The 141,649-nt window shown below is 48.4% G+C and overlaps 5 protein-coding genes across 8 annotated transcripts; 1 reads left to right on the top strand and 4 right to left on the bottom strand.

Annotated features, from left to right (window-relative positions):
* Positions 1–39,784: 39,784 nt before the first annotated feature.
* On the bottom strand, positions 39,785–55,514 carry GLUL (glutamate-ammonia ligase). 3 transcript variants are annotated; one of them, XR_013957460.1, is made up of 7 exons: positions 52,615–52,805; positions 51,204–51,365; positions 50,796–50,942; positions 50,197–50,324; positions 49,824–50,023; positions 47,227–48,766; positions 39,785–40,240 (listed from the first exon to the last, which is right to left on the bottom strand). XR_013957460.1 is itself a non-coding variant. In XM_080624101.1 (7 exons), exons 2-7 carry the CDS (start codon positions 52,778–52,780, stop codon positions 48,448–48,450), a joined length of 1,122 nt encoding a protein of 373 aa, XP_080480227.1. In that variant the 5' UTR covers positions 52,781–52,805; positions 55,377–55,514; the 3' UTR covers positions 46,554–48,447. The 3 variants fall into 3 exon arrangements, 2 of the variants coding, with proteins under 2 accessions (XP_080480227.1, XP_080480226.1); XM_080624101.1 differs by lacking the exon at positions 39,785–40,240 and adding an exon at positions 55,377–55,514 and having other exon boundaries at positions 46,554–48,766; XM_080624100.1 differs by lacking the exon at positions 39,785–40,240 and adding an exon at positions 53,943–54,031 and having other exon boundaries at positions 46,554–48,766.
* A 7,808-nt stretch (positions 55,515–63,322) lies between these two features.
* RGSL1 (regulator of G protein signaling like 1) lies at positions 63,323–76,365 on the top strand (the record flags this gene model as incomplete). The annotated part of the gene is made up of 11 exons (XM_080623987.1): positions 63,323–63,400; positions 63,664–63,738; positions 64,486–64,615; positions 65,855–65,959; positions 66,292–66,453; positions 66,613–67,577; positions 68,134–68,196; positions 69,953–70,184; positions 74,907–74,977; positions 75,446–75,589; positions 76,237–76,365. The coding sequence occupies exons 1-11, from the start codon at positions 63,338–63,340 to the stop codon at positions 76,363–76,365; spliced, it is 2,139 nt and encodes a 712-aa protein (XP_080480113.1). The 5' UTR covers positions 63,323–63,337.
* A 7,686-nt stretch (positions 76,366–84,051) lies between these two features.
* RNASEL (ribonuclease L) lies at positions 84,052–89,531 on the bottom strand (the record flags this gene model as incomplete). Its single annotated transcript, XM_080624278.1, has 7 exons — positions 89,433–89,531; positions 87,503–89,128; positions 86,994–87,082; positions 86,396–86,586; positions 86,175–86,292; positions 85,287–85,408; positions 84,052–84,187 (listed from the first exon to the last, which is right to left on the bottom strand). The coding sequence occupies exons 2-7, from the start codon at positions 88,950–88,952 to the stop codon at positions 84,052–84,054; spliced, it is 2,106 nt and encodes a 701-aa protein (XP_080480404.1). The 5' UTR covers positions 88,953–89,128; positions 89,433–89,531.
* Positions 89,532–98,140: 8,609 nt separating this feature from the next.
* Positions 98,141–108,005, bottom strand: RGS16 (regulator of G protein signaling 16). The gene is made up of 6 exons (XM_080623868.1): positions 107,736–108,005; positions 102,954–103,797; positions 101,557–101,658; positions 100,802–100,863; positions 99,291–99,457; positions 98,141–98,968 (listed from the first exon to the last, which is right to left on the bottom strand). The coding sequence occupies exons 2-6, from the start codon at positions 103,031–103,033 to the stop codon at positions 98,768–98,770; spliced, it is 612 nt and encodes a 203-aa protein (XP_080479994.1). The 5' UTR covers positions 103,034–103,797; positions 107,736–108,005; the 3' UTR covers positions 98,141–98,767.
* Positions 108,006–108,195: 190 nt separating this feature from the next.
* On the bottom strand, positions 108,196–138,113 carry RGS8 (regulator of G protein signaling 8). 2 transcript variants are annotated; one of them, XM_080622287.1, is made up of 6 exons: positions 138,054–138,113; positions 131,252–131,310; positions 127,147–127,248; positions 126,143–126,207; positions 117,147–117,313; positions 108,196–115,423 (listed from the first exon to the last, which is right to left on the bottom strand). In XM_080622287.1, exons 3-6 carry the CDS (start codon positions 127,236–127,238, stop codon positions 115,241–115,243), a joined length of 507 nt encoding a protein of 168 aa, XP_080478413.1. In that variant the 5' UTR covers positions 127,239–127,248; positions 131,252–131,310; positions 138,054–138,113; the 3' UTR covers positions 108,196–115,240. The 2 variants fall into 2 exon arrangements, with proteins under 2 accessions (XP_080478413.1, XP_080478412.1); XM_080622286.1 differs by lacking the exons at positions 131,252–131,310; positions 138,054–138,113 and adding an exon at positions 129,174–129,278.
* Between the last annotated feature and the right edge of the window lie 3,536 nt (positions 138,114–141,649).

Genomic DNA, 141,649 nt, shown 5'->3' with positions numbered 1-141,649 from the left:
AGGGCTGGGGTCATTGAAGGCTGCGGAGGTACGTGGGGCTGCCTCCCCCTGCAGCCACACCAGCTTTGGTCATTGGAGGCTTGAGGAGCAGCATGCCTGGGTGCTGATCCAGTTGCCTGCTTGTGGATGCTGAGCACCCCTGCAAGTCCAGTGGCCAGCAGAACCAAAGCTGTGCTCCTCCAAAACCATCATGATCTTGGTGGTGGTGGTGGGATACACAACCCCTGGGATCACTTGTCCAAGCCTCTTGGCTTGGGGTTCTGTGAGAGCCGGGCTTCTCATAGGATTCCCACTCTGGGCTCAATGGGTTGGAAATACTGTAAGAGCAGCGCTTTTTCTGTTTTGCTTTATTTTTTTCCCCTGATGTTTGTGTTTTTCCACTTCCGTCTCTGGCCACAGCAAGCGGTGCCAAGGCACAAGGGCCAGGCACACCCAGAGGGAGAGGGAAGCAAAGCACCCACAACATGCAGGAAAACGGGAACAGAAAGCAGACACGGCAGCTGGGAGTGAGGAGGAGGATTTGCTTGCTGGATCTGGCCAAGGGATGGCTTTCCTCAGGAGCTCCATGGACTCAGAGTGGGTATCATTGCTCCAATCCAGCACCCTGTCATCTGCTCTTGCACTGATGCTGGTTTGTCACGAGAATCTGCACATGGGGTGCACACAGGGCTTAATACCCTCCTGCTTTCCAGCCATGTAGTCAGGTCTCCTTGGCCCCACTTTGAGCAGCAATATGGGCTCAAGCTGCACAAGTTGAAAAGGCTCAATCTCTCAAAAAGCAATGTGGGATCAAAGCTTTCTAAACACTCAGGGCATTTGGCCCAGGAGGTTTTGTTCCGACTATTTATAGCAGTTGGGGCCAAGTGAGTTCAGAGTTGGAGGCAAACTTTTCCAAAGCTGGGGGCCATTTGGATTAGGGAGGGGGAAAGGGAGTTCAGCCAGGCCTGTTTCCAGCAAACGTTGACTCCTTCCCTTAGGTATGTGTTGCTATCCATGACACACGAACAGCTCTGCACAGAAGTTCCTGGCTGGGGCTGTGTAAAGACTGAAACAAAAATGTGAATTGGCTGGAAAGGAGAACATGAAATAAAGAAAGTCGCCAAACAGCAAAGCTGTAGCATTGGAAAGTGAAAACTCTCCTTACCAGCTTGTTTTCATCTTCCAGTCAATGTCCTTCAATTGGAAACACATTCATATTGTTTTCAAGAGGAGAGCTGGCGATGACTTTACAGCAGAAAGACCAAGATATGGCTTCCTGAAGCATATGCCATGCTTAGAAATGGAGAGGAGGGGTCTTTTTATCTTCAAGGTGAGGATTTTTTATGCTGTCACTAAAGAACATGCCCTTTTTCTGCACTACCCTCTGTAGGCAAAGCCAGGCTTAAAATCTGAGCAAAAAAACCAACCACGACACCCTTGAAATCATGTCACATTTGAAGCCACAGCCATTGCAGAGCATGACGGCAGAAGCTGGGGGTTTCCTATCTGCCAAGAGAATTGTGCTAATGGTGACGTTTAATCGTGAGGAGCATGAGCAGCATGATTTAGTTACACACATCTTTTTGCATGCCTAGGTCTACTCTCTTGATTTCAGGCACCCAGTGTAGGTTATAAAAGTCTCCCTCTGATTACCAGTAGCTTCCCTGGCTCTATAGGAACAGCATCTCTGAGCTTACTTCTCCCCAGAAGAAGTGGGTTTGGCAGCTCGGTGGTGTCCAGCCCAGGTAGGCTGTTACAGGGAGTAATGTTATGCTCCTTCCTAGCAAGGGCGGTATGGATTTTCTGCATGCTGCTCCATGCTATTGGAGCTGGCTGCTGCATCAACAAACACAGCCCAAGTCTACCACATGTGTGCCTTGGGTTCTTTTCAGAGAGAGAGAGATGCCATAGCTGGAATATTTCCTTTCATCTCCAACATTCCCACCAAAGCCTATCCTCTGATGCAGAGGCTGCCCATCCTTGCTGTGAACAGTTGGACTGCACTAGAGAAGCCAAACTGTTCTACTTCAGGAAAAACTACAAGATCTCAAATGGATTTTGAAGCACAAAATTGTCTGTATGTGGTTGGACAGTGGGATGCAGTCAGTCTGGGCTGACTACACATCAGGTGGCCATGGCTGGTGTTGAAAGGGGATATGTTAGGCAGAAGGGTAGAAGCTTCCTCTGAAGCTACCCAGATATCAGCCTCAGGGCTTGTCTTGTTTCATATGTCTGTGAATGACCCAAAAAAGTAGAAGAGCAACATTCAGATGTGTGAATGATGCAGAGCTGAGGCATATCAACAGTATAAGAAGTCATCCAGTAGGGAGTTGTGGCTGCCCCATCCCTAGAAGTGTTCAAGGGCAGGCTGCATGGGGCTTTGTGCAGCCTGGTCTAGTGGAAAGTGTCCCTGCTTGCGGCAGGGGGGTTGGAACTAGATAATCTCTAAAGTCCCTTCCAACACAAACAGTTCTATGATTCTATGGTTATAGGTGTCATAAAAATACAATTGGATGACCTAGAAGACAAACAAAAACAGCAATATGAAACTCAGCAGTACAAAACACAAAGTCTTTGGGCTGGAGGAGCAAGAACATACGATAGGACTTCACATTTTCTAGAGGTAACAGAGAAGGGCTTCCAACTATCCACTGGTATCATAGTGCCTGTGAACCACCGTGTTAATGCTCATGCAAACAGCAGATGCACCCTCAGTGGACTCTCATGACAAGGCCCCTCTATTGACCTTAAAATGCTCACAGCAAGAGCCACCAAGACATTCACTGGAACTGCAGGTACAAATCTGATCATCCTTTCCCTAGGAAAAGGTAAAACAGAGCAAGTGCAAAGAAAATCAGTTGTCTGGGTTGCTGCAAGGGTAAAATAGGTGTGAGGGTCAGATGTAGTTGTTCTTCTCCCATCTTGTTTTTTCAACATGGGAGAGACAGGCTCTGAGCCCAGTTTCCACCCCTAGCCAGCAGAAGAAAATGTTTCTTCTCATTTTTGCCTCCTAATGATAATGATGCCCATTCACCTCCTGTTTTGTACGTGTCCTTAATATGAAAATCCGTTCTTGTGCTTGGTGCTAATGTTCCCAATTCTTGGTTTGGAAAGGGTACACTGGCCCACTGGACAGTCATGCGGTTCTCTGAGAGGCTGTCTGTTTTGCAATTAACAGACAAAATGCCTACCACTGTGGTTGGAAAGAAGCTTTAATTAAAATCCTTTGGTATCGGCCTTGGCCAGACTGTGGAGTGAATGGGAAGAGGCCAGAAGGCCTGGGTCAGTGTCTTGGGTCACCCTAGGAGAGTGCCCACTTAGCTGAGACTGAACACAAGGAAGAACTTGGTTTGTAATTGCATGGGCTTTTTTTTATTTTTCTCCTCAAGTGACCTGCCCAATGGATGATTACAAGCTGACAGGAGCGCAGATACTGCCAGCCAAAAGTTGGGATAGGTTCACAGGTCATTTGAATCCTAATGAGAAACCATTAATAAAAGCTCACATCACACAAATAAAAAACACCTCACTGTCTTCTCTAATGAGTGTGGCTCTTCAAATGCTTTGTCTTGGGCTTTGCTTGACTTTAAGAGCTGCCCAGGGCTGCATCTTCCAGGCTGGATTCCAAGCTGCTGTCATCTACCCCATCTTCTCTCAGATGGCCACCTGGATACCTCACTCTGCTGGGTGGCCAAGGCAGACCTGCAGCAGCTCTGCATGTTTATGATGGTGGCACGGGTAAGCAAAGTCCTTGGAGGGTGGGATACCCCCTTGGGGGGATGTGTTGGGCCCTGGTCAGCCTCACCGGGGTGGAAGTTGCCCTCCATGTGCTTGTCTGTGATGTGCTGGGCTCTGGAGAAACGGGCATGTTGTTTAGTGTGTAGTGTTCCCCGCCAATGCTGTAACTGCAGGTGCTATTCTAATGAGCAAATGCCTGCTCCTCCCTATGTCAAAGTGCATTAATTAATGCAGAAGTCACTTACTAAGCACCAGAAAGCTGGAACCAGGGTAGGTTACATTGTCATTCACATGGAGCGAGTCCTGCTAGCTTTCATGGTAGCCAGCACTGTGGGCCTATTTATATTCCCTCTGCTCAGGAAGAAGTGATGGACTTCCTTGTGTGCAAGCTAATGAGCAAGCAAAATTAAGAAATATTAAAAGCTTATTGGTCACTAGCCCCAGAATTTGTGACTTGAAGTTCAACATGAGGGTGCTACCAGCTCATGTTTACCCTTAACAAGGTACCAGGGCCCTGAAGCCATGGAGATGTTTTTCAAAGCATTTTCAAAAATCTCTTTTATTTTTTCTGAGATTATTAAGGTAACTTTTGGGGGCCCTTGGTTCTATGCACCAAGCCTTGACTTCTGCACCTTTCCCTCAGCTCAGCACAGACTCTGTCCAGAGGTACCCCAGACCCTCGTGCAGAAGGACGGAGTGGGCATCTGGCACAGGGAGCTGAGAAAAGGGTTTAGTTTTTCTGTCTCTGCCCTAGAGAAGTAAATTGGCTTTCACACGTTTTAAGGTAAAAAAAAAAAAATAAATCCTTTCCTGCTGCCATTTAAGGTGTAGTCTCCTGCCTTCAGGTTTAATTTTGTGCTGTCAAGCTGTGTGGGAGCACTGAGCAGCTTTGGAGTTTCTCAGCCCATGCTGGTGATAGAGGACACATCATCCAGGTGATGCCAGGGTCTTCAGCTCAGATACACTTGCATATAGCTAGGTAAGTGTAGGTGCCTAGCGTGCCCCTATCTGGCACCCATCCTGAAGACAAGAAGAGGAAGGGGGAACCTTGGGTGGCTGGCACTGGGAAATGGGTGCCACAGTGATGAAGCACAAGGGCTGGTTCCAGGGACTGGTCATCAGTGGGCTTCTGGGCTGGGTGAAACATCCTGCAGGAATCAGTTTAGCCCTGTGCTGGGCCAGCCACCTGTGCAAACCCAGCTTTTGGGACAAAATTAGCATTCTGAGGCAGTGGCAGGGGATTTTTTTTTACTGTTCCCCAAGAAAAATGCCATTTTTAATGCCCAAGTATAGCAGACAAAAGGGTTGGTGGTGTTTTTCCCTTTCCTTTCAATCCCCTTTCTGCATGGCGACATTTTCTACTTCCAAAACCTGTTTTTTTTATTTTTCCCCTCTTGTTTTTCTCCCTCCTATTTCCCATCCCATCCCCCCAGTAACCCTCTGGGGGGCACAGCCCCATCCCCTTTCCCGGGGTCCCCAATTCTGGCACGGTGCCGAGGAGGTGCCAAAGCACAGAAAGGCAATGCAAGCACTTCCTGCTCCCTCGCTGGCAGCACAATGGGGACATTCAGGCGGACACCATGTAGCCCAGCACCAATCCAGAGCTAGAGACCTCCCCCCCCCCCGCCATCCCCACCCCCGTTATTGCTGTCTCCCAAATAGCACTGTGAGACAGAAAGCAGCTGACTCCGTGTCCCAGCGCGCCGGCGGAGGCGAATTGGAATCCAGCATCACAAAACAAGCCCTGTGCATGGTTCCCTTCCTGACGCAGGCGCGTGTGTGTCCTCCTCCCTCTATCCGCCGTAATTCTCCAAGTCTGCCCGGTAACACCAAACTGGGCTCCCTTTCCCACCCCTCCACCCAATCCGCGGACTGCCAACAGCCCAGGGCCTCCGCTGCTGAGCTGCGAGGCGCTGGTGGAGCTGCAGGGAACGGCATGTTTTCCTTCTCCCCTTCCTCCAGAGTCGCTTGTTTTTTAATTCAGGGCTGGCAGGGAGGCGTGGGTCAGGGCTTGGAGGCAGACCCCCTCCTTTCCCAGTAACACAGCCTATCCGAAAAGAATACGATGAGATTTCACTGTTGCTCAAGGGAGCCTTGTTTTCAGTCACAAGCAGATCAGCGTGTTTTTTAGGGGTGGGATGAAGGAGGGGGGCACAGCAAGGAAAGCAGGGCTTCCTTGCCCCTGGGTCCACCCAGCTCTTTTCAGACTTTCCTGCCTGCTCCAGGGTGGGCTTTTTCCCCTCTCAACGGTGCTTCGCTGTTTTTTTCACGTCTCTGTGCTTGCAGCAGCTGTTGTGTTTGCAGAATGTGAGGCTGGGCTGGTGTAAATCCAGAGGTCCTGGAGTGCTGGCTGCAGGTTGAGCTTTGGGCTGCTGCCCTCTGAAACTCCCTGGGAAGCAGTTAGGGTAGATACAGGGATGAAAATGATGAAATATGCTGGGTTTCAGGGGGTTGAATTGATGGATGTCAGCTGCCTTGTGCAGGCGCTGCCAGTCCCTGTGCCTCCTCCCTGCATAAGGAGCTTTTGAAATTCCCTTGGGCTGAGCAGCCACAGGGCAAGAGCTGATGATTACTAGGTTCAAAATAATAAACCCATTTGGTCTTTTCTGGCATGTTCATAATACCTCAGGATGAGTTTGCCAAGGTGTGAGCCATGCTTAGAGCACAGAGGTATCGGGGATATCCAGTGCCCATTCCTGATGTAAGGGATGGGTGTTTGGACCCAGGCCTGGCAGAGCAGGGAGGATAACATGTCCTGTGTTGCAGGCTCAGATGCACAGTTGTGCTGAGATGCAGCAGGGCCTGATGAAAGGTGGAAGCCAGCTCATGGCTGCCCTTCCACAGAGTTGGAGGAGCTCTGCTGTATCCATGGCAGTCATGCTCTGCTGATTTGCATCCTGCTGAAGCCTTGGCCTATGAAAGTGCGTAGTGGCTTAATGCAATCTAATTCTTGTGAGATCTCAGTAAGTTGAGAACTTGAAGGTAGTGGCAAATGGTGGAAAGCAGGAGTCCAGGTAACATGCAGCTTTTATCTTGCAGGGAAATGGCTGCCAGCAGTACTATCAATTGTCTTGACATCCAAACATTTTGCAGGCACCTCTAGAGGAGTGTCATGCTCTCCTGGTCATTTTGGGTGCTCGGCCACAGCACTGGCTGAAGGGAGGATGGAATAAATATCTTCCTGGCTTCAGGGGCCCCAGATGGCAAGGGGGAAAACAGAGTGCCACAGGCTGGTGCCTTGGGCTGCAAATGAAGAGCAGGCATGCCACATCCTGCAGGCACTGTGTGCAGGCATTGAGTAAACCGCAGGAACAGAGATTGGGCAGACTGTAGACAGCCACGGGTATGGCAGGATAAATTGGGCCAGTCTTTTGGAGTGGCCTGGGGGGGCACCATGTCCCTGTGCGTGCCGGTGGGGCTCCACCGCAGGGAGAGGCTGAGCCCAGGGCTTCTTGCACAAGCTGTTTGTGTAGGGTGAGGAAAGCCGGTGCCTGGGGGCATGGAGCAGCTCAGGACGTCCTGTGGCACCGGTCCTGCAACAGCTGCTCGAGCTGGGCAGGGACCATGCTGCAGCTGCCTGAAGGAAACATGGATTATAGCTCCCAGGGGGATGAGGGCATTGCTGGGCAAGCAGGGTCAGCTCAGCTCTGTAGGATCTTCCCTCCAAAGGGATGGGCAGGCAGCACAGGCATGGGCTGTGTCAATAAATAAGTGTTTTTTCTTCAGAAGACTTCAGGATCTTTTTCTCCTGTGGCCTGCTTCCCTCTGTTTCTCAGCATCTGCCCTTCTCATTGACTCCACTAAATTATGTCAGGTCACAGAATATCTGGCCTGAAAAGCACACATCTTGCAAGAATAACCAGTACCACCATCGCTTCCTGGCTTTGCATGCCTCCAGCACACAGCCAGGTGTGAAGAGAAGGAGCCCTGGAAGATCCAAAGCCCCAAGCTTTAACCTTTATATCCCTTCTGAATTATACCCTTGGAGACGATCCCCACAAGGTAACAGAAGAGCAGCCAGGGCCTTGCCAGTGAGGACACATTGGAAAGTGAAGTCAGGTAAAGACAGGTGGAGTCTTCAGGTAGACTTGATTGTAGGCAGGATAGAGGTTCATTCAGCAAACTCATTGCTCTGTTCACCAATGGGTGCAGAGCCAGGAAGAGGGCAGGTGCTGGTTTCCCCTGGGCTGGTTATGGTATTCACTGGACAAACTAGTCCTGCTGGTCACCTGCTCATTGAGATTCTTACTGAGTGAGAAATAGGATGCAGGTACAATATATAGGATAGCCTGTATGGTATCATGGCATAAGATACAGACACAGCCTACAGCTTGCCGTGGAAAACAAAGTAACAGCTCGAGATCTGGATTTCATATTGGATGTTGGAAGAGCTGCAGTGTTAGGAAATGGGCTGGGTTTGTCCAAGTCCAAAGAAAAGAGAGGGGAGGGGTTTCATTCCCTCCCAGACCATAAGCCCAGTCGTATCCATCCCTATTTTAGGTTCAGGTTAGGAATGTAGTAGGGCTTAGCAGTAGGATGAGGGTCTCTACTGGGCAGCCCCATGTCCATGAGGCAGTTGGGGTAGGGCTTGAGCTCAGCCTTTTGTTACAGGAGGACTGTCAGGGAGTGGGCAAGGGGGACACACCCAGCTTTTCATCAAGGTTATGGGATGGAAAACATGCTCAGGAGGGTGTTAGCTATGTCATGGCCCTGGAGTTATGATAATCCTCCTCACTGCCAGTGATTTGAGCTGCACCTACTGCAGGGCAGTGGCCTTGTGGCAGGGCCTGCCACACTGGGTCAAAGCATCAAGCTTCCCATGGGTTTTCAAATCTCAGAGATTTCCCTGGCAGAGCAGTTCAGTTTTCTTTGGAGCAAAGATAATTTTCCCCTCCTCCACCACTGCTGAATACTCTGGCATTGCACCAAATAGCAAAGTCAACATAAAATATACCCTTGTTTCCTGGGCCTTCTCTTCCCAGTCATCCTCCAGCAAAGAGGAGTGATACAGCATCTGCTCCTCTAGCCACAGCCTTCTTCCAGGACTGAGTCTTTGCATCTCTTCAGAGGTGGTGCCAAGAGCTTTGAAATCCATTCAAGGCATAAAGCAAGGGCGCAGCAAAGAGCAAGCAGCAAAAGCAGAACTGCCTGTATTGAGCCCTGCCCGCTGCCAGTAGTGCCTTGAAGGGTCTCTGGGTTGCTCAGCCTTTTAAAGGGTGTCACTGAGGCCATCACCATCCTGCAGTGTTGCACAACCTGTTCAGTGCACATGGGGAAAGAGCCGCTCACATCTCTTCCCTTCCAAAAAAAGGTTGGAATAAGGCTGTCAGTTCTGCCCTATTGGCCAGGAAACCACTGTTCACAGCTATGACATTGAGTCTTATTTATGGGCCAAGAATGATCAGAAGTTGATCCACAGAGCAGGATCCTGTCAGTGTCTGCTAGGGTATTTGCTTCCAGGAACTGGAAGCAAGGTGGGTTCAAAGATACATTATGGTATCCTTTATGCCTTCATTGCACCAGGTTCTCATCTCCATCCCAGTTCTCTTGCAGTGCAACTCAGAAGCCTGACAAATGGCTCTTCCCACCTCCATCCCCTTGCCTTGCTTCAGTGACGTTCGTGGGACATTGCTCCCATGTTCCTTCTTTGCTAATGGTGTGACAGACCCACCAGGACGACCATGGGACCAGCTCCCATCCATTTGCGGTGGATTGTGGAGGACACATTGTAGGGACTCACCTTCCACACAGGAGTGTCTGGTCTGGGGGGATGGGGAAAGCAGGGGACTTATTAAATCCTTTGGAAGAATTTAGAATTTGGAAGGATTTGGAAGATGTAGAGACTGAAGGACATTCCTAGTCAAAGGGAAATTATTTAGTAGGTTGATATTCTTTCCCAGCTTCAATATCTCATGCTGCGCATTTCTTTGCACTTATTAAGCTGCCTTTACAGTCAATATCTTCAGCTCAGAACCAGTGCAATGTGAGCTATAAACTACTGCTATCAGTCCTGTGATTCCCATGCCCTCCTGATTGCTCTTGCCCTGGACACTCAGACAGGAACCAGCCTGGGCAGGGCAGGAGGATCAGAGAAGGAGATAAAATTAACTGGAGGGTGAACTTTGGGAATGACATGTTGCACAGGAATCAGGTGGAGCCTCTGATAATGGGGCAGAATATATCCCATAGGTCAGACACCATGTCCGGGTGTCAGAGTGGGAAGAGGTGAGAAAGTTAGCTTGTGCGTGTGCATGCAAACGTATTTATTGACTCTTCAGGGTTGCCTTACATTCAAAATTCATGGTACAGCCTCTCTTCCCACAGCGTTTCTGGAATTGTGTATTTGTTTCCAGGGTGCAAATGGCGTGTGGGGAGTACCTCCCCAGCCCTTGCACTGTTCTGCCTGAGGTGAGGTTTTCTTCTAGTCTGCCTATTCCTCCCTGCTGTTCCCATCCTTCCTGCTTGTTTTCCACGTTTGGCAGCCAGACAACGTGCTCTGATACTTTCTTCCAAATGAAATTTCCTACAGTAGTAAAAAAGGGAAAATGTGGTTTGTGCTGCAACTTAGAAATGCCCTATGACTCTACCTCACACACTCCTCCCTGAAAGCATGTGGTTACCTCTGCAGGTAGGTCTGGCAAAGGCCAGGTGTCAATGTTACAGGGCTGTGGAGTCTTAGGGTCTCTAATTCCTTCTCAGATGAAGAGTGACATCTTTTCACAGGCTGTCAAAGCCTTGGCACCAACTAATCCGGCAGAAAGGGGCAAGCGGGGGTATTAAGAGGGAAATTAGTGACAGAGGGATAATTCTGGCTGGGAAGGAGGCACTGATGGAGTTTTCTCTGCTGCTGCACTCTGTCTGTAGCTGCAAGCCTACTGTTTCTTGCAGAAAAAGGAGGCTTTGAAACATCTGTTTGCAACCCCTTTGTCCTCCTCCTAGTATCATCTGATCCCTGGTATAGGAATCTGTGCTTAGGTGGGTTATTTAAAGGGAAGAAGCAGCTTCCCAGTATAAAACCCACCGGATGGATGGATTGTGCCAGGGAGGCACCAGCTGAGCAATTTGCGCAGCTCCTAGGCAGCTAACAAGCCTTTAACTGGTAACGTGGCAGGGCACGGTGGCTTCAGGGGGAGCTCAGACTGCCGGACACAGATCATGCTCCTAACAGAGAGCAACCTCTGTGCCACAGCATGGGAGCTGACTCCATTCCCAAAGGATGCATAGCAAATTCCTCATGAACCTCCCTAGGATCTGGACTGTTGTTTGGCCATATGCAATCTTCACCACTGCAAAACTGTTAATTCTTGGTGTGTTGTCACACCAGCAAAGACCTGGCTGGCGTTCCTCCTTGCCCACTGTGCACTCGGCACTGGGGAGAGACTCCTACTGCGGTCCTTATGACTCCCCATGTGTTCTTGGCTAATCTGATGGATTATAGTCATTATATTTAACTGGATTAGATGACTATTACTGCAGTTACTGTTTTGCACTGGTCATATTTATAGGGCTGCAGAATCAAGATATAACTTTTAAGGTCTGCAGCCCTGGACCTTGTAGGTCAAAGTAACCCTGGATAAAGCAGAGCATCACTCATCGGTACCAGTGCTTCCAGGGGACCATCCTGGCGTCTCCTTGCAGGGCAGCATTTGGCACAGCAAATAGAAACCCCACCTCCCCGCACCTCAAATTTTGTTTGACAGCAGTGTAGTATACCAAAAATAATCTGATTTAGGGGAGTAGGGCCGGGAAGATCCTAAACTCTTCTGCCTGAAGAGGGGGCAGTTCACACAGCTGTCGGTTCCTGCAAGCCTGGGATCGGAAAAAAGAAATGTTTAAACCCTGCGTTTTCAGTGACTGGAGGATGCCATTTGTCACAGCCTGGGTTGCTGACCCTGCTAAATACCTGCATCACTGGGCTTTCCACTCATCCAGCAAGGTGGGCACTCTGGACTTCTGGAGATGCTGGGGCACACACTGATGCTATCCCAGTGCACGTAAGCCATGTTCAAGAACTGAGACAAACTTTGCCACACATCCCAGCTTTGAAAAGGCAAGTGCAAAACCCTGTCCATGCACACCCTAGCCCCACTGCAAGCACAGCTCCATGCCCCAGTGCCCTGAGGGCACCCTGCCAACGTCCCCAAAACTGCCTCTCTACTTTCCCCATGGCAGGCTCTGCCTATGGGGGTCCCTGTTTCCTCAGCAGCCTGACAGGCAGGAGGGGTGCTGGCTCTGAGGAAAGCTGCCAGCAGTTTAGCTGCTGTTATTATGGCATCAGTAAGCACCTTCCCATAGCTGGCCAAATTCCAGTGCTGGCATCAGCTCCAGGGCTGTGACACAGCCTGTGCCCCAGGGCTATCCTGTTCATGCCAGGTGCCAGCCTCACTGCCCACAGAGGCAACCCCTCTGCTCATCCTGATCCAGCTTTGGGGTATTTGTGTGGACCCAGAGAATAGTCCCCCTGTGACGCTGCTTCAGCTACAGTGAGCAGCACAAGGCATAGGCCAACACCCTCCACTTTGCACAGGTTTTGCTTGTCAAGACACTGCCTTCTCTGTGCCCGTCTTCTTTGAGTCCAGAGGATGCCTCTGAGGATGCACACACAAAGCGCCTTGTTAGCCGGACTTAAGGAGGATGAATATTGAAAAATGTTAAGAAATTGAGCCCTTCCATTAGAATCTCTTTAACTGCAGCTGATCTCAGCTGTGCAATCATGCTGCACGTTCAGATGTGCTAAAATTAACTGTGTTCCTATGCAAAGGCTGTGGTGGAGCTGTGCTTGGAGCAATGCAGCATTAACTGCTGCTGGTTGTTAAGTGTTAGTGCATGGCCAAAGCTAACACCTAACAGCCCTTGTCCCAAAGATGAACCTTTTCAAAAGAAACTTTTCTGGAGAGAAGAACAGGCAAAATGAATCTTCTGAAGACTCAGGCTGTGGAATGGCTGAGGTAAAGACTATGCTTGCACAGGCATATGGAGCTTCTCCCTTTTTCTGCAGCCCCAGGATGTGTGGGAAGGCTCTCAAAGCCCCCACTGACTCAGCCCCCACCATGCTGCCCCGAAAACACAATGCCAGCAAAGGAAAAATACAAGTCTTTGCTTGGTGTCTGGCTGCTTACGGATGTCAGTTGGATGAACAAGGGTACTTATATTGCTTGGAGACCCTGGGCATCTGCCAGCCCCTCTGCAGGGTGCACAGCAGGGACCAGCTTGCCCTGCAAAGCCATGACTGACCCTCCAGCATGGGTACAGGGAGTTCCAAGTAAGCTCTTTAGAAGTAATGAGGAACTCCAGCACATGCACTAAAAATAAGGAAACAGCAGGTGAAAAATAAATCACTTGCAGGGGCTCCTAGTTGGGAGGCTGAGCCAGGAGGCTCCTGCATGCCCTGGTTTACTGAGCCTTGATTTGCGGTCTGTCCTCAGCCACACTCATTGAACTCCTAGGGCCCCAGCTTGCCTGGCTGGAAAACTGAGTAGAATGAAAAGCGGGATGTCAAGGCTGAGTTTAGCTTTTCCTTCTGCAGATAAATCACTGGGAATTGAGGAAATTGGCTGTGTGTGTTTGTGAACAGCTCGCTTTCAGCATGCCAAACCTACCCGAACAGGGCAACTCTGCCAGGCATGTTGCATGGATGTAGTGGGAGCATGAGCAAATACCCTACACTGTCCTTGGCCTGGGAGGAAGATGATGTTAGCCCAGAGAGCCAGTCCACAGCAGCGAGGTGGCAGCAGGGAGAGGGAGCAGAGCATAAGCCAGTGATGTGCAAAGGTAAGAGTGGAGGGACCCTCCAGCTTCTGCTTCTGCAATATTTTCCATGTCCTTGGCACCTGGGTTGCACCAATGCTATCAGGTACCAGGGGAACTATGTAAATCAACTAAAAAGAAAAAATATAAGTTTTTTTCTTCAAGCATTTTCCAGTCACTGGTGCAAGAAGTGTTGGGTTTGGAGTTTTTCTTTTTTTCTCTCCTTTCCATGTAAGAAATCTTTTACTTTGTGCTCCTGCATGCTGTGCCATCCCAGTCTGGTTTGGGTGAATGGGGTTGGTGTCCGACAGCCTCACCAATGCTCCCAGGATGTTTGGGAGTATAGTGCTTTGTGTAAAGGCAAATGCAGCTTATTTTCCATTCTCCAGATGCTGGGAAGTTGAGAGGGGTGATCTATTTTAGCTGGTAAAGTAAATGAGCCAGAGAAGCAAGCTGAGCTTGTGGATATTCAGATCATAGCAAATGTCTGTAAGTGTTTTCCATGGTAAAGAGTTTATCTAGAAGCACCTTTGCTATTTGGCACTCATTAGGCTTGACTTGGGGTATCTCAGTTACGAAGTGCTTAACAGAGAAAGCTCAAGGGGACGGAGTAGTAACTGCACCCTCCTCGTCTCTATTTTTCTTGCAGATCCCAGCAGCAGGAGCAAAGTTTACGGTAGCTTCTGTTCCCATCTATTCTGGAACTGAAGCCGTAAAAACAAATGGAGGATGATTACACCAAGCACTTGCAAGCACTGAGGAATGGTGTGGATGCAAGAAGCAGAAGTAAAATTGCTCATTTAGTGTTTTTCTGACTGCCTGCCAGAGCTGCATCTGCTCTTCAGCCAACGCAGTGTAAGACCGCTAGCTGGCTATTATATGAGAAGAATTCGAGTAATTTTTGTCACGTGGAGGAAGAGGGAGCAGAGACCAACCCCAACAGCTTTTCTGAGCTGAAAACTCATTTTCATGGCCATTGGCTGCTATGTAAAAGATACTAATGCATGGATTTTAAAAAATACATGTATTTTTTTAGAGAACTGCTTTCTAAAGCTCTCATAATTTGAGAAGTTAACCAGCATGGCCAAACCAAGCACGCAGCAAGGCAGGCAGCTGTTGTCATCAGGTGAGCTCTTGTCCTCGATCTTACGCTTCTTCAGTGAACCTCTGCAAACATGACCAGTTTGCTTTCATGTGGACAAAACTTCCATGGACCAAACAGTCTATTGCCAAGTGTTCAGACAGGCAGAGGTACATAAAGCTGTGTAAGAAAGACCCACTATTTAACCCCTACTCTAGGAACGTATGTGTATGGGTTTTCACTGTGGTTTCCCAAGGGGTTCTTCACTGCTGAAAGCAAAGCTCAAAAGGACTCTGGAGCTGTGCACAAGACAACATCAAAAGCCTTTTAGAAGCCTGCAATCCTGGATTGAACAGATCCTAAAATCCTATTCCTGGTGCCCCACAGCACCATTGCCCACAGCATGAATGTAAATCAAACCCCACCCCCCCACTTCACTCTCACTTGTGTACTCCAAATCCCCTTATCCCCTGTGTTTATAAAATAGTTAGGGTTGGAAAGGACCTTAAGATCATCTAGTTCCAACCCCCCTGCCATGGGCAGGGACACCTCACACTAAACCATGTCACCCAAGGCTCTGTCCAGCCTGGCCTTGAACACTGCCAGGGATGGAGCATTCACAGCTTCCTTGGGCAACCAATTCCAGTGCCTCATCACCCTCTCAGTAAACAATTTCTTCCTTATATCCAATCTAAACTTCCCCTGTTTAAGTTTGAACCCGTTACCCCTTGTCCTATCACTACAGTCGCTGATGAAGAGTCCCTCCCCAGCATCCTTGTAGGCCCCCTTCAGATACTGGAAGGCTGCTATGAGGTCTCCACGCAGCCTTCTCTTCTCCAGGCTGAACAGCCCCAACTTTCTCAGCCTGTCTTCATGCGGGAGGTGCTCCAGTCCCCTGATCATCCTCGTGGCCCTTCTCTGGACTTGTTCCAACAGTTCCATGTCCTTTTTATGTTGAGGACACCAGAACTGCACACAATACTGCAAGTGAGGTCTCAGGAGAGCAGAGTAGAGGGGCAGGATCACCTCCTTCGACCTGCTGGTCACTCTCCTCTTGATGCAGCCCAGGATACGGTTGGCTTTCTGGGCTGCGAGCGCACGCTGGAGCCGGCTCATGTTAAGTTTCTCATCGACCAAATATATACTACCCAAATTATACCACCAAAATTGTACTACCCAAATGAACTATTCTGAATACTGGGCCACATAAAAGGCAAAAATATCCGGTAAAACCAGACCTGTTAAAATGAAATAAAGCAAGAAAGTGACAAGCAGAACAGCCACAGCACAGCTGCCATTGCTGATGCCAGAAAGATGTTTGCAGAAGAGCAGGAAGAGCTGATGAGAGATTTTGTCCAGTCCCACCTCTGTGACTTCAGCAGACTTTCTTGCTGCTGGCACATCATGGAGATAGGAAGGACATAAAATCATGAGTGGACATGGTCCTTGCAGCATCTTGGAGACACCTGGGTTCATGGTGAAACTGCTCAGGAGGCCCTCAGGACCTTCCAAACACGGGGCTGGGAGAGCGTTCTACTGCGCTTTCCCCTCCTTTCCATCTCTCAGCATCACCTCGTCAGAGAGCTAAGACCAGTTTAAACCCGTTTATTTGAAGCCAGGGAGGGAGGAAGGAGGAGAAACACAATTACTGGGTCAGAGATTGATCTCCTGCAAGGTGCCTGGTGTGCAGAGTGTCTGCTGAAACAAAAATCACCATTCATCGAGCCCAGATAATTTCATAAATGGCTCTGGATGCAAGGATGAAATATGGCCATTCCCAAGGAGGTGCCTGCATTTTGATGGATGCCACAGACAGCTACTCTGTCTGGTATGAGCAGGGCTCTGCTCTGCCCAGTGCTGTAGGACAGACCCCAATAGCTCCAGACACAGCCCAAAATGGGCACTTCCAATATACCCATCCCGGGTGGTGGCATGGCGGGTGGATCCATCATGAGCCTGGTGGCAGTTGTCCCCTTGGGCTTGTCACTTGGTGTCTAATCCCAAGGGACACACTGGGGGGTTTTTGGAGGCTGGGAGAAAGACAGATGTGGGTCTGAGCTGAGCTATGTCTCTATGTCATGTGTTTTAAATTGCAATGTGAAAAAACACTAATACCATTTAATTAGGAGGATCCCAAGGCCTGCTGTGCTCTGGTTTGGCCTGAAGCAGGGAACTGAGCTAGAGGGACATACAAGCAGTAAAACATAATTTTGGGATTACAGGCATCAATCAGCGCTGTAGGTATGTTACCATGTGCACCCTGCCTGTGGGCTTTGGGGTGCAATACAGGGACCAGACTGTGTCTCCTACCCAAACTCACCCCATGCTGCAGTCCTGGGGTTTGGGCTAAGGCAGGATTAGTCCCATGTCTTTGCATCATGCTGTGGTGCCTGCAACATGTTGGCATATCAGTTTCTTAGGGAAATTAGCACCGGCAGTGCATGGAGGACTCCTAGGAGTGCTGACCTGAACCTGTGAGCAGGGGAGAGCTGTTGGAGGCAGCAGGAGGTGTGGAAGACATGCTCCAGGGCAGCAGGATGGAAACAGGAGCTGAAGCCAAGGCTGCACTGAGCAAGGATGAGCTCCCCAAGTACCAACGTGTGCCAGGTGGCCTGTGCCCACCTGCACAGCTCAGCCTACACTGGGAGGGAGCAGGCAGCACCAGGCACGTCCTGGGCTTCTTTCCAGACCTGTGAATTACAGTTGTGTAATCCTCCACAGAGCAAGTCACATCCACCCTGGCTTGCCAGGTAATCCCCCGCAGCATGAATGAGGAGCTAGGGGCTGCAGCACTGGGTTTGCGGGCAAGCAAGGCTTATGCCGTAGCCTTGCTCTGCTTTGCACTGTCTATCCCCTCTGAGATGGAATATGCAGCTTGGAAGATACAACATGGCAGACTGTGGCCATTTCTTCCTGGTCTGGAAAATGGTCCCCAAGAAAAACAAGGGAAATTCAGGGAGCCACCAGTGCTTACTTGCCAAGGAGGCATCAGGACATACCAAATGATGCATCCCAGCCATGCTGCTTCTTATGAACCTAGCCCAAATTTTCGCAGCCATCTCAGTAAACAGAGCACACGGATTTAAAGGTGATCCAGGCACACTGTTTGCTTTATTTATAGATAATGCCAGCAGCCATCAAAATCCAAATGAAATGCCGGGCAAAACCAGCCTTAGTTCCAAAGCGTGGTAGGACAGCAGTCACCTCCCCATGGCTCCCTGCAGCGCTGTGCCAGCACCACTCACTCCTCTCTGGGCAGCAGAGAGGTAACCAGAGGGGTTACACCAATTCAGCTGGTCCCATCCTGCCCCCACGGCCGTGTCCCACTGCCGCAAGACCTCATCCCCACTGTGGTCCCCACTGGGCATCTTGCAGGGCTCCTCCACATGCCCTGGGGCTTCCCCGTGCCTCAGTCTTGGTTGGCAGATGGCATTTCCACATTTCCTCCTTGCTTATCCAACGAGCATGTCTCATGTCTTACACTCTGCACTTCTCAGGGGAATTGCAAAATTCTGGACATTTCCCGAAAGGGGGGCGGCTGCCAGTGAGCCAGTGTCCAGGAGAGGGCAGGGTTAGCCGCCCCGCACTGCAGCACAGCGCGGCATTTCGGGTCTCAGCAAGCCAGTCACTGCCATTATTTCCAGTCCAGAGAGAGCTTTGCCTTTTCCACAGCTCTTCTTTTTCTGTGAGCTTGAGCCCCACTTACAGCTGTGTGATTTGTGCCTTTTTTGGCCTTTCCAGCCCCAGGCTGTCCCTGCAGAGCCAGGGGCCGGCAGGCACCTTGTTTACCCTGTGTTCCTGGTGCTGAGCCATCACGTCACTGAGGCTGCTCTTTTGAGAGGCAACGTATGCCCCGGTGGGGCAGAGAAAATGCCTTACGTTAATCGAGGTTGCAAATAGTGTTGCCCTTCCAGGAAATATGGTCAGCCATGGTTGCCTTCCAGCCAGTGAGCCCTGGGGGTTGTGGACAACAGGTTTTGCAATGGGCATTGCAAGGATGCCAGAATGGTACCAGCGGGGCCAGCAGTGGAGCTGGCATCACTCCAAGAGGCTTAGCATACACCCCAGCAGCATCTCGTTGGCCAGGTCAGCCTTAGGTGTTACGTGAAATATGCCTCCTATGGAGTGATTGCTGGGCAGCTCAGCAAGGCCCTGCTTAACCAGACTGAGAGATGGCAAGAGAAGATTCGGAGACAGGATGATTGAGGAAGGCTTTCAGTGAACATGGATGGTGGAGCAGCCAGATGGGAGAGGGTCCCATCTTCCGCAACACAGCGGAAGGCTCTTTCTTAGCATTGCTTTCTCCAGAAATAATATCCCTCCCCAAGTCACTCCTGATACTCATCTGGCCTTGCACTACCCCCAGCCTGTTAATGTTTAACTCATTGGACAGGGACAGCACGTGGGAGCCAGCACATGGGAGGCGGTGTCAGCATGTGGAAACAGCATTGGGTAGCTGAGCACAGGTGAGATCACCTCCCTGCGCTGGTGGGACCTGCGTCGCCCGGTGTCGTCAGCGCACCCAGTTCCCATGCTGTTTCTATAAGCACTGGGACATAGTTGGGGTGAAGTGGTTTTGCCGAGGTAATGCCAGTTCACTTGGTAAAAGGCCTGCTGGGGCTGTGTAACCCAGGATACCTCAACACTGGCTTCAGAAGACCAGCCAAAAGATAAAAAAGGGGGTATGCTGGCTTCACACTCCTCCATAAAGCATAAAGCCTGGCAGGCAGAGACATGGGGTGAGGTACAGCATGAGCCTGGTGTGTTTGCACACATAAAGCCCCTTTTCCTCCAGAGACATTGTCTCCAGGAGCTCAAGCAAGCCCGAGTCTTACAGGAGTGATTGGTGCCATGTTTTAGGGTGAGCTCTGGTTGTCTAAGGGAAAAAAAATACAGTTTCTTTGTAAGCAAACAAAGTTTGACTTTATTGCCTTTAAAGTGCAACTAGCACAAACAGTGGCAAAAGTGCAAACACTGATAATGCTCAGAACATTTTGAGCTGTGCAAACAAGCCAGAGGTGGAGGGGTGTGTTGAAATGAAGGGTGAGGGGACCAGGGGGAGGAGATCTCCCTGCCTCAGCACCCATGCAAGCACTGCCAGGGCTGCCTGGGGCAGTGATGCTGAGTCTGGGTTGTGGGGTAGGGGCAGCCTCTGGATGAGCAGGGCTGAATGGGAGCCCTGCAGAGCACAAAATCCCCACAGAGGTGGAATCCAGATGTTATTACAGTATTTTCAGCTTCAGCCTGAGGCTATGCCCAACCCCAGCAGTAGGAAGAGCTCCAGAGCCACACAGCAGAGTCACCAGGACAAAGTTGTGCATCCCTTGCCCTGTCACGGCCCACATGGAGCATTCCACCAATGTCTCAGATGCTGTGTGGCAGACAGCACGCTACCCCTGCCTTGCTTTTTCCCCTTCTTCCCCCACCCCACCTCCTTTTTCCTAGGCAGACAGCTGCATTGCACATGCCTCATGCTCCTTTTGTGCATTGTTCAGCATTTTCTGTTGCATCCAGCTCTCTGAAGTCTTCTCCATCTGACAATCCATAGGTGGCTGCTTGTATGTCCCAGCCCTGCCCTGCTGACTTCTTGCCTGGAGACCTCAAAACCTTGTTCCCCACCACCCCGCGCCCATTTTGCTCTGGGTAGGGGAAGGTAATGTGCAGGAGACTCAGTCTTTGAGACAGCTTATAGGGAGCCAGAGCACCAGTAGGGATTAAGGTCTAACTCCTCAAGAGAGGTTCAGGCATCTACCTCGTGTTAGGATTACCAACCAGGTTGGGAAAAGCAGGCCACTGCACACTGGGCCAGAAGAAGAAAGCGAGAGACTTTGGTTGGATCACTGGAGAATCAGGCAGGACCTCAGCCTTTAGCCTGGCTCCATCCCTCTGAATCCTGATGCACCAGACAGTCTCTCCAGGCTGTTTCTGCTGCCAGGCTGCGAGGGGAAGAGATATGTACAATCAGGGCAGCCCCTTCCTGCACACATCCCCTGGGCTTTCAGTACAGCCTGCCTCACCCTGACATGAAGGGATTACCAGGTTTTGTGTCTTGTCTGATGAACCCTTCCCTAATGCAGCCCCGGGTGGGGACAAGGGGGAGCTTTTCTCATTAAATCCATTGCCTGCCCCCATCCTGCATGGGGTATCCTGTATTGCTCCCCTTCCCATCCAGGCTGCTGCCTGCCAATTTGGTCACTTCCCCAGCTGCCAGAAGCTCCAGCTGATGGGGTCACTGCCAGCCATGATTTTTCGGGAAACTGGGGACCCAACAAGCCTTTCCCTCTCTGCAAGAGATCAGCTAGGCTTCTGGTACAGGCACCTATTTTCATACAGCCAGAAATACCTGAATACTGGGGAGGAATTAATGCCTTTGCCAGACTTATGCAAAATCAGCCAGTTCAGCATGTTACTGAGGGAAGGGACAGGCAAACAGAATGACGATCCGCTTACTTTTGTAAAGCTTGAGAAAACAGGCTGGAGTACAGTACATAACATAACAGAAAATAGACGTATTGGGGTAGGTTCAGTCACTTTGGGACAAAGTGATTTTTTTTTTCCTTTTAAAGCCAAAGCTTCCTTTACTTTTGCTTCTGATCCTGCCAAGTCTCTCCTGAGTGAAGTTTTAGGGATTTTCCCAGCTGGACTCCATTTTCTGGTAGGAGAGGCAAGGGCAGGAGCGCCTGCAGAGCCCAGACTTGGAACAGAGAGGCAATGCACATTGGACATGACATCTGGGGTAGTTTTGGCCCAGTGTAGCTTGTTGCCATTACGGAGGCTGGGGGCCAAAGGCAATAAAGGATTAAAACAGGTCAGGCAAGCGACCAAGGGGGTTTTCTCAGCAGTGTCAGATGTGGGTGATGCTCCCACAAGAGCTGCATCACTGGAGTGCACCAGGGTGTGCAGATGTACAGCAACAGAGCCCAGGACCTACACTCATCACAGGCATGCTGCCCCATGGTGGTACCTTTGACATTCAAGGAAGAAGCCAGACAAAATGAGTGCTTGGTGCTGTCTGGATTTTGGAGCAAGCAGTAGTTTTTAAATGGGGTCTTTCCTTGCTGCTCACCCCAAACGCTTTTTTCCATAAAATCACGTCACGTGAGCTAGTGAGCCCCATAAGCCCCATTTCCCCCCAGCCCTGCCCCACGAGGGGCTTCTCTGCAGTGAGCAGCTGTACCTCACCTGCAGGGTGCTGGAAGCTGTCAAGCTTGAAAATTCACAGCTCCCTGGGGACCAGGAAAGCTATTTCAGTCTTCAGAATTGCAGCAGCCTAAATTATTTCCTGAAGCCTGCATTAAGTTATTTGGGAATCTGGCTGCACAGGTATAAAGAAGTTTGCTCATAATAATGGTACTCCCTGATAATTTTCTTGAGTTTTCCCACAGTCATGTTTTTTCCCTGTACTACCGGGATGTGGGGAAATAACCTTGTTCGGGATGGAACAGGAGGATATTTTTGTGTGCATACACACTCACAGCTATATGCATGCCCATCCTTGGCTTGATCCTGACACCACCTTGTCCACGGTGGCAGCTGCATTCACCTGACCTTGGGCAGAAAGGCAACCTGAGTCCTGTAAGGGGTAAAATTTACCCAGGCATGGCTAGCAGGGCAGATGGGAGTGGGGAGAGCCCTGGAAAGCAAAACCACCATGTCTCTGGAGCACTCAGCATATCACAAGTGTGCTTGGGTTTCCTTTGCAGGGCCCCAGGGACAAGAAGCAGGTCAGTGCCCTCCCCACCGGGCAGCCCGTGTCCCAGCCTTACACCAGGGTCAGGCGCCCGCATCACGCGCCAAAGCATCGCCACCAACTGGCACTTCACAGCTGCTTTGAGGTGCTGCCAGGGACTGTAGGTCACCACTGCCAACAAATCAGAGCCATTGTGTTCCATCACTCCCCCCTCTTTCTCCCCATTAATAGCCCCTTTCTGTACCCAGGGAACATGATTCTGCATCATCCCATCCCTTTGCAAACCCCAGCTCTGCTCCAGCCTGCCTGTGCCCACCATAGACGATGTCCCAGCTGGGGTTCTCCGTGCTGGCTCTACAGGAAGTGTGCACACATCCAGCCCTGCAAGCTGCCCTCACACCCCCCCTCCTCCCCCAAGTATTTTTATTTTGTGTCAGTGTGTTTGTATTGGAATGGTGCACTCAGAAAAACCACTGTCACTGTAGTATCCATAAGACCTTCCACCAAAAATGGGTCTTATTCTCCTATTGTTGCAGAAATGTCTTCCCCATGCACCCCACAGCTGGTACCTGGAGCAGCAATGCACAGCAGTGGGCACCCCAACACAAGGGCTCAAGCAGGCGGGTTGTTTGGATGGTCTCCAGGAACACGAGTCACCTAGCCAAGCTGTTGTTCTCATTTGTTATTCAGTGTTAATGAAATCTGTACCATTCCCCCATCAGCCTCCCCACCCCGGGGGATAATTGATGCTAACGTCATTTAATTTTGGTCCAGCTGCTGGGCTCAGGAACAGATGTTTTATTGTTCAAAATGAACACACAAAACCAGAAAGAAAAAAAAAAAAAAAAAAAAAAAACCAGAAAACAAAACAACCAAAATCCCAACCCAAAAAGCAACAAAACCCCCAAGTAATTTGTGTTTGTGATGAGGTTAGCTCAGCTGCCTTTCCCCAGAGGTACAAGGAGACAGAGCAGCAGCCCCAGGGAAGACTGAAGCCTCAAGGAAGCCAAGATGTATACATCCAGCTTAGTGTCAACCTCCAATATATGATGCAACATGGCCTCCAAAAGCCTGTCATGTCCAACAAGCAGGCATTTCCAGCACAGAGCCATTTCCTTGACACTGTCAGCCATTTCAGGAGGGATGTGCTACAACATCTTTCACATCCTCCCAGGAGCAGAGATCTACACTGGTATTTGCAAGGAGGAGTGCAGCACTTGCTTAAGAGCAAGGATACATATCTCCTCCAAAAAGCAAACAAAAATAGGTGCAAAAGTGTGCCAGCAACATGTGCACCTTCAGCGCACAGGCAATGAGCTCACCCTCTTTTACAACTCATGAAAGCAGCCTGTGCATTTGATGCTTCAGCACGAGAATGCTGCAGTACCACACATATACACACACATTTCTTCAAGGGCATGGGATAGAGGGAGAAGGCCCATCACTTGCTCTACAGCAGGAACAGGACAATACCTGGAAATCACAGGCTGGTCCAGTCCTGGTCCAGCCAAGCACTCCACTGTACCCTTAAGTGTTTCAGTAAAGCTACCACCAGGCAAGCTACGAAGCAAGTGGAAAACACTTCCCTGGCTACCAGAGAGAGATTTAAAATAAAAATAAAACCAAAAGAACACCACACAAAAAAACCCAAAAACAAATCACCTTGCTAAAAAAGCAAAAAAAGAACCCCTAAAACCACAAAGGTTAATAGATGTCAAATTCTCATTTTCAATCTAGTCATAATAACCCTATAGGTAAGAACAGCACTTCTCTCATGAAGAACTGAGAAACACTAGTATATCTTATACAAACTGGGGAGAAGCTACCAGAAGGACAAGCATAGCTGTGCTCCTTCACTCACTTGCAGAGGCACTGGTGCTGTAGGTGAGACCTGGCCCCAGAATTAACAGGCTCTGAAACACCCGCAGCAAATTGCTTGGGTAATTTTCCCTACATGGCCAATGCAGAAGGGACAGGGCTGCTTGTGAGGCCAACGTGAGCATTTTTTGACACCTCCTGGTGCGTGCTGTGTATGCTTGACATTATTTCTGGCAGCATATTGTGTTTTCTCCCTGTTCCACAAGAGGGGGGTGATAGGGATCCAGTCCTATATACAGCAGCATGAAATACCCCAGTCCCACTTGGGAGACCATTCTGGGCCTGGGAAGCAGTGCATGGTTTCAAAAGCCCCAGCGGGAAAATGACCAAAGCATCTCCTCTTAGCAAATCAATGGTGGGGCTTTCTGTGTTTGCAAATAAAATAGACCTCAACCATGAAGAGTCCTGGCTTCTGCAGTACCCATCTGCATTGTAAATCCAGCTGCCAAGACCTGCTCAGGATCAGTGCCAGATGTTACCGACCCCATGAGAAGAATGCTGTCAGGGGAAAGAATCTGTAAGGGAAAAACAAAATACAATCAGTGAGAACCTGGAGGTGGAAAATACCCACTGGATCATCCACCCCTTCTCATTCAGCTGGGCAAGCAGCAAAGATACAAAGTCAATATGCATCCCCCCTTTCCTTGGCAACAAGTTGCTCCTAGTTCATCACAACCTCCATGCATCCCACCTCTGGCCCATGGATGCTTCGTTACTGCTCTAAGGCTGCTGCCTTCAGCATCCCAGCTGGCTTGGCAGCAGCCCATAGCCACAGACGTTTCATAGCTGCAAGCGGGTGAAGGGAGGTGTTGGAGAAACCATCACAGCAAGCCAGCAGGATTTGGTGTCTACAGGGAGCAGTACTGGCCCACAAGCCACCTCGTTTGCAAGCAGAGTCCCTGGAGGGGGATCCAAAGAGGTCACTGAATCCTTCAGGCAGTGACGTTGTATAAGGACGTGCAGGGAGGCAAGGAGAGGGCAGAATCCAGCCCCATTCCCCACACAAGAGGAGCCAGGGCAGGCTGGCTGCAAACCCGGAGCTGCGTCAGCTATAGGTAGACAGCCTGAAAGGAGATGTCGGAAGGAGATATCATGGAAAATATTTACTCTGTGAGGTCAGTGTACCCTTGGCTTCTCTTTGGAGGGGACTTTGAACACAGGAGGGCAGACGTTTCCCTCATGCTTTTGCAGATGAGAGACTGTGGAAAGCAAACGCTTCCCTTGGCTGGAAAGAGGAAAACCACAAGTGGAAAGTTCCGTGCATTAGGCAAAGCAACTGAGCCTTCAGCTGCTGGTTGATGGGTGCTTGCTATTAGTGGAACAGCCTGCTTTGAGAAAAAAGAGAATGAATCTTTGACAACAAGGCCTAGAAAAACAGAGAGGATGCCTCGGAGCAGAGCCATGGACCAGCAGCAGTTTGACACCCTGGAGGTGCAGGCAGGCACCGGGTTCTGTACTAGAGGGAAAAAAAAAATCACCCCCAAACTGTAGAGTGTTGGAGGTGAGGTGTGAGCACAGGGTGAGGGGAGCCCTTGCTGTCAGCACAGACAGGCAGAAAGGACTCAGCATGCCAGTGGGGCATCCCCTGCCTATTCTGCTGCCCTATGGAGGCAGCCATCCTCTCCCCATCACATCATCCTGTGCCACCACACCAGGGAAGGGTGGCTCAGAAAAGAGATCCCAGTCCCCAAGTCTGAGATGAAACAACAGGCCATGCATAACAGGGTACATATTCCCTGATGCAAGCCCACACAGCAGCCCTGGCAGCCACAGCTCATGCCCTGTTTCTAGCAATACCAACAGGGCTTTGCATCCTCTTTTCCTGGGGTTTGGCTCCCTGGCACAGAGATCCTCATCCCTACCTTTGAGGCTCAAGCTGTGGTTTGAATATTGATCCTATTGACTCTCATCAGTCTATGTATCTCTGCATGAAAACAACTGGGCCCGTACAGATGTGATCACCACTGGGTGCTCAAGCCACCTGAACCAGATGATGCCAAGCATTTGAGTAGCTCAAGCAAGGAAAACCATCTCTTAAAGATCATAAGGAAAAGCAGAGGAAAACGTTTCACGCCTCCCGAGTAGCAGCTTCAAACAACAGCTCTCAGCACATTGTGCTTGTCCTAATTGCTGGGCAAATTGCTTGCCTTAAACCAAGCAAAGCAATGATCTGACACTCTCCGCTCTTGCTATACTTTCCAGTTGAGTAAGCATCCAAGGGGACAGTTTCTCTCTTTATTTCAGGTTGAACTTATAAAGTGGCAATTTTGCCCTGGGGAGCTGTGGCTCCATCACCCCTTGCAAGTGAAAGCAGCCAGTGGAGGCTCCCAGAGCTGAGGCCGGGTCCAGCAGCACTGCCAGTGGTGATTCAAAAAGTGCGACTCCCACTCACCTGACTCACTTGCTGTCATGCCCAAGCCCCTAGTGACATACTTCCTTTGCATCACTTGTTGCTGGAGATGATGAAGAGATCTGAGGTATGTTCTCAAGAAGATGTGCTGTACCATTTTAAGCCCCCACACTTTCCTGTTTGCTAGATTTCTTCCCCCTCCTCAGCTTTGACTCACTACGTTGCTCATCACTCCATTCAGCAAGTATGGTACGCCTCAGCCTCCTCTTAGATGTATTTGAGCTCCTCACCACTCCCCAGCTTGTCCCAGTCTCATCTCAGCATCCCCACAACGCAGCTCCCTTGGGGCAGAGGGGGGTGGAGTGGAAAAGGGAGGGGACATTTTCCTACCAAAAAAAATTCCCCTCTGAGATCATTTGCACCAAGAGCCCTCTGGCACCCTGTGCCAGCCTGGGACAGGGTCTTCAACACCTGACTTCCAGGGTGCTCTTCTAGGAGCAGTAACAGCAGGAGGGCTGTCCTCTGCTCACCACCTTGCTGGTCCCCAGCTCTTCCACCCAGAGCCTTGGCACCCACCCACCCAGCTGCTGCTCAACTTAGCTGGGCACCACCATGGCTGGGACACTTGAGCTCTGGCTCAGCTGTTGACTCCAGCTTACCCCTGAGGAGAAGGATGGGGACCAGAAGCTACTCCGGGCTCCAGGGTGGAATTTCACTCACTTCAGTGACCTCGTGCCTGCAGCACACTCTAAAAATACAGATAAACTAATGGGCAGCACGAAACCCCCCCTGATTCTCACAGAGGGTGGCTCAGCCAGGCCCTCCCTGCCCTGGCTGCTTCCTCCTTTGTGAAATAAATCGAGCTGAGGGGAAAAAAAAAAAAAAAAAGAAAGGCCAGATCCTGTTCTTCCCTGCTCTAAGCTGAGGAATATATTTAGAAATTGATTTGGGCCAATTTGCTGAATACCTGGACATGGGGTCAGGAGAAGGCAGGTGCCATGGCCTTGCTGTGCTAAGCCAGATCAGTCAAACTCTTCCTATCTCACTTGGGCCCTCCTGTCCCTCTGACTACCCTGGTGTTCCTCTCATCCAAAGCTCTCTGCTGCAGATAGGCCAGGCTGGGTGCAGCAGCCCCTATGCCATGGGAAAACCATCCCTACCTACCAAGAGCATCTCACCCTCATCGTGTCCTTGTCTTCAGACATCTCCTGCCACTTTAGCAAGACCTTTTGTTCCCCATCCTCACCTAAGCAGCTTCATGCTCTGTGTTAACTAATTTCATCCCCACTCCTACCTTCCCAGGTCTCCCCAGCTGCCACACTTGGGCTCATCAATACTCAGTCCCCACTTGGAGGTTAGCAGAAACCATCCATAAGCCCCACACTGCTCTAATTAATATAACTTGTTGTGACTGAGAAATCTTCTTCCCACCCGCCTCCTCTTGCATCCAGGAACACAGCAAAATCAGGACTGAGGTGCCCTGCCCTGCCTTTGCCCCTGCACAGCAGCATGTCTCCTCGCATGTCCCCAGCCAGCATGCCACCACTCCCAGGGATGAGCAACTGAAGGGGACAGCAGGCAGTGGAGGTCATGGTTTTCCTGCGCCCAGCAGTAAATAAGCTCTCCAGAGTAGCAGGGGAGGGAGGAGGGCAAAAAGCCCAAGCAAGATGTATTTTTGCAAGCAGGCATATTAGGAGCTGGCAGCAGGCACAGCAGAGCTGGTGTTATCTGTGAACGGGTGCAGGCTGTTACCCTCAGCTCCAGCTGCTGCCGAAACAGGGAGGTGGGGAACGGGAGGTTGGGCAGAAATGTTTGCTCCTCAGCCAATGGCTATTTCTGACTTTGAGAGCCTGCAGCTGAGACCAGAGAGGGGTTACAATCAGCACCTGGATGCTTACAACTCAAGGAATACCCACCCATCCTGGGCTGGGGAAGCTGCCCTGTCTTCAGACCCTCGGAGCAAGCTCTCCCCCCACCCTTCCCATCACTCCGGAACCCCTGCTGGCAATGCCCCATGCCCAGGGACATGCTGTTCCATGCACTGACACCCCAAGAAGCCACCAGGCTAGTGAGGTCCCCGGGCAGGGAGCAGCTAATGCAGGGAGCTGATTGAGTTACAGGCCAGCAGTTGTATCAAGTTTAACAGTTCCTTGCTGCGTATCCTGTACTGGGAGGATTCCTGGAAGCAAGAGCTGATTTCACACACCCTCCCCATGCTGCACAAACACACAGGCTATGCCAAAGGCTGATCTCTGCACGTGACCACTGCTGCTATTACCCAAGTGGCTGACGTGGAGCAGCCACCCCTTTCTTGCTCTCCTCATCCTCCCCTGGCTGTATGCTTCCCATCTGCAGCACAGGGCTGGCCACATGCCTTTTTTTATTCTTCTTCCCCTCCTCTTAACTCTGTTTAACTTTTCCCATCTCTCAACTTGAAGCAGAGGTGGTGGCCCTGCCAAAGATGCTGGAGGTCTCCAAACCTTTGATGGGATGGTTAAATCCTGTGTTTTCTCCACCCTGTGCCATCAGACTACTCAGGTGACAGCAGAGCACCAGCCAGCCACTCTGGGGATGAATAAAGTCCTGGAGTTCAGACTCTCTAAGTCATGTATAAACACTTCACCTGTGCAGGGAAACAGGGTGTGAGTGTTGAGAAATGAGTGGTTTAGAGTCACTCAAAGAATCGCCATCATAGGCATTAGCAAAAGTAGTTTTAAATTAATTAAAAGTATGATTTAAGTTTGATGGCAAGGTTCACTCCATTACTTATTACGTGGGTGAAACATACACAAAGGAAAATTGACAGGCTGAGAGAGTTGGGCTTCTTCAGCCTGGAGAAGAGAAGGCTCTGGGGAGACCTAAAGGGGGCCTAAGAGGAAAGCTGGAGATGAATTTTTTACAAGAGCATGTAGTGACAGGACAAGGGGGCATGGCCTTTAACTGAAAGAGGAGGGATTTAGATTAAACACTAGGAAAAAGTTCTTCACCTAAGGGTGCTGAGACACAGGAACAGGTTGCCCAGAGCAGGTGTGGCTGCCCCATCCCTGGAAGCGTTCAAGTTCAGGCTGAATCGGGCTTCAAGCAAACTGGTCTAGAGGAAGACGTCTCTACCTGTGGCGGGGATTGGAACTAGATGATCTTTAAGGTCCCTTCGAACCCAAACCATTCTATGATTCTATGAAAACTGAGTTAAAATTGAGATAAAATGATTGATACTGAGACCAAAGACACAAAAGGGTAAGGGAGACCCTCCCATTGAGTCATTAGGTTCGGAATAGACCTCGCTGCTTTCTAAACTCCTGGTGAAGTTTAGGTGTGGCTAGGTATAATCTTAGTCTCAGACTTGGTCAACAGTTTATATCTAAAGGGCTATATATGTTATCAATTAGAATCATTGTATCAATCCAACCTAGACACACACACACAAACCGCTACCTGTTAAAAATTCCTCTTGAGTTCACTGAAATATTCACGGCGAATGCTTTCGCATTACTCAACAGGTGAGGGCTGAGCCTTTAGAAGTGGAGAGTCTTCAGCCCAGGTCCCATCAACAGCTTTTGGGAACAGTCCTCTCATTATTGCAAACTGGAGAGTCTGCAGGCTCCGAGAGGTTTCCCACTCAGAGGGAGGTGCTGGCTGCAGCCCACTGCGGTCCAGGAGAGCTCAAAGGGTCACACTTATGACCACTATTTATATGGTTGCAAGATGATTTGTTTTAGTCATTAGTAAATGTCCATCCTGGCCACAACCTGAGTTGGTAATTACTGAAACTGTTTCAAAACTCCAGTGAGAATGGTACCAGTCCCCTTGGGCTACAATCAAGGGAAGGAATGTTCCAAGGCTGTCAGGGGATGGCTGATTATCCCACTCTCGTTTACCACCTTAACCAGGCAACAGGAGTCCTGGTGTGGTTTGTGCCACCTCCCACCTTGGCCATGCAAGAGCTCCCAGTAGGCCACCCAACTCATTACACAAGGCAAAGGACTGACAGGAATTCCTGAGATCATAAAGCAGCCCAGAAGAGTCAGGGGGAAATGCACCACCACAGTGAGTCAGTTGCAAGAATATTGCTTGCAAACCCAGGCCCTAGGACAGCAGTTTCCAGCCCCAGGGCACTGGGGTCTAAGGTTGCTGCAACACCTTCCCTTCATCTGGCAGGTAGGGATGGAGACAGAGCAGGAAGATTTTCCTGGCTCCCCTGGGCTATGCATTGACACACTACACATCTCTGATACTGTAATCTGCTACTCAGAGACTCAGCCTGGAAATCTTCCATGCACAACCCCCAAAGGCATCCTTTCCTACGGAGTTCAGGCTCTTTCTGCAGCCCTATCAACATGTCTTCTCCCTGCCAGCAGATTTTGGGGTAGCAGTTGCTGAGTCAGTAGGTGCTACCTCTGTCTTTCATATCTGGGCCAGCTGACGCAGTGAGATGGCAGGGTGCCCAAGGACTACCACCCATCCTTGGTGATAACACTGCACAGGGGATCTTCTTCTGCCTAGTGTGACACTGGGCAGAAGGGCTGGGAATGGGCAGACACATCGCTGCTGGGGAGCCTGGGAAAAGGCTTGGATTTCTGCTAGCCAGCCTCTCCTGCATCCCCAGCAACATCCCAGCAACACCCCTAAGAAATGGGAAAGGTTGGCCCAGCCAGGAACTGTGCCCCTGCTCTGAGATCCAGCTCCTTTAGCCTCAGTACTCACAGGCATGCAGAAGGCACAGCTTGCCACAAGCTTACTTGCACTCCCCCTTCCCTGAGCCCCTCCATGCCTCTGATCCCAGCAGTGCAGGGCAGAGGGAGATGAGTGCTTGCAGATGCCTTGTACCCTCTTTGCACATGTGAGCTGTTCTGGATGGGGATCACATAGCTAGCATCAAGCAATATGCAAGTCCATGGCCAGGCACAGCACAGCCCTGGCTTTACAACCCAGTATAAAATGTTTATTCTTCTTCCCTTTTTGGAGCAGCATCATCTGCAGCTGGTCTTTACTGGGTATCCCACCTGAATTACCCTCATTTGTGTAATATCTTCCGGCATGAGATTTCAGGTGTCCAGCATCCTCTTAGGGCTCCTGCTATTAGAATCATAGAATAGTCTGGGTTGGAAAGGACCTACAAAGGTCACCTAGACCAACTCCACCTCCCACCCAAATTACTTGCTCTCTGATTTGCTCTAAATACATCCCTTCTTAAGACATATTGTTTATGTCTTTCAGAGGGGTTTGTGTGTCTAAATCTTTCTATTTTTATTCAAGATTTCTTTTTGAGATAGGAAAACTAGGAATCTATCCTGAGTTGCCACCAGGGCAAAGGTTTCCCTTGGATATATTTACACATTCAGGAAGACAATAAGGAAGATTTAATCTTGCAAAGACTCATGCATGTATTTGACTTGAGACACCTGCACCATTCCTTCATGGCAAGTGAAAAAGCTTCAAGCTGAGAGTTTACCTACACCTAAGGCTTTTTGGGGTTTTTTTTGTTGGTTTGTTTTGTTTGGGTTGGATGTTTTTTTTGTGTGTGTGTGTGTGTGTGTGTGTGTGTGTGCATTTTTCCCTTGTAAACAAAGAACTTTGGAAATAAATGGTTGGATTTGCAAAGGGTCAGCACAGCATTTAGCCCAACTGAGTGGGCTGTAGGAACACAGCTAGTGAGTACTGCTGCATAAAAACAAGGGAAAAAGAGAAAGGGAAGGATGTCAAAAAGAAGAGTAGGAAGCCTATGCAGCACTGCAGAGAAATGCCATGAGCACCACACTTTGAAGGTGAGGTCTCCCAATGCTCAGCTCTGTTGCCACATGGGGATGGATCAGTTCTAATACCATGTGGGTTCTGGATCCCTATCCCACATATATGAACACCCTGTCCCCGGCACACCAATGAGTTGGGAGGGAACCCACACTGAATGTCACGGATGAGTAACCTCAATGCTGACTTTTAGTGTAAGCATCCTTTCCTGTGACCTCTTCAGAGAGCCCCAGCTCCTCTGCAGGCTCTGTCTCTCCCATCACATCTGTGTGCTTTTGCCCCCTTCCTCCATCACACCCCCCATCCCACCTTCCTTTAAGTACAAACATCACGTAAGCCCAGGCAAAAACCCAGTTAGCAGCCAGGTTCCCGTCAGCACCCATTATCTCTGTGTGTTAGCTGTGTCCTTACTGAACTGCTTAAAAATAAAGGCAGAAGGCCATTGCCCATGGACAGGAATTTTCCACCACGTAGGTACAGCCAAGCTGGGTCACTCGATGTAGTGCCCTGGCTTGTGTTGTGTGCAACCACCACGAGAGGCAGCTGTGCCCATGGGCAGCCCCTTCCTGCACTGCCTAAATCCCACTACCCAAAAAAGGCACTTTTCATAGGCCAGTTGAACCTGGAACACCCATGACCTCGTCCGAGGGGGACAGGCTCCAATCTCCAAATTCATCCTGCAGGGCCACTAGCTCACTTGAGACTCAGCATGACTTTGGCACAAGGCCTCATGCATGAAATGGTTTAATGCTGACTTTTGTCCTCGCAACATGAGGACTAAGCAGAGGGATGGCTTTCTCAGTGATGGGTGTCTCTGTTCCGTCAAGTTGCCTACAAGAGTTTTACTAGAGTCCAGCCCCAGTACTGCTGCTCAGAAGGCGAAGATGGGGACTGTGGGCTCTTTGAGGCTAAAGACATATCTGGGAGGGAAAGCATCCTCAACTTTGCTGGAGGGACACTCCCTCTGCAGCACAGAAGCAGCCTGCTCAAGCTGTTGGAAACCAGCTGAATAGCTACCAGGGCAGCCTAAACTGCTTCGCCTGACCATGAGCAGTGAGATCAGAGAGTTTCCAGAGGAAAACTCCACTGCCTGCTCCCCAGCTCACTTTCCAACCAGCAGGACTGCCTCTGGCTCCCTGCCACTCCACATCTGGAAAGGAAGCATCAGAAACAGACATGCTGGGTACTTCCGTCCTGCAAATCTGGGAACTGAGAACGCTGTTTCATTGCGCTGGGGCAGGGAGGGTTTCGCTGGTATTATTATTCCAAGCTGGCTTCAAGTCCTAGGAAAACAAAAGCTTCTTCCTTGCCAAAGGGAGGGCTGGCTAGAGGCAGCCACTGGAGAGGAGGGCTGGGCTTCTAAATGCTACATTTTGGTGTTTAAATTTAGCCCTAGATTGAAATTCTGCAGACAAGGGTTTTTTTGGCTCTCTGGTCTGCACTGAGACAAAGGCAGATGACCAGCTTGACCAAAGAGGACTTTCCAGAAGCAATAGAGATGTCAGATATTGATAGCTCTGGCTGTGCCCTGTGCCACTTGCTTTTTTCCTGGGTCACAGAAAGTCATTAGGCTTTTGGCCTCTTGTACTCCAGCCTTTAAGCTTTAGAATGCCAGTTCTTAAGATTTAGGATGCTAGTCCTTGCCTGGGAAGGGAACCAAGCCCACACTTCTATTTTATCACTATTATTGCTGTCCATTTCCACCACCTTACTCCAGCGCACGGTCAATGGCTTCAAGTTAAAAAAGCCTTCTTCACAGCAAGTTTCCCGTCTATGTTTAGTCCCCCTAAAGAGGTGTTAGACGCTCTTTTTTTTCTCCCAAATACATAATTTAAAGGCTCCAACCAGAAGGTTTTTCATAGTACTTGATCATACCACCTAGGAAGCCGGGCATTGTCCAATACTTGCCAAATGCTGTCACCTCCCCATGGCCAAGCTCTGTGGCCTCTGCTTGGGTTGGCTATTGCAGTAAAAGCTGGCAAATAAGGAATCAGGAGGAATTCTGTTTATTTTCTGGAGTTCTGCAGACAATTAATATGGCCTTGTCCTTTGGATGAACCTGGTTTGATAAGGATCCTATTCATACTCCAATGATTCCTTAAGAACAGAAAGTTGAATACAAAGGAGCAATCCAGCTCTTGTCTGTTCTACACCTGCAAGGGAAAAGTGCCTCCAGGCTTGTACCCCTGGGAAAAGAAAGGTGCTCCAAGCTTTCAAGGCTTTTCTGCACAAACCTAGTGCTGCATAAGAAGTACCCTATAAATGAGGCAGAAGGAACAGGGAAGGGTGAGGAATCACTCCGATATAACATGACACAAGGTCACTTCATACAGCCGCTCTCCTGCAACTGCTTTCCCCAAAAAGCTATTCAGCCCCAAATACAGACCTCTGGATTTGTTCAGAGCTGATGTATGTGACCACTGGCTGGCTGATAAGCACTGGAAGTAGTATGTGGCTGAAGAAACAACCTTTCTTTAAAGGGCACCTAAGAATAAAAATATCACAGTAGATCTTTAAGATGAATGGACTACAAATTGCAAATTTCTTTTATACACAGAGTACTAGAATAATGCAAACAGCCAAATACCCAGTTTTATGGCTTATTAAAATCCAGGGGAAGCTGATCCTCTTTGCACGCAACTCCCTAGGGATGAACTGTCTCGCTGTGGAAGGGTTAAAATGCTACAGAAAGCTTTTGAGCACAGAAAGTCTTCAGCAAACACAAAGGTAGCTTTGTCTGGAGTATATCTAGCTTCTTTTTTCTTAAATATTAATTCTGACTTAAAGGTAAATGTATAACACACATGGAAATATGTGCTCCTGTCTAGGAAAAGAACTGCAAACACACACTGCCATGCACAAGCCAGGAAGAGCAGAAATGCAATCATCTTCATGTTGAAAAACTTTTCCCTGCTGCCTGCATAAGGAGAATCAAGCAGATTCAGTGAGTTGCTTAAGCATATGCTTTGCTAAACCTGTGGCTCATTGAGAAAGAAGGATCAAGGAAAGGTACTGCCCACTCCATGAGAACTGTAGTACAGATGAAATCAAACTTAGCTGCTCTGCTGAAGCTTTGAGTGATCCTGAAGATACAGGGAATAAAGATTAGCTCTAATATTTAAATCAACTCAATTGATCCTACAATCCCCATCTTCTTCCTAGCAAGTGCTTTTGCTTTTAACCACTTTCATTGCTTCCTTTCCCTGACCAGTCACTGCCATGACAGGATCAGCACTGTCAGAAATGCTCACATCTTCAGATTAAAATCCAATTCTGCTCTGAAGAGCAGCTGTGGAAGTGTTGAAGGTGATTTGATTTCAATGACCTGCAGAAACTGAGCCCAAGGCTGCATTAGCTTTGCAGACCTACCAAGAAGTAGAAGGGGATGGTGCCACCAAAGCAAGAGGTTGCTGCTCAGAAGGCCCATGGGCAGCACATCCAAGTTTCATCAGGTCTTTTCTCCATAGAGACTCTGTGATGTTTCTTCAGGATGGGCTCCACTTGTAAATAGTTGAACCATCCTAATGAATCCAAAAGGAGAATTAGAAAACTATAGGCATAATAAGAACATTTTGTAGTTTTTATTGCCCAAAGTCACACCTTTGCTTTTGGTTTGCATGAATCCCTGGTATTTTTGCAAAGGCTTATTTGACCATGGTAAAAGGAGCGTATCGCTGGGCTCAAGCTCCTTTGGGCCAAATTTTTCCTTAGCTGCAAGAGCCACCCCCTCTCACTTCTACATGGTTATACAAATATACATGAGAACTCTCTGAGTTTTTACCACCCTTTTAATTTCTAGCAGGTTTTCCTGAAAACAGCCCTTCCTGGATGCCCTCTGATTTCACAAGTGCCAAGACCTTTTTAAACAACCCATAGAAACTAGGGAAAACAAACTTGAAACAAGCAAAGGCAATCAGCTGAAAAAAACCACAACCACATGCCTCAAGCTCATCCGGTGGAGTGGACCAGGGGAAGGGGAGGCAGAAAGCCAAGGGTGGCCTCGATGCCGGCTGCGTCCCACCCACAACGATGCTGGTTGGGAGGGCAGCCCGGCACAGCCTGCTGCCTCCAATCACACCGCCGGCAGCTCCTGTTGCTATGGCCCTCAGGTCTGAATCTTTGGAAATTAGGTAAAAGGTCTAAACAAGAAGGTTTTTTTTCCACCTCCCCCTACGAAATGGTGCCCCTTGCCTAGCACAATCCCTCTTCCTGCTGAGCTCTAGGAGGAAAGCAGCCGGGATGAAGAATTAACTCTCGCAGTCCCAGGGGCTTTCCAAAACAGGAGCAGCAACATGGGGAAGGGGCAATGTACAAGCAGATCTTGCTTCCTACCTGCCCTGCGGTGATGAACAGGAGAAAAAACCACATGTGTGAGGATGGATGCATTCTCTCCTACCCCCAGAAAGGAGATGGATTTTAAATGGGTTTCATGCTAGTGGAACAAGCTGCGGGGAGATCCGAGGGAATGGGAACTTTCCATCCCCTGGGTACACTTTGGCATTTCTGAGGCTGCATCCTAGACCTGGAGGGACTCGTCTCCCCTCCTAGAGCAAAAGATAGTCCTGACACCCATGTACATGGGCCCCAAGCTCTCCCTTCAGCCCAGCAAGTGGGTGGCTCTGCTCAGCGGAGGTCAGTTTGGTCCAGGACAGACCAAGGGCATCTCTGGCCAAGGCTGGAGTGCTGGTGATTAGAGGCAGCACTGAACTGGCAATGCACCTGCCTGCCACAGACCAACGAATTGACCTGACACGTGCCCTGTCCCAGAGGCAGCCTGCAGGCACCCACCTGTGCTCTGTGCTACATGGCATGCCTGCACCCCTCTGCCCACCGGGACCATCCCAGGCATTGCATAGGTGTACCTCGAGAGGCCAGCCATCCCGCTATAAAAACCTCTGCCGCATCAAGGTGAGCTGGCAGGGAAGGTGTTTTAGGGGTTACCCCATCCAAGCCTCATTACACTGCTGCTCCCTTCAGGTGAGAGAGCAATTGCCATCAAATTTCAGCTGAGAAGCTCTTGGCTACTCAGCCAGCCTTTCCAAAACCTCTTGTCTCAATAGCGAGCCAGGCACCCTCATGGCACAGGGCCAGGCAGCTCCACAGGGCACAGGAACTATAACAAAGGCATCTTTGTTTCTCTTGTCTGCTTGCTACTTCATCCCAGCACTGGGTGACACCTATGAGGTGGAGTCATCTTTCCACAGAAAGCTTCCATCATTGTTTCCCGGATGCTGCATCAACACAGCAGGATAGGGTTCCTCATCCCCCCCTTCCCCTGACACCAACCCAGGAGCAATCAAGGCAGGATTTGTTCACTATCTGCCTGACCACGTGTTTGTATTAGTTCTCCCTGGAGCAGACTCCTGTCCCCACCTCTGCCTGTCTCCCTGAGAGCTAGGCTCATCTCCCGCCCAGTACATATCTTCCCCAGCGCCATGGGGTGGGAAGCTGTGAAAAGCGCCATACACATTTTACCTTCTCTCTTTCAGCCTTGTTATGTAGGGAAGTTAAGATGGATAAACTACAGGTGTCAAGTCCTTAAAGTTCATAGGGAAAGGAATTATCTTCTAGCAAGACAGCTAGAGAAATCCCAGAGAGATGGTGGCCCAAAACTATCATAGGTCTGAGTTGGAGCAAGAAGTCTTCAAAGCAAGGCCAGACCAGGAGCAGAGCTAGTTCACATACCTAATTTGAAGCTGGCCATGTCTCTGCTTACACATTTCTTCTTTTCTTTCTCTTGTGGCAGCAGGTAACCTGTTTTTCTTCCAGCAATCAGGTATGTCTAACAGAAGTATTACCTTTCCTGACAATCACTGTCTTTGTCAGCATCTGAAACCTGCCCAGCAGCCACAACAATGCTACTACTGCTCGGAAAGCATGGTCTGCTTTCTGGCAGATGATCTCACTGAGAAATAAATCTCCATTTGGCACAACAGCTAGACTTAGCTACAGCAAAATACAATCACTTTTAGAATATCATCATGATCTTTGTTCACACTCTTACCTCCCTGCTTAGAAAAAGCCCACCTGGAAAAAAAAATTGCCCTTGGATATTAAACATCTGCAGCTCCTATAAAACATCAGCTGGGGGGTACTGAAAAGGAAAGTATATGCAAATCAGCGTAGAACTTTGCTGCCTGAATCTTGCTTGGCTGCTCTCAGCACTGTCAGGCAGTTTGGAACCTGTGAGCTAGGCTAGGATGGAAGCTCATGCCTCTCCCACCAGAACAAGCTCCCAAGGCAGCCCAGGACCTGGCTATCCCCATCACTGTCCCATGCTAAGGAGAGCATCAGGAGCCAAGCTGGGACCCAGTGAGGTTGTGTACAATGTGGCTGTTCAGATTGCAGGTTGCACTGGCACTCTGGGGGGTAGCAATAACCATCATTTTCCTTGCAAACTGCCTTTGATCTCAATATATTTGGGATGCTGAAAACATGGGTCCTATGCCTCACTTTTCCTTTTAAACACAGAGCTGCTCTGCAGAGCAGTGTCTGTCTGCTACGCCATCTGAAAAACAGCACCAGACTCAAAAAGAAACCAAAAGCAAACAAACCCCAAAACTTCCCCCAAAACCCCAAACTAACCAAAAACCAAAACCACCAAAGGAGGTGGCCTTGCTAGGCACAGTTAATCCTACAGAGGCTGATTTCTAGAACAGCAGGGGTATGCCTTGGGTCTCAGCCTGCCTCACACACAGCTGGTTGCGGCTGACTTGGTGATGTGTGGTTAGGAGGAGCCAAAGCAGGGCTTGGACGCTGTGTGCCCGCATGGGTTAAAACTACAGCATACAACTGGTTGTTCACAAGCTCTAGCTCCAGCAGTTGATGAGAGACATCTTTCAGGCAGTGCACTTCCCTGACCCCCCCACCAAGTTAATCATTTTGTTGCTCCTGCTGACAACAGACTGCAGAAACAGAAATGAGCTCGCCCTTTGCCCGGCCTTGTTACTCAGCAGTTTCTGGCCCTCCTCCTCTGGGAACTTCCCTGTACCCAGCTGCCACTGCAGGGACCCGCAGACTGTGCAAGTATCCCGCAAGCCACAAGGACCAAGGCAGGCAAGAGGTTAAACTGGGAGCCTGCCCAGGAGGCTGGTTAGATCAGTCTGGTGGCACTGGCCTAGTAAAGGTGGAAACAGGAGCTGTGTCCAACACCAGGAACTCAGGGCAGTAATCCAGGAAGCAAGGAAGAGCACACCTTGCCCAAATCCCAATCCACTTCAATCAGAGCAGCAGCCTCAGCACAGTCTGAACTGCAGTTCATGAAGCACCATCCTGCCTGAAATGCCATGCAGTGACAGCCAAGCACAGCATCATTTAGCCCCTGTCTCCAACAGCCATGTTACGTGGTGGTAGGCAATTAAATAGCATCTCATTTCCCCCTAGGGCAAGCAAAACAATATTCCTCCCTGTCTCTGCAAAAGGAGAGAGATGGGAAGGATACAGGGTGGAGTAAAAATTAATGAGGTGTCTTCCCCTTTTTCAATTCTCTCTTGCCACATAGGGTTTAATGGTTGGAAAGCAATCTGAAATCAGCAGATGTCAACAGCACTGGAAGAGTGCACCCATGCAAATGAGTCATGAGCCCAGCACACCCAACTGAACCTAGAGACAGAGCAGAAATGTGCAAGAAAATAAACCCTGTGCAGCTCCTAGCAAAAAGAAACCAACTCAGGCAGAAAAGGCCATCCATGTGCGTGATTTATTCAGTGCCTTCCCCTCACCCCCACTGCTCCCATCACTGCTGTTTTCCACTTGCCACTGTGTTGAGGGGATATCCACATTGCTCTGGAGCAGCCACCTTGGTCCCTGTGGATATGGCAAGCCGGAGCCCGCCAGCACAGGTACTGGGAACAGCACGGCCAGGACAGAGGCATTTGTTTATTCAGCAAGGGGCAGAGAGATGTGCAAAGCAGAGGAGAATCTCCACTAGTAGCAAGATGACAGACACAGTGCCTCTGACAGCAAAGTTCCATTCAGCTTCTCAGGACTAAGAACCAAATCCACAGGGTGAGAGGAACAAACAAAACACCTGAAACAAAACAAACAAAACCAACCAAACAATTAGCGTTTTCTTATGGAGGAAGATTGCATGTTTCCTCATGACCAAAATATAACAAATGGCCCAAAGAAAGAAAAAAAAAAAAACCCAACCAAAAAAAAAACCAACCCTAAAATCCCAAACCCAAAACTAACCAGACAAAAATCCTCACATCTGAACATGTTCCTTCCCCTTCAACTCCTCTCAGCCTTCTCCAATCTTCTACATCCTTCTCAAACCACTCTGAGCTACCGTTAGTGCATTAGTGGACAGACAGAGCAGAGGGATGGGAAAGTTGAGCTGAGCATTGAGAGGAGTCACTATTTTAATTAATTCAGCACACAGAGCCGCTTTGCTCTGACCTGTCCTTTCTTCTGTGCAGAGGACAGGGGCCTGAATGAGAGTATGGGGTAGTGCTGGTATGGGGGGGTCCAGCATGGCCTGGGGGTCCAGCAGCAGAGGGGCAGGTGTCTGCAGGCATCAGAGCCACAGGGATAACTCGTGCTGTGCTGGGGAGAAGGACCAATGGTGCCCACAGGGACATCTGCTCCTGCTTTCTGCTTTCCATGGCACTGATGTTCAAAACAAGCTGTTCCCGAGCCTAGAAGAAGGGCTGCTGCCTGCCTCCTGGTACCCGGCAGAGGGAGGCACAGTGTACCCTGTGGGACAAGCACAAGGTGCTGTGGACACTTTCCAGAAGGGCTGGATGCTTTGGCAGGGCTGGTGCTCTGACCTTGCAGCATGCACAGGCAGAGTATGACAATACACACATACACAGCTCCAGCTGACACGGAAGTGTCTCATATTTGGTTTTGCATGCTTCAGAAGAGGACTATCCAACAGCAAGTGCTTAGAGACCTCCCTACCTAACCAAAATCCTGTCCAGCAGCAGCTGCTGCCTGACTGCACAGGGGAGCTCCTCACTTTCCTGCTCCAACAGACACCACTAGCAGCATGCATGACTGTTTCATCTCTACAAATACCACTTCTTCTCCCCCCCCCTCAGCCTCAGTCTGGGAGCCTAGTTCAAAGCTGGTATAAAGCAGCTCAGCACTGAGGTCAACCAGAATTACACCAGTTTCCACCAGCCATAATCTGCCCCAACTTTGCTAAGAACACTTGATTTCCTCCCAGAGCACTGCCAGATGGTTGAAATACAGCTGCTGCTTCAATAGTGCATGCAGACAAAAAGGCCTGACATTATTCACAACAAAAAGACAAGTACTGCAGCATTTGCTTTAGATTTTATGTGAACAGCTTCCACTGGCTGGATGGGAGGGGGAGATGAACAGGGAGAACCACTGGGTGTCAGAGAGCGGTTTGGGCTAAGGTGTCACTAGCTCCCACCCAAGACATCCCATGACACCAGGGTCACACTCTGTTTGCGCAGGTGCCCTGGAGAGTAATATGGCTCAGCTAAGGACCATTAGAAACCCATACACCCTGGTCTTGTAGGTGTTGTACAGAACCCATGCGGCACCACTGCCTTCCCCCCATCCCAATCTCTGCATGGAGATTTGTTTTACTGAGACCAGATCTTCCAGCCGAAGCTCTCATTTTATGAGCTTCATGACCTTCTCCAGCACAAGCTCCCCAGCAAGCCCAGGCTGCCTCTTTGCAAGGCATGGAGAAGGGCTGTCTTTTGTTTCAAGAGGAACCACATAGACTTATGCTTACACATGCACAGGCTCAAACTGCATGGCTGACTCCTTCCCAGGTGCTTTGGAGCAAAATGGGTGGCTCACAGGAGTGACTCAGAGCTCTTCTGCTCCTCCCATGCCAAAGCCCAGATGAAACACCTCACTCTTACCAGGACATTTCCATGGCACAGACTGCTAGCATGCCACAATCTTTAAGATGCTCTTTAGTGCCAAACCACCATCCCTGGAGTGTTCCTGGCTCCTGGTACACGGGGCACACCTCCAAATCTGTGTACACCCACAAAACAGTGCAGAGGACAGCCCTGCTAGAGACTACCTCCTTCCCCAGCCAGCTTCACAGGCAGCTTTCTTCATCCTAGTGAGATTACAGATAAAAACCTTCCAGGCCAAAGCAGTTCTATCTCTTAATGAAATGCTTCCTCACAGGTCTACAGCTCACATTGACAGTGTCACCCACTGATCAGTGGCAGAGTTGTTTACCAGAAGGGAAGGCATCCATGTTACAGTGAAAACATTTTAAAGAGTGGATGGAGATCTTGCCAGGAGAGCCAGCCGCAAGGGGAGGTGATAAAAATGGAGCCAGTTAATCACCCTGCATGTGTTATCTGTCTGGGTGGAAAATAGTCTGAAAATATCTGGTATTACAGAGCAAGCACATAGTTTTCAATGATTCAGCCAGCTGAAGCCATGGCCTCCAAGTTTCAGAGACAGGCTAAGCCCATCTCTAAGCCCAGCTGTTCCCAGGCAGCTTTCTAAATGGAAACAGCATTCAGACAATATAGCCCTGAGCACAGCTATTCCCACCTTGAACTTGATGGCTTGCTTAGGATCCCCTTAAAACAGAGAAGACGTTGAACAGATTGATTTTGTGGTTGACGCAAATGCTGGTCCTAGCGTTTTACCAAATACCTGCTGGCCAGCATGCTTTCCAGAATCCTACGGGTTCAGCTCAGTAGGAGAGGAGGATCCTATTCAATTGCTTTCCCAGTATTTCAGGCATCTTGGCCAAGCTCTGTCTCAGGACTTCGTTGCCCAGAAGTAGCTGGACAATACAGCCAGCTGCCCAGCATCTCCATGAGCGATGCAGATGGGCTTGAGCCACCAACTTTGTGATGAGAAAAAAAAAGCCTAAACCTGGACCTTCTTAATGATTCTCATTTTAACAGTGTTTGGCACTGGGGAAAGCTGCCAGCAAAAACTGTGGAGTCTAATGTCTCATCCACCCACAGGACATAAAAACACACATCAAGGCATTGCTGCTATCAGCTTCATCTAAAACGCAAATTTCCTTCTGAACCCACACAGCCCGTGCCCAATCATATTGGGTCCTGAAGGTCATCGATCCTGAGCTCAGGAGCTACAGGCAGTGGGCTCAAGTTGCTGGGGAGCCAACAAATACCCTGACAAGCAGCCACTGCTGTCCTGCACCCTACACCCAGACAGGCTGGTGCCTCAGGGACCTGTGGGTGCAGGATCTCCAGGGCTCCCCCAGATCCTGGGTTGACAAGGGTCACATCCTGCAGATGTGGCACTCTGGAGGGCAGTCAGTGGTGGGACAGACGGAGAAGCTGCCTGCACAAATGTGGTCTTCTCCAGGCTCTGCAACCTGCCTGCTTTCCATGCCAGCATGGCAACCCACCTTTGCTACTGTTTTTCAAGCTAGAATTGTTGAAATCTCCACTTCCATTTTTCTCCCCCAATAGCCTTTCTGAGAAAGTGCAATCAAACCACAGAGCACAGAGAGTTCAACAAACAAGGGGAGGAGAGGAAGGTATCTCAAGACGTGGTGTGCATGTCTGGGCCAACCCTCATAGCAGCCAAGGAAAGGGCTTGCTGAGAGGAGCCATGAGCATAACCTGTTCACAAAGGAAAGCAGGGCTCCCGTGGCAACTAGCTGGTTCCACCTGGGGCAAGGGATTAGAAACCTTGGCACAGCCCTTCTGTTCCTCCCAGCAAACAAACTGTGGCTGGAGGCAGGGATTAAACCCACCAGCAGAGGAATGCGGCTCCTTCCCCCTGCCGAGCCCAAGTTGGCACCACATTCCCACTTAAGACATGGCTTACATAATGCAGCTTATGAAAGCAAATAGCCCAGCCGTGCCAGCCTGTGGGCAGACTAGGATGGAGAGGAAAAAAGAGTAATATTTTGGCAGAGGTAAAGCCTTGCTACACCCCTGCACTGCTACCCATGCAGCAGTGTTGCATCATCTCACCAGGGAGAGGAGGAAAGGAGCACTGAGGGAGAAGGCTTAAGAGAGGCAAAGGGCCTAGTCCTACAAGACTGTGAAGAGCTGCAGCCCTAGTGCTCATTCTGCAGCCACAGAATACAGATTTTCCTCCTAGTTTTCCCCGCTGACCCCGGGTTTCTCCACAGCCAGGCAGGTTCCCATTGAGGTCAACCTATGTATGCTCTGCGTACAAGGCCACTTCAAGTTTCTGGGGCTAACCCACAAGAAGCACCCAGCCCCAGATCTCATTTCTTTCAGTCACAAGCAGACACTTCCAGGAGCAGCTGGAAGAGGTCTTGATCCACATCACCTCCCGCTGGGGCTGGAGACCTTGGAAACACTGCAGTGTGGAGAACAGCAGGGTTGGGTCTGCTGAGAGCTCTTCTCTGTATATTCTCATCAAAGATCATTGCATAAGAGAGGGGGACAGTCCCAAAACACCCAACCCTAGCTCATAGCAGAGTCACAAGGAACAAACTGAGATCACCATTTCTTCATGAATCGGGCAATTAATAAGAAACACGTTTAAGATTCCAGATGGGTCATTACTCAGTGACTGATGTCCCCCACAATCTACATGACCTCAGGAAAAGCTATTTGTCTCTAATATTGCAAGTTCTACAGATGGACTTGCCACTTTATCAGCAAACAGAGTCAGGATTCAATTTAAAAGTCACAAGAGCTAGCATAGTGAAACCAGACACTGCACATAGATGGGCAGTCCCAGTAGCAGAGCCAGGAGAGCCACTTGTGCGTGGAGGACCTACTCACGAGCCACCTTAGGTCTGTCTGGCTTTTCCAGTCAGGTGGGGATGCAGGGTCAGACCTGAGGAGATCTCGACTTTCAAGAGCTGCCACTTGTTTCCTAAGCAGCTGTCCTCAGTTTAATCAGTAACTCTACAAGTGGCATGAAATCCCAGCTCAGCTGAGGCTGAATTACTGACATCCATGATGGCAGGATTCCCCTCCTGCTCCACCACCTTTCTCATCTGGGTCACACAAGAAACTACCAACCCACCACACTTGACTTGTTCCCTGCAGGCTGGGCTACAGCACCTTTACAGAGCATGCCTTGGCCTCCTTCAAAAGGCCAAAGGACCTCCAGCTCCTCTTCTATGGCTCCACACTAATGCCGACGAACAGCAAGTGTAGATCTCAGCCACGACTTTTCTGAACACTGTATTGGAGGAGCTGCCTCCAGGAGGCATTTCAAGAGAGCAAAGTAGGACTACTCTGGTAACATGAGGTTCAAGCATAAACAGAGTCTCTTGCAGAGCTATGCAAATTACCCCTTCAGTAGCCTCTGTCTCGCTCCCCTCCTGGGACCATCCCTTCCCACCCTCCACTGCAGAAGGAGATGCAGGACAGTCACACAGGCCAATATCAACATCCCAGGACAAGAGAAAAACAGAGACTTGGAGAAATAAAAACAATTTTCTCTAGCAACAAGAAGTGCCTTTCTCCCCTGCCAGGTAACAGCATCCAAAAGACAGCTCAGCAAAACCTTACCCACCTACCACTAGCTGATTTCTCCTCTAGAAGCTGTGTTCAGGAAGAGAGGTGGTCAGAGCCAGAGTTTGCATAAGGATGAAAAGGCTGATCTACAGCAAAGATGAAATAGTGCTAAAAATTATTAAAAGGGGGGGAAAAAAAAGGAAAAAAAAAAGGGAAGTGGTATATGGATACGGGAGCAGCATCAGGGCACCCTGAGAGTGTGTAAAGATAGAAGAAACCCAACGAGACACACCTGATTCATCAGCCTTTTCAGAAAGAGAAAAGCCCTCATATCCTCATGGTAATTGGGCTGGCACAGTTCAGTGTTAAAAGATGCTGCAAGTAAGATCTTGATTAGCTCATTTGCTGCAGGCTGTATTTGAAGGGAGCTGTGGCTAATCTTCTTTTGATTGCCTTAAAATTTAGTTATGGGGAAAAGTCTGGTGTGTGACCAGATATATTAATCTTCTTGGAGCAGCCTTGTCTCCCGAGCTGGTGGTTGGCTGAAAGGGAACAAAACCAACATGCCCTTCAAAAAGCTGGTGCTACTTTTGACTCCTTAATTCACAGCAGTTCCTCATGCTCCAATGTGCCTAGCAAACCCTTTGGGGCCAATATGTGCATTTTCTTGTATTCAGTGAACATTTCTGTACCATTGTTCACATTTTAAGGATGTGCAAGTAAACAGGAAAAAGGGATTCTCTTCCTCATGAAAAACTAAGATTAAAAGTAAAAATGTTTTATATAAATACATAAGCAGCAAATTCAGTTTCTAAAGGTTTCAGGCTCAATTTAGCAAGAGTTCCACAGCCTTGAGAGGGAGCCTCTCTACCCTGTATAGCTGGGAAATGGTGTTTAGGTAACTGCAATGCAAACTCAACAGGAGGCTTTAGAAAAAAAAAAAAATATCAGAAAACAATGTCTATAAGAAAGATTTATTCTAATTCATTCTAACTTTTTTTACATGTTTTTTTATTAATTATCTGAAAAGTCTTTTTGCAGCACAATGTTGTTCATGGAGCAGCATTTTCTCCATAGGGAGAGCGGGAAAGGGTCCTCTTCCAACAAACCCTTTTTTTTGTGGTTTGCTGGAATTTTGTTTTCTATGGGATTTCTAAATCCTGTAGAACTTGTATGGAGGAGGCTGGAAAGATTCACAAACACCCATACTTATCCCATAACCCTCTCTATGGATGGTCACAAGCCCAGGCCCTTTCCCACACCAAGAAAAGGCCCACTCCAGTCATAGCTGGAGAAACAACCACCACCTACAAAACCCCATTTTCTGGGGAGCACACATGGATTGCAAGACCACTGCCCAAAAAACCCACCCCACAAATGAAAGCCAAAGCCTACCCCACTATCAGGGTCAAATTCCCTTCAAACAGTGAAAGCAACATGCATACAAAGGCAGCTGCCAGGTTGAATCACAAGAATGATGCACACATCAGAATTAAGATTTTGTTCTTTTTTTATTATAAAAAAAAACAAAATCAAAACCCAACAGCTATTCGGCAGAAGTCCAAATGCAACAGAATATAACTGACACCATCTAAGATACCCGAATGTAAAATCCCTGGATGTTTGAACTCACCAGCACAAGCTGGGAGGTGCTAGGGCTGGCCAGGAGGGACGGGTGACCTCTCTCTTCTCCTAGCCCCCATCACAGCTGGAAAGCAGGCAGCCCAACAGCCAGGACACAACAGTGACATTAATGGTCTTGGTAAAACCACTCAGGTTTAGAAACTAAGAACCCTGGGAAAGAAAAAAAAACAAGTATCTGAAACTATTTTTTCCTTTATCAAAAGCCCTGCTTTAGTGACATGCTAACCCTGCTGGAAAGGTAAAACATCCACAGTTCTGACCAGAATGCAGTCAAGTTGACCGGTCAGCTCTCAGTTCAAGACGCTTTCCTCCTGTTGATCTACACACTAATGAGCACACTGTAGCTGCTCCAGTTATGGGCTTCCCAAGTCTGGGAACTACCTCCTGCAAATTCCACTCCATGCCAAAACAAATCTCATTCAAGTCTCATCCACTGAGCCCTCAAGCTCACCCTCAGTCCCACCTGGAGGCCCTCTGACCGCATCCACAGCAGCTCTGCCTGCTCCAACTGGATAAGCCATCTATTTTATTTTTTTTTAAGAAACACTTTCATATATAATTTTTTTGTCATTTTTAAATATAAAAATACTACTTCACTCTGTGTTATGAGACAAAGATCAGGTGACTTGCAGTGACAGAACCAGGAATTCTCACCGCTCCTGTGCATAGCTCAATGTGCCAGACGATTACCAGGAACCTCAGAGCAACTAGAGGGTGAAGATCTCCCCATCACACAATACAGCTAGGAGCACATGGGGCTACATCACAGTTCCTGTCTTCCCTTCTCTACAGAACAGAACCAACCTTAGAGAACCATTAGTCTGCAGAGAGCCAGCAATGGAGGCAACAAGCCAAATTTGATCCTTGGGGAAGTCAACTGTAGTTTTAAGCTTTCCACTCACCTACCAGCTTTTTGCCTGTGTAGTCTGTTCCTGGAAGCCACTGGATCTCATAAAATGTTCACATGAATTAGACAAAAAATAAAACAGTGGTTAAAAGTTCTCTAACATCCTCTCCTTCTCTTGTCTTCTGAAGAGTCAATGACAACCAGAAATTGATAGAACTAAATTTGCCCTCCTCCCTACCTCAAGACAACAAGAGTTACTGAGACACAAAATGTGTTATCCTGTACCCTCGGGATTACACTAGAAGGGAAGTTTAGGGGTGTGGGAAGTGCGGGGGGGAGGTGATGCCTATGGGCGCAGTCTGCTTAGTTTTTGTACTCAAAAGGCTCATCTCCAGTTTCGTTGAGGAGACATGTGCGGATGAGGGCCTCTGTCACAGCGTAAGGATCACAGTTGGCAGAGGGCCGACGATCCTCGAAGTAGCCCTTCTTCTCCTGGCCCACTCTCCTGGGGATACGGATGCTGGCACCACGGTTGGCCACGCCAGCGGAGAACTCATGGATGTTGGATGTCTCGTGGAAACCAGTCAGGCGCCTGGCATTGTCAAGCCCCCCTTTGGGGTCGTAGGCACGGATGTGGTACTGGTGACGCTTGCTCAGCTTCTCAATGGCCTCTTCAATGTACCTGCAAAGGAAGCAAGGAAGAGGGGAAGACACAGTGAGTGTCTGATGGATGGTACAACTGAGCCACTTGTGTCAAAGTGACAAGAGAGTCATTGCTGTCCCCAAGCCACTTCACGATGAAGCCTTAAGCTCTACAACCTTAACACAGGGCTTCTCTCCACTCCTACCACTGATCCAGGCTGGTTCTTGGAAAAGAATCCCCATGGCCAAATCCCACAGGGTCCTTCAGTAGTGCTATGTGTGAGACAAGACCACTTCAGTCCCTTGCTAAATCCCACAGGCACACTGCCACTGGAGAACTTGCTCTCAGAGAAGAGACTGCTTAACAAGTAAGTTTCTATTGGGGAAGCTCACATGAGCAACCTGGTCATAGGTTGGCTCATTATCTCAAGACATCACTATGATTAAGTCAAGAAGACTGCTAGAAGGAATCCCCTCATAGAACTCTACTGCAATCCAGTACTGTAAGGTCCCTGCCTGCAGTCAGTACATCAGTCTCATACAGGAACTCAAGTTTTACATTTCCAGGATCTTCATGTTTAAGAAAACACAGCATTTGCTTCCACAGCCTGGCCCAGGAAGAAGCAAATAGTCCTTCTCTTTCATCATGGTTATTAAAAAGACAAAAAAACCAAAAAACAAACAAAAAAAAACCAACCCAACAAACAAAAAACCACAAACCATGCTGAGTTTGTTTGTCTGTTCCCAGCACTGACAGATCAAGAGCTGGACAGCCTGTTATAAATAACTGCACCCTGGCCACCTGTGCTTCTGTCAGCACTGATGGAGCTATACTGCAGGCTGAATTTCCCACCCAGCACCCAAATGGGAGTCTACCATTATACAAAATAAAAAAAAACCCACAAAACCGAAAAACCAACCAAACAAAAAAACCCGAAACCACCCTCCAAAAAACAAACATCCAGAAGGAAGTCTCAAACATGCCAAACTGACATCTCCCATGTCAACAAAAGCTCTGCAAAAAGCTCAGCGCTAGCAACCAAGTCCAGCCTGCAGCCTAGTGAACAGATGCTACCTGCCCAGCTCAAAACACTTACTTGAGACCTGCTTCTTCCCTCATGCTCTTGGTGCTGAAGTTGGTATGACAGCCAGCACCATTCCAGTTCCCAGGGATGGGTTTGGGATCGAAAGACACGACAACACCGAAGTCTTCACACACCCGATGGAGGATGAAGCGTGCAATCCAGAGGTGATCCCCCATCTCAATCCCTTCACATGGTCCCACCTGGAACTCCCACTACAAGGAGGAGGAGTCACAGGCTTAGTGGGGCAGTCACTTGCTGTTTAGGCATTTCCCACCCCCTTATGCTCTGATCATTGATAGAACAAAACAAATCAGAGCAGGCAGCAAACTGCTGCCTGGAATTTTTCTGTACTACCTCATTATCTGAGGCATCTGAAACAATTTACCTGGGCTGGCATCGCTTCTGCATTGGTTCCTGCAATTTTCACACCAGCGTAAAGGCACGCTCGGTAGTGGGCCTCCACAATGTCTCTGCCATAGGCTTTATCTGCCCCTACACCACAGTAGTACGGACCTGCAACAGCACAGGTGAACAGCAAGGGGAATGTGAGTTTCTAGAAAGAAAAAGGCTTAAATTCAGTGAAGACTGAGAACAGAGGGAAGAACTCTTCAAACGCTTGAGATGTGTGGAAAAGTCCCAAAATCTGTTTTTCATGGAAGCACTAATAAAGCAGAGCACTGATGACAGCGAGTCCCTCTGAGAGTCTGGGCTTGTGCTCTGTAGTGGTGGACATGAGTTTAAGTCACCTGCAGACTATCAAACCAAGCAGCAAATCTGGTTGTGGCCAGTCACCATTTTAGCTTTTTCTGTAACAATCTTAATCTCATGGTTTAGTTTTTACCAATATCTTGCTTGCTATTGTCCATCTTCAGCTCAGGAAACCCCTACAAACCTTTCAGCTTGCCTGAACCACTTAAACCGTGTTGTACTGATTAGAATTCAAGCGCTCCTGAGTTGATCCAGCGCAGACTGCATGAAGATTACCTTGGGGTCCAGGGAAGCCGTTGGAAGGCCAGCCAAATGGATGTCCGTCTGTCCCCAGAAGAGTGTACTCTTGCTCCATCCCAAACCAGGGATGCTGGTTGGATACCATATCCATAATTCGTCTGCAGGTGTGTCGGAGATTTGACTCTAGAATGAAAAAGCAACATAAGCCGTATTAGCATCTTCACCTCCAATCCCCATTTCCACATTATTCACAGTTTGACTCCCAGCAACATTAGTGAAGAATCCCAGGGCCAGCCCTTTCTTCACCACCATCACTTCATTTGCCTTTTACCTTCAGGGCAAGGATTGCGTCATGCATAATGCTAAGGACATAACCAACATTTGGGCATGTCTCCCTCTCCCCTTCCCAGAAACACCACCTCCAGCAGGAAAAGGTCCATTCACCTGCAGACTGACGGTTGTATTTGAAGACCTCACAGAGAACTAGTTTATTTGGATCCTTGCGAAAAGGGTCCCGAAACATGGCAGCAGGTCGCAGGTACATGTCACTGTTGGAGCCTTCAGCCTGGAAGGTGCTGGAGCCATCAAAATTCCACTCAGGGAGATCTGGAGCAGAGAGAAAGAAGCCACAGTGACCTAAGGTCCCCAGGCACCAAGAGGATGGTCTCCCTGATGCCCTTCAGTAGTACAAGGGTGAAGATGTTTACAGGGAACAGGCCTATGATAGTTTTAATCCCAGCTCAGCTGTTTTTGCTCCAAATGGGGGAAGCAAAACAAACCAACAATCAACTCACAAAAACACAGAACACCAAAACAAGAGAAAAACAAGGGAGTGCAACTTCCCAGCCACCCAGGAAAACATGATGAGCTGGGCTGCTGGCCAAGCCCAAGCAAACCAAGCAGCACTGAGAATGTTCCCCATGTCGTAATAACCATGGGGATGAGCAGAACACCCAGTCTCCTCACAGAGGTAACTGGGCAAGCTGGAAAAGGGCAGAGCATGAGACATGTTCAAGCTGTATGAAGGAGAGGAGCCATTAAATATCCCATATTCACACTGCATGGTCTGGAGAAGGTGGGACAGCTAATCACATGTAGGTGGAATCGCATATGGAGGAGAACTATGGCCAGCTTTGCCCCCCTCAGCGACCCATCCAGGCTGGGCACTGCCCCCCAGGCCAAAGCACAGCAGGGGCAGTGAACTCCACTATGCAATGTTATCTCCTCCATATCCTGGGGGGAAAGTGGGAGGATGGAAAACACAAAGATTTCAAGGGAGCTGTGCCAACCACTCCCTTAGAGGGAGAAGGGGAGAGAAGGGAAAGGAAAGGAAAAAAAAAAAAAAAAAAAAGACAGTTCTGCTCAGTCACACACAGCATTTTCATTTCATAACTGTCTCCTGCCAGCACCATGGCAACCTGGGGAAAATCCTAATGCTATTATTGTGTAAGCTGGGACTGTTTGTTCTGAGGGACACAAGCTCTTAATTACACCGGATAGCTCCATTCTTTCCCCTCCACTTTCTTCTGCCAAACTACTTCCGGCCAAAACGCATACTAAAGAGTCAATGGGCCGCCGAGCCCCTGCCAACAGCCCCCTCCACAGCAGGACAGTGCCAGGGGCTGGCTCCCAACCCCGGGCATCTCACTGAAATGCCACATCTGGAGAGCTGGGAACATTCCCCTGGGGGATCTGGGGAAAGAGGTAACTGCATGGGGGTGAGGAGCAATGTTTTCCTCAAATACCATTCTTCCACCATGAAAAGAGATAAATGGCAACCCTTCTCTGAAGCAGCCAAGTACAGCTGCTTTCTCCATACAGCAAAGGCCTGTGAATCCTGCACCTGCCCTCTCACCTTCAAGGCTCTTGGGCTCATGGTCCAGCGTGCGGGTTTTGCAGCGGAGGTTCTCTCCTGTCCCATCAATCCAGATGTACATGGCTTGGACCTTCTCTCCCTGCGGCAGCTTCATGTACATATGCTTAATGGCTTTGCTGAGTTGGGAGCTCGCCGAGGTGGCCATGGTTGTGGTCTGGATGAGGGGGTTCCTGCAAGGATGATACAAAACACAACCCCAACAGTGAGCCCTTCCCTATGCTCCCAGACTTTTGATCCTCCAGCCAGGGGGGAGCGTGAGACAGCTTGGCCACAGGGCTCGCTGCCATCTCCAGCAGTTCCATGCCATTCTGCAGACAGAAGATAGCAGCCCAGACAGATGCAGGCAGCTAGGAGAGCCTTGCTCCAGAAGTGACACCTTTGGAGTATCATTAATACTCAAACTCCTGCTCACATTTGCCAATAAACTAATATCACTTATCCACCAAGTGACACCCTTCAAAAGTGCTCCTCAGCCCTGTATGAACTTTTCACCTCCACATTCACCAGGCTCCAAAGCCAGGCTACTGAACAAGAAAGCTTAGCTGGAGCTTCCTTAACATTCAGCGAGGAGGATCTGCCAGCCCCAGCTGCCTTCTCAGATCATCTGGTCTGAAGTTAAACAAGCCTCGTCTAGAAAAAAGGAGGAAGCACAAATACAAGCAACAGGCAGCGCAAGCAATCTCTGAACAGCCCAGGCAGCAGCCTCCAGGCAGCAATGGCGAAGGAGACTGAAGGGGCTCTGATCCCACACGTCGAGAGCTGATGCATCTCTGGAAGCCCGGCACAGCCTGGAGCGGCGATCCCAGGGACAGCCAGCTCATGCGTGACAGGACCAAAGCAGCAGTGTCTGCAGGAGCTTAGAAATGCCATCGACTTGTAAATGTGAAATGACTTGAAAAGTCACTCCAACACATAGTAACATCTCTGCAAGGAGGCTCGGCTGCCCGGGCCAGCCCTGGTCAGCCCACCCCGCTACGGCAGCGCTCGCTGCCCGCCCGGGGAAGGTCCCCACCAGCCCTACTCCCCTGCGAGCATCGTCACCCACACGTTCGTTCCCTGGCAGGGAGGCAATTTACGCAAACAGCTAAATAGCCTCGTGAAGAAAGAAACCTGCGAAAAGCATCTGTTCTCAAGAGAAAACTCGAGCTGCCTCTTCCCACACACACACAAACAAACGAACCAGGAATATTCCCCTCAAAGCTCTGCCCCCGGCAGCGCGGCACAAGGCGGCGCTACCAACCCCCCACCCCGAGGGGCTACAGCGGGGAAGGCGCGGGCGGCCCTCTCCCACCCCGCGGAGCCGTTACCTGCGCTCGGCGGCAGCGGGCACGAGCCTCCCACACTCAACTCACACGACCGCACCCGCCGCCGCTTTATGGCGCCGCAGCGCCGGCCCCGCCGCACTGATTGGGCAGCGGCGGCGGCGGCCTGGCCGGGAGTCGAGGGGCCACCACCCCGCCCCTCTCCTCCTCCTCCTGCGGCGGCTGGGCTGGTCGTGCCCCCTGTCCCCGGGAGAGGGGGAGAGCCTCTCGCTTCGCCCCGGACGGGGAGAGGGGGAGGAGTGTTGGGTCCTTTTTGCGACCCTCTCGGCCCCAAAAAGTAACCCCTCATCTCACATAGTTTTGGGAGGGCGGCGGCGGGAGTAGATCCAGGGCTTTCCGTGGGGTTTACATTAGCAGCTGCCTTTGCGTAACTCTTAGGGATGGAAATCAGCCGCCGACAGTAAACAGGGCCAGCGGGGAAGAAAGAGGGGGAGGAACTGGAGGCCCCTCTAAACCCTGGCTCAGGCTTGGCGCATAATGTTTGGGGGTGGAGGAACAGACAGTGCCCACTCAATCCCCCCTTGCCCCTTGGACCAAGTAACAGGCTCCGGCACCTGAATCCTCTGGATCCGAGCTAAGACCCTCGCTCCAGGAGACAGGATTGGTCCCTGTCACACAAGGGAGAAGAAATCTCCAAGCCCCACCGTGGGTGCAGGAGCACCCACTACAGAGGCACCCGGGTGGCAGGAGGCATCCTGCAAACTGGAGGCACTGCCCAGTATTTTTCCATCCCGGTAGCTTGCTCTTGCTGTCCCATCCCCGCTTCTGTTCAGCTCTCTGCACCTCCCAACCCTGGCCCAAGCGGCGGGGGAAGAGCAATGCCAACACTAGGAGAATGAGCTGCCACCCATGGGCACATACCTGCATGCATACACAGGTATCAAGCCAAGTACACACCACCCACACACCTGTCTCGAGGTGACAGGATGCTGGGCTGCCCCATGCCAGCCGCGGGGGTTGGCACCCAAACTGCTACCCCTGGAGCTGGACCCTCCTGACTGTCACAACCGCCTTACTGAAGACACAGGCTCTCAATAGCCAGGGACTGGGAGAAAAGTGAACAGCGCTGGATCCTCAGCCAGGAGGAGGTGGAATTGCTGGCTAAACCTTGATTTATTGCCCATGTCAAGAACCAGATCAGCACCCTCCCTCTGGGGATAACCCCCTCTTTAACACTACCTTGGATCAGCCGCAGTGTGTGTTAATCCCCCGAGGCTGTCCAGAATGCAGATAAAGTGCTTTTCACCTCCTTGCATTGACTGGGCAAGGCAGAGCTACCAACCATGAGAGAAACTGCCTCCCCCCAAGTACCTCCTATGTATAGAGCAAAGATGCCAACACAGAAACAAATGCTATGTTTTACCTATGGAAATTAGCTCGGGATCTTACATTCAGGCCAGGTTACCTGAATGTGGTTACCTGAATTCAGCAGCTCAGCTGAAGCAAAAGGAGGCAGGAACTGGTGCTGAGACCCAGTCAGGCCAGGAGAGATCCAAAATAGCTCCCATAAAAGGGGGCTGTCAAGCCACAATGTAAAGCTGTGCCCAGCCCTTTCCCCTACGTTTGCTGAGAGGGTTTGTTTAATCAGTACACTGACAGCTCCAAATTCCTAGAAATGTACTTGATAGCTGCAAATTTCCCAGAAACTTTGGCACCAGTTAACAAGCCCAGGGTGTTCCCAGGTGGAAGTCCCTGCAGTGCAGGGTGACCCTCTGAGTCTTGGGGCTGGGGAGCTCCTCTTTTCACTTGCTGAGCTCCGAACCACCCCGAGGAGAAGCAGAGAGGCAGAGACAGCTTTGCCATGTAAACATCTCCTCACCATCCGAGAAATACATTCCGGCCAGAAGCCACTGCTTGGGAGGGCCCCGCAGCGTGGACAAGGTTTTCCTGGTTGGGGTAGGAGCATATCGCTCCCTGCCCCGGGGGAGGTTTGGTGGCAGGCCCCTGCCCTCTCCCGGTACGTGTTTATGAGCCAGTGGAGAAAAGCCAGGCGCCGGCGCCGCGGGACCAGCACGCTCTCCCGGGAGGCCAGCGAGGGAGAAACGTACCCTTGCCGCTTCGCAGGGCTCCGGGCAGCTTGTTTACCGCCTGCCGTCCCTCCCCTCCGGGCTGTTGGGGTTTTTTTGGGAAAAACGGCTCAAGCTATGCCTTCTGCCAGCTGCGTGCTCCAGTGACCCTTATTGTCGGCAGCGTTCAATGAGACAAAAACCTCATCGGGGAGCTGTGGAAGGCACGGTGCCAACAGGTGACACTTCCCAGGGGTGGACTTAAATCAGCCTTCAAAGGGCCCCACTCTAAACACGCAGCGAGCCGGCCAGAGACAATGCGCTGCTCCAGGGGCGAGCCCAAGCTGGCTCATGTTTTTTTCTTCCTCCTATTAATTCGTGGGAACACCTTTATTCGCCTGCCCCGGCACTTCCCTCCGGCACAGTTTCCATCCTGCGACAATTGCCAGGGTTGGAAAGCACCTGGTGAGCTGCGTGTGTGGGTCAGGGCTGGGCTGGCCAGGCGTCTGCCTCCAAGGCAGCAGTGCAAACACAGAAGGGACAGCACACAGCTGGGACAGAGGTCTCTGGTCTCTCCAGGAGACCAGGACTGTTGAATCTCTCACAGTTGACATGAGATGTGTCTGCTCTTACCTGTGCCCAGTCCAATTACTACCCCAGCATCTCTTTTTCCAACCCCATCCTGGAGCCAAGCAGCAAGGGGTCATGGCTTCCCTCTCTGCTGTGCCTTGCTGGGGCTGCTGTCCATGTGAACCCCCATCCCTGACCTCATATTCCTCCCCAGCTGCCCTGGGCAGCCCTGACTGCCTTGCACCCTCCCCACCACCGCCACCCCCAGAAGTGTAGCCTCATAAATTTGGGAATGCCTTAAAATGCAGAAATGTCACACCATGGGGAGGACAGGATGCAATTCAACGTCAAAAGGCAGGATACTAAACTTCCCTGTGGCTCAGGCCTTGGGGCAAGTGGCTGCTGGCTTTGCTGCTGCAGTGCTAGGACTCCTTCCCAGCACCCTGGGGCTATCTCAGAGGGTGGCCAGATGCTGCAGCTGAAGAGCTTGTCAGCTCTGGGATCAGATTGTGGATCTGTCCTGCAAAGCCCAGGTACCCATTTGCTTTTCACCAGCACTAACAAAAAAAAAAAAAAAACAAAAACAAAAACACACACAAAAAAAAACACCAAACAAAAAAAAAATCTTAAACAGAAATGAATGAATTTTCCTTTTCTTCTTTTTTTTTTTTTTAAATAGAGATGTCACAAGAAGGAGGAATGGCCCATTTTGTTGTGACTGGTTAGATCGCAGGAGGAAGTGTGATGCACCCAAAATGCCCCTGCTACCAGCAATGGCACAGCTGGGAGGAGGGATGAGCATAGGATCATAGAATCATAGAGTATTTTGGGTTGGAAGGGACCTTTAAAGGTCATCTAGTCCAACTCCCTCTGCAGTAAGCAGGGACATCTTCAGCATCTGTCCTCTCCCCATGCCCAACAGCTAAGACATTCCTGAATTCAGATACACCATTTTCAGGCCCATCTGGGAAAGCACTTCGGGCTTCAAGGTCCTGCATAAAGACATAGGCTGGATGTCCTGATGCTGCACCACCTCCATCTCTGCTTACTGCTGGGCACAACTGCCTCTGCTTGGACCCATCCCAGTGTGCCCGCTGCTACTGAGACCTCAGCTCCAAAGTGGGCTCATGGGGCTGGAGATACTAAAGATGCAGCCTCTTTTACCCTTTTACCAGCAAGGGCTGGAAAAATAAACCTAATGCCTCACCAAGACAAGCAAGCACTTCATTTACAAGTTGCCCAGGTAAGACTGGAGCAGCAGTCGCTGAGGACAGAGAGCTCACCATGGGCTGGGGAAACATCTGCACCAGGGAGGTGAGGGGGGACTGACCTTCTGCAAACAGCAGCAGTGAATGGGTGTCCCCTGGAACGCTTCAGGAGGCTGACGAAACCCCCCAAGGCAGGGAGGCGGTAGCTGCTTGCCTGATAAGAGAACAAACATTGCACACTCCGTAGCAGGCTCATGCTCTCTTTGAAGATGCTGCCAGGGTCAAGGGTAGCTGAGGTCTGGTGACCCGGGGGCTTCTGGAGACAGAGCAGGTTACCTGGGCTGCAAAGAAGGGCCATTTAAGAAATAAAATTAATAAATAAAACCATGCAGAAGCATATGCAAAGAAAACAAAAAAAGCTCCCTCCCCATGCAGTTCAGCACCCATGACACATTTAGGGAAGAGAGGCCTCAAAATGCAGCAAACCAGGAAAGCCTTGCCCAACCTCCTCCTCTCCCATTGCTTGCACCTCCCTCTTCACCCCTTCCTCAGCCACCTTGGTGACGGTCACTGTGCTGGATGCCCACCTTGCCACCCCTCACAGGAAACCATGGCATTGCTTCATCCTGCAGCAGTCCCTCTCTCTTGCCTCCCCCAGGAGGGCTTTTTACAGGAGGGGCATTGCGGCTGCCAGATTCAAGCTGGTTTGGCAGCAACCCTAACAGGCAGAACTTACCTCTTGCTGGCTCTGCCTTGCACGCGTGCAGACCTTGCACAAAGGCTGAGCGTCTTCAGTTTGCAGGATCCGCCACCGGGAAGCACGTGCTTGCCTTCAAAAGCAACCAGGGGAAGCTGGAAGATGAGAATGTCAGGAGCAGGCGGGATTTGAGATCTAGAAATTGCTTGGCTCGGTTTGCTCTGTACAAGGGTGGAGAATATCCCAGGGAGCACTCAGCACATGCCTTTCCCTGCAGTTGGAAGTCAGTCACAGTGTGCAGGGTTGTTTTGTTGGGTTTTTTGGTCCTTTTTTATTAATGCTGTTCACACTGCTAAATGCACTTCCAGCTAGGCCAGGGCCATGTTAGCTGGGGCTAGCAGATAATTTCAGCTTAATATACTTCACAGCTCTGTAAGTGAGAGTGCAGAAATCCTCACATTGCTGCGCAAGTGGATTAAGTGGTAGGATCCAGGCCCAACATTGTAAATTATGAAACAGAACTGCAAAGTCCTGTTGTCCATATCCCTTCCTTATGACTGAACTAGGTCCCCATCCTGCCTCAACACATATTTAACCTGGACCGGTAAAGTCGGCACACCCGGACACTCGTGTAAGGTTACACAAGTGGTTTTGCCTTGGCTGAGGAAGAGGGAGGCAAACACAGAGCATGCTGCAGGGGCCGTCAGGTGTAACAGGTCAGAGCCGAGCCTTCATGGTCTGCCCCAAGCAAGGAAACTACAGACAGATGGCAGTAGGCTCAAAAATACCTCTAATTAATATAAGGAAATACCAGAGATGTCCTTGCTAAGCAAACAAGTCTACACACCCAGGGGACTGAGCATGAAAATCATACATAAAAAATAATTCTAGTATGTTCAAGAAAGGAATTCATATTTCAAGTTGAACTGTGATACCTGAAACCTCAGACATTTCCTTAAAAATTTTAAACTTTAAGGTGCTATGGGCCAAAAAGTAACACACCCATTGCTAACAGTCTTTGAGGTGTCCTGAACTGTTTATATAAGAACAGGCTGAGGCTGTATGGAGGGAAACAAAAAAACCCAGTCTTCCCCCAAAAGATCACTTTGGACATGTAATACCTATGCTAGACAGAGAGCAAGTTTGCGCAGCAAGGTGCGTGCACCACTCTCTTGTGCTGGGGCTTTCCAGCTTGCAAGGATTGTAGACTATCAGCTGAGACCAAAAGCAATGTCAAGGTATTCAGGGTTGCCATGGGTCAGTGGGTACCAACTGGAGCTGTGGGGGAAATAGCCCCACCATCCCTCCCACCCCAGAAGGGGCAGGTTGGCCTGCCTGGAGAGGCTGCAAGCAGCCAGTGACTGCAGGCAGTGAGGCTGACCCTGTGGTCGGGCAGCCTTGGACTTTGCCATACTGGTTTATGTTGGGCAAGGATAAGAAACCCAGCCCCATCCCTCTGCCACCCCAGAAGTGTGACACTCTGCCCTGGCAGAGGCAGCCTCAGGTCTGCCAAGGGTGGGCTGCTCCCCACGCTAGGGGATCATAGAATAGTTAGGGTTGGAAATGACCTTAAGATCGTCTAGTTCCAACCCCCTTGCCATGGGCAGGGACACCTCACACTAAACCATGTCACCCAAGGCTCTGTCCATCCTGGCCTTGAACACCGACAGGGATGGAGCAACCCATTCCAGTGCCTCACCACCCTTACAGTAAATGCAGGATGCAGGTAACTTGGACAGAGGGGAGTGAGGCTCTTCTGACGTGTTTGGTGTTGCAACCCTACCCTTTTCTATGTATAAATAGGGTCCAGCCACTCTGCACTCTTCTCTGAGATCCCTTCACAGGGAGCAGCTCTCCTGGTCTGTACTCATGTGTCCACATATTTTTAAAGCCTCTTTTTTTTTCCTGCGGGTTAGGCTGAGTGGAGCTCCATCCTGCCAGACCTCTTGGGGTCTCCTCTTGGGGAGAGACTCCATGGAAATTGCTGTGTACACTCCCAGAGTAACCATGTTGGCCTGTTTCTGCTCACAACCTTGGTCCTTTCACAGCAGAAATCAGAACAGCCCCCAGTGAGGTCAGTTCAGAGCCGAACAGGCATCAGCAGAGCTGCATCAGTCTCTGAGTGTCTCACTGGATATCTGTTCAGTTTCCAACTGGAAAATGAACTTTTTTGACAGTTACAACCTTTTCCTGAGGACTTTTGAGTCTTTCATGTGTGTGACAGCTACACCAGCTCATCTCTAATGCCCTTCTCATCTCTCAGGCACCACAAATCGTTTTGAATTTGTGAACAAAGCAACACCTCCCCAGGGTCTCACAGAACTCCTCCTGCCTAGCACCACTAGGTCGAGCAGATGTTTTAAGGCTCATGGCTGCCCCTTCCCCATTTTAGTTTGCGATATGGCATAGTGACCAGCTCATATCCCCAGGCTGCGATGAAAGCAAGGTGAGTGTACATCCCAAAGGGGCTGTGCTTAGCACCATCCTGGAGCTGTCCCTGCTCAGCAGCTGATGCAGGGCAGGCATTGCCAAGCTATCATGCAGCAGTGCACAAGTCAGTCATTGCCCTCACCTCCCAAACCCAAAACATCACCCAAAGGACAACATCCCTTCGTTGTCACAATCAGAACATGTGTCTCATGTGAACCCTGAGGACATGCACACCACTTACTGCTGCTAAACCCAACAGCTTTAACCATGTGAACTAATACAATATAGCCAGTGCCTTGCAGTGTAGCAGGACATGACCTCCCCAAGTCACACATGTGCGCACAGGCAGTTCAGGCACGATCTCTAACATGCTTTCACAAGTCCATGATGTCCTTGCACAGAACAGCGCAGTGATGCACAAAGGAATGAGCTAACTTACTCAGGGTTAGAGAGCAAGTCGGTGCCAATAGCCCAAGACTGTCACCCTGGGATCCCCAGCACCAGCCCCACAATTAATTATTAGTTGGCCCTGTACTGATTGCGGCTGCGGAGTCCCCAGTGTGAAATGCAGAGCCGTGTTGTTGCTGCCGCGGACAGCCTCACGTTCCTGATTTGACAGCGCCACCTGGTGACATGTCCTCGCTTCAGAGGACGCTGCGGGGTGCGCAGGGAGTCTGCACGCTGCTATGTGTGTTTTATGCCCATGCTGGGGACAGTCACAGGGACTGCAGGCACAGCGACAGAAGGGGACACGACGCTCAACATAATGCAACTGCGTTTTGTTAATGGCTAGAACAAGGAATCTCAGGGCTGAAAGGTTGGCAGAATCTGTCCTGGAGCCAACCTCTTTTAGGCAAGCACAGAGAGATGTCCAGTACTGGAAAGGCCACAAAACCTCTGCTCCACACTCTCCACAGACCCCTTCCCATTCCCACCAACAGCACAGAGCCACAGACAAGCACACCCACCTCTCTGCTGCAAGGCACGTCAAAGACCCCAGGCATGATGGTGCCCAAAACCTGACACCACAGCATTACAAATACCCACCTGGGGAGCAGATTCCTCCTCAGGCCAGGGAAATAGGTCACTGCTGCTTCAAGAGGGACACAGTTTGTTCTTTCTTTCTCCCCTTCCTACTGGAAGGTCTTCAAGATTGGGTCTCAGCCGCAGATCTGATGAAACAGGACAGCTAAGAAGAAATCTGCAGTTGCTCTGTCTGGGGCAGACATAGCAGGATCTCATGTGAAATTTCCATCACTACCTGAGCAGATGTCCTGGCAGCAACCACACACAGTGCTGAGGTACTACGCAGAACCCATTTGAAGGCAGGAAGTGGAGATAGGGGAAGGGTTTAATTCCAGGACTGCCTAAGTGCGTTTGCAGTGCTGGAGATTACAAAAGCAATATTTCCCTGAAGGGCAACAAAGAGGGAGATGCAGAGAGCTCTGTGGTCCTCGAGAGTCCTCTGAGAGTCCTCAGTAATCCCACTGAGAACTCACTAGGTAACCATGGAATTCTAGAACACATCCCCGGGACACAGCATTGTGATGGCCACTGGTGAGTTACCTTTGCTGGAGGCTTCAGCCCCTCTAAGCATGCCCCAAAGGGAACAACAGGGAAAAAGCGGTGTTAGCCTTCCAAAATGTGTGTTCTTCCTGTGACACATCTGTCACATTATGTGGCACACATATTATTTGTCACATAATGTGTGCCTTCACTTAAGTGGACATTTTCAAGGACACCCACCCATCAGTAGGCTAATGCCTGCCCACCCCTTCTTTGCTCACAGATCTTTCAGACATGAATAAAACTTCACAGGATAGCAGGAGGTGTTGGGTGCTACTGACACACTGCCTTGATGTCCCGGGTGGAGAGGGTGGGTGTCTGCAGTGGTTGTCACTCTACCCAGAGGCACAACCTGCTCCCGGCCGGATGGTGTCTGCTAATTTGGGGTGATTTGCTACAAAAACCTCAACAAGAGGACTCAGGGCACCAAGGCAGTGGGGGTGAAACAGCAGCACCAGAGCACAGTTTCTCTCCATGATAGCAGTTATGCCTGGTGTCTGGGTAAGGTGGAGGGGTACAGTTTGTCACCTCCCACCGCAGCAACTCCTTTCTCCTGTCCTACAGATGCTACTGCATTTGTGCTCATCCTCCATGAATCATGAACCTTGGCTATTCAGGAAGCTGCCATTTGAACTTTGCAGCTCCTGTATGCAGCTGAACTGGTGTTTTCCAAAACCCTGTGTCACCCCCCCAGAGCAGATGGATGCACTAAGAACCAATTTTCAAGGACTGTCTCAGGTCTAAATCCTCCTCTGTGTGCACACAACTAACCCATGCTGTACATTCCCTAGAGCTGTCCCTGTCAAAACTCATCCTTGGGTTCATATTTATATCACACTTGGCAATACAAAGCCCAAGTAACTTTCTCTTCTCCCACTTGTAGCAACCATAGCCTCCACGGACATGGGGCTTCTGCTGAGAGATGATGTTTTTGTCGACTTTTTCAACACATTTCTGAATCTTCCTGTAAGTCCACTCTGCACCGTGAAGCCCTTTTGAGCTCTTCTCATGTGAACTTCCAGCTTCTGTGGTGCTAAAGGCCCCAGGAAAATTGTGAATACACCACATTCAGGCTGGAAAATGAGGGAAACCTAAGCACCTCAGCTTGGAGATAGAGGTCTGAAAGGGAAGGTGATGCCCTTCTCTGTAGTAAGAACTAGAACAGCTGGGCTATGGGCTCCCATGCCACCCTCCATCTGTTTCAGATCTCCCCTTTCCTTTCGATGCAGGTTTTTGGCCAGACACCCATTTATATCAGCAGTACAGGCCAGTGGAACCTCTGGCCAGAGCTGCCGAGCCATCTGGTGAGAAAATGCCTTTTTGTGAGGAGGGAAGAAGGAGGAAGGGCAGAGAGCAGGGGAAGGAAAGAGCTGTCCTCTCATTACAAAGGCCAGTCTCTGGCTCTCTGGTTCATGCAGTGGGGAATTATTTCAGACGCAGGCATCATTTTGCCTTTAAGCCTTGGGAGAAGCACAAGCCTTTTAAAATCCTGGTGCAGCTTATGGGGTCTGTAAAGCCCTCCATAAACACTGATAGCTGGAGTTGAGAGCATATGTGATGGCAGAGAAGGACAACACAAACATCATCCCTTTGCACCCTGTATCCCTCCTGAATTCATCAGGAGTGAAGTCCTGTTGATTCTCAAACTGGCTCAGCCCTCTCCATGGACGTCCCACTTCCCCACAGCCACAAGCACCATTTGCAGTGTTCAGATCCTGTAGCAAAAGGGAACCTGCTCCTGTTGGTGCTGCCGGGAAGCTGCCGTGCCTTCTTGTCTGGGCTCTGGGAAGGTGGGCAGGCTGCACACAGCCCCAGGTCTTCCTGGTCTGCAGGCAGAGCCCATGGAGATGAGGGCAGGGACTATAGCTTGAGTATCCCCATTCTTTCTCAGCAGGGGGATGGCTTGCATCACTCACCATCTAACAACAGGGCACTTCCCCCTGCCTCCTTCTGCCATAGCAGCAGCCCTTTACTTACCGTAATCCCCAGGCAAGAGACGGCTCCTTGCTCACAGCCTAATCCTCTCCTTGGGTGTGGGGATTGCAATGCAGGATCTCAGCCCTCCGGCTTTACTGGCTTGGCTGGAAAAGCACCGGCTGCCTCACTTCTGCAAATCCAGCCTTTACCTCCACCTCGTCCTCTGCCAGAAGCTCCTGGGTTTCGTTCGGTCGGGGGAAGCAGGTGAGTCATCGCGGCACAGAGGAAATCGGATTGGCTTCACCACAGCTGGGCTTCCTCTCACTGGGGCTGTCACCACCTGGTGCCTGCCCAGCGGGTCCTGCCTGTGCTCTGGGTTAAAAAGCCATTGCAGGGCCCAGGGTTTCCGCAGGATGAATGGGGCTTTACCCTGCAGCCCTGTTACTACTGACTCTCCCTCTGTGGAGTTGAGCTGAGATAGCAGCTTGGCAGGGTTTACCATGCAGTTCATGGGTGGAGGAGGGATGGAGAGCATGGGCATGGGAAACTGAGGTGCTGACATTTCAGGCTATGGGGGTGCCCAGGGCTCACACTGTACTGCAATACACTTCTTGTCTGATGCATGCTGCACTGAGAAAACAGGCCTATGCCATGGTTTGTCTTACCAGTAGCAAGTCTGATTGTGCTCAGTTTACCCCTAAAATGAGCCATCTCAGCCCAGCCAACTACTTTGCCAGCTTACATGTCAACGCAAGGGAAGGCCACTGGAAAGCAAGCTATGGAAGCAGGTATGCAGATTTTCATTTGAAAAAAAAAAACAAACAAGTAAGTATCACAGTATCACAGTATGTTAGAGATTGGAAGGGACCTCAAAAGATCATCTAGTCCAATCCCCCTGCCAGAGCAGGAACACCTAGATAAGGTTACATAGGAATGTGTCCAGGCGGGTTTTGAATGTCTCCAGAGAAGGAGACTCCACAACCCCCCTGGGCAGCCTGTTCCAGTGTTCTGTCACCCTCACTGAGAAGAAGTTTCTTCTCAAGTTTAAGTGGAACCTCTTGTGTTCCAGTTTGAGCCCATTACCCCTTGTCCTATCATTGTTTGCCAAAGTGATTGAAGCTTGCTCCTGTGCTGTTTCTGAGTGCATTGCTGCTTCTTCTCCAGTTGGGTAGAACATCAAGCTGAAGAAAGTTGAGAGCAAGCCCCAAACTCAAGCAAAAAAGATGTATGTTTGCAAGGGGAAGAGGCATGATAGCTGGGCAGACTATCACCGACATAAGCAGGTTGCCCTTGCAAACATCACACATGCGCCCCACAACCTGTCTGAAACTCCCATTTCAGTGCAATTTGCTGGTATCCTGCCTCACAGCAATGCTGCCCTACAGCAGCCTCTGTCAGGGAGGCCCTCCGTGAGGTGCTGATGGGACCTTGAGGGCTTTCTTGGACACTGCTTCTTTCTTTGCATGCAACCCCTGATGCCATGCTCTGCACTCTCTCTGACAGCAAAACTGCTGAACTGGCAAAGTGCTGACTGGTGGCTACTGGAAAAGTGCATCAGCGGGAGCCAGGCTATGTGGCATTTTCGGGCCTTCATCCGAGGAATGGCAGGTGGGTACAGGATGCTCCACGGCCCCTCCTCACCCAGCTGTTGGCAAGCTACCCAGTGGGACACAGGCACAGAGCTGGGGGCATGGGTAAGGACCAAGGGGACAGGGGACACTGCAAATCCAGGTAAAGCTGTTGAAGATGTGCTAGCAACAAAGCTCCAGCATGGGCTGTGTACACTAGGGAAATATAACCATGGTGCTTCTCTACACTGTTCCCTTGTGTCATCCAGGCAATCTTTCCTTCTTTCTTTTTTTAAAAGACACAAGCTGCTTCGCTCATCAGTGGAGCTTTCAGGGACTTCCTCCAAATCCTGTCCCTTATCTGATCCGCAGGGGAAGAACTGACCAACTTCTGGCTCACCACTGAAAGGCTCCTGGGGCTCGATGAGTCAGATGAAAGGCAGAGGGATCTCTACCTGTCCTTGCTCCACAGGCTGAAAGCCACTCACCTGCGTGAAGGCTCCAGTGTCACCACTCTCTGCAGGACCATCACTGGTATGAAGCATGGGAGCTGGGGATGAGCAGTGCTCTTCCAGAGAGGTGACCTTTCCTGGATGCTCCCATGGAGATGGGATACCATCACCAGTTTTCTTTGGCTGGAGAGTGGTCTGAATGGAGCCATCTCCCCATCATAATCCCCTGTATCTATTTCAGGATCACTGCTGAAAGCCAGGCACATTCAGTCCATCAGCACCTGGAGGGAGATCCTAAGCAAGATGCAGGAACAGGCCCTTTTTATGATTCAGAGTTACTGGCTCCCTAAATTCTTCATCCACTGCAAGATGGGCATGAAGGAAGAGAAATTGTGCTGGCCTTTGCTGCAGGAATATCAGGACCGTTTATTATGGGCCAAATCAGAGGAGCCCTCAGGCTTTTCAGAAAATCTCTTCACAATGCATATTAAAAGGAGTCAGGGTTTGTCAGGGCCCTACTGCAGCAAGAAGGCCAAAGTGGAGATCTGGGCTCTAGTCAGGGAAGTAAGAGACATCCAAGAAATGAAGATGCCCAGTTTTCAGGTGCAACCAGAAAGGCAACCAGGGCCAGCTGGGAGCACAAAGGAATCTTCTCTGGATAAGAATGGTTTGGAATCAATTCCACAGCAGTCAGAGCATCCTGCAAACCCTGCCTTTGGAGGCAAAGGAGGAGCAACCTGTCTCAAACGACCCAGACCTAACGCAGAGCAGGTTTGTCACCTGAAAGACCTCTGTAAAGAGAAAGCCCTCTCTAACCTGTGTTCCTCTGCACCCGTTGCCCAGCTGCCATCCCTGCAAAAGCCAGTCAAGACCTTGGGTCTTCTTCCCTGGGCCCTTAGCGCTGAGACCTGTGCAGGACGGCCCTTCAGAGATTTCTTGAAGTGCCAGGACCGGCCCATGGAGACTCTTCTCCTGGACTTGTGGCATGACCTGGAGGAATTTCTGTCTGCGGTGCTGGACCCCAGCAGAGAAAATAGTTTCTTCCTGCGTCATTTGACTGGGGAGAAGATATGCAAGACCTACCTGGAGGAGGGCACCGTTCAGCAGCTTCCCTTGGAAACCAGGACCCTCAGGAGGTTGCGGAACCATCTGATGTCTGGAGAATTCTCCCCCTGGATATTTAGAGCCCAGGAGGAGATTTGCAAGGTACAGAGCAGTGCTGGCAGTGGTCAGGCTGGGAGGGACAGCTGGCGTTGGCACCCCTGAGCTGGTGTGAGGGCTCTGGGCATTCATAAGAATAGAAGTATTTGAGAAAAAAAGATTAGGAAAGGAAAAACCTTACAGACACAAGCCACCTTGTGCTAGAACCAGTGAGCAGAATGCACGAGGTCAGTGGAAAGGAGCATCCTCACTGGCTTGCTGGGCAATAGAGCAGAGATGAGCAAGTCATTTAGCAGCTGGTGACCTTAGCTGTTAGATGCATACACAAAGGGCCAGGAGGATGGCAGGGCAGAGGTCATCCTTTCACATTTGAGTTAGTGGTTCCAGCACAACACAAGTAAAACACATTTAAAACTCAAGCTCTTCTGGGCAGCCTCTGAGCAGCCCAATGGACTGCCCTGGATGTACAGCTCCTGGCTGAGCTGTCCTGGGCATCTAAGTGAGGTGTAGCCTGCCCACAGCATCACCACTGCAACTCGGTACAGTAGGCAATTGCTGTTGGAGCACCGACTGAGGATAGCTCACCTTTGCTTCTTCACAGGTGCTCTTCGGCTTCTATGAGGAATTTCTGGCTGATGATGATAGGATGTTCCTTCAGTTTATGGTAAAGGCGATGCACAGGGGACATGGGCACCCTCACAGGGTGAGCAGGCACCAGTGGGGAGATGAAAAGTGGGAGAGAGGGAAGGAGGAGAAGCCAAGAATTTGCTGCAGTGGTCTAGCACCCTCCAGTGTCCCTAGCCAATACTGTTGCAGGGCAATACAGCAAAACCTGCCTTGCCCAGGCTGCCTGGAGCAGTGATTCTCAGCTGTTCCACCACAGCATCCCGTAAGTCAACAGCACTTCAGGCACACCCTGCAAAAGCTCCCCTGAGATGGACCATGACCTGGCCCAAAAGCAGGGAGAAACTTAAATGCAGTCTTTCAGGATTGGCAGGGATGAGACCAGCAGCAGGCAATGCACTCGGATTCTCACTTCTGGGAATTACTCTTCCCCTTTTTTCCTTGCCCACAGCAAATACTGCCATTAATGTGACTCATGCAAACACACATGCATATGCCCCTGTCCACACACAAGCGCCTGGCCAACAGGCTGGGTGAAGAGGTCATGCAGCCTGTTAGCCTAAGATTCAACTACACTCAAGTTTTCCACATATTTTTTTCAGCTGTGTAAAGGGATGATTTAAGAAAGCAGTCACACAAGCACTCATCTTCGTGGACTATTACCCCTCCTGGCAGTGGAAATCCCACTAATACCTAATGTTTATTAACAGCCTAAATATCAGCCTTACACCCATAAGCCTCCTTGCAGACAGAAATCCCCACACATGCCACCTGCTTGGGTCCCCACACAACCCACACAGGCAATCTTGCTCACTGCAGACAGTGTTCTTCAAACTATTAGACCTTTCACCAAACTGCAACATAAAATCAGCAGCTGATCCTGGAAATGGTAAGGAGAGGCTGTCAGGGCTAGTGCCCCCAAAGACCTGGCTTGCGGAGATGCTAGTATCCCAGTCAGCAAGAGCTGAGCATTTTGGAAGTCAGCTGGCAGCTCCTGACCCTGATTCATTAAATGCTCTTGGTTGTAAGTTAATCAGCTGCCCAGGTTTTTAAGCAGCTCTTGTCAAGGAAATCACTGCTCAGAGCACAGGGCTGGTCTGGGAGTACAATTAGCACTTCAGCAGGCCTTAAAGGCCATGCTCTCTGCAGGCCCTATTCCCTAAGCCAAACTCCTCCTGGGTGTCACCACAGTGATGTCAGGGATACTGCTCAGGGGTTTAGCAAGGTTATTTTTAGTGCTTGCTCTCAGCTGCACGTATCTTGGTCAACAAACAGCCACTCTGACCTTGCTGCTTGGTGAGTCATGCAAACTGCTTACCAGTGGAGAGGGCCAAAACCTGCAGGAGGGTCTCAGTGGTGGGCAATGGAGGCACTCACATGGCACTGGCCAGAGCCAGCCCCAGACACAGCAGCCAAACAAAAAGGCAGATGAGGTTACCTGTCTGCCCAGGGTTGTTTTCAGCCCTCCTGGGTGGACACTGATCTCTTCAAGACAGCTGCTGCGTTGACTGTCAAGCTGTTGTCTGAACTCCCTGGAGGACCTACTGCATGTCCCCAGTATGACCCAGCTGCAGGCAGATGTGAGCCAGCTTTAAGCAGCTGCACAGATATGGTTAAGATCTATGCTGAGCTTTAAACTCCTGAGAGTTTAAAACTAGAGCAGAGATCTAACTTGGGTAGCTTTGTACTCTAAAGCACAGTAAACCATGCAGCTAGCCCATGAGGCACAGCGCAGGAGCAGCTCCTCAGGTGGGGTATGTCCTCTGTGCAATCAGCCTCTGCTCTTCTCCCTATAGTCTCTGCAGAGCAGTGTCCCGATGCCTGAGATGCAAGATCACACTGTTGGGAAAGAAGAACATTTCCTCCTGTCCCAGCGGATAAACCAGTCCTTGAAGCTGAGCCAGGCCTTGCACGGCACAAGGAATTTGGAAGGTCTCTCCTCCAAGCACTGGCAATTAATTGCCACTCGGGACCTCCGGAATGGGGGCTCCATCCAGGCAGAGGTGGAACCTCTCCTGTGCAATACCAGTAAGAAGGGGCTCTGAATTTCTGCTGTGGCTCATGTTGAATTGGGCTGATAAAGCATGCTTTGTGCACCCGTGGTGACCAATGCCTGTAGCACACAGATGCATTACTGTTTTGCTGACTGGGCATGGACATCATGGAGCGGGTTGGAACAGAGTATATGGGAGCTGTCAGCTGTAATCCAAGCTTTGGCAGTGACCTATGGGCCAAATTCCCTCCTGCCAGTACCAGAGGTACCAAATACTACATCCCTGCTCTAGCCTGTGTCACCAGATCAAATGAAATCTGCAGCAAAGCAACTGAAATCCAAAGGCACTGACAGCCATTGTCACCCCATTTCCACATCTTTACCCTCTCCTGTGGCCATGCTGGTGCAACACCTCGGTTTTGTCTTCTCATTATCTTTTGAGGATGACATCAAGTTTCTAGGCACCTATCAGTGCACTGAGAGTGATAGCAATCACCTGTAGCAACCCTTAGTTAGCTTGTGGGGCCTCAGTCATACCTGAGAAATGCAGTGTCACAGATAGATCATAGGAACAAGACATACAAGGGGAAAGAAAAGGTAACGACCACAATGCATCACTGAAAACAAGTTCTGAAGGGCTGTTAAAGCCAGAAGGAATGAACATGGGATCTTTCCCCTCTTCTCTTGAGTGCGCCCTCACCAAGTTTGCCGATGACACCAAGCTGTGTGGTTCAGTTGATACGCCAGAGGGAAGGGATGCCATCCAGAGGGACCTCGACATGCTTGTGAGGTGGGCTGATGCCAACCTTATGAAGTTTAACCATGACAAGTGCAAGGTCCTACACCTGGGTCGGAGCAATCCCAGGCACAGCTACAGGTTGGGCAGAGAAGAGATTCAGAACAGCCCTGCAGAGAAGGACTTGGGGGCGTTGGTTGATGAGAAAATGAACATGAGCCGGCTTCAGTGTGCGCTCGCAGCCCAGAAAGCCAACCGTATCCTGGGCTGCATCAAGAGGAGCGTGACCAGCAGGTCAAAGGAGGTGATCCTGCCCCTCTACTCTGCTCTCGTGAGACCTCACTTGCAGTATTGTGTGCAGTTCTGGTGTCCTCAACATAAAAAGGACATGGAACTGTTGGAACAAGTCCAGAGAAGGGCCACGAGGATGATCAGCGGACTGGAGCACCTCCTGTATGAAGACAGGCTGAGAAAGTTGGGGCTGTTCAGCCTGGAGAAGGGAAGGCTGCATGGAGACCTCATAGCAGCCTTCCAGTATCTGAAGGGGGCCTACAAGGATGCTAGGGATGGACTCTTCATCAGGGACTGTAGTGACAGGACAAGGGGTAACGGGTTCAAACTTAAACAGGGGAAGTTTAGATTGGATATAAGGAAGAAATTCTTTACTGTGAGGGTGGTGAGCCACTGGAATGGGTTGCCCAAGGAAGTTGTGAGTGCTCCATCCTTGGCGGTGTTCGAGGCCAGGTTGGATGAGGCCTTGGGTGGCATGGTTTAGTGTGGGGTGTCCCTGCCCATGGCAGGGGGGTTGGAACTTGATGATCTTAAGGTCCTTTCCAACCCTAACTATTCTATGATTCTATGATGCAGACTCCCAGAAGATGATGTCAAATGAGCTGGCTGTTCAGAAACCTTCACTGACTTTGGATAGCCCAAGCAAGGAAAATGAGCTTTTAAGTCTCAAAAGCCCATCAGTTGGTCAGTCCAGTCTGAGCAGACTGGTAGCAAGGTGGGCTCCAACCATTATGCCCTTGCAGGTGCCCCAGCATACCCTTAGGGGACTGGACAAGCAGAGGTCTTCCCTGCTTGTATCCTGTCATCTAGTAGAACATCTCCAGAAGGAGAAGCCTAGCCACCCTTGAAAGGCATGTGTTTTGGGGTGTTAATCCAGCCAGAGAAAGTGTGAGGGCTTCTCTGAAGCAGATACTGAGGAGGTCAAACCATGCGAGGTGAAGAGTTTCCACAACACCCACTGTCTCCGGCACTGGGTTCACCGTGCAGACAACAGCATGGTGGCTCTGGGGTCCTTTGCCATGTGGCCAGTTGTGAGCAGACTGGCTGTCATTTGAGGATGGGGCTAGCCTTGTTCTGTCCGCACAGGTGTTGAACACAAGAGCAAGAAGAAGAGGACTCTTCCTGTGAGAAATAACAAATCAAACATAATGAAGTCTGCTTCTGCTATAGTAGAGAACCCATCTAGAAGATTCAGGTCTGGCACCTTGCAGCACAGGGCTTTGCTGATTTTTGCTACTTCCACTCTTTCAGGAAGCAGATTTTTCCCAGTGCTTCCTTGTAGTGTCACTGCTCCCTTGCTTCCTCATTGGGCCTTCTCAGATGTAGGCACAAGTGGCCCATGGGTCTGAACTGTAGTTACCAAGGAAAGAAGAAAACTATTTTAACACCCCACACACACACTATAGTTCAGATTTTTTTCTCACATCTTGTGCCTGCCTCATGCAATTCATCCTCAATCACACCCTGGCATGCCACCTGTACTACAGCTGGGCAGCTCTCAGATTCCCAGGAAAATCACTTAGAATCATCCTGTGACCACACTTAAATCTCCATACTCACTGATTGCATGAATGTCCATATGGCTCATGTTTCACCTCCTGAGAATACTCCAGGCATGAGTCCTTGCAGTTCCACACTGGGATATAAGTGGTAACCAGGACACAAGTCCCAAGTAAGAGCAGCTCTTATTGTTACTTGTGAAAGTCAGTCTCAGGAGCCATACTTAAAGCAAATATTTGATCCAATCCACTGAACTTCAAAGGTCTTTCTAACCTCATAAATGACCTGAAATCCCAGTCCACTCTTGAGCTCTGGTTTTCCAAAGCTCTGCTGAATCTTTTCAATGTCGCCATCCTCTGGCTTTGCGTCTATCGATAATCTCCCGATGTACCAGCTGCAAGAGGTGAAGGTTTTCCACTCCAGAACACCCCCTTCATGGCCAAATGCATGAAGCCCTCTTCCATTCAGAGGCAAACTGTTGTTTATTCCCAGTAAGACAGAGAAGAGCACAGGCTCCTTCTCCCACTAGTCTTTCCAGGTGCCCCCTCCTTACCTGCCTCCCTTCCCTGGTCTCTGTGGGGCTGCTCAGTCCATTTGCAGATTCTGAAGTCTCCATCACAGTCCCAAAGTCCTGCCTTCTCCTTGACTCCCTGAAGCCTTAGCCTCCTCTTCAGGCTAAGACCAGTTCCTTTGGACATACGGCAGCAAAGCTGTTCGACAGGTGCACCTATGGCAGAAAAGAATCAGCTTGTCAGAAGAATTCCCTCCCTGGATTCCCAGTGGCTTGGTGGATGATGACCTTTAAAGTCTTTTCAAACGTAAACAATTCTATGGGTAAGACAGACAAGGGAGGCTGTGCTCTACTGGTACGTTTGCTGCCCCATCTGCTTTACAGATCCCACACACCACAGAATCACAGAATCCCAAGGGTTGGAAGGGACCTCAAAAGATCATCTAGTCCAACCCCCCTGCAAGAGCAGGGTAACCTAGAGTACATCACACAGGAACTTGTCCAGCTGGGCCTTGAATATCTCCAACGTAGGAGACTCCACAACCCCCCTGGGGAACCTGCTCCAGTGCTCTGTCACTCTCACAGTAAAGAAGTTTTTCCTGATGTTCACATGGAACCTCCTATGCTCCAGTTTACACCCATTACCCCTTGTCCTCTCACTGCACATCACTGAGAAAAGCCTAGCTCCATCATCCTGACACTCACCCTTTACATATTTGTAAACATTGATGAGGTCACCCCTCAGTCTCCTCTTCTCCAAGCTAAAGAGACCCAGCTCCCTCAGCCTCTCCTCATAAGGGAGATGTTCCACTCCCTTAATCATCTTTGTGGCTCTGCGCTGGACTCTTTCAAGCAATTCCCTGTCCTTCTTGAACTGAGGGGCCCAGACAAGGCAAAAACCCACCACTTGTCCATGTATTTCTAGCTCTTCTTCAGGTGTGTCTTTCTTGTTGGAAAAGCAAGCACAGAGGTCCTGGGTATTTTCTAGGTCACTGGTGGCACAGAGATCACATCTCCTGGTGTTTCCTCCTCTACAGGCACTTAATGAAAATACTGCACAACCCTGACCACCTGCAGTTCTTTAAGCAGTTCCTTGAGGAGCACAACACAGATAAGCTACTACATTTCTGGATGGCTGTGGAGAGGCTAGTCGGAGACCAACCCAGAGATGAAGAGCTTTGTTATTAACAGCATTGTCAGAAATTACTTTCATGCTGAAACCACCCCAGCTGGTAGGCGCCCTCCCATCCCATACCTTACCCCTTTCATTGTAAAATCCTCCTTCCTGAGCTGGATGCTAGTTGCAGATTTTATATCTTCTTGCAGGGACTTGCCAATTCCCCTCTCCCATCCAGTGGAGCATTTATTTGCTGAGGCCTTCCACTGCCACTTACAGTTCTAGAAAGGTGGCTTATTTGTTGGCAGGATCTACAGATCAACACCTGCAACATGCAATTCCTGTGGCGGCAGAATTAGCCCTTCCCTATCTTGTCTCCTTTGGATGCTCTTGGAGTCACAGCTTCACTCCCAAAGTATGCAATTAGCACAGTACAGAAAGGAAAAGAGATGAGAACCAAAGTCAGCAAACAGCAGACAGGGTAGGCAATGGTGGGACAGAGTGAGGGTAGGAAGAGATGTCATGGTCGCTCATGGGTGGCAGTCAGTGACCACACTTCTCTTCCAGAAGAGCAGCTAACTGACACACTTCTACCACCAAAGAGATAAATGAGGCTGAAGCAGTCAGCCCCCACATGTTGATGACAGCACAGATCTTTGTCCAGAAAACAATAGTAAAACTATGGTGAGCACCCAGGTCAAGCTGGTTCCTTAAGCCCAGTGGTTATACAAACACATCCTTCCCAACCATCCATCCCACCCCAAGGTGACAGACAGCAATTGCTACAAACATAATTTCCCAATGAACTGTCAGCTGGTCCATCAAAATCCCAGCCAGGCCCTCACCCCAGCAAAACTGCTGCTGAAGCTGCTGATGCATTTACCTGTGCAAGGCCAGCAAAGCTTGTCCTATGGGGACAAAATCACTGTTTGGCTTCCAGGATGCTGGTCTGGAGGAGGCAACATGATTCAGATAAGCAGGACAGACACTCCCAAGCCTGCTACGCGCAAGAACAGAGCCCATGGAGGAGATTTACCCTTTCCCCCCCACCCATGTTGTATTCTCCAACCTTCTCCAAGCATAGGAGTCCAGTGGGTCCCCAATCTCAGAGCTACCCCTGTCAGCTGCTCCCCCAACTTAGCCACCATCCCACAAAAGTTCTGCCCTCATCATGCATCTGGCTGCCAGCAACATGCAGTCAGAAAAGGAAGTTACTTTTCTCAAAAGGGAAGTCACCATCATCAGCAAACTCTTCTTGAACATTGAGACACATTCTGCCCAAATTGTGGGTAAGATCCTGGGACCCACCCAAGAAAGCTGGAGGCTGCTGTCTTGCTCATTGCTCAGGACCATTGCATCACAGCTGTGAGTGACTGTGGGGAAAGGGGAACCAGGCAGAGGTCTGGATCTGCTCCAGCAAAGTATGCTATGAATCTTCAGAGCATGCTCTGAAGCTTGGGACCTCCACTTGGGCTCCACAGGATGGGAAGCAATCCATCACCAGACGCGCGCTAGCACTTGACCCAGATAGACTGAGAACAAGTGTGTGGACAAGGAGATGGTGAAATCCCCTACCTGCCAGAGAAATGCCAGAGCTGAAGCACCAGGACGGGTGCTGCATGCCACCAATTCAGTCCTTTCACTCTCCAGAGGAAAAAGGTCACCATCATCCCCTCCCCACTGCAGCCACCTCTTCCCCTTGCCGTAGCCATGGCTGTATCTCTCCCTTTGGAAAGCACAGCACAGTGCTTTCCACAGAAATCCAGGGGCGATCCTGCCCTTTTATCTGGGACAGTCAGCTAGGATGTAACTAGTCTCTCTTCTTAGAGACTGCTGAAATGCAAAGTGGGGTCAGGAAGAGAAACATGTTTCTAGGGCCCGTCAGAGGTGCCACAAACTCATTTGGTCAAGCAGGGTCTCTTCTGTGGCCAGGTAAACATCTCTGAAGAAGAGAGAGATTTTATCTGGAGTTTATCTTCCAAGGAGCTACGAAACTGTGTCATCTACCACAAAACCAAGGTCATCATCTTCCCTGTCCTGATACACTCCTGGAGAAGGTAGCCATCATCCCCTCTCTCCCAGAGTGGGGTTGGTTCTGTGGATGCCAGCCTTTTTCTCCAGTCACCTGTTTCTCTGACATGGTGAAATGCAGATGAGACACTCCCCAGGAGCTCAGCTGCAGATGTCTGCTCGGATTTGCTGTCTTCAGGATTTCTCATACAGACTCTGCACATGGAAGGTGATGAGGAGCTTTCAAGTCTCCAAGAAGGACAGGGTGCAAATCCCTTTGCTTAGGAAAAGAACCTCCTTCAAATCATGGTATCTACAGTCCAAGTAACCTAAGCACCTGTCTCCCTGCTCCACACCTGTCCTTAGGCTTGTTCTTCTAATGCAGAAATGTCCAGACCTGGGTTTTTGGTGTCCCACAGGGTGCACCTTAAAAGAGCCAAAGTTTTTCCTTCACACAGCCATGAGGATGCGTGTGGTGCAGGCCTATTGGAAAATGAAGCATCTTTGAATTAATTCCTTTCCAGCAGATTCAGTCAAAATTTCCCAGTGGGTTTTTAGAAATTTCTTTCAGGAATAGGGAAGTGGGTGCAGAGTCTTCGTGAGCAAAGAGCTGTTGCATAACTCTTTTTGCACTGATGAACAGTTAAAAAATATTCTCACACACCTCCTAAAATAGAAACAAAGCAACTAATCTTCTGGGTTGCAAGTCAAATGAGAGTAAGAAAAGGAGAAGAACCATGCAGCCACACACCAGGCTCAGTGGCATTACACAGAGAATGCTCTGAGCATCCTAAATGGAAAATAAGCTTCATCAGGATTTGAGGTGACACTCACTGGGAAAGATACTTTTCCTTCCTCATCTACTTGTTTAGTTTCAGTACACCGAGTAACTCTAAACTGGAGAACACAAAGAAAGCAGAGCTAAGCGCTGTCAGTCTGCCTGACAACCCGGCTCCTTGACTGAATATTCATTTGGAAACTGTCTAATTGATTTTTGATTAAAGGGGAAACCAAAATAGGCACATACTAATTTTGCTTTGACGGTCGAGTGGGTGTCATCAAGCTGTTGTTCAGCTCCCTGTCACTTATTGCTGTCAAGTTCTGGTTAAAAATCAGGTTTATACAATTTTGATACCTACAGGCAGGTGCTTGAGCTGCTGCTCCACAGCCAAGCTGGGGTAAAACCCCTGTACTCGTGTTCTCCAAGACTGCCAAGCCACATCGATTAACTTAACTCCAAAACCTTAGGTATTTCTACTGGATAATATGCAGTGTTCAGCTTGAGACTCCACTTTACAGAGCCTCACTGCAATTCTAGGGCCTTCTCAAACACAGTTGTTTTAATTGCCCCCAGAAAAAGCAGACAAAACCCATCACAGATCTATTCTCAGCTAGCAGTAAGCCGGAAGTATCACGTTACACAGGAGATGTGTTATCTGGGACAAAGACACATGTTTGCCAAGGTTTTCAGGAAACCAGTGGGGAGAGAGACATTTAGTCAGTACACACAGTTTCCATCCCCACTGCTGCCTGAGCAATGCAGCCCATATTTAGCTCACAGAGCCCCACTAAGATACTGCTCTGGAGATGGATCTGTAAAAAAGCCTGAATTTTCTCACATGGACATTAATCCTGCAATGACTGTCCCTGGGATAATTTTCCCCGAGCCACAGCATCTTGCAGCACCTCTCAGGAGCAAATAACCAGAGCCAGGCAGATAAAATCACTCAGCTCGAGTGATTTGTCTTGGGAATACATGCGTGATCTCTCAGACCCATCTCATTTCCCTGCCCCAGCTTGCATGGCTGGCATATTCAGCCTGGTAGAGTAGGAAGGGTAGACACCATGGGGCAGATCTGTACCTGCAGGGTGCAGCACAGGCTGCCTCCTGCTCTGCATCACCTGTCAGCCCACAGGCAGCCCTGGCTGCAGCACCCTGTCAGAGGAGCAAACCAAATCAGCATGCAACCCAAAAATAGCTGCAGGTTCTGAATGCACTAATGCCCGTGGCACCTTTTGCTTGGAACACTTTTCTGCACCTTATCACAGTTTCACCAATGACCTTTATCTGGGGGTCTTGCTTTTCTGACCTTTAGATAAAAAGCTTGCTTTTCAGCTGGGAAATATGGTTATGTTAAAGGCACCAAAATTGTTAGGGAAAATACCTGTAACTCCAGAGAAAACCTCCTATACTCCACGCCTTGCTTTTTGCTGATTTTGAGGGTTGCTGCTTTGTGCAGATGCGTTGTGTGCACGACTGGGAAGGTGGCAGACTTAAATACATCTCTATCACCAGGCGTCACTGTGGTGCTGTCTGTGCCTTTACGCAGAGCGGAAGGGCCGGTCCTGCTGAGGCTGGGCATACTACCTGCACCCCACTTCACCAGCAAGAGCATGGAGCTCCTCTTAGGAGAAGCTGCCCACACTGGCACAAAGCTGGGAGCACGTCTGTGCGTGGAGGCAGCTGTGCAAATATGTGTCCCCATTTTTCCAAGTGCCATTTCCTTGCAAGCCTCCCATCTGCCACCCAGGACCCCCAACACTGCAACAGAGCCAGGGTGGGAAGTATCACCCCTGCCTTGCAGCCCCCAAACTGCTCCACAGTCAAGATTTGGGTAACCCAAGTGCTTGCTCAGCCACCCTTCTTTAACCTTTGTATAAGCCCCATAGGATTCAAAGGAGCATCCTGGTGTCCTCCCTCATTTGCTGTCAGACCTCTTGCCGCACAGTACTGCTTCATCTCTTTTCCCTCACCAGGCAATCATGCCATCATTGTCTTATCACTCACAAAAGGCATCCAGATCCTGCTGCCACAGCCCCAGAAGACAATGGAACAACAGAAGGAGCAAAAAGGCACTGAAAGGAGTGCTCCTGCTCTCAAGGAGAGCTCCAGCTGCCCAGGACCGGAGCTGGGTTTTAGGGCTTCCTGCACTGGTCCATGATAGGAAGTTTGTACATGTTGTTTTCCCCAGATTCAGATTAAAGTCTTGAGAAAAGGCTCTACCTTCAGAGCAGGTAGGTGGTCACAGAAGCAGTCTACCTCCCCCAGACCACACCAGCATAAGCACCTGGAGCAGCAGAGCCATGACTCCCCTTAAAACCTAAAGGACAACTGGGTGGGTCTCTGCATTATGCTGGTCACCCCCACCATGTCCAGTAACACTCACAGAAAATGCCTGGTTCCTGCACCTCTCCATACCCTGAGCACCTTCCCAGGAGCAAACAGCCATGTTGTTCATCTCTGATCACCTGCACCCTGCCTCCATCAGCAGCTGCATCATGACCACTCATGCAACATCTCTCCCTTCCCTGCAGACATCAGGGGAAGGAGAGACCTCCAAGGAAAAACAGAACTCCCAACATAATGTGCACACAGAGCAGGACAGGAGTGTGCTCCAAGAAAGCTTTGCACAGCCCAATCACACTGCATAGTTTGCACTTAATCAGCAGTAAGACCTAAAAATAAAGTAATTCACAGCATCCTCCAGCTTGCCTGGTAACAGCATAGCAGCTTGCACCTCTGGAACTACACCAGGGACATGCCACAGCATGTATTTCCACTTGAGCTGATACCATTATCCACACAACAGTCTCCTTCCTTACATGTACCTGTAAATGACTGCATTGCACATAGCTGGGACCCACCAACAGTGTAAATAAATCACACCAGGCCCATGCGCACCACCACCTTTGAGGTCTTTCCCAGTCAGAAAGGTGCTTAAAGCCAGAAAGCAGTCACAATAAATACTTTGCCTAAGAAAGGGGCTCCTCAAAGATCACCCACTCCTAGAAGCTGCTCCAGCCCTGCTACACAGGGAGCCACATTTCCTACAGCAAACTGAAACTGTTCTGGTCTACATAGCTCACAACCTCATCTCAGCTCTTCACTCTTAAATACCTCCTGTGGGTGGCAATGCTAAGACAGCCCACCTGGCTTACTACTCAGCTGTCCCTGGGTGGTGAGATGGTGCCTGCCTTGCCACAGCCTTTCTGATTTTCCAATCAAAATCAGCTCATGCCTGACTCAAGGCCTCAGAATGTTTTTTAAAAGCTAGTATGTTTACAAAGCACTAACCAAATCATATCATATTCATTTTCCCCAGGTGAAACTGAGTCAGAGTGGCTTTGCCTAGTCACCAGGAAACTGCAGAAATCCCAAACGTTCTTTGGACTTCAGGTAGAAAAGACCATGATCTTTATCAAACCTTGCCTCTGACAGCTCCCTAGCAAGCTCCCAGCTTTGTAATTTTGAGCTATTTTTAGCCACTTTTTATCCCTTAGATCCTAGAAGACTGCATCCTGGGAATAACACAGGTGTATTTTAGGGCAGATAATGACATGTTTCATATTTGTGAGTTATGATTATCAACACTTTGCTTTTCTGATTAGAAAACCTGAACAAATCTAAGCAGATTTCTATAAATGAAAGACTTAGGAAGTTGATGCCACTATTACAACCTGAACAGATCCTCAGAATTGCCCTTGCAGTGTAACTTGATTTTGCTCCAAAAGCCTTCAGCCCCAAAAGCTAGCTGCATTTTTATGTGCTTTTCATTAACACTTCAGGCTCTGCAGCCTGAGCTCAGCTGAGCCCACTCCCTAGAACGCTTCACAGATGTGCCTGAAGCTCAACACAGCAAAACCACAGCCAAAATGATGTTCACTCCATCTGCAGACTGGGTTTTTTTTCCCCAGTGCAGCAGATGAAACACAGTGAACTGGGACCATGCCTGTGCACAAGCATGTCCTCAGCACAAAAGTGACAGGATGGGGAGCACCTGATCCCATCACATGGGGTTAAGCCAGCTGCCCTGCAGGAGCAGAGGAAAAAGGCAGAGGCACAGCAAATAGACAATGTACAGGCATGACAGCAGGGAAATGAAGCGTGTAGGGCTAAATCAGCATGCCCTTGGGCACCACGCATGGTCTGCAAGCCTGCCTGTAAAAGGCAAAGGCAGGCAGCACCTCCCAGGTGGGCACTGATGCTGGGAGCCATCAGCATATCAAGCAGCATTAACTGTGGCAGCTGGCTCTGCCCCCAGCTCCTCGGGACACCTTTATCCTCAGGCTGCACTCTCAAACACTGTCATACTACCTAGTTTCAATACAGTCCAGCTGACCTTGCCACTGGATTTCCATCCTACCTGGCCTCTGACTGAGCACTCACCCATCCTCCCTGATCCTGCAAGGAGGACAGGCAGGCTTGCAGGGCTTGGTGCTCTCCCCAGCATTGGTCCCAGTCCCGCATGCCCCCCCCTCTTCATGTGGGCTGACACTCTGTGAGCAAGAAGCTTTTCAGATACTGTGCATGGATCAAGTTTCCTCTCTGACAGTAGCCTCCCAGCACCTCTGGCTTCTCAGAAAGCAGGACACAGCCCTGCAGACCACACAAGCCTTTCCTGGACATTCTTTCCAGCAGCCCGATTTCCCCAGAAACAGGTCACAGCCTCCATGGCTTTGATCATTGCTCTGGTTTGGACATCCTTGAGAGCTCTCCGCTTTCAGGAAGGCTTTTCCGCAGCCTTTTAAGGTTGTCAAGTCACAGCCCTTTAGTAAAACAGCAGAGCAATGCAAGAAGATGCAAAGGTCAAAGAAAGCCAGAAATGTGGTACTTTACAACAGGCTGAAGGAGCCCAGCCCATTGCCTCACCTCTCCTTATGCAAGAGCAGAAACGTGGTGCTGTGGCATTGAGCCACATATGCATGGTGACATGGTGCTCCATATAGTATCCCTGCTCCCAGTGCTGCTGAGACCTGGACATACATCTCTATGTGTCCTCCTGCTTTCTGACCATGAGAAGAGACAATGAGCAAGAAAAAAATGAGCAAGAAGGAACGGAAAAGATAAAAATATTGACATAAGAGGAGTCAATATTCTCCTGGTTGCATTTTCTCTATTGGCATCTCATCAGTGGCACAGTCAAGATTTCTTGTTACATTTATGTTTTTTTTTTTTTAAAGGTTCCCAAGACCATCAGAAGGACCTTTTGCTCTGAGCCAGGACCACTGATGCAGGCTGGTACATGGACCTTACCAGCCATTAGCATAAGTATGGCAGTCTGCAACCCAATTCATGCACAACAATGCCTCCTAGTTTGCAGGTAAATACATCTATAATCATACACAGCTAAAACAAATGTATAGGCTCAATGATACATTCTGGGCAGCCATTCGTTTGTACAGGAGATGGGTCAAACACATCCACTCCCAGTTTTACATGTATGCAAATACATACATGCAAGCATTGATGCTAATCTTCACACCTCAACTCATCCATGAAATCCTCACCCTCACTCCACAAAAACAATGCAAAAAACCCCACCATTCAGTCTGTTATTTCACAAGAGACAGCTTGATTCTGAGGACAGGAAGCCTTCAGTACTTCCCAACATCTTTTCCATTCAAATACCCACATAGGCCAGAAGCAATTCATCTGAACAGTGAGAAAACCATCCACCACCTTACCTAACCAACCAAAAGGCACCTCCACAGGGAGGCCAAAATTCCCAGCCTTTTGAGCATTTTACAGTGCTGCAGACTATCTCTTTCTGTGCAGAGCGGATGCAGCAGCCTCATTCATAAATGAGTGTACAGTCAGTGTTCCAGGCAAGTTTATTCCAAGTTTGGTTCTCCACAGGCTAACTGAAAGAATAACAATCTCAGTTTGAAAAAAATTAAACATCTTTTCAACAGCTGAGAAATATTTCCATATGCAACACATAATCATTGTGCAAATCAGAGCATTAGTGGGGAAACAAGCAAGCCCTTGGACAATCAGACACACATTGCATGCTGTAGGATTTCAGAAATGGGTTTATGCTATGAGCCTCCAATACCAGACCTCTGAGCTGGCTGCATGCTGCAGTTGTATGGGCACCAGCGCTGTGCAAGTGAGCCAAGTCTGGCAGGACAGTAATACCCCAACAGTGGCACTGGTTTGGAGACAGGAAGTGCTGAAGAGCCTTGCAGATGCAGCCTGCCACAACAGAGCTTGCTCTTCCCAGGAGGAACTGGTCCCTGCAGTCTCTTTGATGTCAGTGACCTTCTTCAGCTGAGTCAGGAACAGTAGCAGTTTTGTGGAATTGTGCTCCTTGGACCCATTCCTTGTGGAAACATCTCCTGTGTTCCTCAAAAGAAGTCCTTCAGGTCTCAGTAGGCTGGCCTGAGTGTGCCTTTAACAGATCAGACAAATAATGAGCCATTGCCTAGACATCTTATTTTCTGGCTGCTGTGTTTCAGAAAGACTGAAAAGAGAGGATTCTTGTCTTTCTAGGGTTAGATGAGCAGCTCATTAGTACAAGCTGTAGGGAATATTTGCCTAGCAAGGAGCTTGAACTCTTTTTCCTTTAGCAGAGTCCAATGTCATCTGGCAATGCCTGAGCTCTTCTCTTGCCTCCCAGACATATCAGGTTTACAGGGGCTGTCCCACATCTCCCTGCTCTCCATAACGATGAGGGCCTTGATCTGTACCTTACAGATGCAGATAAGCCCAGAGGGATGGAGCAGTCAAGGACGACCTGGGCTGGCACTCAACTTGGTTCCTCTCCAAAGTCTGTTCCACCAAACACTTCCAAAGCATCTTCAGTTTCTTAGCTTAAGTCCTCCATGCTCTGTCCCTGCATCTGCTCTCTCCCATCTCCTTACCCACTTTCTTCAACTCTTCTGCAGATGAAGAAATAGGGAATAAAATGAGGCAGTGATGGTGGGATTGGACATGGGACAGGAGGCAATGACATCCTACAGAAAAGGGTACTGAATGTCTGCAAAGTGACTGTATTCAGGATTCTGGCGTAAACTGTTATACACATAAATGGTAAGTGCTGGAAAAAGCTTCAAGAAATATTCAGCATGGTCTCCTATTTTGTTGCTGATCCTGAAAGAGAACAAAACCAAAAAGGATTTTTAAAGCTTGCCTAAAGACTCAAATATCCAGGATACCCTGGTTCCTCCCTTGCAGAGAAAACAAAACCAGAAACAAAAACCCCCAAAACACAAAAAAAACCCCACCAACCCAAAACCCCACAACATTCCAGAGGCTTTCTGATAACACAGGAAGGTTTCCTATAAATACTTGAGCTGCAACTTTTCTATACCTTCCCTAAGCTACTCAATCCATTTTTTCACTATTCCTCCAGCACCTCTATCTGCCTAATCCTACCTGCATCTTCACTGAAGAGCAGTGCTGGCTACCAGCCTCAGTGAAACCATCACTAGGAGCAAACACCACCTCTAACCTCACGCGTAAGCACCCACGACTATAGAGGGTTAGAGACTAGCAGCTTTTTAGGAGTCAAGACGTCCTAACAGGATCTTCTAACAGGACCTGTGCTGTTATGTGATCCATATCTCAATACACTTCAGCACAGTAAACATCAGCACTTTGGAAATACTAGCAAGGTAGATAAGAAGGCTTTTCAAAGGTATAAAGGAAAATACAAATACTTAAGAGGTATCTAAAAACCTTTCTGGAGTTATGGCAAGAAACACCAGCCTGCAGCAAAAATAACAGCCCAGAAGACATGTTCATGGAGTCCTCTGCTGCAAAGCCATGACCTGCCTTAGCTGTCATAGACACCTCTCCACAACACAGCCTGCTCTGCAAAGGCGCAGAGGGAGTGCCATCAACTCTCTGAAGCTGCTGCCATCCCTCTGGAACAGAAGGCTCCGGTTGAGGATGTTCATCTGTGGGAGATGATCTAAGTTCCTTTTCTTACCCTCTGGAAGGTGATATTGAGGACTGACTCCAGACTGCTTGCAGCCGTGACACACGATCTTTCACACACTATTGTGCTGCCAGAAGAGATAACCCCTCTAATGAGATGAGCTTTAATGGACTTTCTCCCACATCTCAGTTGTGTTCTCCCTTACGGAAAACCATCTGAAGATTTTTTTCTCAAACTCACTGACATTTCCAGATACCCAGATGCTCCCTGCAATGCAACTGTGGCAGGGGCAAGGATGTGAACGTGTACCTGATATCTGGATGTTCATCCAGGTTTCTGATGAACCTCAGTAGGTCAGTGACGTTGTTGCTATATTTGAATGATCTTCCTTTCTTGGGATTTTCCATGATGTTCAGAACATCTTTGTCAATCTGAAAAAAAAAGCATATAGATGATTCTCTGCCTTTCACACATCACAAAAGCAGCACATCTACCTCCACTCACCACACCTACTGCTTTTCTGCAGAGACATCATCTTGCATGAGTAAATCTTGTGACTCTTAAAAGCATATTCCCCAACATGAGCAGAAGAGTTCACTCTGCAAGGCATGTACCACACAGACCCCCTGATTCTGCTGTTTCCTATCTATGGCATTTGCACTAGGATGTCAACATGGAACAGGAGATTTTCATGCATGCCTGGAGGGCAGGGGGAGACTTGGGAGTCTTGATCCAGTTGTGCCACTGGTGAAAGGACCACATGGGATGCTGTATTGAGCCAAGACTGTCATATCTCAAACAGTGCAGCCTGTCTTTCCAAGATGCTCCGTGCAAAAGCAGGCTTGGTCTCACTGCTTTTGAGCCAATCTAACAAAACACATTTGCCAGGAATTTGCTGGCAGCAAGGGCCAGAGGTCACCTACAAACACCCTTGAAGGTTTGCCAGCTAATTCTATAATGAGCATCCCCTACTAACACCTCAGTCAACAGAGCTCCCTTTACCACCAACGCTTTTAGTCTTGGGTACTCCAATTATATGGCTTAAATTTAATTGCTTCCCTCAGTTACCTGCATTTGCTACTTTTGAAGCTACTTTTTCCAGTTAAAGTTTTAAATGGGGCTTTTTCCTAAATAGGAAAAGCTTCTGCCTAAATGTTTCACTCAAACCTTGTACTAATTCAAAGAGAAGAGGATTACTTCATTGGTCCACCACGGATAAGGAAAACTTTCAGTAGCATTAGGAGCTTGAAAGACAGCTTTCCGATTGTGGAGATCTTTGATTTTATTCCATATAGTCTTCAGGAAATTGAACCTGCTGTGGAATTAGAGGATTCATTAGCTGCAACAGGACATTGCTGTTCCCAACACTACAGGCAAATTCCTACCAAAAACTTCCCCTTTGTATGCCCAGGACTTACATCTGTTTGCTCCAGAAATATGGATGTTTGCTCAAACCTTCCAAGCCTCGTTCATCATGAGACACCAGGCTACTTACAAGATCCAGAGCCTCCTTGTAATCTGGGGAATCAGAAACTAAATCTTTGGCACTGACTTGCTGAAGGGGCTTCCTACCCCCTGTTAAAACATACAGCACAAGACTGCTGAGGGCCTGCAAAGAAACACATCACTGCTCACATGCCAGATGCATGAAACTTCTTACCAAACGGAAAAGAACTATTATTCCTAAATAAGCTGACTGTATATGTGAACACACACATGCACCTACAGACATGCAGAAGTACACAAATACATAGAAACACAAACTTGAAAGCTATATGCACAAAGAGGAGACAGGCACCATAATCATGTTTACAGGGTTCTCTGGATATCCCAGCACCAGCTGTAGCCTTGCATCCTAGCCACTATCATCCTTATGCAGTCCTTTGGGCTTTCCCAGAAATCAAAGTGTTTTCTAATTGAGGACACAGAAAGGCTTCCCCCTAGGATTCACAGCTACAGAAAATATCAGAGAATACCTGACATTTTAAACCATTCATTGATTTGCAGTAAAGTTACCTCTAAATCTGAGTTTACGAGTTCTTGTTTGCCTTCAATCAACTTCCTTTTATTATCAAAGTCCGCAAGGTAAATTTTGCCACCTAAATCTGAGGAAATAAGAGAAACTGTTAATAAACAAAGTTTATGGGGGAAACGTTAATGGTGGAAAATATAACTGTCATTAACTTCTGAATGGCTCCTTTAGAAAACAGTTCTCTGAAGAGATCTGCTGTGGGTTAATCTGACTGCAAAGGTCTGGAAAGGCGGACAGATCTATAGAGACATGTAAAGTTGTTCTGTTCATTCTTTGGCTGCTCGCAAACATGTCTATACTCACTCAAAGAGGAGATCTAATGCTATAGACACCCAATTCTGCATAAAGACATATGGGGGTTTTGTTTGGGGTTTTTTTGTTTGTTTTTGTTTGGTTTTTTTTTTTGTTTTTTTTTTTTACAGACAGCTATGAAGCATCTTCTCTAAACTACAGACATCAAGAAAGCAAAATGAAAACACTGAGAAAGGATAACCTATCAAAAAGTTGCTGGGATGCAGATCCTGGTGAGCAAATCCAAGGGAGTGCAGCTCTCTCACTGCCTGGAAGATCATCCTCAGAGCACCTTTGCAATCCATTTGGCCTTCTGGTTCCTGAAGATGTTGTTCAAGATTTTTCTCCCAGAGAGGGAAGCATAAGTACATGTAGCCTTTTGCTTTCTCAAACTGGAAGAGCTTCAGTAGATGTTCACAGTTACTACATTGTTCGAAGAACCTTTTCTCTTTGTCACCCTCTGTACTGCGGCTTATTCTTACTGCTACCTCTGTCCCACTATGGATCCCCAGGTAGATACCACCTTGAGAAGTGTTCTGAATTCTCTGCTGGATATATTGAAATGTCTTCAGCTTGCCAATCATAGGGCGATATATTTTATATAGCTTTTTCAGCTGATCCCTCCAGCATTTACTCTTTGGCTCCCAGTCTTTGAAGGCTTGTGAAATAAACTTGGCATTATACTGGCGAAGAAGACGCACCATGTTATGAGCACGGTTCCTATTCGCAACAGCTATAAGGTCCCCAACATCAGTTCTTGCTCCTTTTTCACACAGCAACTCTGCTATACTGTAATCATTTTTCTCTACAGCCACCATCAGTGCTGTGTTGCCCTCCTCATCCGCATCATCAATATCTATTTCGCCCTTCTCCAATAAGGCTTTCACCAAATCTGGGCTCTGCATCTCAACAGCTAGGATGAGGGCAGTTTTCCCACATTCATCTTTGCTCTTCACATCAACACCATGGTCCAGCAGGAAATGGCCAATGGAGACAGCTGACTCGTATCTTTCCTTGGCACAACCCTCCTTGAGGGCATGGATCAAGGCATTCCTATCTTTGTTGTCACAAATGTTCATGTCAGCCCCCATTTCTTGGACAAGAGTTTTCACAACTGAGAAGTGGCCCTTCCTACAAGCATCCATCAGTGCTGTCACTCCTCCTTTATGCAGTTTCTCTTTCTCTTCACTAACTACCCTTCTCAAATTCACATTTGCTCCTTTGGCATACAGGAATTTCAAAGCTTCTTCCTTTCCATACCATGCAGCCTCCATGAAAGCTGTGAAGCCGTTGTCATCATAGTCATTAATATTTAACCCACAATCAAGGAGTAGCTCCAGTATATTCACATTTCCTGCTATTGCTGCCTCGGTAAATGCAGTGCCACCATTGTCCTTCCTGGCATGTGGACAAGCACCCTTACACAGCAGAAGGCGGACCAGCTTCTCTTCATTAGCTTGCACGGCACTCTGCAGTGGTGTCCAGCCACTTTCTGCTTTGGAGTTCACATCTGCCCCTCTCTCCAGCAGCTCCAGCACATCATTTATATTACCGTCCCTCACAGCAGCATTCAACTTGAAGGCAAGGTCTTCTGCTGTCTCTGTGCTGGAAGGGATCGGTGCCTCCTGCTGGCTGTGAGCTGTAGGCTCCATGGTGGTCAGAGAGGGGCTCTGTACCTCTGACGTTCCTCATCTGAGCCCAGGCATCCCACTGAAGGATGGGACCGGTGCAATGCTCAGTACTTTCATCATGGTGGATGCTCTGGGTTTGGCTGAAGAAGCACACTGCGTAGGATAGGCTGCTGTTTCAAGGGCTTAGTGGACTCGAACTAATTAGTAAACAGAAAAGTTTATTAGACTGTGAAATCTCACCATTTACATTTGATGTCTTTCAGCTCTGTGTGAGAGGCAACTAAGAACAGCAATGCTAGGTGCCAGCCAAGAGAGCTATGTCTTGGTGAGAAGCACCACTTTAGCACTAACCCAGACATAAGTACTCATCATGTTTGCTTGCCTGGTCTCAGCGTTAAGTGCAGCCCAAGCAGACATCCCTCGGTGTGCCTGAGTGAAGGGATGGGGGAGAACCCACTGTTTTCTTGCTATAAATGCTATTTCAGACTTATTCCAGGTTACCTAAGAAATCATCCCTCAGCAATGTTTTTGGGTGGAAAATGCAGCAGACAGGCAGAGACGCGCATTCCCCCATGTGGCAGACACACACACAGTCCTGGAGAGTCCCTGATCTGATACCTGGAATGAAACAGAAAGCCAACATGAATTAGGCAATTAGGAGACCCTACCTGACTAGAAGCCTAAGCTTTTCATGACATTAAGAGGTTAGTCAGGCAGGACCTGATCTTCTTCTACCTATCTAGTATCTAGAAGAGCTGGAACTCCAATACCCATTCTCTTGACTGCAAAGGCTGGTCCAAGTGATCAGCACTTCCAGGAGTCACTGTCTGACAAGCTGAACTGGAAATAAATTATCTAAGTCGATCAAAACAAGGGACAGAGGAGTCCGAAGGTATAAAGGCCAAGTATAAATTCACATGGATTTTCCCTCAGGAAAGCCAAGGACCATTTTAAGGATGGCTTCCCCTCTGGCCAGCAGGAAATAAATACCCTATTTCATTGATTTAGATGAATTTCATTTCCATGAAGTAACTTCTATGCCTTTGCCACATCAAAAAAAAAAAAAAAAAAAAAAAAAGGGAAGAAGAAAAGTTACTTTCCTGGCTGGAAAAACAGCACAACATCCCCTGGGCACGGCGGGGTTCAAACGCCTTGCTTCTTTTGGGAAGTCACACGCCTGGGGAGGCGGAAAGCAGGGGCTGAGCACTCTCCTTCTCCTCTGCCGAGCCGCAGACCCACAGACGCCCTACGCTAGGAAACGTTTAAACGTTTCTGTCCCGCCCCACTGACTTTCGGGCAGCAGCTGTTTGCGTGTGCGCACCACGGGCACGAGCTGACATGCAAAGTCACGCAATGCTGCCCAGCGTCACACGCCACCACCCACCGCGGGAAGGTGAGGGAGGGACCGTCTGCCCAGACGGAACCCCAGCCATTGCTTAAAATGCCTTCAAAACTAAGGAGCAGATTTTCTCAGTATCCGCTTTTCACTGCTGTTTCCTAGCAATTATCCCCAGATAGTATTTTCTTCCCAGCAAAGTCAGCAAGTATATGCTGTCCCTTCCGCCAGCAAGGAGCATTTTATCCACTTACAGGGGGGTGCTGCAGTTCTGGAAGGTGTTTAGCAACAATTTTCAACACACAGCAGAGTGGTCATGAGCAAATGCTCTCCGTGAACAGTCCTACATGCGTAGATCCTGTTTACAAACGTATGCTCAGCAGTGTTTCAGGAGCTGAAGGTTCAGACATTAAGTGAGCCAGTGCTGGGGTTCTCCGGGAGGGAGGGTGTCCTGGGTTCAGCTGTAACAGTTATTTTTCTCCTTCTTAGCAGCTGGTGCAGTGCTGTGTTTTCTACTTTGCTCTGATAACAGTGCTGACAACACACCGGCATTTTAGTTGTTGCCAAGTAATGCTTACCCCGATCAAGGACTTTTGAGTCCTTAATGCTGTGAGAGGGAGGAGGGGCACAAGAAGCTGGGAGGAAGCAGAGACAAGACACCTGACCCAAACTAGCAGAAGGGGTATGCATACCACAGCACGTCATGCCCAATACATAAACTGGAGGGAGTTACCCGAAAAGCCCAGATCGCTGCTCAGGTTGGGCTGGGTTATCAGGCAGCAGCCGGTGGTGACTAGTTGTATTGTACATCACTTGTGTTTGTTGTTTTCTTTTCCCCTTTTATATTCTTGTTATTTCCCTTATCACTATCATCATTAGTGGTACCAGCAGTAGTGGTTTTGTATTATACTTCAGTTATTGGACTGTTCTTATCTCAACCAGTGGGATTTACATTCTTTCGATTCTCCCCCCCCCCCCCCCCCCATCCCTCGGGGAGCAGTGGGAGAGAAGAAGGTAGGGAGTGAGTGAGCGGATGCTTGGTTCTGAGTTACTGTCTGAGCTTAAACCACAACAGAGGGAGGGGCAGGAGTTTTGGGGTTTTCTTTGGGATGCAGGAAATTGGGTTGGGGTTTATATTTTAAGCATTTCCTCACCTTTTGGTAAATCCATCCACATGGGGAAACTTGCCATGCTGCTAAATTTCACCCAGGGAACCACTGAGCTCCAGGTCTGTTTATACCTCAGCTGATGTGTTCCAACCGTACGCACATTGGCAAGCAGGCAGTTCCCTGATGCCCAGGCACTGTCCTTCTTGTAGGTAGCTCTGCGTAAACACAGTACTGCCTGAGGAAACCCAGTCTTCCAGCCCTGCATGCAAAGCGTGTGCAGGAAGCACAGAGCCCAGGCTGTGACATGCCACCCACTTTCCCCCACTGCCTTCTAATGTGAGATAAGTTCACCAGCATGCAGAGCTCATGCAGCCTCCGCAGCCTCCTCCATCCAACCGTGCCAGCTGCAAGATTCATACCACACTTGAAACAGGGCTGAAATCGTACCAATGAATTCATGCCTGGCTTTCCATGATAAGCTGATGATATTGGTTGTGTTTGAAGGAATAAAGGAGAACAATCAAAGCGCTAAAGAATGAGTTATCTGACAGCTTGACAAAGTGACCATTTGGTTACCTGACTTGGCAAAAGAGCTAACTTTTAAGGTGTCCTAAAGTGAACAACCTTCATTATAATACTTAAAATCACAACAAAGGTCAAAAAGATCCTGGGCCAGGTGAAGAGGGTGGTGGCATGGTGATTAGAAGGAATGACACAGCAGATATTATAATTATATGTAGATTACAACCAATCATTGTAACTGGGAGTGTACTACCTTGTAACTTTTGTGTATAAATGTAACAAAGAGGGTCTGCGTTCATGGACTTGATTTGTGTAACAGTCCACCAAGCACCCGAGGCTGAATCAACCCAGTATCACTGCCAAGAGTGTGGAATTGGTTAACTGCACACTGGGCATGAATACGCTTTTTGGACAACATTAGTGCATGCACAAACTGGCATCCACATACATACACAGAGAGACGGATGGATACAAACACAATGGCATGAATGCAGAAACATACCCTAAAAGGGTACAGGGATGCAAGTTTTACAAGCATATCCAAATCTTCATGTACACCTACATTGCTTGTTCACATCTGCATGCCAGCTTTCACTAAAGCTCTACCTATGCATGAGTCACATAGTTTTGTACCTAACCATCATATTGTATAACCTGCTTTCCACAGCATGCAGAGCATCAGCAAGGTCTAGGAATATCCCACAGCCTCTGGATGGAACTTCATAAGGTTTGTATTACTACAGGAGACCTTGACACAGCCACACAGGGACAAAGACTATGGAAACTCAGGGAACAATCTCAAATCACTCTCAAGACTGTCAGGATGCCATTTTAATTCACAGAAATTTGGTGAACTCTATAGCATCTCTCCCAGTTCAGCCAGAGCTGGGGCTTAGGCTGCCAGTATTTAATCATCCACCACTCTCCACAGGCTGTAAAAGAGATAAACCAGCAGAGCAGAAGCACATCACAGGTTCAGAGCCAACAGTAAAGATGTAAAAATAAACCCCCAAAACCCAGTGTTATGATACATTACGACATCACCCAGCCACAAAAGTACAAAAGTCTTCTTCAGCTTGCTGATTTAGTTAAAGTAGTTCATTACAGTGGGAAGATAAGAAACCCTAGGATGGTAGGAACCCAAATTCTAGGATGCTAGGAACAAGGTTTTTGCAACCGGCAGAAGTGTCCTGTGCCTGTACCCCAGCAAAGAAGGATTTGCTGGTAACGCTTTCCCTCTCTCTCATGCCTGATTCAAATTGCTTTCCACAGAGTCATAAGTTTAAACTCTTAGTCCCTGCAACAGACAACGTATGGGAAACAGAAGGTCCTCAGAGGGTTTCTAGAGCACAGAAGTCACAGAGCTCCTCTCCACAACCATTCCGGTAGTCTCTGGGCTGTGTATTTTCTGCTGTATTTGCCCTTCTGCAGAGTCCTTATTTACCATCCCATTCACAGGGAGCCAGAAGACAAACTGCTGAAACACAGTCATCAGCGACATCAAGGATGTAATTAAGCAATTCTTTTTCCTCCATCCAGATGGACCTATACCCATTTTGCAACTCTTTCCCAGAGATAACATCTCTGAGCATCTGTGCCCTGACCAACAGCTACAATTAACCATGAGGTAAAACACAGCCACAAAAACTGCCTGCCAAAGTCAAAATAATTTTAAAAGTATCTAGGAATAGTAGCACAGCTTTTTAATTCATGTTCCCTGTACTTGCTGCCTTATTTTATTTCCAAAAGGGAATGTCCCAGGGTTTATATGCTTGGCCACACTGATGTGACTTTCAGTGCTGAAACACAGCCCTGAAAAATAGTCTACAGACAGATGCAGTTTAAACACTGACAGGTGATGTGGTCCACACAGGAGCATCAAACACATTTCACTTTACCATGGAGTATTTTTATATTTTTAATCTGCATTTGCTAGCTTTTTAGACTGCTGTTCAGTCCTCATCACTGCAAATAAAAAAGACCAGGAGATCTGCCAGCAGAAGTGAGCTGGGAAAAAGCAGTTAGGACCTTACCATGTATCAGTCCCTGAGCAAGGAGAGCAGAGAGGATCCATCAGGAACATCCCAGATCAGCCAAAACAGGTCAAACAAGGAACCAGGCTGAGGACCTGAGCTTAAATGCATTTCCTAAGCAGCAGAGGTGGCTCTACAGCAGCATTTCTCCCAGCTGTTGCTCATCCCCAGCTTCTCCCCATAGGCTGAGCCCAGATTGCAACTGCATCATATCAGAGCAGCCTCCAGCACAGGCAGCCCAGCCCTAGGGAGGCAGGAGGGCTGCAGAGCTCAGCACTGTCCTCAGCACCCCAGCACTGGCAGAAAGCATAAATATTATCAACCTTTTCTCAGTTCCCAAAGCACCTTGTGGATAAGAATCCCTGCACACAGCTGGACCTGATTGATAACATTGACATTTTGCTGCATGTGTACTGGGAGGGAGGGTGAGCCATATGGAAACACATCACACATGATTTCTACGCTTTATTCAGGCTAAGGCCTTGAAGTGAGAGCTGCAAAGTGGGAAGCAGTGTGATACAGCTGCTCCCTTCCTGCCAGCTGACACAAAGGCTGCTGAGCACTGCAGACCACTGGATAAGGTGTTTGTGATATCTGAAATAGTTCAGTGCATTCCATTTGCTGGTAAGCTTCCTTCAAAAATATATTTAAATGACATTTTAGAGCATTTATTTGCAGATTGTCTTTAAAATTTGCCTGCATGTGCGTTGTTATGCATGTGTACCCCTTGCCATGCATGCACACCGAAAGTTCAGCATCCAATACACCTGCCCAAATACTTGTCCTCATGGGGCCACTCTTGCAGTTATGCATATGCTCTAAGGCCACCCCAAAGGCTGCTCAGTCCTGCCAGAGTGGTGACCCTGACATTAGGAGGAGACAGGATGCCTGAGGGACACTGTCACCTCACCAAGCTGCTATTGGGAACACACTGGGTCCCAGGGCAGAGGGAAACGTGTGGTTTTTTCCACCAAATAAATCCACCCCCATCCTAGCTCATGGAAACCTGGCCCTGGAGCAAGTATGTGTCATGCCTGGGGGAGGCAGCCCCAGCCCCCACATTTGCTCTCTGGAGCTCAGATCTCTGCTGCTTCCAAATTTGCAGCCTGCGCCCTGGGAAACTTCAGCCGTGGTTTATTGGAAGCAACTGCAGCCAGCCGTGCCCAAAGGAAGTCATGGGAAGCTTCAGGTCCTCTTTTTCAATGAGATTTTGTGAGTTAGGGTTTTTTATCCCGCCAAAGCTTTAAAGGTTTTGTTGTATTACCACCGGGTTTTGCCAGCAATCACGGAGGATATGCCAGATGCAAGCATGGTTTTATTGGCTGAGTTTTCTCTTTGGGAAGCATCTCAGACTTGCAGACATGAAACTACACTGCAAATGGAATACTCCAGTATTACCTGTGAAGTCTGAGTGCTACCGCCAAGGTTGAGACTTGGCCTGGGCCATCCATCTCTATGCATGGCGCATCAAGAATGGACATAACCCCAGATTTCCATCTAAAGAAAGCTCAAAAATATTTTAATTCTGATTTTTTCTTACTTTTTTTTTGTTAGTCAACTTAAATATTTTTTCAGTTGAGAACTGGCTTTAAACAAGCTTCAAGGTATGCAAGACAAAATATTCATTTTTTTCAGTTAGCAGCTGCATTTAGAAAAAAACCCAAACAAACCACCATCTTTCTAGATGCTTCTAGATTGTTTTACTACTCTAAGTGTTTCTTGCCAGATAATTTAAATGCTTCCTGGACACCTTTCAGCTCGTTTCTTTCCTCTGACAGGCACTAAGATCAGGTATACGTACGGACTGCTGCGATTACAAATCACCTGTCTTGTAAGACAGGGCCATGTCTAATGAATAGTGAATAAAAGATAAGGGAAAGTTTGAACTGCCTTCCTCCAGTTGGGTGGATGACAGCTATGGAGAATAGGGATGGAGAAGAGACACTATCTTACAATGAATAATGATCCTTGGGCTCTGCATGGCTGCATTAGAAGAGACATAAGGCTTTATTATAGATGCAGTTGCTTGTAAAATGGCTTTTTAATGGCAGAGGCTGGCTTGTGCTAGCAGTCATACTTTGGGACCTAAGTGCTCCTGAATTACAGACACCTGTGATGCCAGCTCTTCTCACTCTCCTCCTCCACTGACACAAGCCAGTTAATGCTGGCTTCCAAAACAGGCAATAAAAAGATAACTTAAAATGTGTTCTGTTTTTATTCAAAGCATTAGCATCTCTGAGCCACACTTGAATGCTCCCCTCCCTGCAATGCTCTTGCCACAGGAAGCCCTGCAGTGATCCTGTAGTCCCTGGAGGTCTACACACCACGCACCCCTCTGCCCTCCCTAAAGCATCCCACAGGGACACAGGGGACTGACTGCTCAGACCTCAGAAACAGCACTGCAATAGAGGTAGGATGTCTTCTAATAACCACTTTAATACCAGATACTTTGTCCCTTGTAAATGAATTCAGTTATCAGCTGAGTTATTGATAAAAATCAAATATTATTTATGACATTGACCCAAAAGCAGTTTTTGTAGATAGCAGCCCTCATTTGAATCCTCCCATGCTTTTGAGACAATGGTGTCTTACTGATACTAAATAGATATTAGGATCTGCAGTCCTGTAAAGTGCTCAGAAAATGGTGAGCAAAACAAACAGTACTGAACACCCTAGCAGTCAATATACTAAAAACTTAATTTCTGCTTCCATTCTTGCTGTGAGCTGTTCAGTTCTCTTCAGTAAGCCAAATACCTTGAAGTTTTACTCTTCACAAATCTTCCCCTTTCTTTTCTGTTCCTGACACTGCAACTTTTAAAGCGACTGTGAATGCACCGTGAGCCATCCAACACAATCAGCTTTCTTTAGCATTCCTTGCAAGTCATCCAAAATTAGAATGTAAAAATTAATTGAAAACCCACTACCAAAAAAAAAAAAAAGGCATGTTGTCACAGTATTTTCCTTTTTACATTTTATTTTATAATGACAATATTATGTTAGTAATGAAAATGGACCATTGTGCATCTTTCATTTCAGTAACACAACGAAGCTGGTTCCAGTTGTAAAAATAAATAATAAATAAGAAAGCAGCTAAAATCTCCCTGTAAACCCAGTCAGGACCCACTGAAGCTCAGAGGTAGAACCAGAGTGGGGAAAGTGGAAAAGGACTCAGAATAACATCCCAAACTGGTCCTCGGTCCCTTGCTCTGCTCAAACAGCTGCAAAAAGCCCGAGTTATCCTGTGCTCCAGTGCAAGTTTGAAGGGGTGGGTGAAAGATGGTTCCCTTGGCAAGTAGTGAGTACCAGCAAGATAAGGACCTCCAGGTTTGGTCTTTAAAGATAAATTGAGGCACATGTGGCAGCCCCAGGCTGTCTCAGTACAAAACTATGCTGATAGCACGTTCCTCATGACCCAGCATGGGATACTGGTGAGCTTCCCATCGCTCACCCAAGTGCCTACTGCACCGTTGCTGGCAAATGGGATCAGCAGCTTTCCAGAGCAGCTGCAGGACCCAGAAATCCCTGCTTAGAAGGGCTTTCTGAAAAGTTCACCCCACAAGTCTGAGCTGATAAAATATGCTGCGGCGTCCTGAGACACTAAATTCACAGCACATGTCGCTGTTTCGCTTGGCTCCCTGGGTTTCTGGTAAAGTGCTGTGGCTGCAGAATGGTTTCACTGGCCAAGGGAACACCAAGCTGAATTTTAAACCAGGGGAAAAATGTGTAAAAAAAAAAAAATACAAGTTTTCAATAGGATCACTCACCAAAGTGCCTGTTTTACATCGCTATTCTCTGTCTAGGACAAGCTTAGAGGAGAAAGGAAACAACACTGATTGCAAAGCATCCTTTTACTGCCATCACTTGTCCTTCAAGCTCACAGGATACCTGCCACCTTAGACTCCTCTAGCAGCCTTGCTGGACTGCAACTCTTGCTGCTGCTGTTTGTGTCCCTGGTTCCACGGTTGTGTTACATATCTGTCTGGTCATCAATCTTAAGTTATTATACAGAAGTAATGAGAGACATGCTATGTACTACAATATCTAAAATAATTTCATTTAGAAACTCCTCAGAGCAAGGGACATGTGTATGCTTTCAGCAGTGCTCTTCTAATATATACATAATAATAATGATAAAATAAATAACAATAATAGTAGTAAAAACTTCTGCATGTGACCTAAGATTTGTGCAAACTAAAAGTCACACAGCTTAAGAGAGGGACACTGCTAGGAATATGCTGTATGGAAGAAGGTGTAAAGCTTTGATACAGAACATGCATAGGAAATGCAGAAGGATCCCAGGATCAGGAGAAGGGCTCCCTCCAGCTGAAAATGCCATGTAGTCTTTGGATTTTTATTCTGGCCATTCCCTCACAGGGTGAGCTTTGCGGGCAGGTCTGGGATGGTTGTCCCAGGCACTGCAAGAACTGCAGGCTCCTGTGCTGGCCCTGCAGCCAGCAGCTGGTGCTGCAGGTCAGAGTCAGGGTGCTGAGAAAAGGTGGGAGCTCTCTGGTTACAGATGCTATGGGGAATCCCATCTCCTTTTCCTGGGCTTGCAACTCAAATCTGATTTCTTTCTGGCCCTGTGGTGGTGCAGGTCTCCAGCCATGCTGCAAGCAGAGACATCAGGTTCCCACCCACTCTGCTGCTCCAGGGAGGGAGGACCAATTTTCCCAGCAGGTCAGTGGGAAGCAGGGAGCACTTGAGGTCTTGGGGTTCCTGCTAAATTGCCAGGACTTCAGCCGAAACCCTGCTGCACAGACCTCAGCCCTCGCAAACTGTCTCTCAGTCTCTGCCTGGTCCCCCGGCTTGTCCCCCCATGGCAAATTTGGGCACAGGTCAGGTATGTGACCGCTTGCTGATGCCACGGCTGGTGGCCTGCTTGGTCATGTCCTGGTAAGAGGCAGACTTCAGGAATCGGGGGTAGGAGTCCTTCTCCATCAAAGTGCGGGTCTTAGCCTGGGCTTCGTTAAAGCAAGTGGAGGTGGCACCTGAGAGGTTCTTGCGGGTGATCTCTCTGGTTTCATGGTCAATATTGACCTGCAAGGAAGCAGTGTCCACGAATATTAACTCAGTGTTAACTTTCCTCCCATGGGGGGACGAAAACTGTTTTCTCCATCCTCAGATGAGGATGAAGGTGCTCACGAGCTTTTATATCCGTTCACATTGGCAGACTACATGATATTAAAAATGAAAGCTCTCATGAGCTTCATAAAAATGAAAGCACATATTCCCACTGAAAAGAGAGCACTTTAATAAAAGTCAGTGACTGACTGAGTCAGGAACTGACTTCCCACCAGGATATTTCATTCCTTTCCCACTCTATTTGATGCCACAGGGCAAAGGCAGGAAATGCTCTCACCTCCCTGGGTGCCTCATTTTGGACAAACTCCTCAAAGATCCTGTTGGCCTTGGAAGCCAGCTTGGTTTTCGACCGGGTCTTTTTGAAGTCCTCACATGCCAACCAGAAGTCAAGGTTCTCCTCGCTGAACTCTGTCTTCAGGAAGGTGTGGAAGGCAGTCACTCCACCTGTGAAGGGAGAGAAGAGCAGTTAATGGGGCAGCAGGGGGTAGGAAGAGGACTGCCAGACTCCACACTGCCTGTGAGCATCCCCCTGGGAGCTCAGACCTTGACATCCACAGATTTCTTCCTTTCCCTCCAGGCAAATTCCATCCTCTGAGATGCTGCTAATTGGCCTCTAGACTCCAATAAAATACTTTCCCACACACGAGTAATCCTCTGGTTTTATTTATCTGACCTTTCTGTAATGAGGCTTCAGAGTATTTTCTTTACAGCTTCGGAAAAGAGCTAATTCTACCTATGGAGAAATCCACTGACGTATCAGCATGCCTGCACGAACCGAGCAGCAATGGCTTTATTTTATTTCTCAGCTGAAATCTAGGGGGAATGAGATGCTGAGGAGTATGGCAGAGTAATCACAGCAAGGATTTCAGAGCCAGGCTGGGGGGGAAGTGTTAAGTTACAAAGCTGGAGGTGCTTGTAAGCCATCACAGCACATGAGGAAAGCTGGAAAAAAACCCCATGAAACCCCAAACTAGCACCGTGGAAGGACTTTCTCTTGCTGTGGAATAGCTTTTAAGCTAGGCAGCTTCTTTTGTATTAAAATTTGGCACTTCTACCATTGCGTAGCTGCTGTAAAGCCCAATGTAAGGAAAGGCTTACATGTGGGACTCAAAAAGTCAAGTCCCCTCTCTGGGTCTGGAGGTACTGTCTGCATGGGGGAGAGGGAGACAGCACCTTACAGGAACCCTGTGTATCACCATGCTTATAGCAAATACTAGAGGGGAAAATGGCTACATGTAATTCAGTAAAGCAGCTGAATTCCTTCTCCCTTTAGAAGAGCCATCCCCAGAGGCATAGAATGGATAGACAGACAGACAGAGGGCAGCAGTGTAGTTTTCTGAGGAACAAAAGCCTGTGGGGAGGTGGCTGCATTGCTGTGCAAAGGAAGACTACAGAAAGCAGGCGCGTTTCCTTTTCCTAAGTGTGGAGAAAGGAACTATCAGGGCATGGTACAACATTTCCCCTGAAGGACTGCTGTACATGGGATGCCCACAATGATGCTCTTGTCCTGAGGCAGCAGCAAGGAGTTGCAAGACAGCGCTTGTGTCCTCCCAAAGGCACCCAGTCAGAAGAAAAGGGTACAGCTTCACAAGCCAGGCAGTGACCCCTATACATCAGCTCTGTCAGGGCAAGAAAGGGGCTTCTTTCTAAATCCTAAACTATCTTGTCTGAGGAAAAGACAAGATTTCCTCGCACACTGGCTCCAGGAGTACAGCCACCCCATGGCTCACTAGGAACCTATTTGTCCTATTCGCTCTCACCAAGAGAAGAACACAAGATCCTACTTACTTTTACTCTTCAGGAGTTGGTCGAAGGACTCCCTCCATTCAAGTACTTCTCGTGAAGAATCTCTGAAAAAGACAAAATGATGTAAGGCTCACTGTGCCACCAACAACACATCTTCTGCCCCATGGTGAAGGATGAGAGCACTTCAGTCAAGCAGCCCAGTTAATGGGAGACAGTGCAAGAAAGGAGGCAGCAGCACTCAGTAGGAAGCCAAAGTGAGAATCCAGCATCCGTTACCTGTGGGCTCTCTTTCCTTTCTCCCTTTCTTTTAACTTCCCTGATGGCTCACCAGACCTCAGCTCCATAGCGCAGCTTTGGCCAAGTAGCTTCTCTAAAGGATATGCAGAAGAGCTCTCTTCTGCTGGCACGAACCCAGCAGAGCCTCCTCTGCAAGATGATACCCCGCCTTCAACAGCAATATTTAGTATTTTGGTTTTAATGCTGCCTTCATTTCTCAGGGGTCCCGGGCACTAGTATGAGATGCCAGAAAATGTGGGAGCCCTGTAGGTTTCTTGCCTATTGCTGAGGCCCTGCTCTCCTGTGCCTAATGCAGGAGCATCAGTTCCCCCGTCTGATTTTATAACTGGTGAAGCTCGGAAACGATCCGCCTTCCCTGCCTGCCAGGGTGGGACCGTGGGGAGGACGAGCTGTGCTTTCTTCTCTCTGTTGCGCAGATGGGCAGGAGCATCCCCCAGGACAGCCTGGTCCACAGGGACCTGTCGCAGGCTGAACCTAGGACATGGCACTGCTTGGCTTACCTCTGCCTGGAGCCCAGCTGCAGCTTGCTGGGGGTGCCAGTCCTGTGTCCCAGGTCTGGTTTATGAAGCAGGATCCCTAAGCGCATCTTCAGGTCCTTGGCTCTGGAAGGAAGAGGAGAAGTAGGATTGTTGGACTACCAGACACTGCTGCCCAACCCCTGCTTTGCAGGGACTGAACCCCACAGACCTGCCACAGCTCAGAGGGGCAGCCCTCACTCCTTAGTTTCAGCTGCTTTTTTGCCTTGTGATTTGTGAAATAAAAGCTTCTCCCATTGCTTTTCTGCTCCCTGGCAACCACACTCAGCAGTGCATAAAGCCCAGGGGACTATTTCCTCCTGCTCTCTTCTCAGGTAGTGTCGCATGCATTTATAAAGCACATTGAGCTTTTTCCTCTGGGACAGGAGCAGCTGCTGAGTAATCAGCTGGAGCCCCCCATCCTCCTGGAGCTAACCTGACCCCTCTTCCCACCCCCCTCTCCAAGCAGTGCTATGCTGCTCTCAAAACACTGGGAAAACACAGTGATTGCTTTCTGCTCAGCAGAATAAGAGCATCTCCCTGCTGTAAGGCTGCTGCAGCAGGGCTGATGATCCCCTGCTTTTTTTGGGGGGTGCCCCTGCATCACTAGGAGCTTGCTACCATGCCATGGGGATGGCTGTGCTCCCCACTGGCACCATCCACCTACCCCATGCCTTTGAGACCCAGCGAGCCCAGTAGCAGCACGATGCTCCTGTGCCAGAGCTCCTTTGTAAGAGCCTGGGATGTTACTGCCTGTTACTGCAGCTCGGTGGTGGTGGCACAGAAGCACCTCCCTGCCGGGAGGTCTTTACAGCAATACGGTAGGAGCTGCTGCTAAATCAACTCCTCTCCCTTGGGTCCCTCCCCAGGCAGCACAGGGCGCCGCTGCTATTTGTGTGCTGCAGCTCATTCAGGCATCCCAAGGCATTCATACGAAAATAAGTGTTTAAATGTCAAGCCGGCAGCATGGGGCTTTGCAGCCATGTTTGGCAGGAGGAGCAACATGTCACTTAACGTTTCAACTGCGTTGACGAAAATGGTCCTGCTGCTGTCAACTTGAAGCAAGTTCTGCAGAAATGGAGCCAGAGAAACAACCCTCGTGTGCTTGTACGCCTGGACACACACGGGGCAGCCCCATCCAGCCTCCTCTCCCTCTTCATGTTTTACCTCTATATTCCCCTCCTGGGAAGCAGAACAGATAAAGCCAAACCAAATCTGTCAGGCCATCATTTGCTGCGTGTTTCCTTGTGGTCTGCACCCCAATTTCTGCCAAAACATCATGGCCACAGCAGCAGATGCTGGTCCAGCCGCTTCTAAGCTAGGTGCATCTTTTCCAGGTAACCCTCTACATCCCAGAATTGCGGCATGGCAAAGGCCCTTACCTTTCCAGGCAAGTGATGGGGAGCGCAGCTAACCCCCGGCACACGCTGAAAGCTGGGCACCCAGGCATCCAGCAACTCATCAGGTCCTTACGGCAGTGGCAGTGGTGTGCAACAGGCAGCTGTGGCACCACCTGCGTCCACAGTCGTGTGCTGTCGGCTGGAAAAGCAGCAAGGAGCCGTGCTTTATATCAGATTGGATGTGGGAGAGCTGGGAGGGGGGCCCAGCATCGCTCCAGCCTCCAGCCAACCAAAAGCTGCTATAGCAGAGCCCAGTGAAGATAACGGCTTAGGTAGGTTTCTTTTGTGCTGTTAAGGGAGGGGGAGTGGGAGGCCCAGGCTTATCCTTGAGCATCACAGTCATAACTGCTTCCTCAATAACAGGAAAAAACAGGCTCATTTCCACCGACATGTGGAGCCTGCTGAGTAACTGCCAGTGGGTGAGTACGCAGACGGGGAGAGCGAGAGGGACAGGACAGACGCTGTAATTCACGCCAGTTCGTCAGCTCCATCCTGTGACACGAAGACTTCCAATCCTCCCAGCGCTGCAAGGGCTGGCGTGGTGGCATTGCAGCAGCATGCTTTTCCCCAGCTGGTGTAAGCAGGAGATGTTGGTCCCCAGCAGAGTCAGGCTGCTTTACAGCATTGCAAGGGCATGTGCAAAGCCTGGTGGAAGGGTTTGCAGTCCCCAGGGTAAGCAGTACACCTGCCATTGCACTGCAGATAGAGCAGAAGGGTGTAGTGTTTCCCCATCCCCACAGATGACACTGCTGGTCCACAGTAAGGACTGATGTCTGATCCCATGTACTGGCAAAAGTCAAACTTCATCACAAACTGTCTGCTTGGTCTGTAGTAGGAAGAAAGAAGGGGAGGGGATGCACATCAAAGACAGTTTGAGCCAAGCATGGGAAAGCATCTGATAAAGGTGGATCCTAATGAGTACTGAAGATGGAAAAAAGAGGCTAAAAGCAAGGCAGAGGAAAAATTGGAAGGGAAGGACTGAAATAGCAAAACAGAAGGATGAAGAGAAAGAGTTAAGCCAGTGTGAGACACTGCATGCCAACAAACTGCAAGGTGTGGTGCAACAAGCAGAGAGCTCCATGACAGCCAAGAAGTCCCCCATGCCAAGGTCAGGCTTGCAGCATGGACGTCACTTGATTTAACATGGGTTTTGGAAGTGTTCGGCCACATAAGACTGGTAGTGTATCCCAGCTCACTGCCATGCTGGGAACACTGATGTCATGGGTACAGGCTCCTGGTATCCACAGGAAAGGTTCACACTCATATTTTGACACTGGCCATACACACATACCCTTTGCACTCACCTCCTAGCTGTAGCGTTTGGCTACGTGGGGTGGTAATATCCCTTCTCCTCCATCACTTGAATCTCCACCACCCACCAGTTCTGCACAGATGAAGTGCTCAGCGATGCCCTAGTGTTGTTTTGTCTCATCATTTTGGGGCAGGCCTGATGTTAAGCAGGACTCCATATGTGTCATTTTTGCCTTTAAAATCGTGCTCACACACTGAAGCCCATTCTCCAACGTATAGACAGCAAAGTCACAGGATGCTGTGGTGATTCTCCCCAATGTCTGAGGCATCCTGTGGCATTTCACTACACGGACTCAAGTTGATGCAGAGACTCAAATCCTCGTTTATTACCACCAAGCCCTTTTTATCCACTTGTTCAGTACTTTCCCAACCTGCACATCCATACTACGTTAAATCTCATTGGCCACTGTGAAACTCTCCAGGTAAATAGTCCAATCACAATGTTGCAGACCCTCTCACAACCCCCACATCCTCTGGCCTCCAACTGAGACTCCCACCACAACTACATCCTGGCCCATCCTCCCAAGGCTTGCTTGTTTACCTTTCCTGTCCTTCAACACCCCAACTCATTGCCCGAGGGCTTGTCAAGCACCAAGACCTCAGAGCTCATTCCCAAACTCTTTTTCATGCAAATCTTATCGCCTTCACTCCCCACGGCATCCCCCAGGGAAGTTATGCTGAGAGGAAAACCTTCAGGAGGCTGGGCACTCGTTACAGATCTACAGGACAGGGGACTTCTAGCAGCTGTAGCCAATGGAAGAGGAGCATGGGTGATATCAGCCAGAGTGGAGAAACTCTGCACACCTCTGCCTTGGCATTAAAGTCTGCTGAAACTTCCATTTCAGATCCTGTCTCGCCACTGCTTTCTCCCATATAAATAAAGTGTGTTGGGCAAGTGCATATATGATTTTACCTTGTCCCATCTGCAACAGCTTTTGAAGTACTTGGCTCAGGTGAAGCAATGCTGCTGGCAAGGCAGAAGTGAGGAAAAGTGTGTGATGCAAGCTTGGTTCCTGCGACCTCCCAGTTTATAGAGACCCCCTATAAAACCTCAGTGGGAGGGGAAGAGTCAAAGGCTGTATCTTCTCTGTGTCAAAGGTACTGCATTTACTCAGCCGGAGATACACAAAGCCATAGGAAAAGACAGTCCCACATTTAGGTGTTTGAACTGGTGTGTGGCTCTGGGACATGACACAGTGCCAGTACCATGAGTACGGGTCTGAGCCTAGGTGCAGGAATGAGATCAGGCTGTTCCAGCAACATCCTCTATGCCAAGGACAGGACAGACCCTGTGACCGCTCTCCTACAGCCACCAGCTCCCTGCACAACCCACTGCCTGGCAGCTCTGCTCTCTTGGGGCAGGTTATTTAACTTTCCCCTTTGATAGGGTGGAAGATGCTGTTCAAGGATAAGCATCTTGCCAGCATGGGATGCAGTAGGTACAACGTTTTGTAACGCAGACCTCTTCAGTAGGGTTATGCAATAGCCTCCGAGCCCAACAATGTATGTGTACTCAGATGTCTTTATGCCACTCTATATCTAATTTGATTATGTGCTTCCTGTCTCATTTAGCTTAGCAGCCTCCTGCAACCCCAGCTCAGTTGCCTGTATTATCAGTCCTTGTTTTGGAACATGAAACCTCATCAGTGTCGCAACGCGTAGGGCATGGCTCCTGTCCTGTAACCATGCTGCAGCTGTGCCAGCATGAAGCCCACCTCCCATCCATGGGGACCAGTCCTCTCAGAGTTTCATTTCCATCAGGGAAACTTGGCAGGTACACCAGTGTTTGCCGAGGTACAGCTATGGCTTCCACATCAGAAGCAACAAAACCTCTCAGCGTCAGGTATTGCTGCTGTTGTTTCTGGGTGAGTGGGCAACCTTGAAAAATAGGAAAATAAAATTTTCATCCCCAAAAACTAAACAAATGAGGCAGGTAGCAGAGAAAAGAGGAGGGACTGGTGACAGGGTGAAAAGCGCCCTTGCACATGTGCCCCAATGCACAGCCAAGCATTGAAAGGAGTTTCTAGTACCAGATATTTTTGTATTTTCACATGGTTTGCATGGAATAAGAAGGGGAAGATACAGCAATGGATGGGAAGAGAAGAGGGGTGGGGAGCCAGGCCAAGCAACGCTGCTGTCATCTTGCTGCATCATAGATGTGGGCCAGGCAACCTCACTGTGGAGCCTGACACCTGATTCATCCTAAACTGATGGGGAACCTCATGGGTAAAACCTGAAGCCAGCATTGTATGCTCCCTGTATTGCTTCAGTGGAGAATGCCAGAAGCTGACAAGTCCCCTGGGGCTGTCTGCAGGAAATCAGGGAGATGCTGAATGTGAAGGAGTAGAAAAGAGAGATCTAAAGGCTCTGCTCATGCAGCAGTCTGTTGTTAAGCTCTGGTTGTGCAAGGAGAGGTGTCTGCAAAAGAGATGGGGAAAGGGGTGGTGGCAAGGGATTTCCCATGATGAGAGGTTATTGCTGTGCAGGCAGGACTGCAGCATTGCTTGGAAGCTGGCAATGGTGCCCGAGAGTAGTGGGGAAACTGCTGAGACTGTGACAGCAGCAGAGTGTTTGCAAGGGTTCCTCAGGGACCCACACTGCAGCTGGGTCTTGGCTATGGACACAGCTTGTGAGACAGGGACAGTCAGGGGCTGCTGTGGGATGCCGTGTTCATGTGGTTGCAGGCGAGCGTTGCTCCATCTATGTCTCCCCACCCTGGATAACTCCCCGTGCATTGCAGGACAGGCAGCTGCCCGCACAGGCAGCAGCGCTTGTCACTCGGCAGCTTCTGTGCAACAACAGGCCCTCACCCTTCCCCATGGGGCTTTTAATTGATTCCCAACAAAAGCTCACGCTGTGTTCACATGAAGCATGAGAGGAAATAACTGCTCGGGAAATCTGTAGCAGTTCGGAAAGAGATTACTGGAATAAAAAAAAAAATTAGAATTACAAATGAGCTTTTCAAGGGGCAGCTGTTATCCACTCTGCTCACGTGCTCACTTTGCACAGCACCAGAGCACATCTGCGTAGGGAGAGGTATCTGACAGCAGGTATTTTTAATCTTCTTTTTCTGTTCCCAGCACCTGCTCTTTAAAGCCACTGAACAGCAAAAAACAAAACAAAACAAAACAAAACCCCAAACCAAAATCAAACAACAAAGGCGATTGCTAAATATATCCTAACTAAGAGGAGAGACAGAGCGGCACTAATGGCAGATCCTTCCCTGGATGCATGCAAATTGCTTTGGCTCAGGGACAGGCTTAGAGGGAAGAAGCAGCAGATGAAAAGGAAAAGCAATAAAAGAAAGGAAGGGAATTAGGGCAAAAAGAAGCGGGGTAGAAAGAACACAAAGGTACTGATAAATTCCACTGCACCAATTCCCAGAGAAAACCAAGCAAATTTGAATTTTGCTATTAAACGCAACCCTGTGCAGATCATGCAGCAAACACTCACCTTCTGGCAGGAACAGTGGGTTGTGCACCAGAAGAGGAGTGCTGTTGTACCCAAGGCCAGGCAAGATCCAGGTTACTGCTTGTCAGACCTGCTCGGAAGATGCTCTGCTTGGCCTCAGCCCTCCCTCACTGAAGCCCTCTCTCCAGGTGGGCAGCAGCCTCCATGGAGTTTTTGCAGCCCCACTCTACAGCAGATCTCCCTCTACACAATTTTCTAACACACAAACAACCTCCCCAGCTGTCCTCACTCCAATCTCTGCCCCTGCTAACACCTCCCCTTCCTCCTTTAGCACCCAGGATTGCTATCAGCTTCTGCCCATCCCTTCCCCAGGAAGCCCAGGCTCCTCCAGACTCCCTAAATTGGCCCTCAGGACTCACTGAGTTGCTGTGACTTCTGCAGCTCATGTATGCCCTGGTCCCCGTCTGCACTCTCACTGCCTGCTGAGCTGGCCCTTGCCTTTCCCATTCCTTATTTGTTTGCCCCCATCTCCACTGCTAGCCTTCACCCTGGGCTTTACTGCTGACTCACAGGCCTGAAGTCTGTTCAGATTTATCTTCCTCGTAGTCTCCTAAATCCTACTGACAATAGTTTGGACTTATCTCCCCAAACCATGCGTCTAGGGAGATGTAAATTGCTTCAACAGAGGATGCTGACTGCTTAGAGTTAACACATCCCTTCACCACCCCATCCAGCATGTCTGCACCAGTGAAACCAGCATACAAAAAGATGAGGGCAGGGTCCAAGGAGGCACAAGGTTCTCCCATCCTTTTCCTCCCCAGCAATTCTGCTAGGAGACAGCTTTCCATCCCTAGGCTCACAGTTCTCACTTTCCTCTTCACACAGGAAAACGTGCTCAGACACTGAGGCAGAGAGCAAGGAGTCTCAGGCTGTTTATTACGTCCTTGTGGTGTCTATACAGTACAGGTGAATAACACTTTACAATGTGGTGACAAGACTCAGTGGAGATATCATGGCCAGTTGGACATCTGATATGGCTGACGAGCTTCTCCAGCCTCGCAGGGGAAGGTGAGCCTAGAAACAAGCAGCTAATGCAGGGGGAAGGTCAAACTGAACCCAAGCCATTGCCTTTTCCCTGACTGGGAAGGAATCAGATTAAACAGCCCACGTCCTGCTCAAACGGCTCCTGCTGTTATCTACCAATACCAGCAGCACTCAGACACTTTGGAGGCAATTACAGCATCAGGACCTAATTAGAGTTAAAATGTGGCTTAGAGGTCTTAAAAAAGCTGGTCTTTTTACTCAGGTACCTGGTGGCTCTCTTCTGAGTTTACTCTATGGAGTAATGCCCTCCTAAATCTGTTCTGAACCACCCACAAGCATGTTTCCCAAGTAAAAAGACATCTTTATTATCTTAGAAACCTTATTTGGTGCTGTTGGGTTTGGAGTCCAGTCCTCAGGGCCCCTTCTGGCCGATGGGACACTGCCAGCCCAACAAAGATGGAGGTGCCTGAGAGCTTAAAGAAAAATCTGAACTGTGCATGTCTGATTTGGGTTGCTTGTAGAAGAAGCGGGAGAGAGGTTATAGGAAGACAAGATACTTCAGTCATGGTTTTTGAGGAAGGGGGATCTCCCTGAGGGTGTACTTGTACCCTGATCTCTTCATTACAGAGGACTGTGTAAATAAACATGACACAAGATGTCTCCTTCCCCTTGCTGTTTTTCAGCTGGTGACTGCAGGCACTGATAGAGCAATGTGAAGACATTTATCTTAGGATAACACCATTATCTATGCTGTAAATGCAAAGATGAGCAGCTCTCATCTGTCATGTTTTACACCCAGCCTGGGGCATGTAGCACATGATCAAACTGGGAGTTGTGGGGCTACTGGAGACAAACAGTTCACACTGCACTTGGTCCCCATACCTTTCTGGCATGCCAGGTCTCTCCAGAAGCAGGCACTGCCTTTTCTTCTGTGCCTTTTTACCAGAAATGTTGATTTTTTTATTTTTTTTTTTTCAATAATAAGCCCCTTTTGCTATCTCCTGCCATGCCCTCAGTTCCCTGAACTCCAGTTGAGTTTACTGCAGTGTCAAATTAGAGATACATCCCTCCAGTAAAACCAAGAGGAGGCACAGAGCAGAACGACTGACTTTACTAAGTAAATACAACACACCCCCCTTTATCTACACTCTTTTTTATGTCAGAAAGCCAAGAGGAAAGACAGCATTGACCCTGCTGAAGCAGCTGCTGACTCTGCGCAGCCCAGCTGCTGTCTCAACTAGTCAGCCCTTGCCACGAGTACAGCACATGGAGCATAGATGAAAGAAGACACCATTCTGGGGACAAAGCCCAAGGGGTGTGTGGTAGAGAAAAGCATTCTGATCTAGCAGCAAAATGTACTGTAATTCCAGTTCTGTGATATAACGCTTTGATGCCAGAGAAAACAGTATCAAGGAAGAAGACAGCAGCCCCAGGAATGAAAGATAATGTAGAAATTGTGTGAAGCAATTTCTTCTTATATAATGGGAAACGAATAGTTATTAGGAGCTTCACAGTGACAGTAGGAGGTATGTAGGAGAGAGGTGGCAAGATCAGAGACAAGTGTCTCGGGAAGTAAAAGACAAAGGAGAGTGGAGGGATAGATGGGGATAGATGGCATGCAAACAGAGGGGCATGGGAGGAGGTTATGTGAGACACAAGCTCAGATGAATGGAGGCAAACAGTGCTGGTGGAGAGGAAGGTTTGCATGGACAGGAGTACTTCAGGGAGTAAACTCTAAGAAGGAGGAAGAAGGAAGACCACGTAGACAGGACTGAGAGGGAGAGAAGGGTTTGGAGGGAGAAGCAAGAGGTCCCCAGGGAAGGGAAAGCTTGCACTGGCAGGTGAGAGGCACTCCAGGGCTGGCATGAGGTATGGTTTGCTATTGCTCTGAATGCTGTAAACATTTTGGGTTTGTGTCTATCAGTGAACATTCAGTTCAGTTTGATATATGTGCTCTTATGGGTAACTGGAAGCCTAACAGAGTTTTACATCTCTTATTACTAGTCAAACTTACACACAAGGCAAACACAACACTGGGCTAAAAATCTTCTTTTATGTTATTTATGCCTAATTCTCCTATTTTAACATGCACATCTATGTCTTGGAAAAGATTCTCTAGTAGGAGATACTAAACAACATACGCTTGAAGTCACATGCACTCTCACCCACCCACACCTGCAGACACACACACCTATTTCCACCTCCCACTTAGACTAGCATGGAGGGCAGGAACCCATTGGTACATTAAGAAGTCCAGTAAAAGCAACGGAAATCATCCCAGGCCTGATGGGCCAAAGTAGAAGAAAGTCAAAGCAGACTGGGGTTCTGCATCTCCTTCTGGAGTTAAGAACACCTGAAGCTTATAGACAATCTCTAAACACTTCTTCCCTTTTGCTGTCAAAGGACTTCGGAGCTGACTGGATACATGCCAGCAAACACACAGAATGAAAAGAGCTGAGCGAAACAATTATTTTCCCTCTCTTCATGTGATGGCATACACTAACATTACTTGAAACAGGAAGAAAATGTTGGAGGTGTGTGCTTGTGGAGAGGAGAAATAGGGTTTGTAAGTCATGAATATCCCGTTCACATCAGTAAGAGATGAATCAAAGATAGGATATTTGTCCTTGAAGGGGATTAGTCATCACTCAGTGCTTTGGCTCAGTCATTATTCCCTTCATTTCCCCTGGTTTAAGGGGAAGAGCTATAGCTGCCTATTTGAATTCACTTCAGACTGACATTTGGCATGAAAGAAGCAGCTGGAGCCAATTTCGTGGTTTAAAAAAAAAACCCAACAAACCAACAAACTTTAAATAACTAGTCTGTTTTCCTTCAAGAGATACAAACTGTAAGAGAAGCCACAAAAATAATCATGATAGACTCATGTGCATCAGACAATCCATTTGGTCCACTCTATGCTATAGGAAGTTTGCCATGGGAGGATATTTATCTGGCACTAATTTAATGGGAAAAATACTTCTCCTATCAGCCAGCATGATAGAGTTCCTGTCTCTCAGCAATTGCATCTCTGAATAAATCTGATCAAAGCTATTCCCCAGGTGGATGGGGAGAGAGGGGAGCTTGGTTTTTATAGGATGTTGGTTACTTTAAAGTTTTTCCACAAGTTCGGTCATGAACTGAAAGGTTGACAGCACCAACACTGGAGGAGCTTGCTGAGAAATGTTACCTCCTGGGCTTCTGAAGTCACACTCTGAACAGGGCCAGCCTTTTTAGCCATCAAGGAAGCCTCACTTCTGAGTTTCTGTTCCTCATTCCTTGACACAAATATCTTATTTCTGCTGTTTCCTCATTGCCTTCTTTTATCTGTGACCCTCATCATCATGGGTGGCTGCAGGCCACCTTGCTGAAAAACCTTGTCTGGGATGTGTCAGCTGGCATTAGAGGTCAGCATCGTCAAAGCCCACCCAGAAGACGTATCAGTGGCTTGAAGAATGCCATAAAGCACTTAACGTGATGTTTCTGCCTTCTCTTTAAAAGCAATGACTTGCATAAGCCTGCTGCAGCTGTCCCCCACATCCAGGGCAGCATTGGAATGCTTTTTGCATGTGCAATCAAGAGGAGGCTGAAATGGAGGAAGGCAGGGCCTTCCCTTCATCCCTTGCAACACAACTTGTTTGACACCACAGCATTGGGAAGCTGAGCTGCTGTGTTGCAGTAGTTGGATCATCAGTCACTGTGCTGTTTTGTGGTCACACTGACACTGGGTACAACTGGCACCAACGAGCTATCTCAGGGGGAAATATTTAAGCCAAAGCAACCTGTACCCCTGAGAGATCCCAGTCCAGCCTGTGTTATACAGGTGTAGTAGACATAGTGTTCGTTGGGGAGTTCTTCTAGCCCCTCCTCACATTCAGTGGCTTTTCATCCTCTCTTGCATGTCAAGCAGTGTTTCACCACAACGTGGGGTGGTTTGCCCACCTCTTTCCCTTTCACCTGTAACAGGAGGTTATATGTATAAATGATGTGACTCTGTTCCACTTCCTATAGTCCAGATATCATCAGGGACAGCCATTGGATGTGTGCCTCTATATCCTTTGCTTCTGCCTTTAACTTCTTCCAAAGCATTGCACAGGCTTCCCCAGACACCTGTACCACTAGACCTTCTTTGCAAGGTACCTTGTTTGCCATAAAGCTATGGGCCCATGAACAAGTGGCCAGTTGAGTTGCTGCATAATGTAGACCCCTTGGATGAATCATGGCAAATCTGGGGCATTTTCCAGACCTTGCTCATTGCTTGCACTTTCACATAAGCAGTAAAGAAGTTTGCATGGAGCCACCACAGTGAAATTTGCAAAGTAATGTCCAGATCTTGAGCTTTATCTCTCTGAACACATGGCATTATGGACCTCACATACCTCAACAATTTCAGAAGTTGTGCCATTGAGCCTGAGCATGGCTGCAGAATGCTACATCTCTCAACACGCTTCAGACCCTGCTTCTCAAGTTACCTTGCAGGGGCAGAGGACAGTCAGGAACACTGGTTCAGGATGCCAGAGCACTCTGTTCTTTCTGGCCAGTCCTCGGAAGAAGGTAATTGGAGATGGTATCTGCCTACCAAAGAACTGGAGAATTCTAGAGATGACGAAGCAGGTACTGAAAAGCAGGTTTCCCTACTGAACATAAATTTTGCACTTGCACTGAATTTAGGCTTTAGTGTCTTAGAGACCACAAGAGTACACCTCCAGAATAAACAAATACGTTTACCACCTCTATCTTGCTTCTAAACTTATTTGTCCTAATGTCCTGCACAGCATCCTTACAAAAAGCCTCAAAACCTGTTTCCTACCTAAAGCAGGCTTTAATATCTAAGCAGGCTTTTTGTATTTCATTCCATGCACATTATGCTTAACTTCAGAATTCACTCTACCTCGTTTACACCACATTACAGTAAGTATCACCAGCTTTCTGATGTATCAAACCTACCCACCACCTTCAACTAGAGCAGAGGTTTACAGCCTCTGATCTGTGGATGCTTGAGAGAAGGAAAAGATCCAGGGGGTCACTCTCCAGACCTTCATAAAACTAAGTAAATAAACCTCTGATCTGTAGGCTCAAATGCATGGACAGGCTGTCTGCTTCTCCGCTAGAAAATATTGCAAGAATCTGGCAGCTGATAAGCTAGAACAGCAATGCCGTAGAAATGGGGCCTTCAGATGGTATTATTGCACGGCATAGAGGAGGTGCTACACAACTGATATCTACACAGAGCCTTCTCCCACAGCTGTCTATCCAGGCTATGGGAGAAGGGCCAAAGAACACTTCACACATCACTACACACGCGGACACTCATCCTGCTCACTGCATGTTCCCCTGTGTCCTGTTTTTAAGCAACACCATGCAGCAGAGTCTCTGTTTTAGTAGATCTTTACATGGGATTGAACCCACAGTGGACAACTGGTAGGTAACAACAACAGTCAATAATCAGCAAATGACAAAAACATAATTGTAACTTTTCATGTTACCTCTCCCTGCCCTGCTATGCAGATGTAGTATCTCCCTACAGATACTACATGAAAAATGCTATCTGCCATAGAAGACAGCTCTTTGTACATCTCAGCATGGGGCAGATGGGACATTCTTTCCTAACAGCTGGCAGGTCATTCTTGAGAAGCTACCAAGCCTGTTAATGTCTCTTATGGCTAGGAACCTCTTTGTGTTAGGTTTAGGGGTGGTGCCTAGCACAATACAGCCTGAATGATGGCAGGGGTCCTGAGGCTGAACTACAGCACAAATAAATGATATTAACGAAAAACAATCACTTTCCCTAGAGGACTTGCCTGACCAGGTCTAGTGAAAGCTTTTGGGATTACATTCCTTATGAGAAAAACTTAGCTCCTTGACAGTCATATGGAAAATAACTCTTAATCTCCATCCCTGGGAGATAAGGGACTGTGACAGGGTAGCAGCTGATGTTACAAGGTGTGCAATCAAAATGGGAAGGTGAGCTGAGTTCATTGATGGTTTCCACTCTGGGAAGCAGCATGAATCATGTGCCTTTGCCTTCTCTCCCCCTCCTCATGGTCCCTGGATCCAGACACCAGCAGCCAGTGTGGGAGACAATGCTTCGGACTGGACTTGGCTTCACACATTTCACAACTGCCCTTAGGGCCCTTCCAAACACAGGGGAGAGGTGAGAGCCAGGGAGAGGTCTGGAAGGATGAAAAGGTGCAGTGGCATTATTTACATACAAACCAGCATAGTAATTTCAAAGGAAACTTCCCTTCCCAACAGATGACCCCATGACTAGAAAGGATTATGGGTTTGTGCTAGAGGGGCAACAACTGCAAGGTGCTACCACTAACCAAAAAAAAAGCACAGAAAGAGTCCTAATACCACATCTGGATCACATTCTGGAAGCCTCTTCTTCCCCTTCTCCCTCTTTTCTCATTCCCACTGTTTTTAACACCAAGAAAGTTTCACATTTAGACATGGATTTTCGCTGTTGTGGGAAGCACATGGTTTCTCAGGGCCCCATCGCTGCTTTAACTGAGCCTCCTCTGGGTTTGAGACAGCAGGTCTGTGTAAATTTTGGACCTCAGGAACCTGGGGTAAGAGTCTTTCTCCATCAGGCTGTGCACCTTCCCCTGGGCTTGGTCAAAGCAAGAGAGGGAGGGCTCCTGCATATTTCTTCTTGTCAGCTCCCGTGTCTGGAAGTCTATGTTCACCTGGGAAAAGTAGCAGAAGAGAGTTTGGTACCAACTGACCAGTTTGCCTCCTTCAAATGGCACATTTGTCTCATCTATGGCTGTAAAAGCAGCAACAGAACTAATGTCGTGCTCTCATCCATGCCTAAACAGCCCCTCAAACTCTGAGGGGTTTAGCAGTCCAACATATAAATCCTGCCCCAAATTTGGAAAAGCTGAATGAGATTTATAGTGACCTGAGCACTTCTGAAATCAAATTACTTTTATTTAGGCTCTTAAGCATGGGTTTATGTAGCACATCTTCTAAAAATGCTGACTCAGCCTAACCTCTCTCCTGTTGATCAAGATTTCTCTGGTCCCTTTATTCTTCACTACAGCCCAATATAAGGGTGAATGAACTTTTAGCTGGGTTTATACTATTACTACATTCTTACTAAATGTTTTTAAACTTTATTGTTATGGATTGTTTGATTTTTCCAGTAACAGCTTCGTGTTACAATATCTCAAGTGAGGGCTTGGTAAAATAAACCGCCCTCATGTTATGACTGCCGTTTGTTTGCAAAGCCAACAATGTGAGTTTTCCTGTTTTCTTTCCCTATTGAAGCAGTCAGCGTTTGTTATGGTTATGGTTTAAAACCTGGGTGAAAATATGTTATTTGTTGTTATTAACCCAGTGTCCAGTCTTCAAGGCGTCTAAAAAGTAAAGCTGTCTGCCTTAGCTCAGATCACAGCTATATAGATTAACTCTCTGTATCACTTAAGGGTCATTTCACATTCTAGCATGCCAAAATAATGAAAACAGGACCAAATTTTAGGAAAGACCTCATCCAACCTGCACTCACATTTCTAATCCAGATTCAGCCCTGCAATCCTGAAAATCTCACCCAGCTTCATGAGTAACAGCAGGAAGATGCTCACTAAGGGTGATGGGGATTGAAGCATGTCCCTAGACACCCACATCCCCTTGCTGTGGGTGCTTCTCCATGGCCTCGCAATAGCCTTTCTAGTTCAAAGATGGAGTAAAGAGAGCCCTTATAGGGGGATCCCCTCACAGGCACATGTGTTGTGACAAGCATCCATGCAGTCTACTAGAGGACCACCGTGGGAGAGCAGGTGCAGTAATCACCCTTCTGGTTGTGTTATGAATACAATAACACAGCCCAACATCACGATGCAGGATCTGACAGTCACATAGCCTGACAGTACTTGAAAGAGGACTTAACTCCAAGCTTCGGGCTGTGACTGCACTTTTTGTTCAGCTCTGAGTTATTGATCACATCTTTTAGGAGGTCTAATTGAGTTGGGAGTTAGTCAGCAGATAAGTACTCTTCCCTGGAGAGTCAACAAGTTAGTCATTTGTGGAATGCTTCTGTGCAAAATGTCCTGCAAGAAATGAGCCCAATAGCCTGCTCAGGGATTGATAGTAAATTAGAGGAGCAAGGTGAAATACTCCTAGGAAGCTCATAGAGGTTACGAAATGTAGGTTGCGGTTGCCAGTGAACTCACTGGCTGTGACTAATTTAGCATCATCAAAGTGGCTGCCCTCACCATGGGATGAGTCACCGTGAGCAGAGGCAGTTACAGCAGAAGGATGGCATTCCCATCCTTCTTATCCTTTCCTCACCATCACCTCTGGGAGGAGAGGGGTAGCTCCCCAGCACCCTGCAAGTCCCTTTTGGGGGAAGTGAACCTGCTTCCTGTACCACAGGGATGCTCTGCCTGCCCAGGGTGCTGGCATACTCACCTCTCGAGGAGCCTGCACATCAATGAACTCCTCAAAGATCCGCTGAGCCTTGGAGGCCAGCTTGGCTGCTGAGCGGGTCTTCTTGAAGTCTTCACAGGCAAGCCAGAACTCCAAGTTTTCCTCACTGAACTCCGTCTTCAAGAAAGCACGGAAAGCAGCCAGCCCATCTGCAAAAGAGATGTGGGGAATTACAGCAGGAGAAGAAAGAGGGTGGGGAGCAGTCTCTTTAATAGACATTTTTGTAGTTTAGCCCAGCTAGTAACTCAGAACCACACAGCCTTTTGCTCACCTTCCTCTTTTCCCCCCTGCTCCTGGCAGGATGGGGAGGAGAATTGAAAGAAGGGTTGAGATAAGAACAGTCAAGTAACTAAGGTATAATGCAAACCCACTACTACTAATAAGGGAAAATACAAAGGGAGAGAATATAAAACTAAGAAGGGAAAGGAAAAAAACAACAAACACAGGTGATGCACAATATAACTGCTAACCACCCGCTGCCAACTGATACCCAGCCCAACCTGAGCAGTGATCTGGGCCTTCCAGGTGACTCCCCCCCCATTATATACTGGGCATGACATGCTGTGGTATGGAATACCCTTTTGGCTAGTTTGGGTCAGGTGTCCTGTCTCTACTTCCTCTCAGCGTCTTGTGCCCCTCCTCACTGGCACAGCATGAAAGATGGAAAAGTCCTTGGTCAGGGTAAGCATTACTTAGCAACAACCAAAACACCGGTGTGTTGTCAGCATTGTTCTCAGTCTAAAGCTGAAGCACAGCACTGCACCAGCTACTAGGAAGGAGAAAAATAACTGTTACAGCTGAACCCAGGATAGACATCTTTCCATCCAACCCTGCCTACTAAGGACCATTTGATTTTTCTCCCCAGGTCTGTGATCCCAGGATGTGTCCATAACTTACACCATCGCATCAGCTGGACTCTTGTGAGCTGCCACAAAGCCAAACATCCTTTGCTGTCACTCTGAAAAAGTGGTTTGCTAGCTACCAGAGCAAAAGGCTATCTTCAAGACTGGGGCACCTAACCTTTGTAAAATTCTTCTTGGAAACGTCAGGCTTCAATGATACAGTCTCTTTGCCACAGCATCTTGTGCATGTTAACACAACACTTTGTAATGTCCTATCTGTCATTAAGAAAAACCTTTAATAAAACATAACATCTGTAGACTTGTCTCCTGTGTTTTCTGTCACTTTGCTTTATTGCCTTGTGACATATTTTTAGTTCAGATTTAAAGAGAGGAAGGATCTTGAAGAGTCTGTTACAGCTACAATAAAGGGAAGAGGGAAAGGACATGGCATAATTACTACTTGTCTAGCAGGGGGTAAAAGCGTTCTTATCATTTGCGAATGCTTAGCAAATGTGACATTGCAGTAATGTAATCTGAGTCAGCCAGGACAGATTAGAAATAAGGAAAGATTTATTAGGCAATCTGTGCCCTCTTAAACCTCTGCCTGGGCATATTTATGGACACAGCTATTGTATTTTATTTCCTTTCCCTGAATGGCACCAGCAGAGTTGAAGTAGCTGAAGGTTTCACACATGCCCTTTCTCTTTCCTTTAGCCTTGAGATAAATTTGGCTCCTAAATTTTGGTTTGTTGTTTTGCTTTGGTGGTTTTGTTGGGTTTTTTTTCCCCAGTAACATGTTTCTAACTTTTCCTGGTCTTTTTCTATAGAATCTGAGTATTTGTACTTCATGACTGGAAACCTCTTGAGTCAACATTGGTTATTTCCAAGCAAGTGTCTAAAAATACTGATGGAATTGGGAATGCACTTGGCAAGATCAGACTCCCCAGAAGGATGAGAGGAGCAAGAGCATGTGTGCCTGGCAGGGATGGACAAAGGCTGACAGGGGGTTGCAGGACCTGAACTGCTGCAATGCTGTGGGTTAGGGGCTCCACCTGCCCTCTTTCTGCAGTGAGAGATCTCTGCAGAGCCCCTTCCCTCCTTTCTCTCCTGGCAGGGGGCGTGGGAGCTGAGACAGACCCCAAGGGGCAACACTTGATGCTTGGTGCAGGTCATTTTCACACATCCACAGCAAACCCAAGCCCACTAGAGACAGGGGCTGGCCATGTCACAAGACCCATCATAAATTCCCTAGCAGCTTTGTTCTGGCCTACACTAAGAATGGGAGGAGAAGCAGTAATGTAACACTGCCCTTTTTCTCCCTTGTATGTCCTAATCTTGTTCCTGCTTCTCTTGTTTCTGGTAATAATTTAGAATACTGAGATATTTTTCAGCTCTAGATCCTGAGCCTCAAGCCCTAAGAAATGGCCCTGGGTGTTGAACAGCAACTAACAATGCTATTTCTGGCTGCGCATAAGTCAGTGGAGATGTCCAACTGCCCAGATTCTCAAAGTGAAAGGCAGAAAAGATATTAGGCCAGACAGGACCAAATTGCAGACTAAACCTCTCCATACTACGTTTCTCAAAGCTCCTTTGTTAATGGGCTCTGCACTGCTAAGTAGTCCATCAGCAGTCCGTGTTGCAAAGAGCACAGCAATCAGTGACTATAATAGGTTCGTCCCATCTCAGCTATGCTTGCTTCTTCTGTCGGCTCCAGTAGGGCAAGAAATAGCTGTATCATACCAACTTGTCCTGCCACTTCTTAATTAATGCTCTTTTAGGAGAAGATCAGGTTTTCAGAGTGCAACTGTGGACAAAAACAGGGCTCTCGTCCATGAGCACTGCAGAACAATTAACAGTGCAAATTGTGGGTTCAAGCCTGGGGCAATAATGTGACATTAGCCCTGGCAAGCATGCAGAGCAGAGTGCCAAAGGCATGTCTGGGAGCAGGGTCCCTGTAAGGATCGTGCTGCCTGTGGCTGCTTTGAGCATCTCAATAAGTAGACAAATGCAGTGAATGAGAGCGATGTTCTAGGGCTGTTCCCCTTCCTGTAACCTAGAAGACAGAAAAAATTTTCAAAACCTGTGTCCTCCTTAATACCTACAAAATTCACAGGGTCTGTGGTGGGAGCAAGTGGAGGACTTGGGAGTGAGGAGCAGGAAGTCTTTGCAGGAGGAAAAGGAGAAGACATAGCAGCAGGCTGACAGGTTTGAGAAAGAAGAAAGCACAAAAGTGAGAAAGCTGCAGTTCCCTGAGATGTATGTCATTTTATCTATCATCAGATCCTAGAGCGTTTGACAAATATTCCAGCACCCAAGCCCACTGCTGTGACTATACATGCTCTACTGTGTGTCCCTGTAGAGGTCTTGCTCCCCTTTTTCTGTCCTGGTCTTTTTTCCTCCCTCCCCTTTCCCCTACAACAGCCCCAGAGCATCAAGACTGACAAAGGATCAGCAGGAACAGTAGCTTTGCACGGCAAATACAGTATCTTAAAAACATACCACCTGTAAAATATGATACTGGCTAAAAGAAGGGGACATTATGATTGATGCAGTGAGGAAGGAGTTTGCTTCAGCCCTGCACTGGTGAGCAGCCGAAGCAGGTCTCCCCTGTGAACAGGAGGTTTCTGTATGCTCTGCCTCATGCTGTCATGTCAATCAGCTCTTTTTTATCTTAAAGTAAGTTTAAGCAGCAGATAGATTAATAGTGTCTAGCAGTTCTCCTCTTTATATACTCCTGTTGTGCCCTCCTCACAGCCTTTGAGGAGCTGGAAATTATAAGGCTGGACCTGGGAATTCCTTGCTGGAATTTGACCTGGATGTTGACCTTAATCTCCTCCTGCACATGAAGGCTATCAAGGAAGCATTGCTAATGAATGAACAGTATTTTAAAGCTCATCTCACCCAGCTGGACAGGTTTTTTTGCTGGGGCAACCAGCACTGAATTGCAGTGTGGTATGAGCATCACGTACTGAGGCAGCCTCTTGAAATATCCTGGAAGATGATCTGAGCACCCAGAAAATATGACTCCACATGGATGTTTTACAGAAAAAGCACAAAAATGAAAAGCAGGATTAGAGGTCTTCAGATGCAGCAGCATAAGATATCCTTAACATGTGTAGCCTAAAGGTATGTCCATTTGAGAAGACAGAGATATACTAGTATATACTAATATAGATCCACAGCCCTTCAAGACAACTATTGACCTATCATTCAGGAAGTTGACTCAACAGTGGTGAGCCTTGTGTGAAGCCAAAGAAGTATATCAGTACTGATGGAGTAGATAGGATGAAGGCAAAGAAATGAGCTCTTCTGTTGAGTGTCTAAAGTCTGAAAGAGAAGTGGAAGACATTTGTTTTTTACTTTTGCAGTGTAAATGTAAGCTTCAAAATGCCTACTCTCCATTCAGATAGACCAAGGGAATGCACAAGCGGATTGACACGAAGGATTGGGCAAGTTCTTGTACATTACCCTATCCCACGATACTGCAGTGCACTGTACAGCTATAATCCTGCGGGTCACCTGTGAATTGAACAATGATAGGAATTTTTGTTTTACAGATGATGACTGCCAGGCAGATCAATGACTATGTCATTGGATAGGAACTCAACTCAAATGCTCCTGACATCCCATTCAAATGGTGTTCTTTGGGCCATGGAGAATGGATTTTTCCAGCAAAAAGGGCTGTGGAGGAAGGGACTGAAGTGGCTAGCACAAAACACAACAGAGGTCTTAACTACCACAAGCTTCCCCAACATGAGGAAGAGCTGAGATTAGTGTCTTAAATCATTCAGGCAGACAGTTTAATAACCAAATATTAGCTACTGTCAGAGTGAGAAAGGGATCAGCAATAATTTATTTAATGCATGCATTTCACACCATCAGGGCAATCAATTTCGTGTAGGGAGTAACAGTGGAGTCTTTATGGCTGGTAGATGGAGTAGCTCTATAGAGCATATTTGGTCCAGGCCTGAAGAGGCAAGGCTGCAATGCTCTGGTGTAGCATATGTTCATGCTCTCAATGGTGCTTAGCATTGCTTCATTGAATGTTAGGTGCCTGTCACCAGCACAATGCTAATGCTAATGCTGTTCTGGCTTAGAAAGAACTAGGAGTAGGCAGCGATATTCCTGTGCTGCGTAGGAAGAGGAGCAATGTGTAGACAACAGAAGGAGGAGGACAACAATAAAGTTTGGTCAGAAGAGTGCAGAGATCACAAAAAATGGGGGAGGGGTGATTGAAATAAAAAAATTGTAAATTTAGGGCAAAGGTTTTCTGTGTTGTATGCTTCATTGAAAAGTGGCTAAGGGTTGAGGACAGACTGTCCTGCTGGATTCTGAACAAACGTCAAGCCATGTGTGTGTCCAGCCTGCAAGGGATGCAAAACGAGATATTCTATTGCTTGTATTTCCCTCCAGCAGCCTGTCAAAAGACATCTCCGTCTGGCTGACCAGCCTGTACCTCCTGGGCGTGGGTACAGAGAGGAGACTACTCCGCAGTTACTCACATGAATGCACACAGACTCTGCAGACCACACTGAGCTCCAAGTCTCTGGGAGCCTTCGCTAATCTGCACTGGCACAAAATGGGAAAAGATGCCAAAATCTAGCATGTAAAAAACACTGGTTTTGCTCCCTGGACACCCAAGGAAGCATGCTGCATACAATCTGTCTCTTACTCTCCCAATTTCCTGCTGTAAGTAAAATCAAACTCCTCTCTCCTGTTGCTTGCCATGCTCAGAAGCCCTGACCCAAGGGAACACTGCTACGCTGTGCTTGTGTCTCTTGCAGTGAACTCAGACAAGGCTCCTGCTGTAAAAAGGGGACTGACTGGCTGACCAGTCAGCCAGTTTCAAGTTGATTTGCTTCACCCGTTAGCAAAACCAAGTAGGATATCATTGTGTTAACCGATTCATCCAGAGCTATCAATGAAACAGAACTGAGCTGCATCCTACCGTTCAACACTGGTTACTCTACAACAACTAGGCTGCGATGTTTAAGTCCCAATGCCAGTGCAAAGAGAAGGTGGGGCTGTAACAGAGAGAGCCTTTCTGCCTTCCCTACTCACAATCTCTTGCTAATGTCAACACAAATTATTTCTTAAATGACCAGGGAATTAATTCAAATCAGACCACTCTATACAGAGGGACATTGCCCAGACTGGGAGTCTCTGGAGACACGGAACTGCTTCAAAACCTAAGAGTTTTCGAACCTCTGCTCAAGATACTGCCAGACAGCAGTGTGTCAGGATCAAACATTACCTACAGAGGTAATTTATTAAGACAATGTGGGGAGAGAGGAGGGGGAGGAGGGCTCCAGAGGGCCATCACACTTCAAAGGATATCTGACAAAAATTAGCACAATGACACTCTCCATAGAGGCTGCATAATGCATGGTACCTATTCTGGTACCTTCCATTTAGAAATCTTTTGGAGACTCATGAAAATAGGAAGTGGGAAGAGTACAGTTTGCCTTTCCCGTAAAAAGTACTGCAGCTCTGTGAACCTCCTCCATATACAAGGGCAGCCTGCTCACCTTGGCACTTCAGAGAGTCTTTTAGGGAGCTCTGATCCACTTTCGTGCTCCTTGGAATTCTTTTCTGCACTGTCCAACCCCTTGCAATATTACTCATAACAATTGCTTCATTTTCAGCTGCTACATCCATCTCCTGTGTCCTACTTGAGCACTCTGAGTTTTTTCCCCCAAAGAACAGGTTGGCTGGAGCGGACCCTAAACCACTTTAACATCTGACCACAGCAGAAAGCACCATTCAACCCCCTGAAACCAGCATCACAATCCCCCTTCCAAAATAGATGAATTGTCCATCTAGCGAAGAAAGATTTTATGACAGGTATGTCAATCAGAAGAGGTCTACCTGCTGATGCTGTGAGCCCCAGGCAAAATTCTCCCTGAGCCCAGCTGCTGCTTAGCCCATGCCCCCAAGCATGAATTCAGATTTTCCCTGGCTAATATTGTTCACCTGGGCAGTCACAGGGAAATTACACTGAGACAGTTCCGTCCTTCTCTCACCACTTAAAGCACAGTATTAGCTAGCAGCTTCACTATAGGCAGATGCAGCCAGGCCAGGCACTGCTTTTCTTACTCTCAAATTTTGATCAGATAAAGCAAAAGACACCCCTACCTGTCTAACATCAGCACATCTCTAACAGCAAAAATGCAATTCTCTTGTTCTGCTTCCATAGCAGATCTCTGGCAATGCTCTGTGGTTTTGATACAAGTATACATAAGTAAAACCACAATGACTTTACAATAAAACTTAATTTATGGATACATGCTTTTCTCTCCTTTAAACCAGTTGTGTAACTAAAACAACACTTCTGTTTCAACAGGGCTTTCTGCATTTGCATCATTATAACCCTTGACTGCCAGGCTTGCAATTCCAGAAACTTCAGGTGCGGAACAATTGTAATATATTCCTTTAGAAAGTAGTTTATTAAACAACATTTTTTTTTCACCAATCACCAGGCAATGTCACTGTGACTGATGATTAAAAAAAAATAAAGAAAAAGATTAATTTAATTTTTAAAGATCACCTTCTATTGTTATTGGGAGCCGAATATTTTTCATTAGGTACCAGAGTTATCACAGTTACTTTCCACTCTAGAGACAGGAAAAATTCTGATAATTCATCACTCTATACGGCTAATCTATTAATAAAACCAGAAACTCTTGTGGAGGCTGTTGAACAAAATAAATGAAATAAGGTTTGATTTAGCATTTGCAGCAGTCAGCTGAAGAGGGAACAATCTGTATAATGTCAGTACACAGATGCGCAAATTCACTGGCTTTTGTAACAAAAGAACTTTTGCTGCAGTCTGTATCTAAGAAGGAAAATTTCAGCTTTTACAGTGGTGAAGGTGGAACAGGGGCTCAAGTACAGAATCGCAATGCTGATGTGAATATCCTGTCCTCCCCCCTCGTTATTCCCCAGGCACCCAATAGTCAAATTGGTACATTTTTCCCTTCTTGTTTTGAATTTCCACGAAATAAACATTCCCTCTTAGCCATACCCAGCAACACCATATATTTTTTTCCCCTATTGGCCACAAGAGCAACAATCTCCACAAGATACTGCTGCTAAAATTATATATTGCTTTTTCTGCCTTGGTCAGCCAGCCTGTTTAAAGTTGTCACTTAATTCCCTGCCAAAACTGTTGTCATCTCAGTAGAAATCCAGCAAAATTACACTTTATATAAATAATAATGTTACTCTACACTTATATTTTAAAAATTAAGTGCAGAAAAACCTGAATCTCTAAGAAAGCCAGACAGTTCCTTGTTGTAATAAAATGGTTCACCACCCACATTGACTTTTCTCCAACCTTGACTCTCTCGTTTCATTCTCCAATAGAAACACATCAGTGAACTTATACTGTGAGCTTCTCTGTCTTGTTTATAATTTCCCAGTGTGAAAATGTCTCTGAAGTTGAATAATGTTTTCTGAACAGAACTGATATGATCTATTGAATGGAGTGGGGTGCTCTGATTATACGTTTGCATAAGGTTTCTGGATGTGAAATTTTCAAGTTTGCATTGGAAACTGTAAATTGGATTCTGCTAAGGGCTACCACGCATGATTTCTCTTTTACAGAGCAAGTTGTTCAAGGTTACTGAACCACGTACACTGTTGTGTTGTAGAAAAGGCTGCACTTCAACACAGCATAGCCGCACAGCAACTCAGAAGAGCAGCTGGAGGGAGAGGGGAACAAGCTGGTGTCATGGATCTCAGGAGGCTTTAGAGAGCTGAGAACCTGCCATTTGCTTGTGTGGAAAGACTGGATCCAGGGGTACACTCCAAAGGATGGTACACATGGCTACAGCCTTGGGGTCCTCCCTCTAGCACATCCCCACGAGCTGGAGAAGGCTAGACCTTGGACTAATGACTTTATCAGTTGTGATCACTCAGTCAAGAGCAAAGCCAGGAAGGAAACCCACATAAACTCACTCCTTTTAACCAGAGGACAAGTCCTTCCTATAAATGACTGCGAGCATTGACTAGCGGGTAGTAAGGAGCTACCTGAGGGACCATTTCTGCTCTATGCAATGCATGTGTTGTTTGCTCTAGCTACAATCAGTGTTAAGGGTACGAGGGTAAAAAAGGTAGAATTTGACCTCTACTCACATTTATGGGACAAAAGGACATCAAAAGAGTCTGCCCATCTTGATGCTTCTTCTGTTGACAGTCTTCTGTAAAGAAAGGAAGGGGTAAGTTACAGACAACCCATGGCCACTGGTCACCTCTAGGGCTGTTTGACAAGGACACCAAGGAAGGCTGGAATTCTCACTTAACACTGGAGGTTTACAATGTCAAGGTCTCCAGGTGAGCAAGTCACCCTTGGCTCCCTTTAGAATCAGTGAGAGGAAACAGAGGGACTTGCAGGGACTTGACTCTCTTCAGCTTACATCCCCAGGTAAGTGGGTAAAATAGACCAGATGAATCACACCCAAAAAGGGACTAATTTTTCCTCACTGACTCTAAGCAGAAGCCTAGAGAACAAGTTCAGATGTAGACATTTACATTGTAAAAGCCAAAAGTCAAGCAAAATTAAACCCATCCCTGCAGGATTGTTTCTCTCTCTTTGTTGACTTACAGGGAAAGTTTAAAGTCTTAGCTCAGGTATAAGCAGTGACTTGTGATCACATGAATCCCATCCCACTTATCTCAAATCAGGACTCTGGATTGTCAGAAGCATCTACCTTAAGTGTCGTGCAAACTAACACAGAACTTTCTGGGTAGTGCTTAATAGCAAGGCTTAGCTAAAGCAGACAGCGACCTGAAATTGCTGGTCACCTCTTACACTGAGTCAACTGTTCAGACTTTGATTTGTGATGACAGAGGGGTAAATTACATCCTCAGATATGCGCAGACATGTTCCACGTACAGCAGTGGGGACAGTGCGCATGTCCTGTCTCACAGGAGAACTTGTATCAATGATCCGGGTATTTTCTGAAAAAGCTGTTCCTGCTGTATCAGCACAGTTTTGTTTTCCTTCTTCCTTGTGGCTAAAAGAACCAGTCAAAGCTTATACGAAGTACAATAAAAGGAAGATAATACTGGAAGAGGTGGTGGGCAGGGAGGGGAAGGACAGAAATGGGGTTGGGGTGAGACGCTGCAGCTATACTCACTTCAAAGCCCGGTTGGGCTTGTCCGGAAGAATAGCTGTGAAATCATTATATGAGTCTGATTTGTGAGACAGGCAGCCCAGGCGAGTCCTCATCCCTCTGTTCCTGTGGTCGATGTGAGGGAGCAGGGGTGTAAGCAGGGGAAAACCAAAAAAGATGCTGATTATAAGTCTAGCCAGAGAGGAAAAAAAAAAAAACCAAACCAAATCAAAATAAAATAGAACAAAAAAACACAGTGTCTCTGTGCTTCATCAGACCTGTGTCCTTGGTTCCCTCATCTGTGGGAGGGACCCTGAAACATCTTCAGTGAGATGCCGAACAGTCACTAAGGACAGACAGCGCCAGAGCAGCTGAAGGCTCACCCACACCAGTCATTCAGCTGCTCTGACTGGCAAAAACACTTTCAAAGACTGTGCTTTGGGATGGTTTCTTGGAAATCCTGCTCTGGTGAGGTGTGGAAGGAGAGGCAAAGGGCAGCAATACCAGAAATAAGTCACCATGATCCAGCAGCACCAGAAAAAGCCCAAATACCACGGTTTGAGGGCAGGAGGGGGAGGGAGGAAAAAGAGAGAGAGTAAGGCACCTACAAGGTGAGCCTGTGCAGCGGAGCCATGAAACTGTGGCTAGGATCAATCCCAAGTAGCTTCTTTAGAGTCAGGGTTACATAAGCAGGCTAAACCTGCCTCTTTCGTGACAGGTTTACCCAGGCAGAAAATGGCTTTATTGCTTTTTTCCCTCTGAATTTCAAACCAGACTCAGAGCCTTTGTGCCTCCATCAGCCCCTCGTGTCCTTGCCAGCCCCTTCCCAGGATAGAAAATGTTTCCACAGCATCCTTCATTAATAATCCTGGGATGTGGAAGAACACAAAAGGAGAGGGGGAAAAAAACACACACATGCATTATACAGGACTCGCATCATCTCCTCTCAAAACCATAGAGATGCCTGTTAACGACTTTACATGGTCTCTAGAAGGGCAGAGTCTGTGGTTTGCCTCTCCAGCCCAAGGTCATCTCTTCTGCTAGATTCCCAAGACATCAGACAAGGCCATCCTCTCCTCTGGACCACAGGGGGAAGATTTAGTGACCTACTCTCCACTTCTCAGCTGCTGGACACACTTCTTAGCTGAAGAAAGCCCTTCCCTGAGCCCTGCGGCCAAACAGATGCTAAATACTTTCTGTGACTGTAGAGGGAAGTATGTTATTTTTCTCTTCCATATGTAATTCTTGCAGAACACTTCAGCACCAGCAACTGAGCCAATCTGTAGCATTCCTGTTTCCCCCTTCTCCTCCCGCCCTTCAGAGAGTTTCTATTATTGCACATTTTAATGTAATCTTAAAGCAAATTAAATGTTAATTAAATGCAATGAGTGTCTCCCTGGCGCAGCACAGGCAGCTCGCAGCAGTTAACAAGCACAAAAACCTGGAGATCTTCAGTTGCAGGAATTGTTGCACAGCCTCAAACTATGGACCCATGGCTAGTGGTTTTGGGATGCTACACTACATAAACCTCAAACATCAGTGCAACAATAGTGTGCAAAGTGCTGCGTTCCTGGCTGAGCATGCTGGACCTGCTGTGCTCAAACAGACATTGAGCCCACTAAGGGATCTTTCTGGTACCTTTCCTGATACCTCCCACCTCCAACCTTTGTCTTGTCTGCACTATTTTTTCTAGCAAGCTCACGAATTTCGCAGTGAAAGGTGTGACATGCATTACCGCAGTGCTGCTCAGATTTCTCTCTGATGCCTGAGATCAAGGCACTGCAGCAGGGAATCAGAGTGTTTGAGGGACAGAGACACTGCGCCACGTGCAAGGAACTTGTCTCTCGTGGAACACTGATCTCTAGGTGAGGACTTCCAAGACAGGACACAGGAGAAAGAGAGAAAAAGAATCTGGGTCCGTGGGAGGTGCAGAGGCAAGGGAAGGGCAGGAGGGAAGAGGGGGCACCACAGCAAGCTGAAAGGCTTGCTGGACAAGGTAGGCAACAACAGGATGGGCAGGGATGAGAGATGCATCATGTCTTTTCAGTTACCTCCGTGGGATCAGTAAGGCAGCCATTCAGGCATCCAGTTATAGTTAACCCTTTAACTGGCTGGCTTGGACAGCAGTCAGGGCTGTTTGCAGGAGGCAGGAGTGCAGGAAGGAGGGATTTACTGTTTCATGTCCTAGCACTTAAAAATGTACCAAAGGATCCTCTGTAAAACAAAAGGAGGGCCAGTTGTTCTCAACCCATTTGATCCTTGCCTCCTAGAGCAGAAGGTCAGTTTTTCAGTGGAAGACGTTCAGAGTTAAGGGATGATCACAGTGGAGAGACAGCATTTCCTTCTAAGACCAAGACCGCAGGTTAAGTCCAGCTTCAGGTCTAAAGTGATTTGAGTTTGGTGTCACAGCTCACCATGGACCAGCAGGAGTTGGCATTATCGCACTCATCATTCAACACCTCTGAAGGTCTCTCTCCTCAACAGGCAGAGCTCCGGGCTGACCTCGCTAAGAAGACCAAACTACCTCTTGTCCCTGTCCTTCCAGGTCATGGCTGATGTTACTGGCCACGCATCATGGAAAAGCTGGCACTGCAAATAGAATAAAGGAGGACTTTCACGTGTCTGCAGATGCTGGTCCTTTCACCATCACAGGCTTAAGCACTCACACAAAAATAACTCAAAGAAAGCATCTCCTCTTTGGGGTGGTGGGAGCCTGTGGGGAGCCACCAAGGAGATGTACAGTCTGCAAAGGGGAAGGAAGGAAGGAAGGAGGGAAGGAGAGAGGTGCAGGGGAAGGAAGAGATGTCCCTGTGAGCCTTGGCACATGGGCAGCTGACTGAACAAATCTCACACCAGAGTGTGAAGGTGAGGTCCACCAGCCAGGAGACCAATGGAATAGAGCAGGACTGTATGGTGAGCTAAGGGCAAAGGTTTCTTATATGCCAGGACAAGGCCAAGCTCCAGGTAACCTCCATGTCCTCTTGTCCCAAGAAAAAAATGGAGGAGGAGACAAAGGAACTGGTAAGAGTAGAGACTGTGTGCAAAGGAACCAGGACCCTGCTCTGCTGGAGCTTGGGGAGATCCTAGAGCTTGGGCTGTCCAATGCAACATCCCTTTTAAAATCTGATTACATTAAAAATGAACAAAGCCTCTTCCCAACTAAATTAATGGAACTGGGATTGTGCTACATGCCTGTGAGTGTATTTCCTTAATCCTTGCCCTGACCGGCTGCTTCCATGCGCTTTAACTGAAATCAATCCTTGTAATTCCTTAAGCCCCTTCAAATTTTCTCATTAACAGCCTCACCCGCATGTGGGGCCATAGCACATGATTTTCTAGAGTCCAGCAGCCCCTACTCCTCTTTCCTGCTGCTACTGCAAAGCGACAGCTGGAAGCAGAGCTAGGTGCCCTCTCCCTTGCAGCCTCCTCTAGCAGCCTGCTTTTTGGGATACTATTATGAAATAGCCTTCTGCTTGCCCCTGCTCCCACCCACTTGCCAGCCCCCGCAACAACAACCTGCACAGCTAGGCAGCATTGAACTTCCCTGTGATCCCAAAGTCTGTATGACTTCACAGATGCCAAGACCTACATTTCCTGTGAAGGCAATCCCACTGCTAAACTGACATACCCACGGATATTTCCTCTGATTGCAAATAAAGCCAGTCAATTTTGACTTTAGAAATACAATCTGTGCCGTCTGGTAAAGGCATCCTGGTAGGTGTCCATGGTGAGGTTTTTCGCTTCTCTCTCCATCCTTCATCCTACCTCCCCCTCCTACAAAAGGACCCCAGTCAAGGAGAATCGCCAGTCTCATCATGAATGTGTTTTGGGGTTTCTCCTTGGAAGACAGAAAGGGAGGGGTATGATTGTGACATGCAGGTTATCAAACCAACCCAGGAGATCACCTGAGCAAAGATAAAGAAACCATCCCAATAGAAAAAAACAGTAGCAGCACAAAGGTTAAAAAACCCACAACAAATGCAACAACAACAAAAATCCTAAACAAAACAAACCATGAGATCTCAGGGGCTTCAAGATATTAAGACCATTCATTCAAATGCAGCAAAAGCCAGAAAAAACTGAACAGAGGCACTGCAGACAGACAGACACAGAGGAAAAAGATACTCACTGCCTTTGACCTGTCCTCTCTGCCAGTGGGTCTGTGCCGACAGTGTGGTCAGAGAGGCTCTGCGGAGAGAGCAGAATGGTCTTCTTCAGAGACAACCCCCTGCACAGGGTGAAAGTCTCACTTTGACACTCCTCCCCTCCCCACCTCTCTCTGGCCAGCAGCAGCGCAGCTCAGAGCAGCTCTCTCACATCCAGCAAACCCCTACAGCAGCCTCAAGCCAGCAGACTGATGCTCTGCTGTGCAGCTGGCTCCCGCTGCTCATCAGCGGCACTGCCGGGGAGCCCACCGGAGCAGCACGTTTCGCTGCGTCCCCTCCACACCCACCTGGCAGCAAAAGCCCAGCTTCTCCCCCGTTGGAGATGGGGAACTGCTCTGCACGTGCGGTGGATGCCAAAGTCTGGCAGGGAGCATCTGGGGGTGGGGAGGGGGAGATGACTGCGAAAGCACTCGCTGTTGTCACCCTCGGTATGTTGGAGAAAAGCATCCGCCTGCACCATTTTAATCGGCTCCTCTGAGGTTTAGGGAAGGTTGCTGCCCTCAGATCACAGATCATCAAGAGTTGTCACAGACATTAGGGATGGGAGAGTTTAATTAAAGTGACCAGATGTCAGCAGGGCCAAATAAAATTTTGGCAACAGGCAAGGGAGGACCTTTTTGCAGGGCATGGGATGACAGAATCAAAAAAATCCACTTGGCAAGTCACTAATGTGACTGACCCCTTGCATCCATCTCCCCCTTTCTCTCACCTGATGTGTGCAGTTCTGCTCACTCACTGCAACCTCTCTCAGTGTGCTCACCCCATAGCTATAGGCTCCAATTCCCTTTTCACTCCTGCACCCACACCTTCATCCTCCAAAGGATGCATATAAGATGTCCAGTGCCTCACCCCAGGGACTCTAAGAACAACCTAACCCAGGGCTCCGACATGGTGCAGCTGCAGCACAGCCCCACCTCTCAGCTTAGCACATCTGGGTGTTATGTAGGCTGCACAGGCACTGGTGTGTGTCACTGACTCACTGAGAGCTCAAGCCATGGGATCTCCATTGCTTTATTGCTTTTTTGATCATAATGAAGTTGATCAACTACAATAAATAAATAAATAAACAAATAAATAAATAGAAAGGCCCTCTGCAGTTAAACAAGTCATTGTCCTTTTCCTGGAAACTTGTAGCCTCTCCTCTGCTAATAAACTGCTGTGCCTAATCCTGGTGCTACTAGCAGGAAGCACGTCTTGAGATAGCACATTATCACCAGGCAACATCCCTAGGCAGAGACAGAATCTTGCTAAACTTACTACAAAAATGAAGGGATTAGTAGCACTGCAGTAATGATCCCAGCTGTCCATCATCTTGGATCCCCTCTTTCACAGCTCAATGTGAAAGGAAATATTTGCCTTGTTCTCATCCTCCCATCACAAAGCCCAGGTCATCCTGACTCAGACTAATCATGTGTCCAGTTATCAGAAGACAAGCATTGAGAAAACACCATGGCAGATACAATCTCCTCTCAGCCAAGGTCAAAGGTTGAGGTTCATCTTATGCCTCTGCTATGACAAGCTGGTTTGTTCAAGTTAAGTAACGCTCAGGTTCAGCCCTTGCCCCAAACACAAGGCAAATTTAATACAACATCACCAAGGGTTTAACTTCTAACGTGTCATTTTTGCTCTAATGCATTTCCACATTTCCAGGTTCTCTTTGAGCAACCACAGGGTATCACAAGTGTTGTTTTCATAATACTTCCAGGGCAACTCTCAGATCTCATTTACATACACAGAAGCTATGGGGTGAAGGAGGTCAACAAAATGTTAATCAACAAAGCTCTAGATGATTCCGGTCCCTTATTCAGATACTTGGACTTTGCTGCAGTCTCCAACAGGTCAAAAACTCTGATCCACTAACTCTGGATGGGATAAATCAGAGGACCACATGAGTGCTCCCACTTCTCCTCCTGCTATTACACCAGTTTTCTATATTGCCATCTCACAGCCATCACCAACATAGACAGAGACCACATTTCTATATTCCTATTTCTCCAATATGTAAGTACAACCTTTTTGTGACCTCAGTGAGATCCTGTAAGAACCCACAAACAACTCTGAACATCAACAGTTTTTTCTTCTAGTTTCTGTGGCCGGGTGTGAGTTAACGCAGAGCAAAAAGAAGTGAACTATGCTGACACAGGCACTATGGGAAATGTAATTAAATTGCAGGTAAAGAGAATTACATTTTTTACAGGGTAATATTTTAGAAAGCTTCTGTGCAGCAGAAGAGTTTTATGGCAAATTCCTTCTTAAACAGCTCTCCTGCTTTTGACTACTCTAGCTTCTATTTAAAAGCTTTTAATGAAACAACTCATTTTGATATTAGGCTTGAATCCCATCCAAAATTTTAAATCTCTCCAACAAATACATTGAAGCAATTTCCTCATGACCTGCTAACAGCAAAACACAAGTGGTGAACATGTGCAGCGTTGGGAGTGTTGGTCTGTCACTGGGCAGGGTGGAAAGGAATTTGCCAGCCTGTTCCCTGGATATTAGTCTTCTCTCCACCACCTCAGGGGCATTTTCACTCTCCCTATTATTTTAAATACTTCCCTGCCTATTCCATGTGTTTTGTTCATTGATCATCATTCAAGTCTTTTCTACCCAGAAACTTCTTCTGGACCAAACACCTCCTACAGTTTCACTTGGTTGCAGTTTCTGCCACCCAACTGCTAGACGGAATTGCGTGGCCTGAAGACATCTCTTCCTTCCAGTACGTCTGTCCTTACACATCCAGCAGGATCAGGAAGGCGGCTTTGGCTGGTAGTTGTGTGACTTTTGCCTCTCCAGGTACAGGGATGCTCCTCCCAGAGCTGGCAGCTAATCACCCTTCTCTGGTGGGAGCTGGAAGATCAGAGGATGCCTACACTGACTAGCTCATTTGCTTGGCTCACATCTCCAGTGGCTTTGCCTTAAACAAACTCCTTCACCTTGACATTTAAGCAGACTTCTCTGTGTCTTCTCTCTTGCTCTGTTTCCACAGGGGTCTGCTGCTGCTCTAGGATTCCATTATTCTATGCTTAACGAGCTGTCACGCCAAGCCTGCCACTGTCGCTTCCACTTCTCATTTCTGACTTTGTGCCCTTGTCATATTTACAGTGATCCATGCCACAGGGGCTTTGAGCTTCTTTGGGGTTGCATTCGCTCTTCCTTTGTGACTTTTCCTGGGTCTGTGCCAGCATCTCTCTTTTCTAGTATTGTACTGCAAGGAGCTTGTTCCAGGGTGTGCTTCACAACTTCCTAGCCCAAGAGGTTTTCCCTGGTGCCAAGAAAGTGCTTATTCAGACTGCTGTGATGTTTGGCAGATACATCCTCACAGGTGGAATCATTCCTTGGAGTGTTTTCGTAAGATCCTGTTGCCTCTATGATCTCTCTGGAAGATGCTCAGTCATGTAGGTCCTGTGACTGCAAAATGCCAGTTACATGAGGCTGACTGCCTCCCACAGTAGTCACTGCTTTGAGAATTCAGGTGACCTGCATGCTGCAAAGCCTGCCTTTATTTCACCTACAAGCCTGCAGCACCTGGTCCACTTCTGGTGTGACCTGAGGGGCCTTGATGGAGGACTGGAAAGAACAACCACCCTTGACCTGGAGTGTCAATCCTAGCAAATCTCTAATGACACTAAGCATCATTCGATGTCCTCTGACATATGGCAATTCAAAATTTATCCAGAATCAAGACTGGTACCTATATGGGCCTGACCCCAAGGTAATTCAGATTAATAGTTAATTTACCTCCAGAGCTTGCTGTTCTCTAACACTATTTGCAATTAAAGCTGAAAGAAAACTTTTAGTAACAGACATATGATATGCAGTGTTATGCTCACTATGGCAGGCTGCCTGCCTGCTTGTATGAGGGTCCACTAGAAAACACACTTGGTCCAGCGTAAGGTGACTGTCTGGAGAGGAATAAATTACAACTGACATAGATACCTTCCTAAACTGCAAAACAAATCACAGACTTGTCTTACTTGTGAAGAAAGCCACAAGAACAGATCCCCCTCCTAAAAAGGAGCTCCATGAAATATCCAGACATGTAGCTCAGAATGTCTTTAAGGGATTGTTTTTTCTATCCACCTTAAACCTCAAATCATTCTCCACATCAGGCTCAGCAAGCATGAGAGCCTGAAGGGTGAAACAAGGAGAGCTTGAGTTTCAGGGGTAGGTGAGGAAACCAAGCAGCAGATATACCAGATGGGGGATTGATAGAAGAAGCCACTTCACATGTGCTAACAAGAGCAGGAAAGAGGAGACACCCACTGAGTTGAACTCCCCTTGAAAATAAAAGACTATGTTTAAAAATAAAAGTGAATTACATAAAGTGTGATCCACAGTTCTGTCTCTGGCTTAGCTTGAGAGCATGGCTATTTAAATTCTCCCCTGTGTCAATGATAAAAGTGTCTCCTGGACATGTTTGTGGCTCTCAGGCACTACAATTGCTGCAGCAGAACAGATGCCTCTGCTGCAAGATGGCTTCTGGCCCCAGCCTGTGTGCTCTCCACTCTGTCCCCAGTTCCTTCCAGGCAGGTAGCAAGCAAAACCAACAGCTAAGCAGTGTGGGAGGCTCTGGGCTGAGAAGGACAACACGCAAGACAGGAATCAAGGGAAGAATTTTCCCTTTAAAGCACTTTATTACAATTTCATAATTGTTTTCTGAGGAAACATGCTCCCGTGCCCAGGAGCAGTTACACATAAAGAAGCTAGTCAGTGCCTCTGCATGCGCATTGGAGAGGATGCTGTTAGTGTGGAGCAGGGAGGCAGAAAGGATTGGGCTTGACACAGAACTGCTTTGTGCAGCCTCAGAGTCCTCCCAGTTTTCAGCATTGCTGCTGCTGTCAGTATGGCAGCATCTGTTACACCGCTGGTGTTTATGGTTGGGAAGTCAAGACAGATCCACCCCAACAGACAGAGCTCCACAAAGATCCCCTACTGCAGATGCTCTGTCCCTTGTATGTTTTGATTGAGATCTGATGCTTGACACAGGCCAGGCTTGACAAGTGAGGCTTGCTGACAGACGGGGTTAATTTTCTGCTAAGAGATGATTCAAAGTGCTTGCAAGTAGCCTACATTTTGCAATCTGAACACTGCAAACTACTCATTTATTGAATGTTAGAAATCAGCCCCAAGAGCTCAGAGTTGCAGTCATAAATCCATTTATGATGGACAAGGTCTACGCTTCTTTGCTCTTATCACTGTTATTTCAAAAACTCAGGCTCAACAAGGCATCCAGGTCCCACAGCAAGGATTTACTGGGGCTATTAACTAGTATACAGATACACAGTGTGGCTCCAGGAGATCATTCCCACTGAGCACGTGCTTAACTTTAAGCATGTGAGCAGTTGAATGGATATTTGTACGATAAAATACAGAGTTAACTGCATGGTTGAGTTGGGATTTCTCTTTCATTTCTGGAGGCTGCTGCTCTAGCCTGAATTAAAACATAAATGAATTGAGTTAGATGGGCTCATCCTCTTTCTCCAGCAGATGGAGATTCTTTCATAAAAATGCCTGCTGCATCCAGCACCAATCTCTCCTCAGGAGACTGTCCTGCAATTATTACCTGTGTCGTGCCAGTCTAGATAGAGATGCACACCGACCTCTGCCAGCACCTGCACCAGTCAAGCCCTAGGAACTGGGCAATGTTTCTAGAGCCACATGGACGGACTGCAGGGCGAGGCCAGGCTTGTCCTGCTATCGCAGACCATGCTGCTTCAGAGGAGCCTGGGACTGCAGGAACAAGTGAGCCTCAGAGAAGGGCAGCACAACAGGACAGTGAAAGGACAGCCCTTTAAGCAATGTGTACACTCCCCAGATGGGGGAATGCAACTCTGCTCCTCTGGGACTGGGTGCAGTGAGACTGGGTGCTTCTCTCAGCCAGAGAGAAGATGCTAGCACAATGGGTGCCTTGTATATCTTAGCTGTGCCAAATCACCAGTCTATTTCCCCCACCCATTGAATGATGGCAAAGAGATGACCCTTGCTGCTGCAGCAGTCTCCATGAGTTACAGCATCCCTGCAGTCAGGACTGAAGAATAAGTAGCCCCATGAGTTAACTCCCCATTCTTCCCCCAAAGAGTGCACATGCTCCTGCCATCTGCAAGTTTTTGCTACGGTCTTTGCTCAATGCTGTTCTCTCGCCATCAACATGTTGTCTTTTTGCTCCAATTAGTCTTATTTTTAACTAGCTCAGTCCCAGCATTAACCACAGTGTTAGTCACAATGTCACAGATGACATCCAAACATTCAAAGGAAATACAATCCACCATTTTAAAATAACAACAATAGTGGGGGGGGGGGGGGAGGGAGAATGGATGAAAAGACGGTGAAGATCGAAGAGCCGCAGGCACCAGCATAGGCTGATGTTTTCTCTCAGCATCAAAGGCCCACCGCTAATCCCATTGAAACGGAGATCACCCTAGAATGAGTCCTGTGCTCCTGTACCAGCCCAGACAGGTCTGGGCTGGGCTTAACTTATGAAATATGCTGCTCTCTTTCCCCGCCTGCTTAATTAGAAGCAGTGCCTGTGTCCCTTTGACCATTCATAAGACACCATAGGAGATTAATGTACTGGGAGAAGCACTGCCATGACATCAATAGCGGTGACATCTGAGCAGCACCCTTCCTCTCCCGTTTTGCCGGTGCAGCCATCTTTCCCACTGAAAACTGGGGCAAGTAAAAACCCCTCCCCCAGGGACTCATAAGCAAGCAAAGGACCACAGAGCCTTTCATCACCCACGAGGACCCTCCTAGCTCTGCTCTTACCTGTCTTGCAGCTGGCAGTAGGGTGGTGGCTACGTGGCTTTTGGTGCTTCATGGACACAGCTGGTTGGGACCCTGAGGAACAGTGTCTGCAGACTCCTGGTGCATCAGGGAGGGTGAAGAACCCAGCCCTGCCACAGTTACCTCTGAAGGAGCAGCAGCACTGTGCCACTTTTCCTGGCTCTCTAGCCCTGCATCTCATGAAAAGAACAAGAGCTGGTGGAAGGAGGGGGGTTACGAAAGAGAGGGAAGGGGGAGAAGGGAGAACGAGAGCGTGCACTCTCGCAAACGCACACACACAGAGCAGACAGAGGCTTGTATAGGATGGCACTGCCTGACTTGCTCTCATTATTGCTGCAGGCTGGCTGCTGCCCATGGAGAACTTGCCAGCGCCCGCCGCTGGCCAGGGGCATGGTGGGGAAAAGAGACAGGGAAGAGATTAGGACCTCACAGACTATTGAAGCAAGGAAAACTATCACCTAGGCACCATGGGCTTTGTTGTCTGTCTTTGCTCTTACCTGGGAGGGGAAATGCCATACCAGAGGGCTGGAAGGGATTGCAATGATGGAGTTCAGCTTTTCATTGATGACTCCTTTCTCCTTTGAACATAAAAAGAATCCCCAGCCCCAGTCCTCCAGAGTTGCACCAGGGGATGTTGTAAGGCTAGCCTGACCCAGAGGTTTTGGAGATAGTATTGCACCAAGACAGACAGAAAGTGGGTTGCAAATATCCAAAACACCAGCATCACATAAAGCTCACCCTTCCCCTCTCATTCCCATTATCCAGGTCATGTCAATACAGGTCCAAAGGCCTGGCAGGAGGGTGGAAAGACACTAAAGCCATAATACCTCCCCCTTGCATGTTGCACAGAAAGCTGTATGTATGTGCATGCTTCACAGAGCTGCCTGCAGTCCCTGACACTGCTGATCTGCTGCAATGACAGACCCAAAATGCCAGGGATTCAGAGACATAGTGTAATCCTCCCCGAGGGGGCACTAATTCCTCAATCCACAGATTTTTACAATGTGCTTTTCTAAAGCATCACATGCTTAGAAGCCTGTGCCCCTTTGAAAGGAAGTAAGAGATTTGGCCCTGATTCCTTTTTCAGCTTTGTGAAAGACCCACACCTCCTCCCCTCTTCCTTCCTTAGCGGCTTATCACTCAGAGGGACCAGGTCTTGCCTGGGGTGCTCAGTTTGGTCAGAATGATTAAAATTAAAGCAAAGTCAGATACTTAAGGTATTATACACTCTCCTGAAAAACCCAAGTCACCTGTTCACTGCAGCTCCCTACTCTAGTGTCTCCCATTGGTGATTTCAGAGACACGTGGATATCTAGTCATAAGGCAGCTGTTAATAAAAATCGGCGGATGGCATGCATTGAATTACAAGTGCAGAAAGTCTTCTAGCCAATACTCTCTACAGCAGTTAACCTAAGGGTACACCACGTTGCCAAGTCCATCTCTAACACACCTTAACGACTCACCTGAGATCACACATGTCTGCAGCAGATAGGACACAGTCCTACTGAGCCAAAATCCAGCACACAAGCCACCTACCTGCTCAGCTGGCCTCAGGACATTGGTGCTGAGCTCCAGGAAACATCTCCCTCATGAGTCACTCTGCCAGGAGCTATCAGAATGTATCTTCAGTCACAGCATGCCATCAGCCCTAGAATAGAAAAGGTCTCATTGTACATCCATAGCTACAGTTCCTCTGACTGTAGCAGCAGATACATTGTCTCAGGGGATGATGGTTTCAGGACCTAAAATCAGGAATCCTTATTCCCACTGCAAGAGGAGTAAGAGGCTGAGATGTAAAGCTATGTCAGGATCCTGACCATTTCCCCAGTATGCAGAAACTCCAGCAGCACTGGGGAGCTGGATCCCTTGAGGCTGCTGAAGTAGAGCAGGGTGGGCATGGACATCTTTTTTCCAGCTCTGTGTATGTGTATTATATATATCACTAATAAAGCCTGCCGGAGTCTCAAGTGGGTGCATGTCAGCTGTCTTACACCCCAAGGCTGGGAGATTTCCAAATGACATCTGCTCTCTATAGGGCTGTTTTAATGCAGATATACTGCAGTGCAATCTCCTACTTGAAGGCAGGGTAGGCATGAACCATCTTTGGGGAAAATAATACCCACATCTGTGGCTTCTGGAGAGTGAGAACATCTGTTCTGTGCCCCAAAGCATGCAGCCAACCTTTCAGTTTCCAGGACACCATGCAGCCTGCCAGGAAGGCAGACCCTCCAGCATCGTTGCAGCTGGGGTCTGACTTTCCCAGGGAAGAAAAAAGGACAAGGTATTTCAGATGTTTTGCAGCACAATGTCCAGGACTTTGCAGAGTCATGTCACTCACAAAGAGACACTGGCCGTGCCACTGTCCATCACCACTGTAAAGGCTTTATACCATCAGGGATGGTTTCTCCCTGGGTGATCCAGGATCCTGGGTGATCCAGCTGCATGTGAAAAATCAGATGGTTTGTTTTGTATGTGTGCAAAAGCCTAAACTTAGCAAGATTAATTTGTGAGGGAAAAATAGGCCATATTTATGTAACTGTGAAAAGCCGCAGTGAAGGCTACGGATCCAATGGGAGAGGAGTGTATGTTCAGAGCTAATGACAAACGCTGCTATGCACTCGGTTTTGTTGAGAGCTTCAGTAACTGCATATTCATCACCCTACACCCCAGAGAAAGGGCTTTGAGGCATTCCAGGCTAAGAATAGAGGTCTTGTTGTGTTTGCTGCTCCACGACCCTTTTTTTGAACAGAATTAGAGGCAACAGGGTAAGGAAGCCCAGCTGAACCAGGGCTGCAAATGGCAGCATCCATGCATGCCTATGAGCAGTGCAGGGCCCTTGGCTCAGCAGGGGTGGAGAGCACTGAATAAAGGGCAAATTCATTCACAGCCATACAGGATGGCATTAGTGCTGGCCCTCTGCTCACAGAGACATCCCCTGTGGTGGACGGGGTACTCACAAAACACAGCTCCCTTGTGCATAAACAAAACCCAAGCATCTTGCAAAGCAGGCAGCTGGGGCAGTGCCAGTACTGAAATTAGCAGCTCATCCTGGCTGTGAAATCTGACGGCTTGGTTCCACCTCGGGAACCCTGGTACCTGCAGGGACAGACAGCTTCACCAGCATCTGCTTGCCAGTGACATTTTATTCCCCTTTCCCTCACACACACATATTCTGCCCTACTTAAACCAGGTTGTGAATCCAGTAATACCCAGCCTGGAAATATAAACCTCAGAGCTAGTCACCCAGGTGTTTTTCAGACACCCCACACCTTTAAGAGATCTTTTAGCTCCAGAAACAATCATGTGGCAGTGCTGGCACTGGTGGGAAACAACATGATGCTGCCACTTGTCTGATTTTGCATGTGTGACCCTGGGACTCTAGGAAATCCCTTTATTGGCTAAATGGGTCTTGAAAATGGTGGGAAAGGGAAGTTCACTCCTATGGGGAAATGAAGGGAAAAACCACGGAAGTGTGGATGCTTCTGTGACTTCTGCTCCATTAGTCCCAGATCCTGGGGCCATGTTCCTGAACACCTATGTGAAAACAGCAAGGGAGGAGACTTCCAGAAAGGATGGTG

This window comes from Psittacula echo (assembly GCF_963264785.1).
Source record: "Psittacula echo genome assembly, chromosome: 7".
NCBI classification, from domain to species: domain Eukaryota; kingdom Metazoa; phylum Chordata; class Aves; order Psittaciformes; family Psittacidae; genus Psittacula; species Psittacula echo.
Note: the sequence above shows the minus strand (reverse complement) of the source record. Positions and strands in the feature narration are given on the sequence as shown.

What these genes read in the sequence shown, in the direction of transcription:
- GLUL (XM_080624101.1), bottom strand. Translation starts at nt 52,780, where the DNA reads ATGGCCACCTCGGCGAGCTCCCAACTCAGCAAAGCCATTAAGCATATG. An exon ending in TGAGCCCAAGAGCCTTGAAG is followed by an intron (nt 51,366 to 52,614) that starts GTGAGAGGGCAG and finishes TCTCTGCTCCAG; the next exon opens with ATCTCCCTGAGTGGAATTTT. An exon ending in ATACAACCGTCAGTCTGCAG is followed by an intron (nt 50,943 to 51,203) that starts GTGAATGGACCT and finishes TTTTCATTCTAG; the next exon opens with AGTCAAATCTCCGACACACC.
- RGS16 (XM_080623868.1), bottom strand. Translation starts at nt 103,033, where the DNA reads ATGAGTTGCTGGATGCCTGGGTGCCCAGCTTTCAGCGTGTGCCGGGGG. An exon ending in CCCATCACTTGCCTGGAAAG is followed by an intron (nt 101,659 to 102,953) that starts GTAAGGGCCTTT and finishes TCTTCCTTCCAG; the next exon opens with AGCCAAGGACCTGAAGATGC. An exon ending in AAAATGAGGCACCCAGGGAG is followed by an intron (nt 98,969 to 99,290) that starts GTGAGAGCATTT and finishes GCTTCCTTGCAG; the next exon opens with GTCAATATTGACCATGAAAC.
- RGS8 (XM_080622286.1), bottom strand. Translation starts at nt 129,199, where the DNA reads ATGGCTGCCTTACTGATCCCACGGAG. An exon ending in AAGCCCAACCGGGCTTTGAA is followed by an intron (nt 126,208 to 127,146) that starts GTGAGTATAGCT and finishes CTTTCTTTACAG; the next exon opens with AAGACTGTCAACAGAAGAAG. An exon ending in TGTCCTTTTGTCCCATAAAT is followed by an intron (nt 117,314 to 126,142) that starts GTGAGTAGAGGT and finishes TCTCTTTTGCAG; the next exon opens with ATGGGCTGGCTGCTTTCCGT.